The 143,276-nt window shown below is 40.7% G+C and overlaps 2 protein-coding genes across 2 annotated transcripts; one reads left to right on the top strand and one right to left on the bottom strand.

Annotated features, from left to right (window-relative positions):
* The first annotated feature begins 51,892 nt into the window (after positions 1-51,892).
* On the top strand, positions 51,893-54,788 carry GGT6 (gamma-glutamyltransferase 6). The gene is made up of 4 exons (XM_044657293.1): positions 51,893-52,044; positions 52,726-52,958; positions 53,062-53,175; positions 53,674-54,788. Exons 1-4 carry the CDS (start codon positions 51,893-51,895, stop codon positions 54,786-54,788), a joined length of 1,614 nt encoding a protein of 537 aa, XP_044513228.1.
* Positions 54,789-60,301: 5,513 nt separating this feature from the next.
* TMEM8B (transmembrane protein 8B) lies at positions 60,302-132,872 on the bottom strand. The gene is made up of 15 exons (XM_044678217.1): positions 132,809-132,872; positions 131,874-132,057; positions 130,966-131,753; positions 107,815-108,004; positions 99,696-99,903; positions 89,990-90,123; positions 86,477-86,742; positions 85,535-85,860; positions 78,031-78,124; positions 77,754-77,877; positions 71,598-71,740; positions 70,828-71,006; positions 66,679-66,825; positions 65,599-65,715; positions 60,302-60,637 (listed from the first exon to the last, which is right to left on the bottom strand). Exons 1-15 carry the CDS (start codon positions 132,870-132,872, stop codon positions 60,302-60,304), a joined length of 3,300 nt encoding a protein of 1,099 aa, XP_044534152.1.
* Positions 132,873-143,276: the final 10,404 nt, after the last annotated feature.

Here is a 143,276-nt window from a genome sequence, read left to right as displayed (position 1 = left end):
TATATATATATATATATATATATATATATATATATATATATGTACATATATATGTATATTAACACAATAGTATTCCATCACAGATTGTGCCTCTCTTGAAACAACCAAATATTGCTTTGGCTTTTGGGGGCTGCTATAATCTTTCAGCAAAACAACCAAATTATCATATACCAAGAACTCTTCTCCATCAGCTATGTATTACAGGATCTTGGGATCAAACATCTGGAGCAAGAAAGGACCCCCACCACCATTTATAACCTAAGTGCTGCATTTTATAGATTTTATAGATAAGGTAAATTAGTTTCCAGGAGGTTGTGACTTCCTCAAGGTTATACAAGTAGTACGCATCAGAGACAGCTAGATGGGTACAGTGGATAGAGCTCTAGCTCAGAGTCAAGAAGACTAGAGCTCAAATCTGACCTCAGACACTTAACTAGCTGTGTAACCCTGGGTTAGTCACAACTCTGATTGCCTCAGTTTCCTTGTCTAAAAAATGAGCTGGAGAAAGAAATGGCAAATCATTCTAATATCTTTGCCAAGAAAACCTGAAATGAGGTCACCAGGAGTCAGACACAACTGAAAATGCCTGAACAGCAGAAGCATCAGAGATAAGATTCAAATTCATGTCCTGAGATAATAGAGTCAGTATGATTTTTTTGTAGTCAACTGCTTCCAATCTAACCCCTCATTTCACAGCTGAGGAAACTAAGGAAAGGCCAGCTGGTTGCTTAAAGTTCCCCAGCTAATCAATAGCCAAGCCAGGATTCTTTTCCTTTCAGAAGGTTTGAGTTTTATCTATTATTTTTATGTCCCACCTAACTTTCTTTTCCTGTATTTGCCAGTGAGGTATCATCCCATCAGCAGAAACCAAGTCAACAGCTGAAAGTGATATCTCCCCAACCTTCTACCCCCTCAGCCACCCGTTGAACAGGAGAGAGAGCTAGCTCACCCCCAAATGGGAAGGACAGCATAATATGAGAGCAGCTTAAGTTCCAATAACATCATTTTTTACACAGAAAGAAAAAAATCTTTGTACAACTGACACTTAACTTATACAGCTCCTCTCAGAGCTTAATTATAATGGGAGTTATATAGGCGTATCTTGATAATAAAGAGTTTGCATTCGCTCATTAAAAATTGGCTACAACAGTGCTGGATGTCTCTACAGAATCTCAAATTTGGCATGTGATAAGGCAGCCTGTGCCACCAAAAAAAATTTAAGCAAAATGCCCTTGAGCCTCCCCCCATCCCCAACATTGGGCTACAAATAATTTTCTTTCTTTCCTTGGAAAGGGGAGGGTATCACAAGTTATACCTAGCATCATAGAATCATAGCATGTTAGGGATTTAAAGGTCATTTATTCTAACCTTCTCATTTTATGGATGAAGAAACCCAAACTCAGTGACAAGAATTGACTTATTCAAAGTCCTTCACCTATGACTCACTCAAAAATGGGTCTTCTAGGTGGCTCAATGGACTCAGCACCAGACCCAGAGATGGGAGGTCCTGGGTTCAAATCAAATATTTCCTAGCTGTGTGTCCCTGGGAAAGTCACTTAACCCCCATTGCCAGCCCTTACCATTCTTCTGCCTTAGAACCAATACACAGTATTGATTCTAAAAAAATAAAGGGGGTAGGAAAAGTTAATTTTTTTTTAATTTTAAAAATGGGTTTTCTGACCCTAGGTCCAGTGCTCTCATAAAGTAACCTAAAACATACTATAACCCTATATTTTAGAAGGTCATAAGAATGTTCGAGGGAAGCAGTCAACTGCAATGACAGGGAAGATAATTCAATACAATAACAAACATTTATTAAAGTGCCTACTGTGAGTAGGGCAAAGGGGCTGAGCACTACATTATACTATGGACAGGCCTAGGAACTGAAAGGATCTATGTTCAAGTCCCACCTCTGATGTATATTAGTTATGTGATCATGGCCAAGTTATTTAACCAATCAGGACCCCAGGAAATTCTCTAAGATTAAAAGTTACAGGGAGCAGCTTGTAGATTGAAAGGCAGGCCTAGAGATGGGAGGTCCTGGTACAAATCTGACTTCAGACATTTCCTAGCTGTGTGACCCTGGGCAAGTCACTATTACCCCATTGCCTAGCCCTCACCACTCTTCTGCCTTGGAGCCAATACACAATATTGATTCTAAGATGGAAAGTAAGGATTTAAAAAAGCAAAATTACAAACAAATTGTCAATATGCATCAATACGGTGACTCTTCACTGAGAGTTCCCCACACTGATGAAATATCAGGCTTCTCCAAATCCCTCCCACTCACTCAAAAAGGTGCAAAACACCGCACTAAGCAGATGCTTGGTATACAAAGATAAAGACAATGTAGTCTCTACCTTTAAGGATCTTATGTTCCCTTTGCAGTGAATTCTCTACCAAAAAATCTATACCACAAATAGCAAGACCTTTAGGGCAGTCTTGTTATGTGGATAGAATAAAGATGAACATGTCTTTTTACTAGCATAGGGAACTCCCAGCTTGAGAAACTCCATTTACCAATGCAGGGCATCAATTTCTCTGAAACTTAGTCTTAGAAAATTCCCTAGACTGCTGAGAAATTAAATGACTTGATCACACAACATATATGTGTGTGTATACACATACACACATATACATACATATGACAGGAACTGCCAAGAAAATTACAAAGCAGTTGGATGAAAAACAGGTTTCGATCAGCCACTTACTTCTTATGCCATAATACTGGAAATGATAAAAGATCTCAATATAAAAAGTAATACCATAAAAAAATTAGAAGAGGATAGAAGGTTATAGCTCTCACAATTATGAATAGAAGAAAAGCTCATAACCAGACAAAAGAATGAAGAAATCATAAAAGGCAATATGGACAATCTTGACTATATAAAATTTAAAAGCTTTTGCACAAATAAAAGCTACACAGCTAGAATCAGGAGAAGAGATACAGAACAGGGGAGAAAAGTTCTGCATCAAAAATCTTTAATAAAAGTCCAGCATACAAAATCTATATTGGCTAAAAGTGGACAAAAATAAGTACAGTTTTCAAAAGAAGAAAAAAACTATCAATTACCATCTAAAAATATTTCAAATGAGGGTATGCCCTTCAATTGGGGAATGGCTGGACAAATTGCGGTATCTGTTGGTGATGGAATACTACTGTGCTCAAAGGAATAATGGACTGGAGAAATTCCATGTGAGACCTGGAATGACCTCCAGGAATTGATGCAGAGTGAAAGGAGCAGAACCAAGAGAACATTATACACAGGGACTGATACACTGTGGTACAATTGAATGTAATGGACTTCTCTACTAGCAGCAATGCAATGACCCAGGACAATTCTGAGGGACTTATGAGAAAGAGCACTATCCCCATTCAGAGAAAGAACTGTGGGAGCAGAAAGGCAGAAGAAAAAACAAGTGCTTGATCACATGGGTTGATGGCAATATGACTGGGGACATAGATTAAATGATAACCCTAGTGCAAATATCAATAATATGGAAATAGGTCTTGATCAATGACACGTGTAAAATTACATGTTGGCTATGGAAGGGGGGAGGGAAAGAACATGAATCCTGTAACCATGGGAAAATATTCTAAATCAATTAATTAAATAAAAATTTAAGAAATTTTAAAAATAAATAAAAAATAAAAATATTTCAAATCATTGGCAATCAGAGAAATGCAAATTAAAGTTAGGTATCTGAGGTACCACCTCACACCCATCAGACTAGCAAAGATTCCAAAAGGTGGGAAAGCATAGTTGGAGGGCTTGTGTATTTAGGTGAATGTAATTCACTAGTCAGGGGAGGAGCTGTAAATTCGTTTCAACTTTTCTGAAAGCAATTTGGAAGTGTAAAACAAAAGTTGCTCAATTATTCACTCTTTGACCCACAGATCCAACTGGATCTTTATCCCAGTGAAGGCCCCACAGGGACAAAAATGCTCACAGCAACAATATTTTATATTCACGCACACACACATATATATATGTACATACACACACATATATATACAGGTGTTTGGAGGTAATAGATTATTACTGTGCTATAAGAGATGCCAAAAAACTGAAAAATCAGAAAACCATAGGAAGGTTTTGTATGAAAGGACTGCAAAGTGAATAAAATAACCAGAAAATTATAGAAATAAAGTAAATGAGGAGAGACTGTTCTGATCAATGTTAGTGCCCTGTTGTTAAAGTAAAAAAGATATTCCTCCTTTTTGTTAGCAACCTATACTCTGTTCTGAGAACATCTTTTATAAAGGGGTTTCTTTGGGTATCCATTGGGAAGTACCTGTTGGCTCAAAACAAAATATATCAATGAAATTTTTAGTTTTAAACAAATCTAAAAAATGAATTTATAAAAAGACAGTAGATTCCAGTAGACTCAAGGAGATTCATAGCTCCATGAATGTCTTAAGTAATTTTTAGATAGCTGCTTGGCAAAGCCTTTCGATATTACTTCCATTATTTGTTCCAGCCGTTTTCCACTTCTCCTCAAGCCTTGGTGGGAGGGGACTAAGAAAGACTAGGAGGATGACTAGAATATGGACAGTATGGTATGGAATGCTGGCAGAAAAGTTTGGTGGGGGCCTGATTCCAGACAGAATAATGTGAAAGCTCACCTATAAGAGTCCAAGGTGGTTCCTAGGACAAAGTCTGAGGTTGGGGTGTGGGGTGCAAGGTAGAAGAGGAAGGAGATGATGAGGACAATGAAAATGAAAGTGGCAGCCAAGAAGTTACCTCCTCTCTTTCTGATCCCTTCTCTTCCTCCCTCCTCTCAGTCCTTGCTCCATCAACCAAACTCTCTGTTTCTTGCTTCTTCAATTTCTCTTCCTTTCCTGGCTCTTTCTCCTTTTCCTGTCAACATTCTCACCTTTCAACATTATGCTATCTTGTCTTTCTCTCTCTTTCTTATTCTACCTCTTACTCTACATATATATATATATATATATATATATATATATATATGTTGTAGTTCCTTCTCTCCCCTACATTAGAGTATATACTTCTTGAGGGCATATACTGAATTATTTTCCATTCTTGTACCCCCAACAATGAGCCTTATGCATAGTAGTCACTGACTAAACATTTGTTGAAATAAATGAAATCCCTAATTTATAATTGAGGAAACTTAAGTTGGTAGTCTCCAAATTCCTTCACTTCTAGCTGGTCAATTTCCTTCCTAAAAATGTGATCCCCAGAACTCCAGTGCCAGATCTATGAACCTCCTATGATCTGTGTACCGACACAGATTCCAATATGTCTATCACTCAGTTGCCTGGGATTCAGCTGCATATATGTAATATGACATGTGTGTAATTTGCCTCAGATCACCCAGCTAGTAATCAGAGATAGAATTTGAACCCACATCTTCCCCACTCCAGGTCCAGCTCTCTACTCACCCTCCTTCCCAGGCTGCCTCTCACCATGTCTTGACCGAGTGCTTGGTCACTCAGTTAGTGTGTGGCAGAGCTGGGTTTCCAACCCAGGTTGTCCAGTTCAAATGCAGCACTTTCTGCCATGCTGACTAGTAATACTCATAGCTAATGTGGGCTTTAAGGGTTTACAAAGGACTCTACATGCTGTCTCATTTGAGCACTGTGTTCCATGCTCTCCCCATCCCCTAATGTCGCAGTCCGTCATTCAGGTCAGTGAGTATACCCATCAAACCTGTCAGATTGTCTGGGACAGGATGTCCTGCTAAGCAGTCTGGGAGCTCTTCACTCAAGCCCTTCTTAAAGATTTCCTCTCAATCACAAATGACCCTTGACTGATAATAAACTTTCAGATATTCAAGTAGAGGCTTTTCCGCCCTGCCTGGTACTTAGCATGGAAGCTAGAACATCATGTGTCTTCTGAGAGCAGCCAAGCTACCCAACCCCAAGATGTTGGTAGTTCCCCTCCAACAACAAGCTCTCCTTCTCTATCAAGGGCACCATCCAGTCAAGAGTAACTCCTCCCAATATGGCATAATGGAAGAGCACTAAATTTGGAGGACCCAGGTTCCAATCCTACCTCTGCTTCCCAATAAGTATGTAGCTTTTAGGAAAGAAAGGAGGGGATTAGACTTGTTGTTATTCAGTTGTTTCAGATTCTCTGTGACTCTATTTGACGTTTTCTCAGCAAAGGTAGTGGAGTAGTTTGCTATTTCCTTCTCTGGCCCATTTTACAGATGAGGAAACTGAGGAAAAGAAGGATAAGTAACTTGCCCAGGGTCAATCAGCTAGTATCTAAGGCCACATTTGAATTCAGATCTTCCTGACTCCAGGCCTGCTGCTCTACATAGAAATAACAATATAGGGACATATATAACTATATGTATATGTATGAACATGTGTATACATAACCACATATACATATAAGTATATGTATGCATATGTGTGTATATAAAATGCTGCATATATGTAATATGACATGTGTGTATATATATTTGATCCTGAAGGAAGTCACTGGGGTTTATTAAGTTGGAGTTTGGGGTAAGGTGGTATGTGTGCTTTTAGGAAGATGAATTTGACACTTGAGACTAAAACAACTAGTGATGCAGGTGATGGAGACTTTCTGAAATACTAACTTAGTTCTTTAAAAGCACAGACTTGGGTGACATCCATGGCTGGTGACAGTTTAAAAGCACAAAAGGACAACCTGGTGGGGTGGAGAGAGGGAAATGGGGATGGCCCCACCCTTGCCTGTATGGCCAGCACATGAAATGTTTACTGGTGATGATGTAGTGCATGCTAAAAATGCTTACTCTCTTTTTTTATGGTCTATGGAAGATAGAGAGAAAATAGTAAAACTCCTATTAAAAAAAAAAAAAAAGATGGAGTAGAGACGGACCAGAGTGGAGAGAGTCTTGTGGCAGGTAGACCAACAAGCAGGGGGGACAAATATTGTTATCACTATTTTGCAGATAAGGAAAATGAATCTCAGAAAGATGAAATTATTTAAAAAGATTCAAGACCTGACTACTAGGCCTTCTTAGTCCAGGATTCTTTGCAAACTATGTAATAGTAACTGCCATTGAAACCCCAAACACCCTTACCCACCCTCTTGTGGTCTGTCCCTGCCAGGTTTGACATTATATGATCATTAATATTTCTAACATTCCTTTTTATGTCCATATATCATAAAGGGAGAAGGGACCTTCAAAGGAATCTAGCTCAACTCTCCCTTTACAAATGGGGAAACTGGAGACCAGGGTGGGCACAAAATGACTTGCCCCAGGTCACAAAGAAGTACTGGTCTCAGATACTTCCTGGCTGTGTGACCCTGGGCAAGTCACTTAACCCCCATTGCCTAGCCCTTGGAGTCAAAAAACTAGCATTGATTCTAAGATAGAAGGTAAGAGTTTAAAAAAAAAAAAAAAAAACACTTACCAGCCCACCTTTGTTCTTCTCTCTCCCACTGGAATTTAATCTCTTTGAGGGTGTTTCATTTTCACCTTTGCGTTCCTGTCCTCTGCCAGCCCACACCCACACCCCATACACATACATCTAACACAGTTCTGGGTGCATAGAATGAATGAAAGGAAAGGAATGAATACAAGAATCCTCTCCCTTTCTATTCTCATGCCTCCCCCCCACCCCCACCTCTCAAACAGATTCTTACTCAGCTACTCCCTTTTCTTCCATAATGTCACACTCACATTGCTCAGGCTTAACCCAAAGTCCCCAAAATGGCCTATTCTAGCTCTCTGGCTGGTTTCTGATATCCCCAAATCCTCTCCTGTAAAAAACTACAGAACAAGCTAATTCACGATAGTCTAGAGCAGAGCCCATTATGCCCAGTACCCACCTCTGCAATGGGAGACAACAATCGCCATGATGCTGAATTAGTACAGCACTGGTGAATCTTTTAGAGATCACATGCCCAAATTGCACCTTTGAGCTGCCTGTAATCCCCCCCACATTACCCCAAATAGTGGAGGGAGGAAGTGCTCACATTGGGTTGCTGAGTAGAGGGATGGGGCATGTGAAAAGTGTCCTCAGGGGTTGTGGAGAGGGGGAACAGAGCAGTGCCACCACCACCACCACCACTACCACCCCGGCACGCCAGGGCAAGTGTGCCACTTCTCCAACACTGGTCTAGGAATCTGAAGCCAAGTAGAATACTAATACGGCTCAATGATTAGGCCAGCATATGACTGCTGCCATGGACTGGGGATAGCATAGGGCATCTTGAATCCAAGTCATACCCCAACCTGGAAGCTCTTCCACAAGGGTGATGGTCAAAACAGTGCAAGTGAGGGATAACAGGGAGAGAGTGGGTATGTAGCCCAGAAAGGAGAACCCAAGGGCATCAATGTTTTCTCAAGATTGAGGTGAGAAACAACAGGCAACTCTCACAAGAAAGGCAGAGGGGAGGTGGCAGCTCTGTAGAAGATGCTTGTTTGCCCAAGGATTGCTAGAAGCAATCTGCTTTTCAAGTCTCCCTCTCTCAGTCTTGGCTGATAAGATTCACCTGGCACTGATACCCAGGATTTTGTAGAAGAAAGGAAAGAAGCTTTAGGAAAACTGGCTTTTAAAGACAAAATGAACCATCCAAAGAAAACTCAGGTGTAATACTTTAAATAATTAAGAAATACCAAAAAAAGAATAGAGTTAAAACTGTATCCTGAATACTTCACATAGTACTTTGACATAGGGAGGGAACATAATAAACATTTATTGAATTTAATTTAATTAAAAGAGATCATTAGCATAGAATCAAGATTCATAATGGCCTCAATGGGTTGAAACAGGGACTGACATGACCAAGATGAAGCTTAACATATAGTCTAATATGTAGGCTCCCAAAAATCAGTTTCACAAACAAGAAAAACAATATGTACAATGATAGCTGCATTTATGTAATGCTTTATGGTTTACTAACTTCACATGCTTTCTCATTTGATCCTTTCAATCACACTGGGAGGAAGATACAATATTATTCCTATTTTATAGACAATGAAACTGAGATCTACAAAGATCAAGTGATTTGCCCAATGTCACAGAGATAATAAAAGTCTGAGGCAAAATTTGAACTCAGGTCTTCCTAACTCCAAGTCTAACATTCTATCCACTGTGCAACTAAGCTGCCAATATAAATGGAAAAAAGAAAAACATAAAACTGAATATCCTGTTCATTATCAGGACAAGAAGCTGGGCCCTGAAGAAGAGTTGAGAAAATGCACCTCCAGGGGAAGCTAAGTAGGTCAGTAGATAGAGAACCAGTCTGGAGTCTGGAGGTCCTTTGTTCAAATATGGCCTCAGACACTTCTAAATATGTGACCCTGGGCAAGTCACTTAACACCAATTGCCTAGCTCTCCCCTTCCCCCCCCCCCGCCCCCCCCTCTTCTGCCTTAGAATTGTTTGCATGGGTTCCAAGACATAAGGTAAGAGTTTTCTAAAAAGAGAGAAGAAAATGTATCTCCTCTCTCTTCACTCCAGAGGTGAGAGGATATGGGTGGAGAATATTGCAGATTTAGTTGATATGTGGTTTTGCGGAATTGCTTTTTCTTTTCTTATTCTTTATTATAATTGTTGAAAAGTGAAGGAGGAATGGATATGTTCAGAAATTAAGGAGTTATAAAACAAAAGATATCCATAAAAGTGAAATAGTAAACAAGCATTTATTAAGTGCTTACTGTATACCAGGAACTGCACTGAGCACCAAGGATACAAAGGAGGATAGTCTTTGCCCTCAAAAAGAAAAAATTAAATAAGTCACTGCATAAATATAGTCAGAATTATCCAGACTTGTAGTCTGTATCCCTTGTAGTATCAACTCGGATATCCTTGTGGTTACATATTCTTCCTATAAAAATTAAAACAAGGCAACTTTAATTTAAAATTTTGTAATTTTAATTGGTTAAACTTCTCTATCTTCATTTTTAAATCATGTCTTCAGTTATGCAAACCATTCAAAGTGAAAAAACTGGAGAAAAGCAGATTTCCTTGACATTTGATGCCCTTCATTTATTTTTGCAGTGTTCTATAGTGCTTAAGAAATTTTCTTTGTATCTTATCATGTTATGTTGTAGTCTTTTATTACTTCGACAGATATCGATCACTCCTTTTTCTTAGCCCTCTTGCATTTATGGTGTGACCACATAACTAGCATTTTCGTATATGCTATTCTCAAGCTATCTGTACTATATAATTGAATTACGTTATATCAGAAAATAAACTGAAATAATATTATCTCAATCTGTACTATATAATTAAATACATTGTCATATCAGAATATAAGCTGCTACAATATTGTCTCAAGATATCTGTACTATATAATTGAATACGTTGTGTCAACCTGAAAAAATACAGCTACTAATGCAGTTATAATAACCAGTCTTTAATTGAGGCAAACAGATTATCATTTGGGAAGTCATATAGAGCTGTAGCACTGGAGTTCCACTGAACTACAGAAAAGGAGGTGATTAAATAGATTTTAGGAAAATGGGGAGCAACAACCAGGTTACATTGAGTTCACAGAAGTTTGGGAAAGACACAAAAAGTACTTCAATGCAAATGATTTACTAAGTGTGTACTATAGGCAAGGAACTGGACTAAGATCTAGAAATATGAAGAAAATTAAACTATAGCTGTCCTTAAGGAGTTTACATTCTATGTGGGAATAAACACATACCCAGATAAGTAAATAGAAAAATCCTGAGGAAAGAGAGAACATGAACAAGAAGTGGAGAGAGGGTTTAAGGAAGGCTTCACATAGGAGATAGAACTTGAGATGGGCCTTGAAAGAATCTAACAATTATAAGGCATAAAAAGGATATTGGGATATCAAACCTCTACCCGTCCTCCTATTTCTTGAGTAGGGCAGCATGTACAAAGGCATAGAGAGGGGGAGGGAAATAGAGGAATAGAATAGTAAGCCAATTTGGCTGGAATATAATTTGTGAAGAGGAGAAAAGGAAGTAGAAGAGGGACAGGAAATGAACCTATGATTTTATTGGGATAAGGGACTCCCAGGTGAGGAAACAACCCCCTCTACCCATGCAGATTGGTACTTTTTCTGCAACTTATAGGGGTTTTTTTAAAGAACCAAGATGGCCAATTGATAAAAGTAAGACAATCTGAGCTCTCCCCAACAACTCTTCCACAAAGATAAAAAAAAAAAATGCCCTAGTTGAAGTCATGACTGCAAAATCCCATAAAATGTCACTGTTAGATTGATAATAACAGATAATTTGGAGAAGGAGATAAATAGAGCCAAATAGAGCTTCAAATCAAGAGCCAGAGATTGACAGGCTTCAGTGAGGAAAGGAGGGGGCTAAACACTCCTGGCTCTCAAACCCCTCCCCCTCTAAACAGTTGCTGGTTTCAGTTGGTAATGAAACCAGGAATGAGATTCTTCTGGTAAGTTTCTGTTATGGCTGAAACCCCAAAGATGTTCCTTTTCTTTAATTTATATTCCTCACAGGTCAGTTAGATGAGTATATAGAAGCTAGCTATCTAACTGTTGAGGACAAAGAAGATCTTCTTAAACTGGCAGCAGACAGGATTCAAACTAGATGTCCAGACTGAGTTGTGAGTATTCCCCCCAAATAATTACCAGGCACAGATTTGAAGGTAAAGGTTATATTAAGTAATAACAAGGAAAACTAGAGAGGTTAATGAAGGTATTTGAATGAGGAAAGGTGATCCTGAACTATTAAAATTGAAGCTGCCCTTCCCCCTCACTGGAGGGGTGAAGGCACCTAACTGAACTTGTTAGATAATTTATATATCTAATCACTAAATCACTAGGTAATTATATATTGATATTAATGAAGAATAATATTAACAAACAGGCTACCCCTATGAGTAGAAACCACTAGCTTATGCTACAATGGCCACCTCAGGTGAACCCCCAAGTCTGGAGTAGTAAGCAAAGTGTCTGCTCACTTCAACCTCCACAAAGTAACTGTCTCAAACCCTTCTCAACTGTCCCCTCACCCAAAGTTCTCCAGGGGGGTCCCCTGGAATTCTGGGTGAGGCAGTCCCTGTATCTTTGCAGGGATTCCATGCTTTGCATCTCCACATAACAGTCACAGGTCTTTTTTTTTCCATCCTAAGTTGGCATAGGGAGAGACACAGAGGTCTATATACCCCTGAACATGGGTTCTAGCCAGGAAGTTTAGACTTTGGAGCATTCTAGAGCAGAGTACCAGGACAAAAAAAGATCCCATAAGAATATAACCTTTTGCAGGTGCCAATTGGTAGTTGTCACTACCCAATTCAAGGTCACAGAGTGAGGGCAGACTGAGGAAGCAACCTATGCCTAGAGGTGGTAGTCCAGGGTATAGAAGTGGCATAGGCTCTAGGCCAGTGATGGGGAACCTTTTAGAGACTGAGTGCCCAAACTGCAACCCTTACACCACATGTGAGCCCCCAACCCCCTATGGAAGCACTCCCATTGGGCTGCTGGTCAGAGGGGCAGGTGAAGTTAGAAATGTCCTCAGGCATGTGTGAAGATGGGGAGGGGAACAGCCCAGCCCTGCTGGCTTTCTAGTAACCAACTCTGGTGAACATTGTGCTGGGGCGAGGGCCATGGCATGCATGCCCACAGAGAGGGCTCTGATTGCCCCCTCAGGCAAGCATGCAATAGGTTGGCACCACAGCTCTAGGCTATGTACTGAGCTGGGAGAAAATTGAGTGTGGCTCTGCTAAGAGGAGTACAATAGAGGTCTCAGTTCAGGCTTCCAACTCTGTCTGAAAGCAATAGCAGAATAACATAAAATCAGAAATCAAGAAGTTAGCTGGAAGAATGGGCAAACAAAAAAAGAATCTGAACATAAAGAGTGATTGTGGTAAGAGAGAAGCCCAAAGCCATAATTACTTCAAAACATCTAGAAGTAAAGCTCCAAGAAAACAAAAGTTTGTGCATATATATCCAATTAAAACTAGTGGGAAAGGTAAAAGAACAGACTTTCTAAAAAGTTTAAAATGTGTTTATTAATTAAATGAGAGCTAAAGAAAAAAACTAAAAAGAAATGAGAACTATGGAAGAAATAATTGGAAATGGAAATAAAAATTTGGCATTTTAGCCAAACAACACTCTTAAAAGTAGGATGGATCACGTAGCACTTGATGACTCCATGAGAGTGCAAGAAACATTAAAACAAAGTCAAAATACTGGGAAATTTTTAAAAGAAAATATAAGGTACCATATAGCAAAAGATTTTTTAAGAGTTCAAAATGTATTTATAAATTAAATGAAACCTAGAGAAGAAAAAATGAAAGAGAAATGAGAACTATGGAAGAATGAATTGAAAATAGAATTTAAAACTTGATACTTTACCCAAGCAATAAACTCCCAAAAATAGAATGGACCAAATAGAAGTTAATGACTCCATGAAGAAATATTAAAGAAAAGTCAAAAGACTGAAAAAAATAAAGAAAATGTAAAGTATCACATAACAAAACAACTGACCTGGAAAATATATTAAGCAGACACAATTTAAGAATCATTGAAATACCTGAAAGCCATGACTAAAAGAAATCCTAGACATCATATTTCAAGAAATCATAAAAGGAAAACTTCCCAGATATCACCAAACCTGAAGTAAAAATGAAAAACAAAAAGGATCTACCAGTCACCTCATTAAACAAAAAATTCAAAAGGAAATTTTTCAGAAATACTATAATCAGGGGGCAGGTTGGTAGCTCAGTGGATTGAGAGTCAGGCCTAGAGACGGGAAGTCCTAAGTTCAAAACCGGCCTCAGACACTTCCCAGCTGTGTGACCCTGGGCAAGTCACTTGACCCATTGCCCACCCTTACCACTCTTCCACCTATGAGCCAATACACAGAAGTTAAGGTTTTAAAAAAAATTAAAAGAAAAAAGAAATACTATAACCAAAATCCAGAGCTTCAATGTCAAAAAATTATGTTGCAAGAAGACAAAAAGAATTCAAGTAAGAAGAGCCACGGTCAGGAACTCAATAAGATTTAGCAGTCACTAGTATAAAGTGGAGGACTTGAAAGATAATATTTTAGAAGACAAAAGATATAGGCATATATAAAGCCAAGAATAATTTACCCAGGAAAATAAAAGATTTCCAAGGATTCCTAATAAGAAGACCAGATCTGCATAGAAACTTTGAAATAGAAACACAAGAGTCAAGAGAAACATAAGAAGATAAACAAGAGCAAGCAACCATAAGGAACCAAACAAGGATACATTATATTCTAATGTGAAGAGATTTTTATTTTCTCTTTTTCACTTCTTCAGAACCATATTATCATCAGGGAGTCACAGAAGGAGTCTAATGAGACAGGGAGCCTGGGTGTGATTTTGTAATGTTTTGATTATCCGAAAAGAATGGAAAGGGCAGAAATAAAGAAATGCACTAGCAAAGAGGAAGGAAAAAATCTCACATAAACAGAGGGTACACGTAGAAGACTATACAAAGAAGAAAAGATAGAAGGAATGAGCAACAATTGAACCTTACTGCAATTGGAATTAGTCATAGGATGGAAGAATATACACGCAGTTGGATACAGAAATACATTTCAATAAGCAGGGAAACAGAAAGGAAAGATGTGAAGGAAAAAAAGAGGAAATAAGAGAAAGGGTAGACTAAGGGAGAAAAAAAATTTTTAAGCAAACACTAAGGATAGGGTTTAAAAGAAAAGAAAGAAAGGGAAATAACATGTGATTGGACTCAGGTGGAGGGAAAAGAGAAGAGGAACAGAAGCATATCAAAGCAAGTCTAGCACATGGTGCAGAATATACTCCTCTCTTATGACCCCTCTTCTTTATTAAAATGGGGCAGGGGGATAAGAGAAGGAAAATATTAGAGAACGGGATCGAACAAAATATACAATTATTGATCACATGTGAACATAAAAGATGAACTCACACATAAAATGTAAGAGAATATGGGGCAGCTGGGTAGCTCAGTGGAGTGAGAGTCAGGCCTAGAGACAGGAGGTCCTAGGTTCAAACCCGGCCTCAGCCACTTCCCAGCTATGTGACCCTGGGCAAGTCACTTGACCCCCATTGCCCACCCTTACCAATCTTCCACCTATGAGACAATACACTGAAGTACAAGGGTAAAAAAAAATGTAAGAGAATAGCAAAATAGATTAGAAAGCAGAATTCAATAACATGTTTACAAGAAACATGTTTGAAATATATTTATAGAGAACTGAAATAAGGGGCTGGAACAAAATTTTTTATGCTTTAGCTGAAGTTAAGACTTAAGAATTCCAGTGAATTCAGTGACCAACTCTGATTGCACAGTTATGATAATGAAGCATATTATACACTGACATAGAGATGATGGACTCAGAACACAGAATGAGACATCTTTTTTGGACATGCCCAATATGAGAATTTGTTTTGATCATCTATGCATGTATGTTACCAGAATTTTGTTTTGCTTTTCTTTTTTCTGATGGAGAAGGAACTGGGAACAAGAAAAAGATTACTATTTGTTAACTGATGAAAAGTAAAATAAAAGCTAAATTTTTAAAAACTTATAGAGTCACCTGGAATGCTGAGAGGTTAATTGGAAAGGGAGTAGTATGAAATATGTCTGAAAAAAATCAGTTGTATTAAGTATAAATATAAAAAAGTTAAATTGTGGAGGGCTTAAATGACAAACTTAGAAATTTCTATTTTATCCTAGAAGCAAAAGAGAATCACTGAAGATTAGGAAATTATTCCCATAATTAGCCACAAAAAGGGATATGGGCCCTAACTAAGGTAGTGGCCATTTGAGTGGACAGAATAAGATGGACATGAGAAAATGCTATAGAGGCAAAATCAACAAGAGTTAGCAACTGACTGGATTGTGGGGGAAGGGTAAGGAGTCAGAGCACTGAGGAAAAGAAAAGAATCAAGAATGACTCCAAGGTTGCCAACCTGAATGATTTAGGATTTTTTTCTATGTGTTGTTCAGCTGTGTCTGACAATTTGTGAGTCCATTTGAGGTTTTCTTGGAACAATCTTTTTTTTTTAACCCTTACTTTCTGTCTTGGAATGGTAACGGCTAGGCCAGTGATGGCAAACCTATGTATGACATGCATGTCAGCACTGACACATGTAGCCATTTTCACTGCATGCGGCTGCATACAGAGAAGTATGGGTCCACATGCTGAAGATGAAGCATTTGCTGTAGTGTAGTATAGACACTTTGTGCACTATAGATGACAATTCTACCTATATTAATTTACCTATTTTGGTTTAGTAAATGCAGTTAGATATTGCAATTATACATTTTTGTTATTTAAACTATAAATATGGCAAAATTATGGTTTTTTCTCGAAGTGACACACCACCTGAGTTATGCTTGGTTTTTTGGCGAATTTTGACACACAAAGCTCAAAAGGTTGCCCATCACTGAGCTAGGCAATTGGGGTTAAGTGATTTGCCTAGGGTCACACTGTTAGGAAGTAGCTAAGGTCTGGGGTTTTCTTGGCAAAAACACTGGAGTGGTTTGCCATTCTTTTTCCAGATCATTTTACAGATGAAGAAACTGAAGCAAACAGGATAAAGTGATTTGCTTAGGGTCACTCAGCTAATAAGTGTAGGAGGCAAGATTTGAACTCAAGAAGATGAGTCTTCATGACTCCAGGCCTGGCAATCTATCCACTGAGGAACCTAGCTGCCCCATTTGGAAGGATAGTGTTGCTCTAAACAGAAATAGGAAAGTTTGGTAGAGGAATACATATAATGGGTTGTGTTTGGTTGTGTTGAATTTGAGATGCCTGTGAGGTAGTCTAGAGAAAGAAACCCAGCAGATCACTGGAAATATGACTGGAATTTAAAAAAGAGATTGGTATATAAAATATGTTTGGGATCCATCTGCATAGAGATAAGAGTTGAATCTATAGAAACTGATGAGAAATGCTCGAGAGATAGCATAGAAAGGCAAAATAAAAGTGCCCAGGTCAGAACCTTGGGCAAAGTCCACATTTAGGGTAGAGGGAATAGGAAAATAATAAGCATTTACATAGTATCTACTATGTGCCAGACACTATGCTGTTTTATAGATATTATATCATTTGATCTTCACAACAACCCTTCAATGTAGGTATCATTATTATCCCCATTTCATAGCTGGATGCAACTATCCAATGCACTACCCAAGGACCTCTAGTAAACAAGTGAGATAGACCAACAAGAAGCCATCTGTAATTTGACCACATCATTCCACTGTGTGTCATTGTTGCATATGTCTCATTCATCCTCCATCATCCCAAGCAGCACAAGATTCAGAACAGGAGCAGAGAGAAAGAAACAGGGATGATTCAGGCTTTTCCAGCTAAGTTCCTTAAAAGGTCAAGTAGCTGACCTCTAGTTCCTAATTCCTAGTTGGAACTAGTTCTAGTTCCTAGAATGGATAAGCTACGAGGAGAATCAGGGGAAGAATTGAGTATCTGGAGTAAAACCCCAGATAGAATAAAAAGAAAATGCCATGGATAAGAGGGAGTAAGAGATAATAGATAAAAAGATTGGGGTCAGAAGTGGGGTAGTACCTCAGAGAGGGAGCTATGCTTTTTGATGGTTCAATTCAAGGTTAAAAAAAATACTGCTATGTAGCTGATTAAAGTAGCCTTATGGGAAAACTCTTGGCTCAGCGTCTTGTGCATAGTAGGCATTCCATGAGTGCTGATGGACGAATTCCAAATATCTCAGGACTTGCCAAGCATTTCCCCAATCTCTGAATTTGTAGAAGCAAGATCCACAACTTAAAAGCCATTCCTCCTTCTTTCCCCTCACATTCTGACACATTGAACAGTCCATCCTCTTTCACAGGCCAGGAGAATTTGCCTATTGTTATCATTAAAATTCTCTAGTGTGATAATGAAATTAAATCTACTCTGCCCATCCTTAATCTAATCACCAAAGGTGAGAACATCCCCACTTAATTCACAAGTTGGGAGGTCTGTGGCCTACGTGTGCTAGAGTGAGTGATGAGTCAAAATTTACTGACTGCCTCTGGGGCAGTCCTAAGAAAAGCATCTATTGTGATTGGACACGTAAACTAAGAGGAAGGCACAGGAAGTGACGCAAAAGAAGCCCCTTTAAAAGAGAGTTCAATAATTTCAGATGGGTTTGTTCATTGCTTGGATGTGGAGGAGCTCTGGCTGGCACCCTGAGACCTTGGTCTTAAAACTTTCCCTTAGAACTACACATGGTAAGTGAAAAAGGCTGACTGACTACCTTAACTTCCCTGGAGGTACTAGCCTCTGGGAGGCTCCCTTGATTGGGAGAAGCCCTAGTGGCTAAACCCCTTGTTAATTGACTTTTAGGCTCTCTGTCTGGGCCTCTGGAGCCCTGCCAGAGTAAAGCCCAGACTTGAATACAAATCTAGTTCGTTAAGTTAGATCTCTAACTCTACCCTATTCTTATCTCTCTACTTCCACTCTCTCCTATATTTTGTAAATAGATTACTAAAATCATTTTCACTCTTACACTAGAGACCATGTCTTCATTTATAATTATTAATTAAATAATAAGAAGCAGCCCAGAGAAAGAAAAAACATCAGCCACAGGTGGCTGGCAGGATATCCCTAAGTGACCTTCCCCTAAGAACCAGCCCCAGCCCCAAGCCCAACAGTCCACCTATTCAATCTGAGATTCCAAGGAAAGAGACCTACTTCTTCCTGGTACTCCAACTTATGCTCTTTGTGACATCCCTTTCCCAACCCTCTTTGATTGAAGCACTCCAGAATGGCCACATAGTTTATGCGTCTGTTTTTCTCTGCCTGACTTTGCTAAGATCCTTTAGTCCCTTCACTCTCTTAAGAGACTTGTTTACAGATAAACAGAGAACTTGTCTCCACTCTCATTCAGCAAGGGGGGAGAAGCATACTGTAGCTTTGATTTTAAGATTAGACTTCCCCCCCTTTTAAAATTCAACGGTTGTCTTAGAGTGTCAAAAAAAAGGGATACATTAGTATTTAATTTCCACAATATAGGAAAAAATAGCTATACAGCCTTAGAGATCATCTATTGTAACTGTGTCATTTTATAAATGAGAAAACTGAGACCTAGAGAGGTTAAATGATTTGTCCAAGGTCACACATACAGTCCCTCTGGCTCTGAATGCAGTACTTTTACCATTGGACTATTTCACAAGAAAGCGCAGGGTTTCCTGAAAAGCCTCATAAAAAAGGATTCCAAGAAGATGTTCTGAGTTTATTCAATGCCTTTGAATCCAGGTGTCTGAATTGGGGGAAGCTGGAGAAGAAGGAAGCCTGACCATGAGAACTTGCTTGTGAGCAGCCCACACACCTGGACAAGAGCTCCACTTAGCGCTGACCACCAGCATCTACATGGATGCTTTCTAGGCTAATTAACTGCTGAAGTTTTTATCTTGAAATTGCATTCCACAGAAGTGAATTTCAAGCTACTCCCCCATTCGCCTGCCTAGCCATTTGTACAGTTCTGTGTGAGCTCTACAGATTCCTGAACCATTAAATGTAGCTTTCATGTGTCACTATTCTGCAGCTAAATTGCTCCTAATGAGGCACTTTCACACTTCATTTGACTGAACCAGCTCGTTCTACTTTTTTCCTCTCCTTTTACTAAGTGAACATACTAAGAATTGTGGGTCCCACCTGGGTTTTCAGGGAAAGGCATCCTTTCTCCTCCCTAAACCTAACCTCTGTCTATGCTCTTAACACCTACCTACTGCAGACTCCTGAGGGACCCTATCCCATACACTTCAGACTCCTAAGGGATTTTGTATTCCTGAGGCGTTGGGTTCTTCATTTCTAAAATGGGGTTGGATTACATGGCCTCTGGGGTCCTTTTCAGCCCTAGATCTAAAATTTTTCCCTCTCCATTAACTCTGGACTCTGGTCTTTAAATATACTTAAGATTCTATCATTTAAAAAAAAAAAAAGCCTTTCTTGATCAACATAACATTCTTGGTCTTCACCATCAAGACCTCCATTGCCTCTCCATCCTTTCCTAATTGTCCTGTAGTCTGGTTTCTGTTCTGTTGCATTCCTCTCTCACTTCCTACCAGCAGCTTTTTCTGAGGTCTAGAAGCCCTCCTTCTCCCCCTATTTGACAAAAACTGCTGGGAAAATTGGAAAACGGTATGGGAGAGATTAGGTTTGGATCAACATCTCACACGCTATACCAAGATAAATTCAGAATGGATAAGTGACTTAAATATAAAGAGGGAAATTATAAGAAGCTCTCCTGGCCAATTCCTGAGCTCTCCCTCAGTTTTCATCTTTCTTGATGAGTCTACACCTCTGGGCTTTGTACCATCCTGGACTTCCCTCTACCTTCTTGACCAATCTTCCTCAGCCTCCCTTGTTCCTACTTCTCCTTCTGCCCCACCCCACTGTGGATATTAATTTCCTCAAGGTTAAGTTGCCAGCTCCTACCGCCATATCTCCCCATTCTTTTCAATAGTCTTTTCCTCATTGAACTCATCCGCTTTCATGGTTTCAACTCTCATCATTCAGATTCCCAAATATTTATCACTGTGTTTCCAACTGCCTTCAGGATTCTTCCACTCTGAACTCCCATCTGTCATCGCCTCAGCTTTTCTAAAACTGAATCCATGATCCCCCTAATCTGCAGCCCCTGTAACCAAACTATCACACACACCAGGTTCTTTGTCTTTGATGTCACAACTTACAAACTTGGAATCAAAATATTTGGGAGCTTCAGAGGATGTTAGAGGTCATATAGTCCTGGACTCCTTCTATTGGCCATGGCCTTTAAGAGGCCTCTTTGCCCATCAACACACGATTCTCCCTCCCCTACCCCCATCCACACCCCTAGTATTAATTTGTCCACTGTGATGTACTCTCAAACTCTATCCAAACTGACTGCTTTAGAAGCAGCAAAGAGACAAAACTACCCTCCTTTAGTAGAGATGCAAGGGAAGGTACAAAACATAGAGACACAGGCCCATAGAAAGAGGAGTAAAAAGCCCAGCTTCAACTAAATTAAATAATGGCTTTGGGGTTCCTCTCTTTATGCTTTGCCAAGGCAGGGAATAAGGATGCAAAGTCATTAGGAGAAGCTCAGCAGGAACCCTCTAGCTGTTCAAGGAAAGCCAAATAAGACCATCCTCTCATTAGCTAATTGTTGAAAGTGAGTGAACAGACTGTTTCAGGCAGTGTTTGAGAGAAATCCCTGACAGCTGGAAAAATCGCCTAGAAGGTGATTTGAGAATGAATTGACTAGAGATTCCAGAGCTGGACCGAACTAACTCCAAGAGAAGTTCAGAGTAAGTTAATTAGAGACATTGTGAAATAGTGAAATGAGCCCGGGGCCTGAAAGAAGGATCTGAATTCAAATCCCATCCCCAAAATATACCAGTTATGTGACTATAAAAAAGTCACTTCACTTTTCTGAACCTCAATTTACTCATCTGCAAAATGGAAATAACAGTATCTGAAGTACCTGTTTCACCAGGTTGTTGTGAGAATTAAATGAGCTTATGAATGTGTTTCGAAGACTTTAAAGTGATCCATGATCTATAATGCACACACGCATATAAATAAATAAGTAAATATTATTAATATAATTTAATTAATATGCATATTAATTATAATTACATAGATTATAAAGTAATATAAAATGTGTACATGTACATAAATGTACAACTGAATATGTTTATTAATCTGTATATAATCATAATTATACAGATTATAAAGTATATACATATTACTATATAATTAGATGTTAGTTGATTTATATAGATTACAAAGTAATCTATGATGTATACATATGTCTATGTAAATATATATGTGTTTGTATGTATTCAGTACTCCTGAGTGAGGCCCAAATAATTAAAATGTAATTGGGAAATACTTAAAATTAATTTTGAAAAATAATAAAATATAGATAATATTAATATGAGAGCAGCTAAGTGGTATAGTGGATAGAGTACTTGGCATGGAATCAGAAAGACTGATCTTCCTGAGTTCAAATCCATCCTTAGCTATTTCCTGGCTGTGTGACCCTGGATAAGCCATTTAACCCAGTTTGCCTCAGTTTCCTCATTTATAAAATGAGCTGGTGAAGGAAATGGCAAACCACTCCAATGTCGCTGTCAAGAAAACCTCAAATGGAGTCACAAAGAGTCAGAAACAAAGGAACAACAACAACAATATTCATATGTGGTTTTCTAACTCAACATGTGGCCTGCAGGGATCTTTATGTACCATTTTGTAGTCCCCCTTTCTCTTTGAGAGTCAGTTTACCACTGATCTACATTGTGTCTACCTCCTTACTAGTCAATCAAGTGTTTTTTTTTTAAACCTTTACCTTCTGTCTTAGAATCTATATTAAGTATAGGTTCCATGGCAATAAAACAATAAGGGCTAGACAAACAGGGTTAAATGGCTTGCCCAGAGTCACACAACTAGGAAGTGTCTGAAGACAAATTTGAACTCAGGACCTCTGTTCTCCAGGCCTGTCTCTCTATCCACTGAGTCATCTACTTGCAACCACTTTGTGCCAGGCACTGTGCCCTAAGCGCTCAACCCTTAAGAGCTGGCTTCCAATCCCAGCCCCCACACTCCACTTCAACTTCTCTCAGAGGTTACTAGTGACCTCTTAACTTAAATCCAATGGCCTTTTTTCAGTTCTCATCCTCTTTAACCTTTCTGTAGTATACGTCACTGTTGGTCACTCACCCTTCCTGAATATTCTTTCCTCCCCCTTGGCTTCTCCTACTCTCTCTAGTTCTCCTTCTTCCTGTCTCAGTACTCCTTAGTCTCTTTTACTGGCTCTTATCTACCTCTGAACCCCTAAGTGTGGCGATCCCAAAAGTTCTCTTTCTACCTACATTCACTTGGTGATCTCATCTGTTCACCTGTGTTTGATTATCACCTTGAAGTAAATAACTCCCAAATCTTCATCTCCCTTCTTTATCTCTTCCTTAACTCCAGCCTTACAATCTCATTTGCCTACTAAGCACCGCCATCTGGATTTTCACCAAAACACCAAATTTAGCATATCCAAAATTCCCTTCATTATCCTCCTCCCTAATCCTGACCTTCTTCCAAACTTGCCTCTTTCTACAGGTAGAGACACAATTAAGTTGTTAGACTTTCCTGCCTAGATTTCCTCATCTATAAAATGTTGTATTTGGACTTGAAAACCACAGAGGTCTCTTCAAGTTCTAAAAATATCATCTTCCTAAGCATCCAAGCTCATATTCTCAAGGCCATCTTTGGCTCTTCCTTCTCCTTTACAAACCCCTCCGTCTCAAATCAGTTTCCAAGTCAATGAACAAGCATTTATTAAGTGACTACTATATACCAGTTTCTTTGTAACCATGCTGGAACACAGTAGAGAAAGTCTACCAACAATCAGGAGTGGAATCCAGAGAGGAAGGAAAACATGGCTGATGTGGGTGCTTTCCTTAATTGGAAATTGGGAGAAACCATACAATCAGAAGGAGAGGAAGGAACATAAGGATGTGAGAAAACTTAAGTGAGCAGAAGTCAGTAATACTTGGGTCTTCAAGGTCTTGTGGAGGTCTGTTCAGAGTCAACCCACTGAGCAGCAAAACCTTCACAAGCTCTCAGCCAAGAGACATTGAGGGGGTTATAGAACTGTTTAGAAAGAGATTACAGGGGAACTTGTGCTGGCACTGAATGACAACTCTATTTACCATACATAGTTCTGCATGGCAGCTCCAAGATGGAGAGGAGTGCTGGTAGTCAGTCATTCGGGAGCAGAGGCCCTGATCATGGTACCACAGTGGAGAGGAGTGCTAGCTCATACAGCTACAGGAGACCAGAGGCCCTGTCTTAGAAAAGATCAGAGAACAGACCAGGAGAGCAGTGAGCATACTTCTCCCAGCACCACACAACCCTGGAAACACCAAAAACCTGCAGGCATCAAGAACTTGCTCTGAAAACAGCAACATGAAAAAGTCTGAAGCTTGGCACAATGCTTCCCCACTATCAGGTGAGCAGAGGCCAACTTTAACAAAAAGTTCAAAGTCAAGAAATAGACTAGAAAAAAATCATCAAACAACATAAAAAAAGAACTTGACCATAAAAAGTTGCTACAGGGGCAGGGAAGAGCAAAATGTAAACTTGGAAGACAGCAATGTGAAAAGAGCTATAAAAAAAATGCTCTAAAGAAAAAGACCCAATCTCAATAAGAATCCCTAGAAGAATTAAAGAGATAAGAGTAATAGAGGGAAAATGGGGAAAGAAATGAGAATGATGCAAGAAAATTATGAAAAAAGAACTAACAGCTTGGTAAAAGAGGCACAAAAATGGTAAAGAAAATAGCACATTTAAAAAGACATAATGATAAAAAAAAAAAAAGGCACAAAAAATCACTCAAGGAAAAAACTCTTTAAAAAGCACAATTGGCCAAATAAAAAAAAGAGGTACAAAGCTCATTGAAGAAAAGAATTTCTTAAAAATTAGAATTAGGCAAATAGAACCTAATGACTCTATGAGACATCAAGAAACAACAAAATAAAACCAAAAGAATTTTTTAAAAAGAAGAAAATGTGAAATATCTTATTAGAAAAGCAACTGACCTGGAAAATAGATAAAGGAGAGATCATTTAAGAATTATTGGACTGCCTAAAAGCCATAATCATAAAAGAGCCTACGTATCATATCTCAAGAAATTATCAAGAAAAACTGCCCCAATATCTTAGACCCAGAAAGTAAAATAGAAATTAAAAGAATCTACCTCCTAAAAGAGATCTGAAAATGAAAACTCCCAAGAATATTATAGCCAAATTCCAGAGCTCCCACATCAAAGAGAAAATACTTCATGCTGCAATTCAAAGAGAGTGTAGCTACAGTCAGAATCACACAAGATTTAGAAGTTCCCATATTAAAGGAGTGAGTGGCTTAGAATATTATATTCCAAAAGGAAAAGGATGTAGGATTACAACCAAGAATTACTTATACAACAAAACTGAGTATAATCAAAAACTTTTAAGCATTTCCTGATGAAAAGACCAATGCTAAATAGAAATTTTGACATTGAAACATAAGGCTCAAGAGAAGCAATAAAAGGTAAACATGAAAGATAATCATAAGGAACTCAATAAAGTTAAAATGTTTAGATTCCTAAATGGGAAGATGATATATGTAATTCCTGAGAACTTTATTATTAGGGAAATTAAAAGGAATTTACACAGATAGAGGGAATAGGTATAAGTCAATTATGTTGGAATGATGTCCAAAAAAATTGAGTGGGAGGGGAAAGATGCACTGGGAGAAGGGGAAAAGGAGAGGTAGAATAGGAGAAATTTTCTCACATAAACAAGGCATATAAGGAAGAGATTTAGAATGAAGTGGGAAAGAAGGGGAAGGCAGCAGACAATGCTTGAACCTCACTCTCAACAATATTGGTTAAAAGAAGAAATACTATAGACATACACTCAGTTGCATATAGAAATATATCTTACCCAATAGGGAAATAGAAATGGAAGGAGATAAGAGAAAATTGGGGGACATGGGAATGAAAAAGGGGAGAATTGATTAAGAGAGGCAATGGTTAGAAGTAAAACAGACTTTTGAAGAGGGACAGGATAGAAAGAGAAAGAAAATAATAAGACAGGGAAATTCACAATTAGTAATCATAACTGTGAATGTGAACAGGATAAGTCATCCATAAAACAGAAGCAAATAGCAGAAAAATTAGAAGTGAGAATTCAACAATATGTTGTTAACAAGAAACACATTTGAAACAGAAAGACACACACAAACACAGAATTAAAATAAAGGGTAGCAATAGAATCTAATACACTTCAGCTGAAACAAAAAGGCAGGGGTAGCAATCATAATCTCAGACAAAGCAAAAGCAAAAATAAGCCTAATTAAAAAGAGATAAGAAGAGAAACTTCATTTTGCTAAAAGGTACAATAGACAATGAAAGTAATACCAAAAAAATTTACAGCAAGTTTCTGTTAGAAATCTCATTGCTCAAATATATACTGAATATAGAATCAAGTCAACTTTATAAAAAGAAGCACCATTCTCCATTTGATAGTCAAAGGATACAAGCAGTCAGTTTTCAGAAGAAGAAATCAAAACTTTCTAGTCATGAAAAAATGCTCTAAATCATTATGGATAAGAAAAATGCAAACGAAAACAATTCTGGAGGTACACCTGTCAGAAATAACAAATGCTGGAGAGGATGAGGAAAAAACAAGTTGTTGGTGAAGTTGTGCAGAGGTCTAACCATTCTGGGAAACAATTTGGAACTATGTCCAAAAGGCTATAAAGCTGTGTACCCAATAATACGATATCTATATACCAAGGAGATGAAAGAAAAAGGAAAAGGATCTACCTGTACAAAAATATTTATGGCAGCTCTTTTTGTGGTAGTATATTGAGGGAATGCTCATCAATTTGGGAATGTCAACAAGTTGTAGCATATGACTATGATGGAGCACTATTATGCTATAAGAAATGACAAGGGAGGTAGTTTCAGAAAACATGGCAAGACATGAATTGATGCAAAGTGAAGTGAGAAGAACTATTATACACAGTAACAGCAATATTGTAATGATGATCAGACGTGGAAAACTTGGCTACTCTGATCAATACAATGATCCAAAATATTGCCAAAGGATTCCTGATGAAAAAATGCTATTCATCTCCAGAGAGAGAACTGAACTCAATGCAAATTGAAGTATAATTTTCTTACTTTATTTTTCTTGCTTTTCTGTGAAATATGGAAATGTGTTTTGCATGATTTCACATGTATAATTGATATCATATTGCTTGCTTTCTCAATGAGTGGAGAAGAGAGTAGGAAGGAAGGAAAGAATTGGAAACTCTCTGCTATATTTATCATATATTCCTGAGCAGCAGTTGTCTTTGCCTTTTATCTCCAGGAAACCATAAACTCTGTGAGGGCAAGATCTCTGTCTAAAGTAAACGTTCTCTCCCTCAGCAGCTAGCAAGGGGCTTTGCACTCAGAAAAGTCTTCATATTTCTATATAAATTGGAAAGACCTCCATGAACTGAAGCAGAATGAAATGAGCAGAACCAAGAAAGCATACACAGAAACTGAAATGTTGTGGAACAATCAAATGTAATTGACTTTGCTACCAGTAGCAATGCAATGATCCAGGACAGTTCTGAGGGATTTATGAGAAAGAACTGTGGGAGTAGAAACACAGAAGAAAAACATATGATTGATCACTTGTTTATATGGGTATATGATTTGGAGTTTGGGTTTTAAAGGACTACTCTATTACAAAAATGAATAATATGGAAATAAGTATCAAGTGATGATACATGCATATCCCAGTAGAATCGCTTGTCAGCTCCCTGAGTCAGGAGGGAAGAGGGGAGGAAGACAACATGAATCATGTAACCATGGGAAAATATTTTAATTAATTAATTAATTAAGAAAGGATTTCATAAATAATTACTAATTGACATTGAAAAATAGAAAAAGAACTGATGGAATCTGTATATGAATTAAAGCATTTTTTAACTTTAATTTTCTTTCTTTTTGGTGTGTATTTCTTTGTAACATGGCTAATGTGGAAGTGTTTTGCATGACTGCACATGTATAATCTATATCAAATTGTTTGTCTTCTCAAGGACAGGGAGGCCAGGGGAGGAGAAAGAGAATTTGGAACTCAAAAAAAAATTTTTTTAACGAATTTTTTTTTTTATTGCATGTAATTGGGAGGGGAGGAAAAAAGAAAAGAAAAGAAAGAAAAAGAAACCCGCTGCTGCCCCTGGACTGTGATTCTGGAGTCCCTATTTCCCTGCCAACCTACTTGTAAGGCTTTTGAAGCTCAAATAATGTTTTATTACTAATTCTAAAACAATGGTGAAATTTACACATTAAACACTTCCCGTCAGCTCCCTTCACAATAGCTTCCCTCAGGCTTCCAGGCCTTCCCGCGAGCCTGCTTCTGATGCAACCTTGCAGTTCCGATTCGAGCTTATCAGAACATAACTTTTAGAATATAGTACATTTAAACAGAGCAGAAAATGACTGTAAGCTCTCGAAAGCAAGAACCAAATCCTGGACTTCTTTTGTATCCCCCTCAGCGAGCAGCAGGCTGCTGAGTTAATTCTGATTGAATTGAATGGAATCATCAAAGACAAGTTAAACAAAACTTCTCTCTACAGCGCTATGGAAGGACTCTACCCCGAGATTATCCCCCGGTATCTCGTGGGAGCTGCTACAGTCATCTCATTCCGCTCCGGGTCTGTCAAGTGTGAGCACTTGGCCAGATCTAATGCTGCCTCTGCTTCCTAGAATCTGAGAGCGCGGAAGACCCTTGGCTAACGGAAGTCGCAGAGGGCATGTGTAGACGGTCCTTCCCAATTCCTGCCAAGCCTATGTAAGGTCTCAGCATCCGAGAACATTAGCGATGCCTCAGTGCTGAAAGGCACTTTGAAATGGAAAAAGCAATCCCTGCATTGTCAGCTGAACTCCAGGAACAGAGGACTGGGGTGAGGCATCTTCTGGATCACTCTCTTCCTTTGACCATTGAGGAAATGGCATTGGGAGCCATACATTCTCAGCTTCCCTTTTGGGCCTCTTGCTGGAACGATACCGTTAGGGTTAACTTTCCTGCTTCCTTATTTTTTCCTTCCTACGTCCCTGTCCGTATTTCAACCTCCTTATTATTAATTAGGTTGGTTTGAGAATCTTCTTTCATTTTCCAGGTCCTATAGGTAACATGCTCCTGTTGGCATCATACTGCTTCTTTATCTAAAATTATATATAAGTTTAAATCCAACCTCTGACTGGAGCATGGCTGCCCCCCTCCACGTGCTGCCTGCCCACTGCCACTGTGGGCATGGAGGCCAAACACTGAGACTGGCTCTGCTGGCAGTTGTTTCCCTCCTTCCCTTGTGGATAGCAATTAAGTTTGTTAATGCCATCACTGTAGGAAAATGCTTTTCATCTGAACTCCCCTGTGCTACAATCATGTAACTCCATACTTCCAAGAGTGGGGAAGGGAAAGGAAGAGAAGGAAGGGGAAGGGGTTGGTACCCTTCTCCCATCCCAACCACTATTTGGACATTAAATACAAGGCAATTAATGCCCAAGTGCTGCTTAGATGAGATTGCTTCTGGGTTTGAGGCTGCCTCTTCTGGGTTTGCTCTTTTCTGATCTTACTTGAACCAGTATCAATCTCAAAATGAACCAGTCCAAGCATGGATGGAACTAGTTAGATATAATTCTAACTTGTAAGTTAAAAAAGACTTGAGGTCCTGGGTCCTTGGGTCAGAGCTGTTTGAAAATAAATGAAGAGGGAAGAGTCCCTGGTAACTATCCCAATACTCTTGGAGCAGATGACCCCTAAGAGGATGAACCCAACCCTTTGCCCTACTTTCCAGAAAACATTGATCATGAAGGGTCAATGCACAGCCCAGGTGAAATGTAAAATGCCTAATCGACAGTCCTATAAACTTCTTTATATTCTAATGAGTTATCAGCCTCCTAAAAGGTTGTCTCTATAGTTGTAGGTTGTTATTAAAATCTATTTTAAGTCATTCTGTTAATGTGTACTTGAGTCTTTGTATCTTTTAGCATTTTTTTTTCGTGTGTAGGAAGTAAATACCTGCCCCATGTCTGATTTTGATTGTGTTTTCAACTACTCCCTTTAAGATCTTATATATCAACTACAAACTTAAACATATGTACATCTTTGCCAGGGCACAACACCGACACCTTGTCTATACCGTATGCATGGGACCAGGAGCCCATTAATGGTGAAGGGAATGGGTACAGTGGCCTATGCCCCTGAGCTCAGTGGGTGTTCTTAAAGTTAGACTGGGCTTAGATCTAATCCAGTCCCCTCATTTTATAGATGAGGAAACAGATCCAGTGGAATGAAATCATTTGTCCAAGGTCACACAATATTAGTGGCCCAGTGTATATATATATATATATTATATTAGAACCCAGATCTCTTGGCTCCTAGATCTGCGATATTTCCATTATATTATCCTGCTTCCAAGTGTCCAGATTTTGTCTTTTGTGTTCTAATATTTGGAAGACTGTCAGGATTAAGAGAGATTAGTTTTATTCTTGTAACTCCAGATGGCAGGACTAGGTAGGACCAGTGGGTGAAAATTGCATAGAAGCTAATTTTAGCTCAGTAGAAGTTCCTCCTGATGATCAGATCTGTCTTAAGAGGCTGTGAATTCCCTTTCACTAGAGGTGTTCAAGCAAAAGCTGGACATCCATTTGTCAGGGATGTTACAGAGGAAATTTTGTTTGAGGTCAAGGTTCAAAGTCAAGCTGGCCTCTGTAGTACTTCCCAATGCTAATATTCTTTGATTCTATTCAATCAATCAGTGATACCAGGTCAAATCCTGACTCTGCCACTTACTAACTGATGTGACCTGAAACAAATCACTTAACCCCTCTGGGTATCAGTTTCCTCCTAGATAAAATGAAAAAGTTGAACTAGGCAGCCTCTAAAGTTTCTTCCAGCTCAAAATCTATGATTTCCATGAATCAGGTTCAAGGCTCTTAAAGACATCAAGGAAGACACCACTCGGAAGATGGGGCAGAGGCTGAGATGTTTGACTTTTTAGAGATGCAGTCTAACATGCCTCAGAAGGGTCTTAGCAAGCTCAGTCCTTTCCAGGCTCTACTTCTGACTCTACAAACCTCCTCCTCACCCTGGAAGTCCTTTGCATCCCTAGTCTTCTTACAATGGAAGTGCTCTCCACCCTGTAGTCCCCTTCTCTGATTGTTGAGTTATTCCCAGAACCTCCATTTTAAAGAAAGTGCCCAAAACAGTCATATCTTCATTCTTCCCCAGGCTTACTCCTAAATCTCCAGACATTCTCTTCTATGGGGTGGGGGAACCTTCTTTTTCATGTGTTGTCTTCCCCCATTAGTATATAAATTCCTCGAGGACTGGGACTGTTTTTCTGCTAGCATTTCTATTCCTAACACTTAACTGGCATTCAACATTTGAATCCAAGAAACTACAGTATGCACAGTAGCCACATTCCAGAAAACCATCTAGACAGGTAAGCTAAACAAGGTTGAGGGTAACTGATGGGCTACAACCTTTTGGTGAGTTAGAGGGATATCTGTCCCATGCGTGTGAAGACTTGTCCCAATGGAATGGGTAGATGAGAACGATTTCTTCCAGTGGCCACAAGAACAGCTGAAGCAGGTTTGGTGGAGCACTAAGAGCTTGGTCAGACATCAAAGACACCAACATCATTCACTGCATCCCTGGCCATTGCTGTTCTCCTGACTTTTTGTCTTGCCGCTGGACTTTGATGACTCTGGGAGAGTGATGCTGCCAGTTTTGTGCAACTCTGCCTCTTTTAAATCCAGTTTACACAGAAGTCAAAAAACCACTTGTCCTCTTAGAAAATGAAGGACAAACAACAATAATATTTCCAGGGCTTAGCACAATGTCTGACACAAAATAAGCACTTAATGTTTATTGACTGGGCTTGACTCTGTCCTCATGGAAAACTGGACTCCACCATCACCTTCTCCAAATCCCATCATGGGGAGGTACCAAACATTGCCACAGGACAAAAAAAACATTCTCTCCAAGATCTCTTTTGGCTCCAAATCCTATGATCCTTTTAAGACTACTTGAGAAAGGAAAAACACACAAACATCCTACTTCTCTGCCTCACTCCTAGACAGGATGATACTAAAGTAACATAAAGAGATGGTCACATCAAAAATATTTCAAAGGTCCCTTGAAAGATCTCACACCTTGCGAACATATGAGTCTGACCTGACTCTGAAAACAACTCCAGATACCTAAAAGCACCAGAATATGGACAGCCTAATTATCCACCAGAAGCTGGTAACCATCCTTCCCTCCTTCTTATACATTCCCACCAACTTTGCCTCAACATACTGCTTGAATTGTTCACAATGTATTTCACCCAATCCCGTCTCTCTTTGGAGCATCTCTAATGAGACTAACCAACAGCCTAATGCATTTGGGAGAAGCCTGGGTTTTAGCATGATCATCTCTTTACAAATTTTTTGTCTAAAGAAAAAGTAGTAGTCTCCCACTTCCTTTGTGGGAAGTGTTTGAGGAAGGTAAAAGTATAAGAGAAAGGGAGAGCACAGTTTTTGGAGCCTCCCCACCCCCCCACCCCTGGACCTGTGGAAGTTCCTTTTTTAGAGAAATGCCTACCAGAGGAGACCCTTTTTTCCTTACCAGAGGAGAGTCTTTTTTCCCTACCTAACTTTTCCTAAACTAAATAAACCCAGTTTATTAACATCCCTATCATCTGGCTTGGTTTTTGTTGAGCTCCTAAGGGCTTGGGTCAATTTCCCCACCAGGGCTCCCTTCCATCCCTTCCTCCGGCTTCCCTACCTTCTTTTTCCCTTCCTTTCTCCCATCCTTCTTCCTCCCTTTTCCACTCACACTACCTAGGTGACCCTGAGAAAGTCACTTAACCTCTTGTTGCCTCAGTTTCTTCATCTTTAAAACAGGAATAATAATAACACCTACCTCACAGAGTTGCTATGCCCATCAAATGTGCTAAGCATATGAATGAGAAAAGCATTTATTAAGGTTCAAAATCCAAGAGATTAAAATAAAAATGCAAGGCAAACCCTGCTTTCAAGGAAGTCACATTCTAATAAGGGGGACAACACATATTGAAAGTTTAAGCTGCAAGTCAATGGAAAAGGCCAGTGAAACTTTGGGTGCATCAATATACATCTTCTTTAGTGTCGTTTCCATTTATAAAGTCATATCCATTTTCTGATACTGGACCATTTGACAATAGCAAGGACTTCGGTGATGAGAATTTTCTTTTCTGGCTCTTCAGTAGCTGTGGATGCTAAGGAAACAACTGCAGAATTGGTGGCCAAATCATATCTTCACAAAGGTTGCTCCCTAGATGATAGCTGTGAGGACTGGGTTAGAATCAGGGCTGGTGGTATGAGGGAATTGCTGCTGATCCAAATGCTCTTGGGTTGTAAGTTTGGAAACCTATAATAGTGTCGGCTTATTGCTTGAGTCAAGTGCCAATCCATGGAAAACTCAGATATTACACTCCCTCTTTGGATAATTAATAAAATGACATCATGATTTCTAGCAGGCTTAAGGAAGGCAGCACATGAATCATTTAAACTAATGCAGTGCCTCAAGTATTTTAAGGGTTGCATATCAGGTGTTACAAGCTGTCTATATGTATATCATACTATCAAAGGTCTTCCTTTCCCCAAACTTATGCACTTCAAAAACTGATTTTTTTCTTTTCCTTTTTCTCGCTAGATCAGTGATTCCCAAAGTGGGCGCTACCACTCCCTGGTGGGTGCTGCAGTGATCCAGGGAGGCGGTGATGGCCACAGGTGCATTTATCTTTCCTATTAATTGCAATTAAAATTTTAAAAATTTAATTTCCAGGGGCTAAGTAATATTTTTTCTGGAAAGGGGACGGTAGGCCAAAAAAAGTTTGGGAACCACTGATCTACATCCATCTCCAGCCCACCTCCTGAGCCACCAAGATTCACCACACTATAGAGTTCATGGTAGATTTTTTAGATATTTTACTGGTCTAATAGGAAAAGCTATAGATATATCTAGTATAGATAAAGAGAGATTATTAAATAATTTACTAGTCTATTATGAATGGACACACATGTATATTGTATATGTGCATGTATAGTCAATATATAGTCTCAATATATGTGTATATATAGACATATATAAACATACATGCAGAGACTACTATATATAGATAATGTACACACACACACACACACATACACAGACTACCATCTATATAGTTTAGACTGGGAAACACTAACTTTATAAGAAAAAAGTATGAAAAGTACAGTCTGGAAGCAAGGTCTGAAATCAGTCTAGTTGTTGAATGAGTTCACATTAGAATTCATTTAGTAGAGTGGAAAGAGCACAGAATTTGGAACCAATCTGCTAATTACAAATCAGGATTTTATCTAATGTTTCCTAGACTTAAGAAATAATTTAGATTGGGGGCAGCTGGGCAGCTCAGTGGATTGAGAGCCAGGCCTAGAGATGGGAGGTCCTAGGTTCAAATGTGACCTCAGACACTGCCCAGCTGTGTGACCCTGGGCAAGTCACTTGACCCCCATTGCCCACCCTTACCATTCTTCTGCCTTGGAGCCAATACACAGTATTAACTCCAAGATGGAAGATAAGGGTTTTTTTTTAAAATAATAATAATAATAGTTTAGATTAAATTTTAAAGTATATATTGCATGTTGTGCCATAAAAAATGACAAACAGAATGATTTCAGAGCAACTTAAAAAGACTTACATGAACTGATACAAAGTGAAGTGAGCAGAATCAGGAGAATGCTCTACACAGAAACAGAAATATTGTACGAGGATCAGCTATGAAGGACTAAACTATTATCAGCAATACAAGGACCCAAGATAAATCCAAGAGACTCATGATGAAAAATGCCATCCACAGCCATAGAAGGAATTGTTGGAATATGACTGCAGATCAAACCATATCTGGTTTTTTTTTTTGCCTTATTTTCCTTTGTGAGTTTTTTCTCACATATGTGATATGTCTTCTTTCACAACATAAGGAATAAAGAAATGTGTATTGCATGACAACACTGGGGAAAAAATGCATATGTGCATGTATTTCTTCCCTCTCCTCCCCTTCCCACCCAAGCTGTCTTGTCGAACAAATACTCCTGTATTTCTCTACAAAACACTGCCGGATCTGAGCAAGCCTGATACAGGAGCCTCATGGAATGAAGTCATCAAAGACTGGAGGTCTATTGATTGAAGGCTAATAACAATAACAATAACAACAACAACAATAACAATAACTGGCAATTCTATTGTGCTTTAAGGTTTGCAAAATACTTTGCATCCACTGTCTTCTTGGAGCCTCATAACACCCTTGTGTATATCCCACATTGGGAAGCAGTGGACTAGCTGATCTCTAAGGACCCTTTACCTCTAAATCCTATCATCCTAAGAGAAACTCAAATAGAAAAATATTCATATACAGTCTGTACTGTATAATCCTCTGGGCTATGGCAATGCAGAAAGGACTTTTGAAGTCTCTGGCAAGTCCTGGAATATATATGGAAGATTATAGATGGTGTGGTTAAGTGGTGCAGTAGATTGCCAGGCCTGGAGTCAGGAGTACCTGGGTTCAAATCTGGCTTCAGATACTTAGCTGTGTGACCCTGGGCAAGTCCCTTAATCCCGTTTGCCTAGCCCTTACTTCTGTCTTAGAGTTGTTATTAAGACAGAAAGTCTTATTATGTTATTAAGACAGAAAATAAAGGTTAAAAATAAAATAGAGTTGCCTGAGGAGCATAGGGGGTAAGTGACTTTTCCAGGATCAAATAACTATTAAGTCTCAAAGACAAATTCGGAAACCCAGATTTTGTTGACTTCAAACTTAGCACTGACTAAACCACTACATCATATTACCTACTTAGAAAAGTAAGGATAGTTAAAACTGATCTTGCTGGGAAATGTTTTAAAAAATGGCATTCCTTTTGTTCTAATATGGGCCCTAGTGAACCCCATCCCAATCCTAATTCATCAATCTGAAACTAGAAGTGAGCTTAGCAAACATCTTATCTAGCCCCTTCATTTTACAGATGGGAGAACCCAGTGCCTTAAGTGACCAGCCCAAGGTCACATAGGTAGCAAATAGCAGAGCCAGGAATCATTTGAGCCCTCTTTTTACTACATAACATGATCCTTTGGCATGACAGACTCATGGGACCATAGATATAGAGGTCAGGTCTTCAAAGTCATAAAGTTCAAACCCAATTTACAGAGCAGAGGCCCAGAAGAATTAAGTGACTTTACCACAGTAACAGTTGTAGTAAGTGTCAGAGGCAAGATCTAAATTCCGGTCTTCCTGATTCCAGGCCCAGAGCTCTGTCCAATAAGCCACATAGCTCTAGAATTTACATATTGAATATGGAAAGATTTGCTGAAAGCCAAGGGGTTTGGAGACCAAAAGAGGTTCTGAGCCCCTGATCTTGTCCAACTCCCTCATTTTACAGATGGGGAAACTGAGGCCCAAAGAGGCAAAGGAATTTCCCCAAATTCATGCATGTAGCAAATTACAAGCCCAAGTTCAGACCCAGTCTTCCTTCCCATCACCATTTCTTTCCTGCATCACTCTGCTTCACTAGTGTTAAATTTTTTTTTAAAGCCCCAACTGTTTAAAGATGGATAGGTGGACAAGTCCTGTTGCAGGAGAGGCTGAGACAATTAATTAGAATCATCTGCTCTGATTTATTTTTCCATTTTGGAGTTTTAGAAATGGCAGTTAACTCTGTGGAGATAAGAACATCAAAGAATCCAAGGACTCTGAGTGAATACAAAGATTCCCACCGGACCTGAGCCCAAGCCCTTTCTAGATCTTTATTCCCTCTCCCCTGAAGCCAACCTCCCACCCAGAGCATCCCATTCTGGAGCACTAGCCCCTCCCCTCCCTCAAAAGAAGGAAAAACAAAATAAACCTCTCACTTAAGGGTTCTCACCACTGAGATAATATTGCAGATGACTGCATCAGCGGTTTCCCATCCTACAAGTGAGCCTTTTAGAGCACCATACCCTATCCCATTCCCTTCCTAAGAGCTCAGGGGAGTGTGGGGGGTGTGGCTAGATGATGCAGTGGGCAGAATTCCAGGCCAGGAGTCTGGAAGACTTATCTTCCTCAGTTCAAACCTGGCCTCAGATACTTACTAGCTATTTGACTCTAAGCGAGTCACTTTACTCCATTTGCCTCAGTTTCTTCATCTGTCAAATGAACTGGAAAAAGAAATGGCAAACCACTCCAGCATCTCTGCCAAGAAAACCCCAAATAGGATCACAAAGAATCAGATATACCTATACACACACACACACACACACACACACACACACACACACACACACACACACAGCAATCTAAGAAATAGGATTCAGCTTGCTAGAGAACTTGAGTTCCATATTGTATTACTTCAGTAAGATGTAGTAGCAACCAAGATGGCACATCAAGGACAGAAGGCCTCCAGTGTGTGTGTGTGTGTGTGTGTGTGTGTGTGTGAGAGAGAGAGAGAGAGAGAGAGAGAGAGAGAGAGAGAGNGCAGTAACAACTACAATGAAAACTAGACTACTAATACCCCCAACCACAGAATGTAAAACCTGCAAAATCAAGAAGAATCAAGGGTGTGTTTTTGTTCATCTCTTAATGCTTCTGTGTTGTTGTTTTCTGAACATAATATTGCCATGAAACTAGAAGAGAATGAATTATGATCTTCATTTTACATATGGGGAAAATGACACTAGAAATGAAATAAGTGCTTCACAAACCTTAAAGCGCTATATAAATTATTTTTGTTTTATAAATACCATTTATATAATAATTATTAAATAAATATATACTATAGTATAATTATAAACAAATTATATATTAATATAGATTATACATACATATAATATATAAATATAATTATATATAAATAAATATATAATGAAACTACTTTAAAATATGCTGTCTTAGCTAGTAGTAAACATATCCTCTCTTCTACAAACTGAGGCTCTTTCACCAGTTATCCATTCAACCTTAGACACTCAAATATGTCACAGCAATAAAAGATCAAAGATTTATAGCTAGAAAGAACCTGAGAGGCAATTGAATCAAACTCATTTGTTTGTTTTTTTAATTTTTTTTCCCAGTGAAAATCTGCTTTCACTCCCCTTCTCCCTTGAGAAAGCAAGAGTTGGGGTGGGGGGTGAGGGGGCTCCTATTACAAACATATATATATTTATATATATATATATATACATATATATATATATGTATGTCAAGCAAAACAAAGTTCTGCCTTCAAAAATATCTCACACACTTCACTCTGGATTCATCAGCCTTCTATTGGCTAGCATGTTTTTGTATCATGAGTCATCTGGAGCTGTTGGTTAGTTATATTGATCAGACTAAATTTTAGGCTGGAGTTGAAGAAACTGGGTCATTTAGCCATTAGAGAAAACTTGCAGGGGACATGACACCTGTGTTGAAATACTTGAAGGGCTGACACACGGAAAAATAACCAGCGCTTGGTCCCAGAGGACAAGATGAGCAATAATGGCAGCAAGTTGCAAAGTGACAAATTCAAGTTCCTTTCCAAAAATGGAAAGGGCAGCTTGTGGAGGGAGCAATCGCCAGGGATCTTCAGACCAAAGCTAGTTGGCTATTTGTTGGCTGTGATTGTACTGGCGATGCTTGTTGAGGTGTGTTTGGGATGAGATGGCCACTGGGGTCATTTCTAATTCTTCCATTCCACAATTCTGTGGCCAGATAATCTCTAAGATTACTACTAGTATTGTCATCAACCTCATGACACTGGAAATGATCTTACACTTAGTTGAATCAACATTGCCACCTAGTGTCTAAAAATTGCCCCAAAATTGAAAAAAAAATGTCCTTGACTATGGGAAACTGAGACTGTATCTATATACACAATCCCGTTTAATCATCTTGACATCAAGTTTAAAAAAAAAAACAGAGCTGGCGTCTGTGAGTCAATAAAAAATAGTCCCTCTAAAGTGTGTTCTCCACCTCCAGAGAAAGAACTGCTGGAGTCAGAATGCAGAAGAAAGCATATGATTTTTCACTTGTTTATTTAGGTTTTGGTTTTATATGATTATTCACTTACAAAAATGAATAATATGGAAATGTTTTGCATGATAATCCATATATAATGCAGAAAAAATAGTTCCTCTACTTTGGGTATTTAAATGAAATCAGAAATAATAAATGAGTTTTAGGTTAAACACAGAGGGTTCTGTTCTCCTATGATATGGAAAATGGTCTCTACATCTCCATCTGCTAAAAAACTATTCATTAGCAAGACCCAGAATGGATGCTTATCAACCTCCAGGAAGTCTTTTCTACTTATCCTCCTTTCCTTCATCCCTGACAGTTAAAAGTTCATCTTTCCATTAGATTTTTCAAAACCCTTTATCCAAGCTCAGTTAGGTGTATGCATAGTTTGGGGCAGTGAGGTGGCTAGAGAACGAGGTCTTGAATTCAAGCCTGTCCTCAGATACTTCCTGGCTGGGTGACCCTGGGCAAGTCACTTAACTTCATTTGCCTAGCCCTTGCCCTTCTGTCTTAGAGTTGTTACTCTAAAAACTCTAAAAAATAGGTTTTTTAAAAAATAAAATAAAATAAACCTCTCCTTTGTCCCAGTCTTATTCCACTGCATATCATATTTCTTTGCATATGTCTTATCTCCCTAACTATATTGCAAACACCTGGAAGAAATAGATTGTGTCTTTTTGCATTTTTGTATTCCCAGTTTGGGATCTCATCAAAAAGGCACTGGGTTGTTCCAGAGTTTTATACAACCAGCACAATGTCACCTGCTAATAGAAATATCTGGAGAACTTCATCAGAAATACAGAACCCCTCTTCAACTTTGACATAACTTTCACTCAATATGACAAAAACAGAACTCACAAATCTCTTTATTTCGTGTTCCCACCCCAAAATAGTAATGACTGCTAAATGATGATATTTCTACTGTTTTCTCTTTCAAGGAATCTTATATAATCCTGATGGGGGAATGGGAGAAATATTATTGGAGAAGAACCTTAAAGACTACATTTTTATCTGAATTGGAATATCTAAGGGCCCTTTTTCAGTCTCTCCATGGCTTTTGACACGGCCGATCACCATGTTCTCCTGGATATTTTCCCCGTTCAAGGTTTCTGTGACACTGCTCTCTCCTGATTCTCCTAACTACCTACCTGACCACTCCTTAGTCCCCTTTGCTAGACTGTAATCCATGTTGTACCCATTAACTGCTTGTGTCCTCCAGGGCTCTATCCGGGGTCTTCTCTTCTCCCCCTAAATTATTTCACTATTTGGTGATTTCAGCAGCTCCTGTGGATTCAGATGATCCCCAGATCCTTATGTCTCTCTCCTTTGCCCCATTCTAGAGATGATGATGGTGTTGAGGTGTTCTCAGTGGTGTCCAACTATTTGTGACCCTCTTTGGGGTTTTCTTGGAAAAGATACTGAAATGGTTTGCCATTTCCTTCTCCAGCTCATTTTATAGATGAGGAAACTGAGGCAAACAGGGTGAAGTGGCTTACTCAGAATCACATAGCTAGTAAATATCTGAGGCTGGTTTTGAATTCAGGAAGAGGAGTCTTCCTATCTCCAGGCCTGATGCCCTATCCCCTGTGTCACCTGGTCCCTTCTTACATTTTACTGCCCGCTATGCATGCTATGATCCAGCGACAATTCCCTTCTTTACTGTACTTTGTGCAAAACAATTCATTTCTCCCTCATCTCTGCCTCCTTATTTCTTAGGTTTCTTTTAAGACACAAAGCTCAAATACAATCTGCCTGCCCATTCCCATTGCTAGTAATTTCCTCTGATATTACCTTCCATTTCTACTGTTAATTATCTTGTATACATAATTATTTTCATGTTGTCTCCTCTGTTAGAATGTAAGTTTCTTGAGGGCAGAAAATGTGTTTTAGCCTCTTTTTACCCTCCTTGTTTAGAGGAGAGCCTGACACATAATAAGCACTAAATGCTTCTTGACTAACAATCTAATGTCTTTTTGCAGTCAATGAGCAATAAACACAGTGAATCTTATTTTCTCAACATCATTCAATCAATTATGTGAAATTAAATGCGTTCTATGAAATATGTCTTGCAAAAACATTTCCCTTATAATATATTCATCAAAGATGCCCTCAACATATTGGAGTATTCTCAGAAAAAAATGTTAGACATGAAAAATTAGGCCTATAGAACTGTAGATATTGATATTCTCTCCTTTTTTTTTTTTGGATGAATAAGCATGAGATTTTTTTCCCCACACACAATTATTACCCTGCCCTCCTTCATATACTTCCTCAAAACCATCATTATTGTGTCATCTCTTGAACACACCTCCCATATTTTCATTTTGTCTAGTCCAACTGCATTTCCCACCTGTTTTTCTCTTCTGTCTGATTTCTCCCTCCCCTATAAGCATATCTGGGACTAGGAAGTAAGAGTTCAACTGTAGTAGCTCCATTGTGCTTCACTGTGAAAATGGTTTAAAAATTATATTGAATATTTGCAAATATTTTCTATTTTTCACCTATTTGCCGGCCTCTTTTTAATTTTACCCTTATATCCCCTCAGGAAGACTTATTTAGTCGGTTCTTCCACCGAGCTTTCTTTAAACTGATTTTATTCTCCACTGATTCTCTTTTTCAAAATCTAATGGATGAACTCTGTAACCACTCAAGAGAGTTTGGTCTCAGCATTCACCCAAAAAAACATTAAATTGAAAAAGAACGCCTATTATCTAGACTACAACATACAGTTAGGGGGAAAAAACCTAAAGAGTTCATCCATCAATAGTTAGACTATGGCTAGAGAGAGACTGCAAACAGACAATAAGTTGGACTTAGAATTAAGCAAGAGGAGAAAATGGGGTGGACTGCTTGGGGGAAATCGTAACTTTTAATGACCCCCAAATTCTCCCTGGTACAAAAGTCCATCTTTTCATTATCAGCACTCTACTGTTGTTGTTTTGCGGCTATGCATCAGAGAATACGAGTCTCCAAAGAACCGAAAATGAATATCTCGGATACACTGAATGTTTTAGTTTTCTCAGTCCCTAAGAGAGTACCTTGAACTTGATGGGTGCTTAATAAAGGTTTGCTGTATTGCACAGTTTACAATAATGATAACTCACTTTTATAGAGAGACATTGTGATCTGCCTACAGTCCTAGAGCTAGTTTAATATTAGAGAGGAGTGTTGTATACAGCTATCAGACTCCATCTCTAGTGCTCTTTCCACTCTATCACAATGACAGAAATCAAGAGCTTTCAAAGGAAAGCATCATCAAGGACTGACTTCTAACACCTCTTCCCCAGGGCAATTCCTACAGACATACCTTTTGAACAAAGAAAGAAAGTCATTTCAAGAGGTACATCCCCAATGGAGAAAATTAAAATACCATCCAGAGGCAGCCAAGTGGCCCCAGTAGGCTCTTGTGATAATGGATCAGGAAGCATTAGATCAGTGGTTCCCAACTTATGGGCTGAGTACCGTTGGGATGAGGGAAAGGGGACATAGTTATATGCATATCAAGCATCACCATTTAGATCTTTATTTAGCTCCAACAAAATATTCAGCGTGACTCAGTATAACAAACAAACAAACCTTCTGCAAATTGAAGAAATATGCCTCACAGGTATTATCATTTTAAATGTATATAAATGCATTTGTTGTTAATAAAATATAAATTCATCTAAAATCACTACTGGATCCATAGAATTTTTTTCTCCATCTTTACTTTCCTAATCAGTGAATACTAATGAAGTGACTATTATCATGGGGGGAGGAGGAGGAAGAGGAGGAGGAATACCACCAAAAAGAATTTTTTTTACATTAAAAAAGGGTTCTCCACTGATACACTGTGGTACAATTGAACATAACGGACTTCCCTACTAGCAGCAATGAAAGAATCCAGAGAAAGGCTGAGGGACTTATGAGAAAGAAAACTAGCCACATTCAGAGGAAGAACTGTGGGAGCAGAAACACAGAAGAAGAACGACTGCTTCATCACATGGGTTGATGAGGACATGATTTGGGATGTAGACTCTAAACAACCACCCCAATGCAACTATCAATAATATGGAAATAGGTCTTGATCGATGACACATGTAAAACCCAGTGGAATTCTACTTCGGCTAAGGGGGGTTAGGGGAGTTTGGGGAGAGGGAAAGAACATGAAACATATAACTACGGGGAAATATCCAAAATAAAAAAAAATTTTTTTTTTAAAAAGGCTCTCCAGATCAGATTGCTTACCATCTCTGGGAAGGAGGAGAAAAGGAAGGGAGGGAGACTGTTTAGATTTTATAATTTTGGAAAACATATGTTGAAAACTGTTATTAGATATAATTGGGAAAATGAAATGTTAAAAAAATAAAAACTCATACCCCAAAAGATTGAGAAGTACTTTGCTACATTATCATAGTGAAGTGTGGGCATGCTCTGGCTCCCTCTCCCACCAAAGCCAGGCAACTCACTTCTGTCCCTCAAAGTTCTTTTTTTTCACCTTTTTGTCCCTCAAAGTTCTAAAGGGCCATCTTGAGGGATCTGTATGTCAATTCTCTACTACCAACCATCAGCTTGAGTCCCCACCAATTCAGCTGTGCTATTGTTAGTCACCAGTGACTAAGTGTGCCTGGATTTCATTTAACTACTAAATACCAATTAGTTTTTCTAAAGAGATAATTTACTTTAAAGTAAGGGGGACACTGGGTGGCTCAGTGGATTGAGAACTAGGCCTAAAGATGGGAGGTCCTGGGTTCAAATATGGCCTCGGGCACTTCCTAGCTGTGTGACCCTGGACAAGTCACTTAACTCCCAGTGCCTAGTCCTTACCTCCCTTCAGCCTTGGCACCAATACACAGTATTGATTCTCAAATGGAAAATAAGGGTTTAAAGGGGGGGGAAAGAGAGAGAATAGTATGTATGGTGAGCAGAGAAGAAGCAAGAGATGAATACATGCCAACTTGCCTGTACCACAAATGTAAAAGCAAATAGGACAATTTCTAGAGATTGTAGCAGATCAAAATCAATTCGTAAACAGAACCATACTATAATGACAGCAACAACAATAGCACAGAATAGCACAGTTATATAGCTTTTAAGGTGAAGTAGGCAATGCAAGAATTATAATCACCATTTTACAGATAAGGAAACTGAGGCCTATTCCCCTTTAGGCCTATCTCACCCCATCCCTACTCCAAACCAAATCTGAAATACTTCAAGAAGGTCCAATAGTTTCTCCAATTCTTCATGACCCCATTTGGAGTTTTCTTGGCAAAAATCCTAGAGTGGTTTGTCATTTCCTTCTCCAGTTTCTTTTGCAAATAAGGAAACTGAAGTAAATAGGGTTCAGTGACTTGCTCAGGGTCACACAGGTAGTAAGTTGATGAGTCTTCCTGACTCCAGGCAGGGCATTCTGTCCACAAGCTGCCCTACTTTAGGGAGGTAGCATGGTACAGTGGAAGCAGCAGGTTACTTTGAAAGCAAAGGATCTAGGTTCAAAGCCCACCTCTGACACTACTCTTAAAAGTCATTTAGGGGCAGCTGGGTAGCTCAGTGGATTGAGAGCCAGGCCTAGAAAAGGGAGGTCCTAGGTTCAAACCCGGCCTCAGCCACTTCCCAGCTGTGTGACCCTGGGCAAGTCACTTGACCCCCATTGCCTACCCTTACCAATCTTCCACCTATAAGTCAATACACAGAAGTTAAGGGTTTAAAATTTAAAAAAAAAAAGTCATTTAACTTCCCTGATCTTCATCTATAAAATGAAGAGATTAGACTAGATAGCCTCTGAGGTTCCATCCAGCTCTAAAGCTCTGATCTAAGGATGCCAGTCCAGTTCTAAATTCGACCTTTTAGGGAGAAAAGTCTAGAGGAAGTTGGCCAGGTTAATAAGGGAAAACCCCAATATCTGGGGCTCCGTTAAAGGAGCTGGGGATATTTAGTATGAAAAAGGCTTAATGGAGGAATTTGAAGGGCTGTCTTGTGAAAGAGGAACTAAAATGGCTTTCCTTAAGCCCAGAGTGCAAAATGAGGAGCTTTAAGGCAGATTACAATACAGAATAAGGAAAAACTTCCTGACAACTGAAACTGCCCAAAATTTAAATGGGTTCTTTCATCTCCCTTCCCCAAAGCAAGTGTTCTGAGAGGGTTCAAGAAAGGGCTGGATTTTTCAGGGATTATGTAGAGAGGATTGTAGGTATTAAATTAGATGACCCATGTGGTCCTCTCCACCTTTGGGCTACTATAATTCTGGATGTGAAGATTTTTAGGAGTAAAAAGTGTTTCAGCCTTATATTGTATCTCTAGCGCTCAGTAAAATACCTTATATACAGCAGGTGCTCAATGTATAATTGTTGTTATTTCATTTGTCAAAGGGGAAACTTATGAAAAGAAAACCATTGCTAAAACACATTACAAGTTGTAAAATTAATATCTTGATTTTATTAAATCTAAAAGGTTTTGTAAAAACAAAACCAATGTAACCAAGATCAGAAGGGAAACAACAAACTAGAGCGGGGCGAGGGGTGGGGGGCGGCGGGGGGAGTGGGGAGTGGGGAGGGTTACAGCAAATTTTGCTGATAAAGGCCTCATTTCTCATTATGTAGAGAACTGAGTCAAATTTATAAGAACACAAGTCATTCCCCAATTGGCAAATGGTCAAAGAATAGGAACAAGCAGTTTTCAGATGAAGAAATCAAAGCTATCAATAATCATATGAAAAAAAGTTCTAAATCACTCTTGATTAGAGAAATGCAAACAAAAACAACTGTGAAGTACCACCTCACACCTATCAAATTGGCCAATAGTATAGTAAAAGAAAATGATAACTGTTGGAAGGGATGTGACAAAATTGGGACACTGATGTATTATTGGTAGAGTTGTGAACTGATCGAACTATTCTGAAGAGCAATTTAGAAATGTGCCTAAGGTGCTATAAAACTTACCCTTTGGTCCAATAATGCAACTTCTAGGTCTATATCCCAAAGAGATACAAAAAAGGGGAAAGGAACTACTTGTACAAAAAAAATATTTATAGCAGTTCTTCTCATGGTAGCAAAGAATTGGAAATTGGGAGGATGTCCATCAATTGAGGAATGGCTGAACAAATTGTGGTATATGATGGTGATAGAATACTAGTGTGCTATAAGAAATGATGGACAAAATGATTTCAGAAAGAGCTGGAAAGATCTACATGAACTGATGCAGAGTGAAATAAGCAGAACCAGGAGAATGCTGTGCACAGTAACAGCAATATTGTATGATGATCAACTGTGAATTACTTTGCTCCTTTCAGCAATGCAGTGGTCCAAGACAGTACTGAAGGACTTAGGACAAAGAATGCTATCAACCTCCAGAAAAAGAACTACTAGAGTTGGAATACAGATCAACATTTTTCGCTTTAGTTTATTTGCATTTTTATTTTGGAGTTTTGGTTTCATATGAGTGTTCTCTTAGTATTGATTCTAAGACAGAAGGTAAGGGTTTTAAAATAAATGAATAAAGCAAGAAAGCCTGGGCTAGCTGATTTCTCAGGCCCTTTCTCTGCAGCTTTTAATGGTAATGCCTAAAATGTGATTCTGGTCTCAGAACCATACCTAAGATCTGCCACAAGGTGGAAGCATGTTGAAGCAATATGAGAAAAAGGATGAACCATCATTTTCAGGGATTGACGTTAGCTCAGAAACATAAAATCAGAAACTCAGAAACATAAAATCAGCGATTTGAAGTTGAATGGGAACTTAGAAGTCATGGAGTCCAAACCCTTGTTTTATAGATGAGGTAACTCAGGTACGAAGATTTGCCCAGATTCATCCAGCTAGTATCTGAGGTAGAATTTGAACCCAAGTCTTCTTGACTCCAAGGGCACTGCCTGTCATCCACTATCATTCTGATGCAAAATTATTGCCCAGAAAATAACATTATCTTCCATATAAACCCTTAAAGAAAGTCAGTGTAATGTGATATGTAGAGAACTGGCCTCAGAACCAGGATGACCTTGGTCCTGCCCCTTACCAATACTTGGTCAGGCAAGTCGCTAAATGTTTCAGTGCTCTGGACAGTTCTCTGAGGCTCTAAGTTTTAGAGAAGGTGCCAACTTTCATTAGCAGAAGACATCTCCATACCTGGGAGTTCGCTATACCAATGAAATCAGTTATGGGTCCAATCCCTATTCTAGCCATCTAACCATCATTCTAGCTGATTCCCAGCCATCATCTCCATCTCCCTTAATGAGAAGGAAGGGAGGAAGGAAGGAAGGAAGGAAGGAAGGAAGGAAGGAAGGAAGGAAGGAAGGAAGGAAGGAAGGAAAGAACGAACAAAGGAACAAAGGAACAAACGAAGGAACAAACAAAGGAACAAAGGAACGAAGGAATGAAGGAACGAAGATATAAGCATTTATTAAGCATCTACAACATGCCAGCACTCTACTAAGCACTTTACAAATACTTCATTTGGTCCTTACAACAATCCTGGGAGGTAGGTGCTCTTATCTCCATTTTACAAATGAGGAAACTGAGACAGACAGAAGTTAAGTGACTTGCCCAGAGTCAAAACAGCTAGTAAATATTGAGACTAGATTTTTGGAATCTGTCCCTGGGACACTGAGCTTTGAACCTTTCCGTAATGTTGCCAAGCACCATGCCTTCCTACCACTTTCCAGTCATCTAGAGACCAGCAAATATCCCCCAATTTCCTTTTCAGCTCCTTTTTATATCCCCCCCCCATTAGAGTATAAACCATCTCATTTTCTTTCATTCTTACCTTCTATCATAGTATCAACTCAGGGTTAATTGATTTGCCCAAGGTCACACAGCTAGTATGTATCTGGGCTCAAATCTGAACTTAGGACATCCCAACTCCAGACCTAGTGCTATATCCACTGTGCTACCTATGCCCCACTTGTATTTATATTTCCAGCACTAAGTGTAGTCCCTGGAACATAGTAAGATGGTTAAAAAAGCTTTATTTATCCCTACACATTTTAAAAACTTGACTATTAAATATCATAATCAGCATTAATAAAAGGCATGCAATATAATAAAAGGCAACAATATAACATTCAGAGGAAAACCAGGAAAAAACTCAATATTATCAAAGATGTTCTGCTTTTAGTAACTGTCTTTTTTTTTACTTTAATCTCTTTTAACCCCTCAATCTGCCTCCCAGAATAATCAAAAAAGATTTTTCAGTTATCTCTCACCCTTTCTCTGAAATTAACATCTAAGGGCAGAGACTGCATCATTTTTGTCTTCTTTTTCTTTCTTTTTTATTCCTTCCTTTTTCTCCCCTCTTTTCTCTTCCTTCCTTCCTTCCTTTATTTCCTTCCTTTCTCTCTATCTCTGTCTCTCTGTCTGCCTCCTATTTCTCTCTGTGTCTCTCCCTGATTATGGGTCTGTCTCTGTCTACCTCTGTTTCTCTGTCTCTCTCTGCCTATGTGCCTATGTCTCTTTTTCTCTGTCTCTGTCTCCGTCTGGCTGTCTCTCTCTTTTTATCCATCCTTTTTAAACTCCTAGTACATAGCCCAGTAACTTAGACACTTTTTTTAAACCCTTATCTTCTATCTTCGTATCAATTCTAAGACAGAAGAGTGGTAAGGGCTAGGCAATAGGGGTTAAACGACTTGCCCAGGGCCACACAGCTAGGTAGTGTCTGAGGTCACATTTGAACCCAAGGTCCTCCAAGCCTGATGCTCTATACCACCTAGCTGCCCTAACTTAGATCCTTTATAAAGGCTTATTGCAATAACTTGAAATAAATTGGTTTAGACTGGATTGGGCCACACAGGAGTGGATCCTCAAGGAGGGTGTTCTTGACTTCAGGCTACAGATAAAGAGATAATTTTCAAAGATTCCTGAATCATTACTGAAGAACTCCATTTTATTTAGGAAGAAAAGATTCATAGTCTGGTAGGTCTAAAAATACCGCTAGGTGGCACAGTGGATTAAAGCACCTGGAATGGAGCTGGGAAACTTTCTGAGTTTTCAATTTGGCTTCTGACAAGTATTAGCTGTGCTGACCCTGGGCAAGTCACTTAACCCTGTTTACCTCCATTTCCTCACCTGTAAAATGAGTTAGAGAAGAAAATGGCAAACCACTCTGGCATCTTTGCCAAGAAAACCCTGAAGGAGATCACAAAGTGTCAGACACAACTAAACAAAAACAGGTCTAAAAAGGCAGCTTCAAATCCCTCTTTTTGTTGTTGTTCAAAGGCATATGAGAAGAAAGCTTGGACTCTGCCTCTGGTCTTCTGACACAGGCCTGTGGTCATGAGAAAAGCTAACTTTCTATGTTACTGTCTTCTGCAAAGTCTCAACACCCAAAGGCTGTTAAATACTTGTAGAAAAGCCTGGGGCTGAGATGCAGAATTAGAAAGAAGAAATTATGACAAAACAAAAAAAAGAATTTTAACTTGATTTCATGGGATTGTAGATTTAGAGCTAGAAAGGGGTCACACACCCTTTTGCTGGTGGAGCTGTGAATTGATCCAACCATTCTGGAAGGCAATTTGGAACTATGCCCAAAGGGCTTTAAAAGAATGAGTGTCCTTTCATCCAGCCATACCACTGCTGGGTTTATTCCCCAAAGACCTGTTTGTGCAAAAATATTTATAGCTGTGCCCTTTGTGGTAACAAAAAAACTGGAAAATGAAGGAGTGTTCCTCAATTGGGGAATGGCTGAACAAATTGTGGGATATGATGGTGATGGAATACTATTGTGCTATAAGGAATGGTTAATTGATGGATTTCTATAAGAACTGGAAGGAACTTCACAAACTGATGCAGAGTGAAACAGGCAGAACTAGGAGAACATCATACACAGTAACTGAAACATTGTGGGACCATCAAATGTAACTGACTTTGCCACTTAAAGCAATGAAATGATCCAGGACAATGCTGAGGGGCTTATGAAAAGAATGCCATCCACATCTGGAGAAAGAACTGTGGGAGTAGAAATTCAGAAGAAAACATGTGATTTATCACTTGCTTATATGGGTATGTGATTTTAGTTTTGTTTTTATAAGATTATTCTCTCACAAAAATGAATAATATGGAAATAGGATTTGAGTAATAACATATGTATAATCCATTGAAATTGTTTTGTCAGCTCTGGGAGGGAGGAGAGAAGAGGGGAGGGAGACAACCAGAATCATGTAACCATGGGAAATTTTTAAAATAAATAATAAAATAAAAATAAAATAAATAAAAAGGGGTCACATGCCATCTAGTACAACCCCCTTATTTTACAAATGAGGAAAATGAGGCATCAGAGAATTAAGCAATTCATCTAAGGTCGAATATAAAAATAATAAGTGACAGAGATAACTCTGTCATCTTAGATGGACTCTCAGCTGCATGACCCTGGGTAAGACATTTAATCATTTTCTGCCTCAGTTTCCTCATCTGTAAAAGATGCATAATAATAGCACGTAGGGCAACTAGATAGAACTCAGAGCTGGAGTCAGGAAGATTCATCTCCCTGAGTCCAAATCTGGCACCAGACACTAATTGTGTGATCCTGGGCAAGTCACTTAATCCTTTTGTCCTCAGTTTCCTCATCTGTGAAATGAGCTGGAGAAGGAAATAGCAATCCACTCCAGTATTTTTGCTAAGCAAACTCCAAACAAGAAGAGTTGGACTCTTCCTCAGTTGGACTCAGTCTTTAGGAAGAGTTGGATTCAATGAACAACAACAGCACCAACCTGTTGTTGTAAGAACTTAACGAAATATTATTTGTAAACTATTTTGCAAACATCAAGGTGCTAGGCCAGTGTTTATTATCATTACCACCATAGTCTGATTCCATATCTAGTGGTGGCTCCGTGGTACCACACTGCCTGTCTGAGGGAATTTATTGCCTCCTTGGCTCCCCCAGACCAGATTTTCTTTCAGGAACCTAGAAAGACTTCTTTCCAACAGACAGACTGCTAGTTATAGGCTCTGAACCTCAAGACTTGAAACTGAGCAGGGGGAAATGATCTGCATAGGGCCCAAATCTAGGGTTCTGAGGGAAAAAGAGACAAAGACAATTCTGCCCAATTTGGAGAAGGCAAGAGCCATCATAGACTTTGGAGGTTATTTCTTACACTTATGTTACATAAATGATAAAAAAAAAAAAAGTCCAGGTAGAAGATCTGCTCCACAAAAATGCAAAGTTTGTGTGTAGTATATACCCCCAAATCACAAAATGACACTGTGAACTCCCCAAAATCCTTCAGAGTATATCCCTAAATTTGCCAGATGCATAAGGCATTTGCTGCTGTTCAGTCACTCTTCATGACCCCATTTGGAATTTTCTTGGCAAAGATACTAGTGTAGATCCTTCTCTAGCTTATTCTACACATGAGAAAACTGAGGCGGGTAAGGTCACAGAGCTAATGTCTGAGACTGAGTTTGAACTCAGGTCTTCCTGGCTCTGGGCCAATCCTTTTATCCATCACACCACCTGGCTACTCCTATAAGGCATGTCTTCATAGACTACAGCCTATCCTAAGAATTAGAGGCCTTGAAGTATATCATAAATTCTCATGATATTTCATACTAACACAGATCCTATTATTATTGAAATGGCCTAAAGCTACAGAGAGCATATTTTCAGAAACAATCATCAGGATGCCAATTCTGACAAAATTCTTTTTCTTCAGACACCAATCATAGTTTGCCCTTTGCTTTTATCTAGCACTTTAAGGTTTGAAAAGCACTTTACCCATGTTTTCTCATTTTATCCTTCTGATCACCCTTTGAGGGAAACACTATTATTATTCTTCCAGAAGGTAAATCATCTATCCACTCTCCATCCTCTATCCACCCTACCTCCTCCCTGCCAAAAAAAAAGAAACATTCTCTGCCTTCAGGAAACTTCTATTCTATCAGGGAGACATGCACATCTGTCCCCTCAAATCCTCCTCCTTTTCCCTCTTTGGCAAAGAAGGGGACGGGCTATGGACTCCCCACAAGAATTCCTTGAACTCCCAGATCCTTAGGACAAAGGAAGGAGTGTGACAGGTACCAACCAATGCCACAAAAGAGCATAATGGACTCATGGACTCATGGAGGACCTGCAAAGACAAACAGAGCCAATTCCTTGAGTTCCCAAGCCTCTGAGCTTCTCCAAATGGTGAGGGAACAAGGGAAGCAGTTCCCTGGAAAGGAAAGATCTCATCTCTTCCCCCTCATACTGTGCTGATCCACCTGCTCCAGTCTGGCACCAGAAATCCTGATTCCATCTGACAGAGCTGCTCCTCCTCACAGGTCAAGTTCCAACCTGTCTGGGCACCCTAACTCCACCCCTTCTCTCCCTCCCTTCCTCTGTTCTGACTTTCCCAGCATTGACTCAGGATCGGTCCCCTTCCCAGAGTTCCGGGGGATCCCCCCAGGGGGAGGCTGCTGGTTCCCATGCAGGTGAGCTTCCCAAGTCATGGAGCAGCTAAGGATGGACTCCCAGGCAGGACATCCCGGATCGGTGAAGTATCAGAAGCTGCTTCTTCTGGAGTATGGATCGGAGGAAGAAGAGGAGGAGACGAAGGCAGTGCTATTTCCAGACTTGGGCCACCCGAGGGCTCCACAAGAGTGAGTTGAAGGGAGCTGAGGCCCAGGGGCAGAGGTCAGTGAGTCCTGTGGGGGCTATTGATCTCACCTTGTAACCTACCCCATTTTCCAAGAGGTGAAAAGAAAGCCAGTGGGAGTCACTGGGAAGGAGGTCCCTGGAGAGTCCATAAAGGTCATAGAAATGGCATTAGTCCAAGGATGGGGCCTTGGTTGGTTTGGAGTTCCCTTTTCTCTGAGCCTGGACTTGTGACTGAGCTGAGTGGACCTCCTGAGCCCAGAGCCTACCCAGGAAGCACTTAAATAATAATAATCACATTTCTCATTCCTATATGGCTTTAAAGTTTACAGTACTTTCTTGACAGTGACTCTGCAAGCAGGTGGTGCAAAGATTATTATTAGCCCCATTTTACAAATGGGGAAATTGAGGCAACACCTAAAATTTCAAGTTTCATTCCATGGAGGTTTAGCCCAAAAGTCTGAGATTCTAAGCAGATTAGCACCCCTGGACTGCCACCCTTAGGAGTCCAACACTGGCCACAGAGACGGCAGCGTTGGTCCCAGGGGGCGTAGATCTCCTGCCCTACTTAGGGCTCTTCTCCGTCTAAGGCCACCCATTTGGCAAGATTCTCCCCCTGCAGGACCTGCCTAACAAGCTTAGCTTCCTTGACAGGTTCTCAACCCGCCCATTCTCTGTATCCACAGAAATTCATCCCAAAGCAGGCAAAGCAGGCACGAGGCCTGGGCCCGGATACTCTCGGGCCTCCTGCTGCTTGGACTAAGCTCCTACTTGGCTGCCAGACAGCTGCAGGCCAGGGGGGTCTCGGACCGAGGCCAGGAAACAGCAACCCCTAAGATCCAGAGCCCGGATCATCACACATCTGGACACCACCATGGTCCTGGCATATATCCTCACGGAGCAGTTATCAGTGGGTCAGGTCAGTGGGATGGGAGAGGAAGGAGCAAGAGGGGAGATGGGAAGAGGAGCAGGGGCATGGGAGGAAAAACTCCCCCATTAACCCGTCTTCTTGCCCTTCACAGAAACATGCTCCATCCTAGGGAGAAACCTGCTGCTGGATGGAGGGAATGTGGTGGATGCAGGGGTGGCAACTGCCCTCTGCCTGGCATTAGTGCATCCCCATGAAACGGGATTAGGTTCGTATGACTCCCAAATCTCCCAGAATGGTTTCAATAACACCCCGAGCCCCCCTTCATCCCCTACTTCTTCTAGATTAAAAAAGACACCCTAATTCTTCAGGATGATGGCAGCGTGACCCATCCCTTTTCTCTGGAAGTGCAAAGATTACTATTAGCCCCATTTTACAAGTGGGGAAGGAGTGAGTGCCATGGCCAGGACCCAAGCCTAGGGTTCCCGTCTAGACTTTTGGGGCTATAGGGCCCCTTCGATGCCCTGGACCAAGCCTGGCCCATCAGGGTGAAGTCCGTTTGGCTCTCTGACCTCCCCCTCAACACTAGGTTCCTGCCTTTGCCCGAGTCTTGTCCGTTTGACCCACCAGTTAGGCAGTACTGGTCAGCGTGACCCTCCTCTCCTTGGCCTAGGACACACGTGCTCTCTTCCACTCCAAGCCTGAGCTCTCCCAGCCCACCTTCCAGCCCCCAAGACAGTCACGAACCTTCTCCCTTTCTCCCCAGGTGGCGTGTTCTGGGCCCTGTTTCATAATAGTTCATCTAATCAAACCACAGCCCTGACCCCAGCCCCAGCCCAGGCTCTGGCCCCTGGCCTGGGAATGCCCGGGGCTCTGCCTGCCCTCCACCATCTACACCGAAGCCTAGGCCATCTGCCCTGGCCCCGACTGTTGGCTGCCACCATTGCCCTGGCCCGAGATGGCTTCTCCATAGACAAAGCCCTGGCAGAGGCCCTGGCAGAACAGGATGCGGCAGGCCGGGCCACAGGTCTCTGCCCACTACTGTGCCACCCCAATGGGACTGTGCTGGGCCAGGGCGCCCATGTTACCAACCTGGGCCTGGCTGCTGTACTCCAGAGAGCTGCCCAGGCTCCTGAGACTGAGGATCAGCTTCTGGGTGCTCTCCTCCGCCCTCTGGCACAAGACCTAAACCTAGAAGAGCCCCCGGGGGGCACCATGCCCACACTGGAGCCAGCCCTACAGCTTGCATTGCCCCAAGGCCTGCTGTTTACCACCCCAGGCCTTACGGCTGGTGAGCTGCTGTTAAACATCGTGAAAAAACCCCTGCAGGCAGAGGGGCTGATCTCTGACCCCTGCCCTGAGTTCCTGGCAGCTGCCCAAGATGCATATGCCAGGGTCACTCCCGCAGCCCCTATAGGTAGCATCTTGGCAGCCATGGACAATGAGGGCTCTGTGCTCCTCCTGGCCTCCTCTCTCAATAGCACCTTCGGCTCTGGACGGCTGTCACCATCCACGGGTGTCTTCCTGAGTGACTTTGTGGGAGGTGCCCATGCTGCCACCTGGGCCTGCCCTGCCCTGCTCTGCTGTGGTCCCGAAGGCGACGTGCTAGCGCTGGCAGCTCCCGGAGGGTCCTTGGCACCCCTGGCTCTGGCTGAGATCCTGCTCAGCCACTTGGCTCTTCAGCAGCCCCTGCCCGAGGCCGTCACTCAGCCCCAGCTCCAGCTGCAGCTTGGGTCCAATGGGGCTCCTCAAAGCTGCAGGAGGACCCCTCCTAAACCGGGATCTCCCAACCCCAAGCCCCTGCTCCTAGTGGCCACCCATGCTGAACACGTCAGGGCCACAGGGGTCCCAGCCGGGTACTACCCTTCACACGGGCACTAGCCTGGAGCCAGGTACGCCCTCCTCCATGGGCCCTCTGAGAAGCGGAGGTAACTCCAGATCTCAGGATGGCCTGGCAGAGGTAAAAGCCAGATGCCCCATTCTAAGAGCTCGATAGAGCTAGGTAGGGCCAGGGCCAAGTTCCAACTTCCAGGGCATGCTGGGGAACCTATTGCTTCTCTTCCACGTCACAGTGGCTATGTGGAATCCCTAGAGATGGATCTGGGAAGCACCAGGGGCATGGGATGGTTGGCCTGGGATTCATGAAGGAACAGATGCCTGGAAGAAGTCACAGGGACTACAGGTGCCTGGTTATGGGAGGCAGCTAGATGGCACAGAAGAAAGAGAGCCTTGCCTGGAGTCAGGAAGGTCTGAGTTCAAATCTAACCTTAGACAAATAAGGATAACAGCACCTACCTCACAGGGTTGTTGGGAGAATTAAATGAGTTATTTGTAAAGTGCTTAACACAGTGTCTGGTACCTGTTGTTGTTCCTTCTTTTCAGTCATGTTCGACTCTTTGCGGCCCCATTTGAGGTTATCTTGGCAAAGATACTGGAGTGATTTGTCATTTCCTACCCCCAGCTCATTTAGCAGATAAGAAACTGAGGTGGAAAGAAGGAAGGAAGGAAGAAAGGAAAGAAGGAAGGAAGAAAGGAAGGAAGGAAGGAAGGAAGGAAGGAAGGAAGGAAGGAAGGAAAGAAGGAAAGAAGGAAAGAAGGAAAGAAGGAAGGAAGAAGGGAAAAGGGGAAGGGGGAAAGGAGGGAAGGAGGGAATGGAGGAAAGGAAGGAGGGGGAAAAGGAGGGGAGGAAGGAGGGAGGGAGGAGAGAGGAAGTGGTTCTGCTTCTATTTTGCTGGCAAGTCACCTTCCACACCTGGGAATCAGCAACCTTGCCTGTCAAATGAGAGGTTTAAACTAGATGATTTCTAAGGTAACTTTCAACTCTGATATTTACTAATTCTAAGAGAAGTCCCTTTGCTAGGACAAGAGTTGAGAAGGAAGATCACTGTTGAGTGGAATCTCAGATACCTGCTACCATATTGGTCTAAATACAGGATGTACTTTTATACCTCAGATCTGGCTTATATAAATCCTTGCTTTGGCTTATGATATTATTCCTTGCGACATACCTATATTTATTTTTCTTTAAAACCCTTACCTTCTCAGGGGCAGCTGGGTAGCTCAGTGGATTGAGAGCCAGGCCTAGAGATGGGAGGTCCTAGGTTCAAATCCGGCCTCAGACACTTCCCAGCTGTGTGACCCTGGGCAAGTCACTTGACCCCCATTGCCTACCCTTACCAATCTTCCACCTATAAGTCAATACACAGAAGTTAAGGGTTTAAAATAAAAAATAAAAATTTTAAAAAAAAACCCTTACCTTCTATCTTAGAATCATTACTGTGTATTGGTTCCAAGGCAGAAGAGTGGTAAGGGCTAGGCAATAGGGGTTAAGAGATTTGCCCAGGGTCCCACAGCTAGGAAGTGTCTGAGGTCACATTTGAACCCAGGATACCCTGTCACTAAGTCTGGCTCACTATCCCCTGAGCTACCTAGATGGCCCCTTTTTTCCTTTCAAAGAATTTCATTTTGAGAAGCTATGGCCTATATTTAGGACTGCCTATATTTGGATAATTTCAGTATCTCAACATACTTCCACAGCCTTAGAATTATCAGTATGAACTATCCATCAGGGTCTGTTACCCTCCTAATCAGGTGTGTATGACTGAAATGCTCACTCCAAGTCCTTACCTTGCTGGGAAGAAGACAAAGACAGGTAGTGGGAAGTTGTAATCAAAAAAAAAAAAAAAACAGTCTTTGAGGGAGATTTCTCTGGCCTGATTGGAATGAAGAAAAGGAAATGGAACTATGATTTCAAAGCTGAGGTAGATAATTCCATCTGGAATTTGGCATTAGAGAAGAAATCCACGATTTCTAAACCCTTTCAACATCTATTTCTAGGCTTTGGTTCTCTTTGCTTTATGTTTTGGATTTTTTGGTTTAGTTTGATTTGTTTTAGTAAAAGTTCCTTTTGAAAATAATCCCAATGTCACTTCAATGGAACTAAGACAGAAAAAGAAGTTTGTCCCTAATGAGATCTGAAAAAGAGAACCAGGGAACAGCTAGGTGGTTCAGTAGATTGAGGACCAGGCCTAGAGACAGAAAGTCCTGGGTTCAAATCTGGCCTCAGACACTTCCTAGCTATGTGGCCCTGGACAAGTCATTTAACCCCAATTGCCTAGTCTTACTCCACTTCTCACTTGGAACAAATTCACAGTATTGATTCTAAGATAAAAGGTAAGAGTTTCTTTTTTTAAGCCCTCATCTTCCAATACTTAGTATTGATTCCAAAGCAGAAGATCAGTAAGGACTAGTGATGGGGCTTAAGTGACTTGCCCAGGGTCACACAGCTAGGAAGTATCTGAGGCCAGTGTTGAACCCAGAACCTCCTAACTCTAGGCCAGGCTCTCAATCCACTGACCACCTAACTGCCTGGGAAAATAAGGGTTGTTTTAGTTTTAGTTTTTTTAAAAGGGAACCAGATTGCCCTAAGAGGTATGTGAGTGGTAGCTATCTTGACCTCGGTTCCTAATAAGTCACTGGAGTTGGGGTTAAAGTTTAAAATAGTTTTCCCCTTCCCCTGGATTCCAACTCACTCAGACCTAAATATGAGGGCTCTGTGCTCTTCTTGTGTGCTTCTGGGCTCCCAGAGAAGGGGGTCTCATCCCAGCTCTGATTCTGCCCCTTCATTTGACTATCTGTCCTAGAGTCAGCTTAGACTGTTTATAATGTGGCCAAGTCATTTACCTCCCCAAGTCTCAGTTTCAGCATCTCATCAGTGAGTGAATTAGATTACGTCTCCTTTGACTTCCAGATCCATGAGCATATATATGACCCAAAGAACCTGTCTGAATGTGCCCAGGGAATGTGTGCACATGTGTGTATATGAGCACCATTATACACCTACAGCTAGAGCTAGGAGTGTTCACACACTCCTAAGGGTGTTTAGACCTGTGTCCCAAAATGTCTTTGAACATACAGTTGAAGTTCCGGAATGTGTCTGTGGGCACATGCCAGTATATTTCAGAATATCCCTTGGGGGAAGGGGACTCTTTAAGAAGCTTCGAGTTGGACCACAAGAAGACATAGAAAATGGGACTAGACTTGATCTGCCTGGCCACAGAGGCCAGAACTACAAGCCATGGATGAAAGTTTCAAAAAATCCAGTTTGGGTTGGATGGACCAATAGTGCCATCCAGAGAGGACATAAGGTCTCCCTCACTGGAGATCTTCAGACCAAGGCTGGACTTATTGGGCATGTTGGAGAGGAGATTTTTGGACCATTAGGCTGCTGGGGTCGCTTTCCATTCTGAAATTCTGAGATTCAAGGACATTCATTAGGTTCTCTCCCTTCTTATACAAACCAGGCACGATTGACACCCTTAGCAACGATTCCACCTATCAGTGGGTTGGGGCCTGGGAATTCTGGGGAAATTCCTTCTTCTGGAAGAGAAGGGGTGGCAAGGACAACCCCTCCAACCCAAATAAGGAGTATCAGAGGTCCCATTTGGAATCCCATGAGAACTGGATTTAGACCGAGGACAAGTGAGAGCAATCCAAACACGTAACCAGAGACATTTTTTTCATTTGTTACCTTTGAAGTTCTGCATCTATATCTCCCCCATTTTCACTTTTTTCTTATGATCTCTAATTTTTTCTAGAAGTAAAGACTTTCAAAAATTCAGACTGTGTGTGTATCTTGAGGAGGCAGTTGGGTTCAATGGAGAGGATACTGGATATGAAGGCAGAAGGTTCAAAACTTGGCTTCTTCACTTATTCCCTTGGTTAAGTCACTTCACTAGGCCTCAGTTTTCTCATCTATAAAATAAGGTCACTTTCAACTCAGAATCTCTGATCCTAGGGAAAAGGGCCAAGTTTTAGAAACCAAGAACCTCTTGGTGGTAGCTCCCAGTGAGGGCACCTGAAAATTAGGGTAAGTGAGAATTTCCTGGATTCTACAAGTAAAGGATGCTCTGGCAGTTAAGCCGAAGCTGAAAATATCAAGGCTTGTGCCAGTGAGTAAATGTGTAATCTAGTACCCTGGAAAGAATGTGGTCCTGTGTGATACAGTGTCACTGCTGAGCAGAATCAGAGACCAAAGTCTTCAAAAAAATAACAAAGCCACAATTCAGTGCTCTGGGTCTGCTCTGTAGTCCCCACTCAGGATTTTGTCTCTGATGGAGAAATGTTGGGGAATCTTGGGGAAGGCCAGGCATTCTCTTTGATGTCATTTCCCAGATGAGTGGCATCTCCAAACTCCTCTGATTGCCCCATTAAGGATGTAACATTGAAGAGTTTATCCAAACAGTCCTTAAACCAATTCAGGTTTTCAGCCTTGACTATGTATTTCTTTCTTGTTTTTTTTTTCACCCTAATCTTCTGTTTTAGTATCAATTCTAAGACAGAAGAGTGTCAAGAGCTAGGCAATTGGGGTTAAGTGACTTGCCCAGGGTCACGCAGCTAGGAAGTATCTGAGGCTGGATTTGAACTCAGGTCTTCCTGAGTCCAGGCCCAGAGCTCTACCCACTGAGCTACCTATCCGCCCATGCTGCATCAGCTTCCTTGTCCTAAACCTGCCTCTCTTTCAAATTCTAAAGAGGTGCTCTGCCTTATTCCAAGGTCTGGAGTTTGAATTATAAGTTCCATTTCTCTCCATCTCCACACCTTTGGGGATTTTATAAACTCTTCCCAACCAAGAGCAATCATGTGGCCACTCACTCATCCCTATCCCACCATTTTTGTACCCATCCATTAGTGGACACCATCTCCAATATGCCGGAGAGCCAGTAACCAGGAGTGCACATGGTTATTGGTCTACTGAGTGTAGGGGGGGGGGGGTGAGGAGGAGCTTCCTTTGCTTTGTCTTCCTGCTGGGATGCCTAGTATTTGTGGTGGGCCTTTTTAGCCACTGGAGCCTGTCTTCAAAGAACATTTGGCAGGTCCAAGGAAGCAAAGGTGCCCCTTGAACTCTGACTCTTAATCCACATTCTATTTTCTGATCCCCATCCTTGGTCTATCACTGCCTCTCCAAAAACACTATGGCTAAAGGAAGAGCTGGCACACATTTCATTGGCAACACACCACAGCCCACTCCAGGTCTAGCCCGCTCCACCTCAAATCTTCCCCCACGCCATATATATTTCATATCCACTCAAAGGGTGAGACACTATGCAACTGAGTCAGGAATCCTGGAGGAAGCCTTAGACAGCCAGCCGCAGTTGTTCTGGGGTCTCTGGGCACCACATCCATAGGGAAGAATGGGTACCCCCAAGGTGAGTCCAGTGCCCCAAGGATAAACTCCATGTCCCCAGGAGAGTTCTGTGCCCCAAAGCCATGTGTCCCCAAGTTAGGATGGGCTCCATAGTCTCAAGAAAGGCTCCAGGTCCCCAAAGAAAAGTTGAGTGTTCCACAGTGAACCGAACGTCCCCAGGAAGGATTTTACGCCTGGGGATGGGTCATCAACTGGCACAAATGCTGTTGATGGAGGTGCCCCCGGAGCCCACCAAGCCCAACTCCTCCTGCTCATTGATGCACAGCTGGTAGCCACATCCCCGGGGCCTGGTCAGGGGCGGCACTTTGCCATCAGATTTGGCCCTCGGGGGCAGGAGGAAGCCCACACTGCCCGCAATGAGCATGTGCCAGATGCTATGGATGTAGAAGTAATTGTCCCTCGTCTCCACAAAGGCATAGAGTAGAACCGCGCTGCCGGCAATGAGGCTGCCCGGGCACAGGTAGAACAGCCAGCGACGCCACGTGGGTGGGTAACAGTGTCTGCGGCGGACGCTCCGCACCGTCTAGGGGAAGAGAGTCGGGAGTCAGGAAGCGTGAGGAGGGGGAGGGGCGCGGGGAGACGGCACGAGGTGGGGCTGCCCATGGCTGCTGGTGGCCCAGGAGAGAGAGGGCGGGACGACGGGGATGGACATCGTGCCGAGTCGGAGGACGTCGGCAAGGAGCAGGAGGTCCGGAAGAGAGAGCAGAATGGGAAGGGCAAGATCTAGAAGGCACAGATTGGGGGACACCTAAGCCGTAATCGGCGGGGAAAGGGGTCGGGGACTGGGGCTAGGGTAGGGCACGGCTCCTGTGGATACTCCAGACAGCCTTAGGGGAGGGCATGGACGGAGAAGAGACAAAGGCACAGAGGAAATGAAGCAATACACTGCAGAAAGGAATAAACCAGGAGTCAGGAAGACCTCGGTTCAAATCCTGCCTCCGACACGCGTTTTGTGACCCCGAAGAGATCGCTTAACATCTCTGTATCCTGATTTCCTCATCTTTAAATTAAAGGGGGTTGGACTTGATCACGTGTAAGATCCGTCCGGCTCTAAATCTTTATTCCTAGGAGGAGGCGATGGTGAACTGGGAAATGGGCAGCGGGGTCTGCAGAGAGCACTGTGGCTGGCCTCACACAAATGGTGGGAAGCCAGTCAAGGCTAAAGGAACGGTTTCTACATGGACATGCATATCTTCTAGAGAAGAGGTTCTTGAACTTTTGGGTGTCATGGATTTGGGGGCAGAATCTAGTGAAGTCTGTGGACTCCTGAAAATAATGTCTTTACGTGCATAAAATAAAATACAGTCATAGAGGAAACTAATTATACTGAGAGGCAGCTAGATGGCTCAGTGGATGAAATACTGGGCTGGGAATCAGGAAGATTCATCTTTCTGAGTTCAAATCTGGCCTCAGACACTTACTGGCTGTATGACCCTGGTCAAGTCACCTAACCCTACTTGCCTCAGTTTCCTCATCTGAAAAGGAGCTGGAGAAACTCCAAAATGGGGTCACTGAAAAATGACTAAACAACAAAAATTATACTGAAATACAATAATCCAAATATTTTTTAAAAACAAGTTCATGGCCCTTAGGCCATGATCTAGAGAAAGGTAGAAGGTGGGGATATGAGAGACTGGGAGGGGTGAAACACAGAAGTGTAGAGGCTAAAAGGATGATGTGTAATGTGGGGGGGGGGGGGGAAGATAGTGAAGAAAAGATATTTTTGAACCTGTAGAAATCTAACATAAGATTGGATATATATAGCTAAGGATCATAATGTTTAGAGCTAGAAGTGACAACCTCTAGGGCTATCTAATCCATTCTGCTCAATTTTCAAATGAGGTACAGAGAAAGTAATTGAAAGTCACTCAGGTTGTAAGTGGCAGAACCAGGTACCCAGGATTCAGATACTAGAGCAGAGATTGCATGAGCATTTGAATGGCCTCCTGGTGGAAACTTTTTTATTTTTGCTTAAATCCTTACCTTCTGTCTTAGAATTGATACTAAGGATCAGTTCCAAGGCAAAAGGGTGTTAAGGGCTAGGTAATTGGGGTTAAGTGACTTGCCCAAGGTCACACTGCTAGAAAGTGTCTGAGGACAGATTTGAAGCCAGGAACTCCTGTCGCCAGGCCTGGCTCTCTATCCACTGGGCCTCCTAACTGCCCCCTCCTGGTAGAATCTTAATGGTAGAAGAGCAAGAATACCAAAGAGGAAAGGTCCTGATCCCAAGGGTGTGAAATTTGGAAGAGAAATCTGTCTCCTGCTGGATTCTTATTGTGGAGGGAGCAAAAGTCACCTGAGATAAATGGCTTTTGGGCCCTGGCTAGAGGAGCCACCTATCTTTAGGCTGCCCAAGAGGTCCCCTATTTCATCACTTGGGGTGGCAGGGGTGCCTATCCCAAAAGATAGTAAAGAACTCAATCTGAGTACTAAAACCAGAAAAGTTGTCCTGAACAATGAGGTACAGCAGAACAATTTGTAGGAAGGATTGGATTGGTGTATATCTCACAGGGGGGCGGGGGGGGGGGGGGAGATATTCTGATTTCACATTTGAAAAAGGAAAACTTTCTGTGCTGGAGCTGCCTTTTGAGCTGACAAATATTGCTGGAAGTCAGTTGCAATCATCTTAACAGGACGCAAATACAGGGCCAGCTAGGTGGCTAAGTGGGTTGACACCATGCCTAGAGATGGAAGAGTTCAAATCTGGTTTCAGACACTTTCTAGCTGTGTGACCTTTCTAGCAAGTCACTTAACCTCCATTGCCTAGTCCTTACTGCTCTTCTACCTTTGGAACTAATACCTGGTATTGATTCTAAAACAGAAAGTAAGGGTTATAAAAAAATAGGACTTGAACTACAAAGAATTCTGAATCAATCAACAAAAGCAAAAAATGGTGATTCTACTCTCTCCTGGGGACCTTCATCTGAAGAAGGAACTGAGTGTAAGTGAGCTGTGTCACAATTTTGCTTTAAGTGAATGTGGAGCCTCGAGGAAAACATAACAATCCTGGAGAGCAAGCAATGGGAGACAATAAATGGGATGAGTTAAAAAATGCAGGGTTCCAAAAAGAATTTGAGGAATCACTATATGAGACCCAGAGGAGACATGAATAGGAAGTAAAATAAATGTTCAAGAGAATTACCCCTGAAAGCAATCCCCAAAGACTTTCCTGCTTATACAACTGGAAGAAACCACACCCTTTCCTTCTTTCCTTACTTCTTCTGATGAAGTAATAAAGAACTGGGGCTTCATGGAGGATGAGTCTCTGAAGGTTCTCCCTACTCTGCAATTTGTTGGCCAGGACATCTATTTTGGGTATAAAAATGTTTACTTGCCGTAGTGCTTCAGGAAATCACAAACACTGAGCATGAGTTTCCTCATGTGTGAAATATCAAGTAAAGTTATTGGGGAAAACCAGAAATAGAGACATAGGTTATCATTTTGATTCTTAAGAATAATTAAGGTTAAATTATGGAAGATCCACTGGAGCTTCAACCATATCAAGGTTGTAGTGACTTTACAGGGAACATTAGTTAAGATCCAATGACTTAGTCAGGTACAAGCCAAAGGCCCAAGAAGTCAGGACAAAGGCAAGGAGGTAGCAGGAATCGGTGAGGGAAACAAGAGTAAGCCAAGGGTCTGAGAACCAAGGAGTCAGATGAGACAGGAAATAGAAAATAGATCTTTTAGGTCAAGATGAACCAGGTGAAGGTTTCATCCATCTGATCAGTTCAAGATAATGAATGTAGCAAGCAGAAATCACTCAATGTGCTCTGATTAAACACTTGAATTAATCATCATATTCATAACTCATATTTATCTAGGACTTCAGTGTTTACAAAGTGCATTCCTCTGAGGGAAGGAGGGAGAGAAGGCAAATTTTTGCTAACTGAATTAACAAAATCTCATTTAAAATCAAACCAAAAAGAGTGTTCTTCACCCAGCCTTCTGAAGTAGGCTTCTTTTTCTATGGATCCTGTAAATAGACTATAGATTCTATTTGTCTCTTTTGGTATCTATTATGACTTCTTCCTTATCCAAAATCACAATTACAATTTCAACTTTTGGGTATGCAGATAAAACAAAAGAAATTCAATTCAAGTGTAAATATAGAACTGTCTGTTCATTGATATAAAAAAGAGGTGTATAAAATTGCTTGTGAATTAGGATGAGGAAAAAGGATGAGGAAAAAACAGGAAAAGAAGAAATAGGAGGACAGAGGAAAAGGAAGGAGAAAGAAGAAAAGGAAGAAGAAGAAGAGGAAGAGGAAGGAGAAAGAAGAAGAGGAAGAAGAAGAAGGAGGAGGAGGAGAAGAATTATTGAGTGGTAAAGGTGTCTAGCAATTATGCAATTCCATTCCCAATATCTCTATAAAATAAAGTATTGGTACCTGGTTTGCCCTGTGATCTACTAGAACTACTACTAGTAAAATATTCTAGAAGTCACCAAAAATAAGAGAAGCAGACAAGCTCTTCTTGCAGAACAAAAAGAAAATTAGGGTTTAGGCCCCTCAAAGTCAGGATTTCCAGTGCTAATGAGGAGCCTTAGGAGAACTAATTCCTGCTCAAGAGAATCCAGCCCCAGAGATTAAGAGATTGACCAAAATAAGAATAGAATAGGAGCCAGGATAGAATAAAACAAAGACAAATGATCTTTGTGATCCATCCAAGAGCAAGGATCACTTACCTTAAAAGACTGTACTGTACTGTGACTTTGGATCCTTTAAAATACTTTACCCCCTCTGCTTGTCTTGTTTCAATTCCTTTGCAGTTACCATCAATACAAATGCTGAGAAAATTTAAGAGGATCGTGTTTGCTTTAGGGGCAGTGGGGAAAGGAGAGACCAGATCTGGGAGCTCCTCTTGGAGAGAGGAAGGCTCATGGCAAGGCAAAGTTATCCAGGGATTACAAGAAGAAAGTAAGGAGATTAAGCTGTTCCTGACCCTGAAAATAAGTTTCTCAGAGCCACTGTAACAAGTCTGTTGGGCTACAGAGCCTGAAGACACACAGGCAGTGGAACCTGGTAATATTGACATGGATAACAAGGCCAAGTTATGGACAGAGGTTGGAGCCATGAATAAAATATGGAGAAGATTTGGGGAATGGACATGAATAGAGACATGAAATGGAAAAGTAGAGATGGGATAAAGATAAGAACACAGATAAGGATGAACATAAAAACATGGAGTTAGGGTAGGTACAGATATAGGGTAAGGACATGGACATAAGATCCCATATAGAAAGGATCCCAAAAAAGTAAAATCTATAACCCCACATCTGTGGTAACATAGCATCACTTAAAAGGGGAAGAATTGTTATAGAATGGTCCTTTTATTCAGAAGATACTGTGGACCACCTTCCCCTCCCCTTACCCTACCCTCGCCCATGACATAACCACAGCTTCTCCACTCCCTGACTTGCCTTACTCATGATGTGGCTGACCTTCACCAGCCCAGGATGACCCTTCCCCTTTGGCCTCCTTACCCATGCTGTAGCCAGGATCCCAAGGGCAAAGAGGCTGGGTCCAAGAAGATTCCAGAGGCCATGTCGGTCAAGCTGCAGAGCCATAGACAGTAGCATGGCCCCGAGCAGGTACAGAACCTGAGAGGAAGAAGGAATAAAGGTAAAGTTGGAGTCAGAGGGTTAGGAAGGTTTAGATCCCTGAGAGAAAGAGAGACCCTGGAAGTAAGGTTGGATGTGTGCTGAGGGTGAGGGCTAAAAGCCCGAGGAACAGAGGGGAACTGGGAATAGGAACAGATAGAAATAAAGACCAAGAAAGGAAAAGACTACTGAGGTCAGGGTCGGAGGCTTGGGATGAAGAGAGAGGAATGGGAAACTAGACAAAGGAATAAGAGCAATATTTAAGGAGCAATGTAGAGGTGATAACAATAATGATAGCTGCATTATATATCACTCTAATATTTACAAAGCACCTTACAAATATTATCTCATCTTATTCTCACAACAATCCTGGGAAATAGGTACTATTGTTAATCCCATTTCATAAATGAGAAAACAGAGGCAAAAAGAAGTTCGTTGACTAATTTACCAGAGCCACATAGCTAGTAAGTGTCTGAAGCTGGACTTGTACTCAGGTGGATCTTACTGACTCCAAGTCCACCATTCCAGCTAGCCGCCTAGATGGGGATGGCACTTTTAAGTGGAGAGGAAGGAGAGGAAGGAGAGCAGAGGAATGAGGGACAAGGAAAGGCATGAAGACAGTTGACTTAGCCATGAGGGCCACCATCTTTAAAGAGTCAGAGCCCTGAGAGACCTCCAGCTCTACCATGTCCTCTCCATTTGTCGAAGGTGGCTCAGTGAATAGAGAGCCAGGTGTGAAGGTCCTGGGCTTGAGAGCATCCTGACTCTGCAGGAAACAGGTCTTAACCTGTTCAAATTCTGTGGTCACACTAGTGACCTGGTCATCAGTATAATGTCTGCGTCCTGGGCATCCTCATTTAGAAATCAACCATTACAAATGGTAAACAGATTTCAGAGACAGGTTGGAATTAGTTCTCTGCTTAGAGTTGACTCTCTCCTCCCTAGAATCTATATGAGACTTACCTGCTTGACCACCGGCTGCAGACGGGCCATGGCGATGACCGTGACCCACACAGACATGAGGGAACCCAGGAAGTCACAGAACTGCAGAACATCATAGTCCATGATGCAGAAAACCACAATGCCTGGCTGGTCACATGCATGGTAGAACTGCAGGCAGAGGTCACAAGTCACTGATATGAACAAATTTTAGGCCTAGATCCCAGATAAATGATGCCAAATTCCAATAGAAATGGAGACCACTAAATAGTTCTTGAGGATCCCTATGGGTGATCTTCATACTGACTTAGAAAAAAAGCATCATAATATTATCTATATTTAATTGTATTTCTACCTTAGAATCTATTCTAAGAATCATTCCATGGCAACAAAGCAATAAGGGCTAGGCAACTGGGGTCAAGTGACTTGCCCAAGGTCACACAATTGGAAGTGTATGAGGTCACATTTGAATCCAGCACTTCTAGACCTGGTTCTCTATCCACTGAGCCACATAGTGACTCCCCACTTTGTTTAAACACTTATCATCTGTCTTAGAACTGATACCGAATATCAGTTACAAGGTAGAAGAGCAAACATATGCTGTTGTTTTTTTAATCCTTACTTTCTATCTTAGTAACTAAGGCAGAAGAACGGGAAGGGCTTAGCAATTAGGATTAAGTGACTTGCCCAGGGTCACATAGCTAGGAAGTACCTGAGGCCAGATTTGAACCCAGGTCCTCCCAACTCCAAGCCTGGCACTCTAGCCACTGTGCCGCCTCGATGCCCCTATTTATTTTGTTAAATATTTCCCATTAATTCCCATTAAATATTTGATATGGTTTGAGCTGCATTCAGTAGTGTTACAAGAGGCATATGCCAGTGCATTTGATGCTTATGCCCTAAATCACAGACATGATAGACTGGGGGAGATATAAGAGGTGTTATGCTCTCCAAATTATCAATTTCCTTCTGCAAATGTGACACTCAGAACTGAATACAACACAACAGATATAATCTGTCCTGGGCAGAATACGCTGAGAAACTAATTTCTGGACATTATGCCTCTTAATACAGCTAAAGATCCCCATAGCTCCTTTATCTGCCATATCAGGCCATGCTGAAATTATTTGTACTGAAATTGTACTGAAAGTACAATCTACTTATACCTCCCTGATCTTCTTCAGATGTGCCACTATCTAGCTGTGCTTCCTCTCCTTCTTATATTTGGGAAGATTCATTTTGAATTCCAAGTGAAAGATTTTATATTTATATTTACCCCTTTTAAATTTTATCTTACTAGATTTATCCCAATGTTCCAGTCTGTAGAGATCTGTTTTAATTCTGACTCTGTTATCCAGTTCTTTAGTTAGCCTTTCTTGCTTTTCATCATCTGCAAATTTGATAAGGAAAATAACTACTGTATGTCCTTATCCAAGTCATTGATAATAATAATGATTAATAATCATAATCATAACGTCAAACAAAATGGGGCTAAGAAAAAAATCCCTCACGCCCTCCACTGAAGTCGACATTGAACCATCAATGACTACTCTTTGAGCCAAGTGGTTCAATAAGTCTCTAATCCATCAAAAGAGTCCTAGACTAGTATAGAGGATAGGAATAGGTGTTAGTTGGCAGACCTGTAGCTCACTACTCAGTTCTGAGTCACAGATCCAGGATAGACTGAGGAGGAGACTTGAGCCTAGGGTGACATTCCAGTGTGAGAAGTGATTGAGAACCCTGGGCTGCATAGGAGTAAATTCAGAAACAAGCCACAGCTTTGTGCTGACCACAAAAGAAGAATGGAGTCTCAGTTACAACCTCTAGTCCAATTTGAAGTCAACGATGGAATAACCAGGGCAAGAATGCCACTCAACTTGCAGAGTTTTCTAGTTACCTGATAGTAGCTAGTATGAAAGATAGTAGGTAGTAGATAGAACTCCAAAGGGAGCAAGTCCACAGATGTGTTCCTCACACCCAAACACGGAGCACAAACCAGAAGGACAATGATCAGACTCTCTTCTGGATCTAACCACTTTGGGAGCACTGAAAGCTTTCAAGTCCCCAGCCCAACCTGTCCCAGAAATCCTATATAAGACTCACTACCCCAGGAAAGTAGCAAGAAAACTAGTCTGGATATTTCCTCCAAAAGTGTGCAAAGTCCTGCCCTTATATAAAGTCCAAAGTCAGGAAATATGCTAGAAAATGAGAAAATTTTTAAAAGTAATCCTACCAGGGGCAGCTGGGTAGCTCAGTGGAGTGAGAGTCAGTCCTAGAGACAGGAGGTCCTAGGTTCAAACCCGGCCTCAGCCACTTCCCAGCTGTGTGACCCTGGGCAAGTCACTTGACCCCCATTGCCCACCCTTACCAATCTTCCACCTATGAGACAATACACCGAAGTACAAGGGTTTAAAAAAAAATAATCCTACCATTCAAAGTTATTGTGGTGACAGGGACACTCAAGACTTAAACCCAGAAGAAGAAAGTGATTCCAAAAACACCTACAAGTAAAACTTCAAAGAAAAGCATAGCTTGGGTAGACAAGTTCAATTGGAATTACTAGAAGAGATGAGGGAAAAGTTTAAAAGAGTTTGATTTTTTTAATTTCATAAGAAAACTAGAAGGAAAATGGTAAAGAAATGAGAGCTATGGAAGAAAGATTTAAAAAGGTAATTAACAACTTGGCACAAGAGGCACAAAACTTTAACCAAGAGCAAGCACCCTGAAAATTAGAATGAACCAAACAGAAGCCAATGAACTACATGAGACAATGAAAACTATGAGAGCAAATTCAAAAGACTAAATAAAAAATCAAGGTATTTCATGGCAAAAACAATTGACTGGGGAAGCAGATCAATGAGAGATAACTTTAAAATCATAACTGTAATCTCCTCAAAAAAGAGACTAAACATCATATTTCAAGAAATCATAAAAGAGAACTGCCCAGATCTCCTAGAACTAAATAGTAGAGTGGAACTAAAAAGAATCCAAGAATTACTTCCTAAAAGAAATTCCAAAATGAAAATTTCTAGGAATGTTGTAGCCAACATCCAGAGCCTCCATAGAAAATTTTTAAAATAATCCAAGCAGCCAGAAAGAAAGAATTCTAGTATGGAGCAGTGTAGACAGAATCACACAGATTTAGCAGCCTACACACACACACAAAAGAAGAGTAAGGAGCTTGGAATATGATATTCCAAAAGACAAATGATATAGGCTTACAACCAAAAACAGGAAAACTGAGGAAAATCTGGGAAAATTGAACATAATCCTATACAGGAAAAAATAGAAACTTTTAATGAAAGAGGGGAATTCCAAGCATTCCTGATGAAAAGACCAGAAGCTACATAGAAACTCTGAAACATAAACACAGGTATTAAAAGAAACAAAAAAGAAAACATGAGTGAACAATCATAAGAGATTGTGAAGGAAAAACAACATATATTCTAATATGGGGAGATGATACTTGTGTCATCTCAGAAGCCCATTATCATCAGACAGTCATAGAGGAAGTCTAATTAGACCAAGGGCTTGGGGTTCTAATCAGAAGAAATGAGTGGAAGAAAGGGACTAATGGAGGTAGGGCTCCTAGGTTTATACTTGCCCCAGGTTCTAGATCCTCTTACTCTGAGAAATCCCACAACTCTTATCTATACTTAAGTAGCCCTCTAGTCCACTCTCTAACTAGGATGTTACTAGTCATTCTGTCTGCCAGTATTTCTTGTTTCTAATCCTTCCTTCAGCCCCTGCCTCAGTCTCTCTTTTTCAATACTACTTATATCTTGATAATGATAAGGTGCAGCTCAAATCCTCTGTGCTAAAGCTAAAAATATAGTAATTTTATATATATTTATATACATATATATGTATGTATGTATAAATACACAGAGATACAAAAACATAGTAGAGGGAGTACAAGAATATATGTGTATCTGTATATATACATATATACATAAATATCCTTGCCTGAATATAATCTCTATATATACATATATATGCACATATATACCTATATGCAAATACATATATGTACACATATTTGTGTGTGCATGGACATGCACTTGTGTGTGGACACATATTGTTAAGCGCACATACACTCACACGTAAGCACCAAGCCCCATACTGAAGACCACAGTGAAAGTGTAGAACAAGGCATTTCCCAATACCACTTACCGTGGAGAAGAACATGGTAAAGGTGTAGACTGCAGCCTCTAGCACATATCGACTTCGGACAGCCACAACCACAGGTGGCAAAAACATGAGGTTGCTCAGACAGAGTAGCAGTGTGGACAAAAGTTGGAATCCGTAAGTGAGAGCATCTGCACTATCTGTGCAGCCCCAGCCACGCCAACCTAGGAGGGATCCGGGGCATGTTCAGTGCTCAGTACAGGGAGAGTCACTAAGAAATAGGGGTTCAGAATTCATGCTCTTTGTGAATTCCTTCTCCCATATGAATTTCTTCACCCTCATTCTCTCCTTTTAGAGTTTGAGAAAGAAGATCATATTCCTATAACCTTGCCTCTTCTCAGGCACTGCCTTTTTTTTGCCCCTTGAATTTTCTGTACCTCAATCGCCTTCTCTGAAAATTGGAATTGGATTAAATGATCTGTGAAATGCTTTTGATTCTAAATCCTATTCTTCCTCTCATACTCTGCCTTCTCTTTTGATGCCCCCTTCATTGACCTTTCATTTTTCCCTCCTGTTCAGAATTAAAAGCATTTACTTACACCTAAATGATTTTAGTTAATATGACCATCTGGTCTTCCCTCCCTCCTCCTTCCCAATGGCCTTGCCCATGTATTCTCTTCTTACTAAATCTCATGCTTCTTGCCTGTCCTCAGTTCCTGCCTTTTGAACCCAAAGCTCTCTAGTTCCTACCCATGGCTCCCCAAATCTTCCTGGGCCCTCCATCCCATGCCCTTTTCCCCAATTTCCTCACTTACCAGCCTTGCACTCACAAGCTGCATACAGGTAGTTATGTGTCCTCAGCAGTTTGCACTGACCATATGGACCACAGTCATCAATGCATGGGGACAGAAAGGTCCGGAGACGGACCTCAGCAGTGATGTTCTTACAGCGTTCGAACCTGCAGACACACTATTATTCATTCTGGGCAATTCTGATCCTTGCCCCATCCTGTCACACCGGCTAGATATCGAGCCATTACTCTGGGCAAACTGACCCTCACTCTGGATATGTCAGCCTGACACCCTGCATACACTATCCATCATACTTGGTCACCTCTGGCCTCCCCTAAAGCACTTGACTATTTGAAAGGATAGCAAAGAACAAAGGAACTAAATGGTTTTGCTTGACCCCCAATATCAGAATTAGGAGCAGTGGGCAGGAGCAGCAAAGAAGCAAATTTGGATTTGACTTAAGGAAAAGATTCTTAATAATTACATCTATCCAAGAGGAGAAATGGACTGCTTGGGTGGGGGGCGGGGGGAGAGGGTTTGCCCTCACTGGAGGTCTCTAAAGAAATACCAAATGGCTACTTTGGGGATGTGTTGTAGGGAAGATTCTTATTCAGACACAACTTTGACTAGATGACCTCTGAATTCCCTTGCAGTTCTTCGATGTTGTGATGCTGTTGTTGTGTAACTAGCCCACTGGACACACAATATGTGACTATTACCCTGAGCACCAGTGACCCTTGTCCTAGGCATACTCACCCTCAGGCCAGATATTCCCAACCATTAATATGACTATTACCCAGAGTCCATGGTGTAATGGTTTATTTTTCTGGTCCTCTGAATCCTTTACTAGATCCACCATCATCCTAAATATCCTGGTTGTCAATATGAGCATATCTGCTTCCTTCAAACTGAATAGCACAACGGACCCACTGATCATGACCATCCTGAGCACTCCTGGGCGTCCAATTAACCCTCCCTTCCAAAGGACACCTCTGACCCTTTCTCTACTCTGCAAATTAAATAAGAATTAAGAATGTTCTTTAAACAGGAAACAGGAACTTGGTGGGAGGCACAGCAAGAGGCATGGGCTTTGAAAAAAGGAAGAGAGATGGCAATCCGCTTCTGGATGCTAGAGCCAGCTAAAGTCATCCAATGAACTCTAGAGATGACAGGGCCAGACTCCCAGTGGAAAAGACAAGATTGACGGAGAAGCCAGCCCAGATGTGAGGCTAGCATCATAGATAAAGAAGCCAAAGGTAGAACCTTAACAACCAGTTGGAGAATATGCTTCAAGAAAACTGAACAGGACAAAGAATATAGTTGAATATAAACCTCCTTGATAGTAGAGATGATCTCAGTTTTTTTCCTTTGTATCCCCATCACCTATCACAGTGCCCATATGATGGCCCTTGGTGGCATCTTGATAAATGTTTGTTGAATTGACAACAAAGTAAGAGAAGTGTTTTAGAGTAAAGGTCGGAATTCCAAAGGCCTGGAGCCAATGAGTCTTCCAGGAAGGGGGAAGGAGGTGACTAATTGGACTAGATGGCATGAAGCCCAGGAGAGGAAGATTTAGGGCCAAATAGAAAAGAGCCTTCCTCCTCTAGGGGCCAAGCCAAAGAGACCTCCAGGAAGAGGTGAGAATCCTACCGGAGAGCTAGCATCCGCTCCAATCCTTAGGCAAAGAGCTTGATTAACTTGGGCCAGCACCAACTCAAACAGGATTTAGGTGAGGCTGACTCCAGAGGCAAAACACAAGAGCTGAATCAGAGAAGAGGGCTTCAAACTTCAAACCATCACTTCTATTTCACTGAATAACAGGACCACCCAGTCCTATAAACCTTAGGAAATGAATTAACGTTATACCTCTTCCTTTTGTTTGCCATTTAAAATTCTTATCTGTCTTCTTGTCCTTGTTGAGGAGGATGAGAGGAAAAGGAGAAACAGTAAGAAGGCTTAAGAGCGTTAGATTGATTTCAGAGACAGTTTTTAAAAAAAAAATGGAAAGATGTGGAAAACTGGGTCCCTCTCCACATGGGAGATAAATAGGAAACTGAGTGGAAGGGTGTTGAGAGTGAATCAGAAGAGGAAGTGGGCCAAGTTCAGGAGCATAGGAACTGGTCTTGGGCCAAGAATTGTCTATTGCTGTTTAACACTCTCATGAGGCCCTCAAAAAGCAAAGGTGTTAAGGTAAGCAATAAACCAACAACAGCTCACCAGTACAACTATGCTCCCTAGTATCCATCACCTATGGCACTATGGTACCTGCTCAGGCACTGGAAACCACTGTTACATGGAAAGAATGATGTTCTAGCCAAGGGTCCAGGTGCAATAAACTCTTACCGCTAAAGAATGACTTATAGTAAAGCAAGAAATAGAAGAAGAATAGCAAGTCAATTTTTGTATAGCCCTTGAAAGTTTGCAAAGCACTTTTCACAAAAAAAAACCCTTGAGGTAAGTAGTCCAAGTATTATGGTCTCCATTTCACAGAAGAGGAAACTAAAATTAAAAGGTTCAATGACTTTCCCACAGTCACACAGCTAATACTTTTCAGAACTGGTCATTGAACCCTTAGCTCTAATTCCTATATTCTTTTTGTACTACCACATTGTCTTGGGAGAAATCTCATACCGGGAAAGAGGGAGCATCTCATCCAAAGAACCACACTAAGAAAGCCTGTGGACCTTTGATCCCTCTCAAACCATCTGATAAAGGAATTTAGAAGGGTGTTCATGTTGATATTATGAAGCCCTACTTTCAAAGGGAAGGTCTAGTTCTAACTGACACTCAGGAATACCCTAAAAACTGTGTAGACAATAGCCCCACAGTTGAAGAAAAGTTGGAAAGTTTATTGATGATCTACTGTTACCTTCGGGTCAAGAAGAAGAAATTTCTGTCTTGATAGCATCCTTGACAAGAAGGGGATGGGATTCAACATGATTTCAGAGTATAAGGAAGAAAATTCCCTGCACCAAATTCAGCAGGCTGGGTGGGTGGGAGCCTGCAGATAAAGAAAAGTGGTTAGTTGATCAAACCCACTTCTTCTTGTTGTTTTTAAGGAAAGCCAAGGAAAACAGATTTAATCTTCTACAGGGAAAAGGGAAGCCACCCTATCCCAACATCTGTGACTCTCCATCACAGGTGCATTGTAATGCATAGTAAACAAAAGAGGAAAGGGGTTGAGAAGCTATAATTAGGAGTCATTTCCCCAGCCAGATGCCCTTCAACTGGCTTTACCAGTTGTAGTCAGCAAGGAAGGATGGGACATGGAGATTCCCTAAGTTGATTAGAGAAAAATGAACACTTTTGTCAAACCTAGCACCTAATCACATGCTTACAAAACTGATCATCGACAGAAATATTGGGAGAGTGCAAGGAAATTTCTCTGACAGACTTTGGAAAGGGATATTGGCAAGTAGAGGTAAGCCCAGAAGCCAGAGTGAAAGCAGTCTTGCCGATCCTTATAGATATATGAAATTAATTTGTTGTCTTTGGGTTGAGAAGAACCGTTCCAGTGGCTGGTCAATGAGATGGAACCTCTTGCCATACAGAGATGACACAGCTGTCATTTATGGATATAGTCCAGGTGTAGAATTCCACCTTCAGTACCTAGAAAGGGCCCTCCAAGTGGATCAGAAAGCTGGTCTGTGAAATTCAACAAATGTTCTTTTGGATTTAGCACAAGGTAGAATATTTGGCCTCTAGTGTAAGGAGTTAAAAAAATAAAACAGTGCCCCTTTGTGATTTAGCTAAAGACGTTCAAAAGTAGAGGAGCAGGAAATCTCAAAGAAGAGGCAGGTGTAGAACCAACCTTCAAAAGATGGAAGTGACCTTAAAGGTCATCTAGTCTAACCCCTTCATTTTACAGAGCCTTCTGCCAAAAGTAAATAACAGCTAAGTAAATAACAGAGGCAGGATTTGAACCCATATCTTCTGATTCCAAAACCAGTGCTCTTTCTTTCCTTTTTTAAAATCCTTGCCTTACTGAGTGTTGGTTCTAAGGCAGAAGAAGGGTGAGGGCTATGCAATAAAGGTTAAGTGACTTGGCTAGGGTCACACAGGTAGGAAGTGTCTGAGGTCAGATTTGAACCTAGGACCCCCATCTCTGGGTCTGCTCTCAATTCACTGAGCCACCTACCTGCCCCCAAAGCCAGTGCTCTTTCCTTTGTACCACATGTCTGTTCCCAGGCTCACTATTCATTAGCATTGACCTTTATCCCAGTTCATGAGAGATTAAGTGGAGTCAGAAAGAAATGGCTGCCAGTGTCACTTCAGATCCATCCTGGCTGTAGGATTCTAGTCAAGTCACATCTCTGAGTGCCTCAGACAATTCTCTAAATCTATAGGTTGAAGAGCACGTGCCAGTCTGCACTGGTAGAGGGAGTTTGGGAGCAGCTAGGTAACACAGTGTGCCACGACTAGAATCAGGAAGACCTGAGTTCAAATTTGACCTCTCCAACACTTACTAGCTGGGTGACCCTGGGCACACTTAACCCTGCTTACCTCATTTTCTTCAGCTGTAAAATGAACTGGAAAAGGAAATGGCAAACCATTCCAGTGGTTGACAAGAAAACTCCAAATGGAGTCAGGAAGAGTCACACATGACTGAAAAATGCCTCAACGATAATAAAAGAAGGAGCTTTCTCGCTAGAATTTTTCCATACCAATAAAATCTCGAAGAAGGTCCTAGTTTCATCCCTAGGTCTTTCCCTTTACTGATTCTTTAGCTAAGAAAAAGTCACCAAAAAAATCCTGAAACCCTGAGTACTAGGACACCCTTTAGGGCGCAGGATATAAAATTCACCCCTCTACTCCACTAGAGAATGCCACCCCCAAATAATGGTGACCCCATGTCAGCCAGCTTGTCAGAAAACCACATTCTTGTTGTTCCTGATATGTAAGAAACAGTCTTTAGGGCTACTCAGCATCTCAGTACAGGGATGGAGGGCAGGAGGAAAACATCAAAGCAGAATATGAGAAGATGGAGAAAAAGAACTATTAACTTTTCTTCGTAGGAAATTGCCTCTCAGATTAGCCAGGGCTGGCCAGGGTTCAAAAGGAAAGCCCTGCCATTATCATAAAATTAGAGCTTGTCTGGGCAATCACAGTAAAAAGTCTCCTTTATGTTGGGGGCTATTAGCTCTGTAGAGATGGAGAATGGAGGCTTAAAGAGATCCAATGGCCCAAGCTTTATTGTCCTTGAACAACCAGCCCTTTTGAACCCCATAGAGAGTTCTGCCTCCAAGCCACAGCCTTGGGTGTGGTGGTTCCAGGAGCTCAGCATGGGGGAGACCCATATTGAGCATGCTCAGGACTCTCCTACGCAGTCACAGATGCCCTCTCTTGAAGGTGTTAAAAACTTTCCCCTGCTGCTGCGTTGCAAAAGCAAGTTTAAAAATAAACATTGGCATGACTTCCTTTTTAAAGCAGGAGGGAGTTATCTTCAGGGAATGACCCAAGATAGCTTTCCTAGGTAAAGCATGGAAACGCTGAGAGGGAGACGCAGCATCTGCTGTTTACCGTGAGATAGAAACATCTCACTTCAGTGCCTCGTCCCACGATGCCCGTTTTTCCACCATTGTTTCTCCCAACAGTGAGAAAGAAGGTGGAGATGGGGCCTCATGACTGGCTGAATCCTGGAACGCTGGTCCCAGAAATAAAAAAGGGATAGAGGCAGGCAAGGCAGCTCTCAAAGCAAGAATGAGGAAGGGGGATGAGGGAAAGCATGGAGAGGAAGGAAGGGAGATGAGAACTAGCTCCCTTTATGGATGACGGCCCATTCCCACCCCTCACCACCATGTTTCTCCTTAGTTCCTTCCTAATGGTGAAACCTTTAGACAGTCTCACAAGGGCCTTGTGCTTGCTTTGGGAAAGGTAGTAAAAGCTTCCCTCTTCTGCAATAGCCCTAGAAGGGGAAGAAGTCCAGTTGGAAAATTATTTGGCACCAGACTGAAAGAAGCAGACAGACTAAGTATTTGGGCCCTCAGGACAGAATGGGGCTCAAACCCAGCAAAGGCATGTGTCCTCAAGGGCTTTGGTTACACAGAGAAGGGGGCCCCTCTCGCTATAGCTCCTTCCAGCCCATCCTTCTCCTTCATCATGACCACCCTCTTCACTGTGACTTTTCCAACCCTGAAGGTCCCCTCAGACCTCCCAAATTTCCCACTCCCTTGCTCTTACCATGGGCCTGTTCCACACAATGATCGGAGAGTCAGGTACCAGGTTCCTGTTTGGGGGAAAGGGATCCGAAGTCTGGAGACTTTAGAGGCAGCATTGACAGAGAGAATGAAGCCAGCCAGGGACTCTGAGCAGGAAACAGTGGTCATTGGGGATGGGGGAGCGGGACCCATAGCATCATCACCCTCTCCCCATCCTCCTCTTCCTTTATCCCACTATCCCATCATCTCCTTCCCTCAGTTACTTTGCTCTTTCCTTATCCCAACTCTATCATTCTCACCTGTGGAGCAGGTCACAGAAGAGTCACCTGAGCTCAGAGGCACCTCATGAGTCAGGCATCCAAACACAGTGGCATTTTCCTGGCGCAGTGAGCTCTGAATGAGAAGGGGAGGTAAAAGCATAAAGGATTTTCACTCACAGCCTCATTTCCCAGATTGCTAGGAAAAAATCTCTAAGAACCATTCCCCTTCAACAAATACACATACCAAGCCTATAAAAGACCCTCCATCCTCTACTTGAGGACTTTCCCCCTAATTGGCATGTCCCCCTATTCCTTCAGAATGCTTCCCAAGTTCCCATAAACCTCTATCTAGGAATACTTATGCAGTACCTGGTACACCCTCTTTCTCACAAATGGTAACTTGCTCAATCCTTTGTTCCAAAACTCCAGCCTTAATTATTCACATATGACTATTCAGTTAGCCTCCCTACACCTAAGATGGCTTCCTTTTGTGAAGGAAGCCCCCTGAGGTAAAGACACTGAATAAGCTGAAATATAGATGATTTTTCTTTCTGTCTTCTTTGTACCTATTGACCCACTATTTGCCATCATGGACCACTATCTCTATTTGTGAACTCTAGTGCCAGCAAAATGGATATGTGGTACATCACATGTAGGAGGGAGAAAGGAGAGGTTTATTTGGATGGAAGGGAATAGATAGAAGCCTTCCTCATCAAGGGGTAGAAAGATAATAGGATCACCAGTCCTAAAAATCAAAGACGTTGAGCTGGGCTCACAAAGAAGATGAAAAGAAATTACAGAGCCAAAGAGAAAGAGAGGGAGGGAGAAAGAGAGAAAGAGAGAGGGGTTGGGGGGGGGGGAGGCGGAGATCTGGGCCAATATCCATTTGAATTTAAATGAAAGGATTAAGAGGCCAAGCAAAAGGCAGGAAGGAAGGAAACCAAGCTAGGAATGGAATCTGGCAATCCACCTAAGATTTAAGAATATTTGCCTTATAAGACTTAGACCTACTTGGTTTCATTGGACTTTTTCCAATTGCTTATCCCTGTCTCATTTTGGGAAGGCTATTGGGGATGTGGGTTCCCAGTAGAAGATGGTACTGGGGCCAAGTATGGATAGTCAGTCCAGATCATTACTTGGGAAAAGGATGAAGCAGGCAGAAGAACCAGAGGGGCAACAAGGACTAGACAAGAACAAACAAGAGTCATCACTAGGTGAGCAGAATAAATCAGGTATCATTATGAAGGACATGAGAGTCTGGTCAGGAATAGGTCGAGCTGGTCTGAGTTCTGAGGCCAGAATAAGTCAGAAGAGCATGAAGGATAAAAATGAGGCTGTCAATTCAAAAGGTAGATGATGTAAATGCCTTTTTGTCAAAAAATGAAGCTTTTTTTCAGGGGTCAAAGCTGGTTCTCTCTGGTGACTTGGAAGGTGGGCAGGAACTCCTAGTCTTAAGGGACTGAAGCTGCCAGGACTGCTTCAACTTTGTAGCAGTGCTTAGACACTCTTATCATTGGTGCTTTAGATAGAAGCAACTTTTCTAACTACTGGGGAAGCTTAGCTAATGGGGGCTAGCACTCTCTGTGATAGAGAATCTAGTTTTATCACAGCCATCCACCCTCAGCTATTCATTACTCAGACCCTTGGATATCAACCTCAGCAATAGAGTTGTAAGCAGGAAAATTCAGAACCAAATCATTCCCTATCTATTCCTCTGGGGCTACTAATATAAAATATACTTGGGTAAATCAAAGGAACTTTGAGCTCTCTTTCAAGGCAATAAGAAAAAGGGAGTTACCCAAGCTACTTTCTAGATCTGCATTTGGGCTAGGAAAGTTTATTATATGTGAGGCTGTAAAAAAGGAAGAAAATGACCCCTCTCCTATGTTGATATTACATGCTCTTGATTCAGAAGTAAGAGTTCAGGTAACCATAGATTGTAAATGATTAACCTTGTGTAACATCTTCATGGAGGGTAACCAAGGATTAACAAGGATGTGGCTATTCCTTTGGCCACAAGGAAATGGGAAAGCTGAAATCTAAAGAGAGAAGAGAAATGAACAAGTGTGCTAAGGGGAGAACATGAAGCAGAATCTTCCATGCTGTAGGTTTCTTTTGATCACCATGAAGAGAGAAAAGTAGCTGCAGTGGTATGGAGGGAGACTGACACCTACCCCTGCCAAGGCCCCAGGCCCTAATAACATCAACCATGATGTCTTGGGAATAAGGAAAGGGAGATATTCTTACTCCCATATCATAACTGGAGATCTGAGCCTAATGAAAGTCAGACACAATGAAATAGAATGCTGTACCCACTGAACTCCAGAGACAGACCCTAGTGAATCCTACACCCCCATATTCTGTCTCTTCCTCCTACCCTCATTTTCTCTCTCTATGGAAAACTGAGTCTGTTTCTCCAATGCTTTTTTTCTTTAAGAGTTTATTTTGCTCTGGGATTTACCATTTTTAAAAAGTTTCTCACTCATTGTTTGTGTGTTTGCTAGAGGATTGAATGCAACTGAGAAAGGATGGGAATAATAAATGGTAAAGCATATCCGAGGAGATTTTATACTGAGATAAATATTTACCAGAAAAATTGAATCTCTGTGTAATCTTTGAGACTACCAGCTGGAAGCTTAAAGCTAGAGAGAAAAGAGATGATATTGAGATATAGAGATAGATAGATAGATAGATAGATAGATAGATAGATAGATAGATAGATAGATAGATATTATCTTGTTGTTGTTCAGCCATGTCCCACTCTTACTGACCCATTTAAGGCAATGATATTGAAGTGGTTTGCTATTTCCTTCTCCCACTCATTTTACAAATGAGGAACTAAAACAAACGGGATTACGTGACCTGCCCAGGATCACACAGCTAGTAACTATCTGAGAGTAGATTTGAACTCAGGAAGAGGAATCTTCCTGACTCCAGGCCTGGCACTCAATAAAAGCAGAATATAGAATGAGTGAATTCTCATTCTATATTCTGCTTTTTGATATGTCCTAGACTTAATTTGAAAGAGAGCTTACAGTTTTCTAGTGGAAGGGGGTTTGGTAAGTGAGCAGCAGTCAGGCTTAGACTTCATATTGTCTTCAAAAGCAGGTTTAAAAGAACCCTTCCCATGAAGGACGAAATAGTCATTGACTAAGAGGAAAATCACATCCATGAAGATGCCTGTGAGGAAAAGATGGCACCACTCACTGTAGGGTTAGGAGCTGGGAGAAAAGGGGAGAGAAGAAAAGGGGGAAAGTAGGGAGAGGGGGAGAAAGAGGAAGAGGGGAAAGAGAGAGGAGGGAGAGGTGAGTTGTCCTCTTCAGCCAAATACCTTCTATCCCCAAATTCTATCCCCAATCAATGTCATTCTTGAAGGGAGCACATTTCTTCTTGAGAACTCTGTCTCCCTTAAGCCTGCGCCAAGCACAGCACCAACTGGAGCTGGATGAGAATGTCACTGCCTAATGGGAGGCTGAGCACAAACTCACAAGAGGGTCAGGAGATGGGATGATTCAAGTGGAACTCTAGAAGAGAGGAAAGATCAAGGAAGCACAAAGGCTTAAAAGGCTGCCCCACAACTGTGTCTAACTCCTACCACCACTAACAAGACAGTTTTCCTCTTTTGCTTAGGAAGCAATGGCTATTGACTTCCTCCTACCTACAGCTTCTGTCATCAGAAGCCACAGTGGCCAGAGTTCAATGCTTTGCAGACCCAGCGCTGACATGCAATGTCTTTTAGACCTGCCGAGCCTGAATTTTGATCTCTGGGAAAATCACACCTTTCCCTAGGTAGCTGTTGTGGGCTGCTTTGTGTGCAGTGTGAGTAGTATTGAAAGAATGGGCTCTTTTTTCCCCCTTCATTGTACTCGCTTATCATACTGAACTGAAAGTGTGGAACTAAATTCCTTAAAATTTGGGGAGTTTAGAAAATGGATGCTTAAAAAGTAGCCACATCTCCCTCTAACTTGACCTAATAGCTTCTTCTATTCCCCCTTCCTTAGCTCTATCAACCACTCTTCAACTGAAAAGGGGAATATTTCTCCTTGGAAACTATATCTTTGCAGAATCTGAATAATGATTCTAAGGGGCATGAGGGGCAGGAAATCCCACTGCCACCTAGACTACCTTTTCCCTTTGACTTCCTAATAGTAATAATATTAAGTTCTCAGATTCTAGATTGAGAACCCCTGATTCAAAGGTGTCAGAGCTTTGGGACTAATAGGCAAAGGAGGGACAGTTACATGCTTAAGGTTATGGGGGGCAGAGAACTGCCAGCTCTAATAAATTTAAATAGACAAATTAAATAGGTCTATTTAAGAGGATCAGGAAAAGTAGCCTCCGTGCTCATTCTTGTTTAAGAGGTTGGAAACCATCCTTAAGTCCCATCTAAAAATCTCTTCTTTTTTTAAATTAATTTATTTATTAAGAATGTTTTCCCATAGTTATATGATTCATTTTCTCTCTCCCCCCTCTTCCCTCCCCCTTCCCAGAGCTGACAAGCAATTCCACTGGATTATACATGCATTATTGCTCAATACCTATAAAATCTCATCTTCTTATACAAGACCTTTCCCAGCCTCTCAGTTCTAGTGCCTTTGCACCCCAAGAACAGGGTGCTTGAAGGAGATGTTTTCTTTTGTTTTTTTTTAAACCATTACCTTCTGTCTTAGAACTGATATCAGTTTCTAAAGCAAAAGAGCTGTGAGGACTAGGCAACTGGAGTTAAGTGACTTTGCCCAGAGTCACACAGATCTGAGATCAAACCTGAATTAAGGATGTCCCATCTCCGGGCCAGGTTCTTAAAATACTCAGCTACCTAGCTGCCCATGGAGGAGATGTTTTAATACTTTAAAAAATGTAAAGCAAAGTGAAAATGCAAGCAACAAATAATAAAGAGTCCTAAAATTGTTGGAGCAAGAGGGCCTGGATTTGGAACAGCCCTGCTTCTTGGTTGCCATGTAATTTTGGAAAAGTCACTTAAACTCTAGGTCTCCTCTGTTGGGCATTTAGGGGGTGTAGCAGATACAGCGTCTGGCCTGGAGTCAGAAAGACTCCTCTTTCTGGATTTCAAACCTGGCCTCAGACACTTGATCCTCTCAGCCTCAGTTTCCTCATCTGTAAAATGAGCTGGAGAAGGAAATAGAAAACCACTCCAATATGTCTGACAAGAAAACCCCAGAAGAGTCAGGCATGACTGAAAAAATGACAACAGCAACAGGTCTCATTTGTAAAGTGAGCAGTTTTGACCAGATTATCTCTTAAAGTCTCCATCCATTTCCAAATGTTATAATATAAACTAACATGAAACAGTAACACATCCAGAGTCTGATTATGAAAGAGGAATGCCTCCCCCTTGTGGAATCTCTGAAGAGTGGCACAAAAGTAACCTAAACCCAGTTCTTTAGGGGAAATGAGACCAGGAAGGAAAAGTTGAGTACTATAGACTATAAAGGAATAGAAAGTATTTCTGGGTCCCGTTTATAAAATAGCAATAATATTAAAGAAGATAATCAACTTTCAAAGTCTTAGGAACTCTGACCAACAATTCCAAAGGACTCAAGATGAACCAGCCGCCTACCCTGTGAGAGAGAAGTGATTAATTCAGAATTAAGTCCTTTTTTTAAATATGGCCAATTCAGATTTTTGTCCTACTTACTATACATGTTGTAATGGAAGATTTGGGGAGGGGGGTTGCTTTCTCAATGGGGCGGGGGGGGGCAGACAAGGCTAGGAGGTAAGAGGGAAAGAAATCAAACCTTTGCAATGAAAATTTTTTTTCACTTTTTTTAAAGGGTAACTACTAGCTGAAAAATCAGAGGAAGGAAAGGCAAGACACATAATTAATGAACCTGCAGCAATGACAAAAAGAATGTTCTGAAGAACTCTCAAGTGTAATGAAGAGGATTGCAAGAAAGAAAGGAGAAGAAGTGGGATGTCCCACAGATTTGAAATGGAAGAGAAGTTGGAGACCAGGTTCTATGATGGCAGCATGAAGATGGCATACACAAACATCTGGGAAAGAAGGAAGCCTAAAAACAGGCCAGCATCAAAAGTCAAATAAATCATCAGAGACCTGTGGACCCTGGAAGATGGCAAACAGTTCTCTTAAAAACCTGATGCTTGTGGGAATTTATATTGGATAGAAATGGGTCTGGTGAGATTACCTTCAAGATGAAACTTAATTGATGTTCCCTTAATCTATAAATACTACTACCCTTGACTCACTCTCCCAGTAGTAAAGTGAGTTGGACTGAGGGAAAGATAGGACTCTAGATGGAGGAAAAGACTTGAAGTAAAGGCTGGCATTTAATCCTTGGACTTCAAAGGAAAAAATTCCTCCTTTTCTAGCTAAGTGGTGGCAACACTGAATTATGTGCTTCTACATTACAGACAAAGAGGACGACAAAGGGGGCAGCAGAATCCTAGGCTACTATTTCTTTGCTGTCCACAGGAAAGAATTTATCTTGTCCTTTTGACAATTGCACAAAACAAGCGGATTGTAGGTTGGAGTTGACCCTTTTTTCAAAGAAGAGGCTTCTAGGAGTGATGTTTACAACTAAAGTCATTTTATTTCCCTGAACTTCCGTTTCCTCATCTACAAAATGAGATGGGCTAGATGAAGCTTCCTTATAGTGGCATAGGTCCCTTTGGCAGTCTGGTGAAGCCTATGGACCCTTTCTCAGAACAATGTTTTTAAATTTGTATTATAAAGGATTATATTAGAGATTTGTATTGTATTTAAATTTGTATTATAAAGGATTATAAAGGAAGCCAATTATATTGAAATATAGTTATCAAAAAATATTTTTAAATCCTCACACCCTAAGTTAAAGAACCTTTGGAACTGATGATTTCAAAGGTTTCTTCGAGTTCTGTATCCTAAGACAAAGTCATCACCCTGGAAGCCCCAATGGTCAGTTGCCAACCTGAAACAAACATAATCTGTAGATATAGATCCAATCTAAAGGTAGATGCAAGGTCTCTGTCTTGAGGGAATCCTTGGTCTGATGGGGAAAATCAGGTCCCTGCTCTCAGGGAGCTCCTAATCTGTGGATAAGAAGACAGAAGCTCTCCTCTGGGAGACCCCAGTTACATATGAGTGAAAATATCTTTGGCCACAGAGATAAATAAGAGAACAGCAGAAAGGCTGGTCCCAATACAAAATATTCAGGAAGACTTTATTGACTCCATATCAAAGATGTGGTTAAGGGAATTATATATAAAAAAAAAAACCCTAGCCTTCCATCTTAGAATCAGTACTGTGTATTGGTTCCAAAGCAGAAGAGCAGTAAGAGGTTAAGTAACTTGCTTACTTAAGTCACATAGCTGGGAAGTGTCTGAGATCGAATTTGAACCCAGGACTTCCTGCCTCCAGGCCTAACTCTCAATACACTGAGCCACCTAGCTGCCCTCAAGAAAGTTTTTTGAAGGCTATAAGCATTCAGTACCACTACCAGAAGTTTCAAGCTGAGGATACTGTCAGTTTCTCCTTCTCCGTCCCCCTTGTCCCTTCCCTGAGATTCGTTCCCTTTCCCAGCCATACCACATTGAGCTGCAGTTCCAGGGTCAAGACCCCTCCACTGTCCAGCACAGGCAGGAGCTTCAAGGCAAACACAGCTGGACGACCTGGCGGAAGAGCCACATTGGGGCCGAAGAAGATGTAGAAGTGGACGGAGAAGGTATCCAGCTCGTTCCTCAGTGTTGGACGCACTGGCCAGCAATGGTCAGGGGGAGATATGCTCCCAGACCCCTCCTCAGGGGCTCCCAAAGGTGGTATCTCCTGGGGGGGCAGCTGAGTACCCAGAGACTGGGGCATGTTCATGGCGGCTCCAGGTACCAGGGCTCGAGACAGGCCATGTTGGGGGCACTCTGGGAAGAAGCTTATAGCTCATTGACAGTCCTTTCAGTATCACAATCCAAACCCCAAATTTCCCACCCCAGCCAAATCCCCAAAGGCAGTTAAACAAAACCTCCCTCCAACCACACCCAGGACAGCCTCTTTGGGGATCAGAGTTCCAGGTGCACTGAGCTGGGAGTACCCTAAGGGGAAACTCATGGCTCATCCACAGCTTCCTTGACCTCCAAATCATGTCCTTTGGGTCCTGTCCCAGACTGAGATGAAGTGGATGTATCACTATGATACCACAGGCCAAAGAAAATGAGGGTGAGGATGAGGTGAGATCACAGCAGGAATCAGATTGTCCTTTAGTACAGAGGGGAAAGGGGTAGGGTATGCTGGGGTAGGGTCCCAGAAAGAGACCCTAGGGGACTGTGGCTGGCTTTATAGCTACATTCATAGCTGTAATGCTATGGTTGTAGAAAGAATGATGAGGCACTACATCCTGGAGGTTTAAACAAGGGTTCTCAGATACAGGTTTCTCTATAGCTACATGGAAAGCTAAAAATGGGTGGTCCTAGGTCCAGAATGTCCCTATGAGGGGGTCCTCAAAGGAAGTATAGAAACCCAGGGGCCCATTATGCTGACCTTGTAGCTGCACACACAGCTGGAATCGAAGGGTTCCAGGGAGACCCCTTGGTGTCTCCACACGTACATAGACCCAGTCCCCCCAAGGAGGCAGGGCCAGGTCTAGCCCACATGGTGCCAATTCCCCACAGGCCACAGAGGTTGAGTTGTGCAGAGGAGGTGCCTTGGGGCGCAGATGCATCATCAGGGGGCATCCAGAGCCCCCACGACTTCCAATACACTTCAGCTGGACAGAGACCTTGGAGGTGAAACTGGGGACAAAGACCCTAGGAAAAAAACAAGGACAAGGGATGACAAATTGGATGGTGGAGGCGGGCAACTCAAGGAAAGAAAGAAAGGAGGGATACTAAAAGTTATAGTAGTGAGAAGAGATATCAGTGAAGTGAGATATGAGGGATGATGGAATATATAGGAAGGCTTGGATGGAGAAAGATGTCAAAAGATGTCCAAAGAAGGGAAAGTGACCCATGACCAGTGGACAATATAAACGAAAGTTCACCCTTCTATTAGTGAGCAGTTTTTCTGTTGTTAAAGACACTTAAATTTTTTTGCCATAAAATCCTGAAGAGCTGATTTTAAAAAGTAATATTACCAAAAGTGATCAAAATGGCCAGAGGGAGCAGGAACCTGAGCCAGTAAAAGGACCCAAGAAGGGGAGGACAGGTCAGCCATTGTGTTCAGCACCAGCCAGCTATGCATTGCCAATGAAGCAAAGGGATGGAGTGGGTACTCTGTAACAGGAATTCAGCAAGTGAGTCTCATGGGTGCCCAAGGCTTTCTTGAAAAGGAAAAAAAGGAGAGAAACTTCTTACTGGCAAGAAACAGGGTGGTATTTCTCTTCTCATTGGCAACAGACTAGTGAAAAGGTAACATCAACGTGGAAGCTACAAAACCCAAGCTTCAGACCTATGAGAATCCATCTAGGGAGACATATCTGCTAATTCAAGATTAGTGCAGCTCACCATAACAGTGCATAAGCCTATCCTTAACCCATACCTCTGTGGTTTCACCTGGTTTGCCCTACTGTAACAGTAGGCAGTGGAGCTAGTCATATACTATCTGGCAACAGATATAGTCATGTTCTCAGACTTGACACTGAAGGGTCTGAACATTGGGGTGATGTAGCGGTCTCCTTGTTGTGGTTCACTCATTTTCAGTCATTCCCAACTCTTTATGACCCTACTTAAGGTTTTCTTGGTAAAGATACTGGAGAGGTTTGCCATTTCTTTCTCCAAATCATTTTACACAGGATTGAGTGATTTTCTCAGAGTCATATAACTAGTAAGTGTCTAAGGCCAGATTTGAACTAAGGAAGGTGAGCCTTCCTGACCCCAGGCCTGGCATTCTATCCACTGCATCACCTAGCTTGTCCCTATAACCAGGAGCATGTGCCAAAGAGAACTAGTGACTGAGGCAAGAATTTATAAGGACTACTCCTTTGGTGGGAGATCTTTTTGTTGAAACACAGCTCTTGGAGACTGTCAGTCAGACTTCATAATGTTCCTTGGCTTGGCATTAGAGAGTAAAGAGTCAAGGAGAGAGGGCCAAGGAAAGAGAGATCTCCCTGATCTCCTCCTAAAAGGTGAACATAGCATGAGCAGCCCAAAAGAGCTAAAGGAGTTAACTGTAGAGGAGAACAGCGCCCTAGGAAAAAGAGTATGTCAAAAGCACGACGAACCGACTTCAAGTGATAGTAACTCCTCTTCCTAAATGGATTTTTTTTTTGCTACATGGAATCAGGAGGTTTAGATCGCAAGAGTTAGAGAGAAGAACAAAAAGGCCAGTTCTTGATGAGGACTTAGGTTAGGACGAAGCAAGGGTGACAATCTGCTTGCTAGGTATCTATTACAACCATGAGGCAAACTAGTTAATAATCTTGTTGCATTCTACGTGCTCAGTGGGAATGCTGATTTAAGTGTAAATAAAGTCTCATGATGGTATTTAAGAACAGGGAGAATCAGTTAGAGAAATGAGCCCATAAAGGCAAGGAAGGCTTTCTCTGTGTCTTTACTGATCTCCTCCCTGAAAAGGCAAGCAGTACCCCCATCTGGTTGACAACAGGCATAGATGAAGGAAATATGAATATGTTGGAGAAATACAACCCACCTTTAACTCACCTATTCCCCACCCCTCCAACTCCCTTAGTCCTCCAAGAAGGAGTTAGGGAGCAATCCAAAAGACAACAGAGGGATAAGATAACCAAGAAAGAAAAGCAAACATATAATTGTAGATACAACTGAAGGAGAGAAAAGGAGGAGGCATTTTAGCTACTCCAGCCCCTAAATGAAAGAATGATCCAGAAGTCCTTTTTGGTCCTTCTTCTCTTTCTCCCCCCCTTACCCTATGCAATGACATCACAAAATGGCAGAGACACCAGGTAATGAAGAGGAGAATGATGACTTTTGGTAGATGTGAAATACCACAGAACAGAAGCTGGTGGGAAGAATAAAGGGTTGTGTTTTTTTAACTTGAGGAGAGGGATTTCCCTTTTGCAGATCTTGAGGTCAGGGACTTCTCATCTTTATACAAAAAAAGTTATATGACTGATTAGCATACCTGTTTTTCCAAAGTAATGTACAAATTAATCTAGCATACTAGACGTGTGGTGTGTGTGTGTGTGTGTGTGTACACACCTCTGTTTTTTTTTTTTAAGAAAGTTATATGGCTTAGTAAATGATGTGCTAGAGCCAGCTCTTAGAGATTCTCAAGTACTAATAATTAAATTTTCAATGTGAGCATTTTCTACCAGGTAACATAACAAATATTATCTTAATTTATTGTTTTGTTTATTGTCTAGACTCACAAAGGTGATGGGAAAATGTAACAAAGATAAATAAATTTAAAAATTAAAAAAGGAAAATGTTAATAATGCAGATAAATCTAAAAGTGAGTCATGCATACATTTTGTTTTCTTTTGGGAATGTCAATTGTTAAATATTTCCCAGCATTCCATCAGATATAGAGGAAAGAGTGCTAAACTGAGAGACAACAGAAGCTGGGTTTCAATCTTGCCTGGAACATATAGCAACTATGTGACTATGGATGAGCCATTCAGCCTAAGTCAGTTTCCTGATCTGTAAAACAGGGATAAAAAATACTTGTAGTTCCTACCTCAAAGCATATATGATCAATATAAAAATGCCATCTTTATTAAGGAGAAAACTGTGTGTGTTTGTTGAGAAAGGGTAGAAAGACAAAGAAATATTTGAAAAGGGATGGGACAGAAAGGAGATGGAGAGAGGGAGAAAAAGAGAGAGGAAGGATGAAAAGAAGGGAAAGAAGAATAAGGGAATAGAGACTGAAAGAAAGTTTGAGAGGGGGAAGAGGAGAGAGAGGGAGACAAGGGACAGAGGAAAGGAGAGTGGGGAAAAGAGAGAGGAAAGAGATGGTGGAGGGCGAGGGTATAACTTGCCAAGAGTTTTTGGTAATAGTTGGGAAGGAGGTTTGAGAGTGTCAGGAGAACTTGGTTGACAACTGGGAAGGTAATGGGAGGCCAGGAAACATCAGACTCACTTGTACAGGGCTGAACGGTTATGAGAAGAAAGAGTTTGCTCTGAGGGACGACCAGGAACGAGGACAGCAACATCAAGCAATCGACGGACAATCAACTGTGGCTGAAGGAGATACTGGCACTCATCGTGAAGACCCTGGGATAGACAAAGGAAGAACTGATACTGACATATCATGGAGACCCTACGCAGATTAGAGTAGGGACAGGGAGGTAGCATAATACAGTGAAAAGGTCATTAAAATAGGAATCAGAAGACCTAGGTTCTAGTCCTGATTCAGTCACCAACCCAGTTGGTTGACCTGAGCAAAATCATTTCCCTACTGGTTTCCCCAACTGCAAAATAAAGGGGTTGGACTAGATGTTTCTATGGTTATTTGTGGCACTAACAATCTACAATGTTTAATATATATAACATATATATGTATATATTAAAATATATATCATCATGGAGACCCCCAAGGGAAAGAAACAGAAGAAGTTCTGACATTAGCTATGGAGACAGTCTTGTAGAAGAAGAGGGAAAGGGGAAATATACTGAAATATATCATTAAAACCATGGGAGATAAAGGGGGGAACAGGTGGTGATAATGCATCTGAGGACCTCCCAGTGTTCCCAGAACCTATCCAGCCCCATTCTAGTCAGAGGCAGAGTTCACATATAGTCCTCTCATCTTTTGATTATGATCGACACACATTGAGCCAAGACCCCCTCAACTCCATCAGAGAGTATAAAACAGAGAAAGGGACAGATTCACTTCAGGATCTCTCTCTCTCTGACTGCCTAATTTTCCAGTCTCTGAAACCAGCCTACTCAGATTTAGAGCTCTTTGCTTATCCTTGCTGCCCAAACTGGGTTCTATGAATTCTGACAGTATGTCTTCACCTTTTTATTCTAATTCTTGGTTCTGAGCTCTGTGGGTTGTGTTCTGATCCTGTTGCCTTCCACATTCCATCATTTGATATCCAAGGATCAGCTCTAGACCTTGGACAGAAGTATCATGAATTTACCTAGCCAACCATTCACTGTGGCAAACTGAACTGCTTGACCTTCTATGACATTCCAACCCCCTACCCTTCATGTTTTTGTACAGGTAATGCTCTCTTTCCTCCAGGCTCTTGTAATCTCTAGATCTCTTTAGGACACAGTTTGAATGTACCTCCTACAAAGGGCCTTTCCTGATTTCTTCTCAGTTGATGCCTTCCCAGATTATTTTTAATTTTATTAAATATGTTCTACATTTGTATGTATTATATTTGTATTGTACATGTATATATGATATTTATTTATAAATGTTTTACATGTCTGTGATATTTATTTATCTGTTTTTATGGCAGTGAGGTGGCACAGTGGATAGAGTGCTGGGCCTCAAGTCAGAAAGATTCGTCCTTCTAAGTTCAAATCTGGCCTCAGACAGTTACTGTGTGACCCTGGGCAAGTTATTTAACCCTGTTCCCCTCAGTTTCTTCATCTGTAAAATGAGCTGGAGAAGGAAATGGCAAACTACTCCAGTATCTCTACCAAGAAAATCCTAAATAGGGTCAAAAGAGTCATACACAACTAAAACAACAGAGTGACAATACATACGGTTTTATGTTGACTTATCTATGTATATGTTGTTTCTTATAAGTATAATGTAAGCCCCTTGAGGGGAGAAATGTTTTGTTTCTGTGTATGCATTTCTAGATACTAGCAAATATCTGACATATAGTAGATATGAAATAAATATTTGTTGGAAAAACATTTTAATAAATAAATGAAATTAATGTTTGCTGAATTAAATTAAGTAGACACTTTTCCACCCATATACCATGCATGCAGGGCAGGTTCTCTATTGAATCAGTCGATCATCTATCTACTCTACATTTATTGAAACTTATGAGCATTAAGGACCTGGGTCAATGACCATCAGTCATACTACTAAACTGATACGGCCCTACAACCTGTGTGTCAATTAGGGGGTATGTTCTGTGATTCCATCTGTTGCCAAGTCCTACTGTCACATTTTCGGCAACAGTTGAGATTCTACTGTGGGCAAGAACTCAATCCAAAGAACAGCACTCCCCTATTAAAAAAAAAACTGGCTCCAGGCTTATCAATATGCCTGATAAAGAGAAGGGAAAATTCCAACAAGGATGTCTTTGGGCAAGATTGGCAGCACAGGATATAGCAGATGGAAGGTAAAGTAGAAGGAATATGAAAATGTCCTCAGATTCAGGGAAACAACAGTTATACCAAAGACCTCCAATCATGGAATCTTAAAGTAGAAATGGCCTTTAAATACCATCTAGTCCAACCACCCACTCCATGCAGGAATTCCTTCTATGTTATTCAAAGTCACTGAACACTTTGTATTGGATTGAACACTTTGAAGGATAGAAAACTTACTAACAGGTAAGCCTGTTCCATCATAGGGCACATTCTTTCATGAAACAAACTAAAAAACTACCTATCTCTAATGTCCAACCAGTAACCTTGGTTCTTTCCTCTCAGGCTACTTAGAAAAAAAAGTCCTCTTACACATGATAGCCCTTTCCAATATTTGAATGGAGATAAAGTGTCATTTCACAGACACAGATACAGACAAACAGACAGACAGACATACACACACACACACACACACAGTGTTCTCTTTAACAGGTTAATCATCCCTAATGCCCTCAAACATTCCTCTTAACACATGGTTTCTGCACACTTCATCATCCTCTTCTAGATATGCTCCAACTAGTCACTATTTCATTGGAAGTATGGCACTCAAGAATGAACACAATACTCTAGAGGTGTTCTAACCAGAAGAGAGTACTATAGGACTATTAATCACCTTTTTCTGTAAAAGTTGGTTCTTTACTTTTCTAGACATTATGCAATCAATCAGCCTAAATGGCATTCTCTTTTTTAAAAGCTACATCATAAGTAGAAACACTGAAGAAAAACAACTGCTTGATCATATGGTTCGTTGGGGACATGATTGGGGATGTAGACTCTAAGGGATCACCCTAGTGCAAATATCAATAATATGGAAATAGGTCTTGATCAATGACACACATAAAACCCAGTGGAATTGTGTGTCAGCTATGGGAGGGAGGTGGAGGAGGGGAGGGAAGGAACATGAATCATAGAACCATGGAAAATTTTTAATTAATCAATAAAAATAATTTTTAAAAAAGATAAAAAATAAAATTTTTAAAAGCCACATTATGGGGCAGCTGGGTAGCTCAGTGGACTGAGAGTCAGGTCTAGAGACAGGAGGTCCTAGGTTCAAATGTAGCCTCAGACACTTCCCAGCTGTGTGACCCTGGGCAAGTCACTTGACCCCCATTGCCCACCCTTGCCACTCTTCCACCTAGGAGCCAATACACAGAAGTTGGGGGGGGTTAAAAAAAAGCCACATCATGCTATTGGCTCATATTGAGCTTATAATCAGCTAAAACCTTTGGGTTTCCCTTAGCTTATATAATATAATTTTAAACCAAAAATATGTTTAAATTGCATTTATCATATTGATTTGGACTCATTGTTGTAGTAAATAAAGACCTTCACTTACTAAATGACCATCAAAAATGAGAAGTTAGACACATTGGGACAGGAAGCCTCTGACCAGGATGTCTATCTTTAAGGAATGGAGACAACTCCTGAAAGATACCAAATACTCACTCTAGACACCTCAGCAATAATTACCTTAGGCGTCTTAATACTAGGAAATACCTAAAACCCCACTAGACAAATGGGCCCTGGTTTTCATGTAGTTAAATTCAATTTAATAAACATTTATTAAGGAACTACTGTATATTATGTACTGTGTTAAATGCTAAGTGCACAAAAGCAAAAATAAAATGGTCCTGCCCTCAATGAGCTTGCATGTCAAATGGAGGAATACAATATGTATACAGATAAGTAAATATTAAGTAATGGGAGAAGAGAAAGAATACCAACAGTATGAGGAAATGATACCCAAAGGCTCCATTTTATGACAGGAGGGCCTTCATAGAGGAAATGCTGCCCAAGTAAAGCCTCAAAGGAAGATAAGGAAAAAATATTCTAAAGAAATAAATAAATTATAAAATAAAAATAAAATAAAATAAATTTTAAAGGAAGATAAGGATATTGAGAAGCCAAGATGAGGTGAGAAGTCATTCTAGGCAAGGCAAATAACTTGTATGAGTGTGCAAAAGTAGAATAAAAAATATCAGGTTCAGAAACATCCATTTTGGCTAGGATGTGTTTAAAGTGAAAACACTGCTAGAAAAGTAGGTTGGAGTCAAATTATGAAAAGTCTTAAATATACCACTAAAGAGTTTTTATTTTATCCTAGAGTTAATAGGATGTCATCAAAAGTTTTTAGTGGAGGGCCAGTCACATCTATGCATCAGGAAGATTATTTTGGCAATTCCATGGGAGATGGTATAATTATTTAGTGATCTACCACCTGGGAATTTAGAATGATACAGTCAATGTCCTATGTGTGGAAAGGTCCTCCCAAACCAGGTCTCCCTCTTCTAAAGGCACCACAGTTCTCCCTAGACTGAAACAGTAGAACTATCTTTGATTATTCCTATGACTTCACTCTACAAAGTCTTCCTTTGCATTCTCTCCTACAACCTTCTCTTTCTTTCTATTCCCACTGCCACTGTTCTAATTCAGTTCCTTATTACTTCAAATATGAACTATTGAAACAGTCTAATGGCTTACATTCCTGCCTTCATCCTCTCCCCTTTCCAATTTATCCTGCACAGCATAACCAGATTAATGATTCCAAGCCCCATTTTGCTTGCAGCATTCCATTACTCAAAAACCTTCAAAGATTCCCCATTGCCTGCTAAATTAAAGTCTGATCTAACATTTGAACTTTCCAGTTGGTCCCAAATGACTTGAACTCTACACTTAGCAAAACAGTATTCTTCATTGTTTTCCAAACTCAATTCAAGATTTCCTTCTTCCACACCTTTGCTCATGATGTTCCTCTTGCCTAAAGTGTCCTGCCAAACCATTTCTACCAGTTTAAATCCCTATCAATCCCCTCTTCAATGCCCAGCTTAATTAACACCTCCTCAATGAAGTCTTTCGTGATCAATCCATCCTGAATTAACCTCTCCCTCCTTTGAATACTTATACCACTTGGTCTGTAGGATTCATAGGATGCTTATTACATCCCACTTAATGTTGTGATTGTTCACATATAGGTTATCGATTATCTTGCAAGTTCCTTGAGTCAAGGAGTATCTTTATATCAATATATCTTAATATCACCCCACATAGTATCTTATACTTAGTTACATCAATATTTGCTGAATAAGTAAATAAAGAGTCTCCCCGAGGATACCCAGGTATCCTCTCCTCTTTACTCTTTTCAGTTTTATTAATGGCCCTATTTGAACAAAGTCTACAGGCTTTGATATAAGACCTAATCACTTTGAGTTGATTCAAAAATATATAGTGACAAGCCTGATTTATCACTCTGCAAAGGGTTAATGTTATATCAATTTAAAAAACAGTTTCTCCCCAATTCTCTCTCTCTTCTCCCCCTCCTCTTTCCTTCATCTCTCCTCTCTCTCTCTCTCTCTCTCTCTCTCTCTCTCTCTCTCTCTCTCTCTCTCTCTCTCTCTCACACACACACACACACACACACACACACACACACACAGATGTACCTCCAAATACTGTATCTGTATATCTCCCTATCCTGGCACTGGGTTCAACCAGAGATGCTATACGGTTAACTGGTCAGACTGTCTGGTGGTCCTGCATTTGCCAGAATATGAAGAAGCATATAACATCTAATGATGTTTGAACTTAAATTCAATGACAAAGACTACCTGATATGCCATACCTGCTGCTATCTTCTAAGCAACTAAGATATATCAAGGAAGACTTTGGTGAGGATGCAGCACCACAGCTGAGCCTCAAAGCAAAAGTCAGAGATGAGAAGGGAGGACATTCCAGACATGGAGGATGTAGAGAGGCAGGAGATAAAATGCTTAGTTTGAGATAGTCCACTTTAATTGGAACATAAAGTGCAAGAAAAGTAATAATGTTAAATAATGCTGGAAATATAAGTTGTAGTCACTTTTTGGAGGGCCTTAAAGGCCTGAATAAGGGGGTTGTATTTTATTTAGAGGCAAAAAGGAACCACTAAATATTTTTATCAGGAGAGTAGGATGATCTCTCTTAGAAAGACTATTTTGGCAGGAAGGATTGGAGAGAAGAAAAAGGTGAATAAAGAAAGGTTGTTACTATAATCCAGATGAGAAGCCATAAGGACCTGAAATGGTATGATAGTCATGTAAATAGAGAAAATGGGAGGGAGGCAAGAAATATAGAACCAATACTTGACAATCGATTGAATATGGGGATAAAGAAAAAGTGGAGGGTCAAAAATTAACTACCAAGTTAAAAATCCAAATACTTGGAAGGATAGTTGTGTCCTCGGCAAAGCAAAGATAAGTTTGGAGGAAGAAATGGGTTTAGATGGAAAGACAGCAAGTTGTATTTTGGACATGTTGAGTTTGATACACTAATGCAGTGATGGGCAAACTCTAGCCCACAGGCCAGATGCCGCCCCTAAAATGTTCTATCTGGCCCCATGACATTATTCCTAATCTGACTAATACAATGAGTAGGATACAATACAATGAAGCTTCGAAAGAGTTGTCTTAGAAACAGACTGACAGATGAGCATTTCTCTTCCTTTGGCCCCCTCTTTAAAAAGTTTGCCCATCACTGCACCAATGGAATAATAAGGCTAAGAGATCCAGCAAGCATCTAACAATATGGGACTAGAATTTGGAGAGAGATTAAGTCTGGCTAAATATTTGGGACTCAACTTCATAGAAACAACAATTGGACCTAGGGGAAAAAAATTTCTACCAGGAAAGGTGGTTGGATTTGCAAATTTAACTTACTTGTACTTTATGTTTCTTTTTTTTCTTAGTTATGAAAAGGGTTCAGGAGGCAAATTATATGGGAGAATTGATTACAGTGTAAAAAGGACATTAATAAAACTAAAAAGAAAAAAGAATTGGCCAATCTATTCTATTCTTTTTAAATAAGGTATCTACATTCAGAGCCAAATTTGAGTGATAAATTCCATCTCATCAAGTCAACTAAAAGGTCGACTTTGCCTCATATGTATCTTTTTTTTAATTTGATTTTTATTATCACACAAAACATACTTCCATACTGGTCATTGTTGTAAGAGCACACTCATTCATAACCAACCCCCCACCCAAAATAAAACCATAATGCACTGATGGGAAAGACAACTCCAACAGTTCTCTCTCTGGAGGTGGAGAGCAGGGACATAAATCCTTCAGGATTGTCCCAGATCAGTGCATTGCTGAGAGGAGCCAAGTTTTCACAGACAATCATCATACACTATTGCTCAAAAGTATCTTAACATTCACACTTCTGGTTACAGGTATTTTGAATATTCGTATAAATACATCTGATGATTTTGCTGTTGCTTCCTTCTATTTTTCTGTAGTACCCCCTATGAATTACTGGTCCTCTTTTGTTCTTCTTTTGTTTTTCTTCTTGTTGTACAATGGAGATTCAGGCTACAAAGGTGTCCTGGAAGATTGTCTGGAGATCTTAAGTCATCTGAAAGATGACTTAAAAAGCCAAAAGGAGTCCCATCCCACCACTAGGTGGCACGATGGACTGGTGCTCAGGGATTGATGGTGGCTGTTCTCAGTGCAAGAGAATTAAAGAACACAAGTGACAGAGATGAAATGGAAGGCCCAGTTTGGGGTCCAAACCAGAAGTATCCTGGAGGAGAATGCTAAAACACAGGGACCATCAGTGGCGAGACATCAACTAAGTGGCAATGAGTGAGTCAAGAAACAGACCAAGAGGACTCTTCCTTCTCTTCAAGCCAGGTACCACAGTGAATAGAGGGTTATGCCTGACCTCAGGAACATCTGAGTTTAAATCTAGGCTCAGACACTTAATAGCTATGTGACCCTGTCTACCTTAGGTCCCTCAAACTGTAAAATGGGTATAATAATAGCACCTACCTTCAAAGGTTGATAACTATTTTAATCCCTACAGAAATGCAATAACATCATTCCCTCCTTGAAAAACTTCCATGGGTTTTTGTTAAGCCTCATGGCTTACCAAATAAAAATGTATATTCTTTCCATTGTCACTCAAGGCCTTCCACCATCTAGCTGCAAGTTACCTGTCCCACCTTATTTTACAGCTCTCCTGCATGCACTCTACAATCCAAACAAATTACACTACTCCCTCTTTTACTTCATCCTCCTCTCATTGTCGAGCAATTGCATATGGCATCACTCGGGCCAAGAACAGTTCTCCCTGTATCTACTAAGTTACCTTTTGAAGTCCTTTTTCTTCAAGGCCCACCTTCTTCTGTAAAGCCAAATTCCCCAGAACCTCCCAGTTAGAAACAATACTTTCTTCCTCCTGGGATTTCTCAGTCAGAGTCAGAGATCTCTCCTATGCCATCATTCATATGGGGGGTTTTATAGTTATTTGTGTATGTTACCCTGCTGGATCATAAATCCCTTGAAGAAAGAGGCTGGGACATTCTCTATCATTGTTATTGGGTATATTGTACATAATAAACAAAGGAATAAGCAAAAGATCTGTGGTTTCATCAACTATACAGCTCCCTTCGACAACATAAGACACCCCAACACCTGTACATGTCTTGGAGCTGTCTTAGAGAATTTCCTAAATTTTCCTCACAAAGAAAAAAAGTGACCTGCCCAAGGTGACACAGCTATTAGCAGCCAAAATCTGTGTATGAGCCCAATTCTTCTTGACTCAAAGTCTCCATCTCCATCCACTATGCTACACTGCTTCTAAGTTGTACATAGTAGATATTTCATAAATGTTTATTGGGTTGGATTGGACTAAATTGAATCAAATTGAAAAAATGATGAATCCAAAAAAAAATCATAATGTTAGAAAGCTAGTTTAGGCACTAGAACATGGGATGGTGATGGGAAAGAGTTTATCATATAAGTTATATAATATAATAGATCATTAAAATGTCATATTGTAATGCTATAATATAAATTTAGCATAATCTTTTAAGGGTCATGACTCCTCTTTCTCCTTAAACATGATCAGCTTATCAGGATTCAGTCTTTATCTTCCCTCTTGTTCCTAGAAAGCCTTGGTTTTGTCATGGGTACCAGTGATGAATTCTCTTCTACCTACTAGTTGTGTTACCTTAGGCAAGGATCTCTACCTTTTTTTAGCCTCACTTGCTTCACTTATATAATGGGGATCAAATGTGATCATATAGGTGAAGTGCTTTATAAACCATAAAATATTATACATTGCTACTTTCATTGCTTAGCTTGCAACTTTTAATTAATAATAATAAATATAATTAATAATAAATTTAATAAAAATAATTTACCTTACCAGTGCAAGGATATGCAACTATAGGTCACCAAGTTTAGTTTTATCAATCACAGATCTGATAGGTGAGGAAGCACTGGGAACCCTCAATTGCATTGACTTAGACTTAAGTTATCTACCAACTTCCAACCTCAGATGATTTCTCTGGGTTGGATTTCTGATCTGCTTCTTCCAGAATCCAACCGATAGAATGGGGGAAAGGGGGGTTGGGGACTGAAGTTGGAGCTTGAGAAGGGATGGCCCTAGGATCGTAGGACTAGGATTGGTTCTCCACTAAAGCACTCAACCAAGAAGTAGCATGGAGAAAGGGCTTGACCCACCTTGACAGAGATACGTCCATGGGCTTGGGGAAGGTGAGCAGCCAGGAACCAATCCCCAGGCAAGGGACTGCTGACATTGAAGATTCCTGAGGTTCGGTTGGGCAACGTCCAGCTGAGGGTCAATGAGAAGACCCCTGGTACCACTGTGTCTGGCGGAAAGTGTGTGTTCAGAGGGTTTATTACAGGGGGTGCTCCTGAGCGGAAATACCTGGGAGAGACATGAAATGGTAAACCAGAGACCAAAAATAAGATAGGAGAAGGCAGAAAATGGAAAAACAAACAGAAGTTAGGGACAGAAAAAAAAAAACAGAAAAAGACAATATCCAAATCATGAAGAAAACAAGTTGGAACTGTCCACTGAATACCCAACTATCACCACTGGCAGACTTCTCAAGGACCACACACACCCCCAAGCAGTCAAGGATTGGGAAGATGGTCAGAAGTCAGGATGTCTGGAGTTGGGATAAGGCTTTCTGTCCACTGTTGGGGCATAAGGTCAAAGGATCAGGCTATATCAGGACTCCAGAGTTAAGACATGCTGTGAAAAGTCAAGGATGAGGGAATCCGACATACAGCCTACCCTTGCTGGGTTATTATATGCTTTTAAACTTTTAAAATGCCTTGTATTCTTTGAGTATAATTAAGGAACCTCAGGAAGGCCCTCCCCTGGGGATCTCTGAGCAATGAGTCATCAAAGTGATGCTAGGAAAAGCAAGTGGGGCTAGAAACCTGAGTCAGGAGGGATCATTCATTCAGTTCAGTTCAGTCATCTCAGCTCTGCAAATGAGCTGGGAGCTGGCAGCACTCTGTAGACAGGAAGCAGGAGCCCTGTGGGTGGTCTAGCGGGGGTGTGCAAGCTTTCAAACAAGAAGAGACAGTCTGCTTCTGACTACTGAGGAACTGTAGTGACGAAGAAAGATACCGTAGCCGAGGCGGCATGACCACCAGACAAACCAAGCCGAAGTCTAAATCATTGATTTAGGGCTGGAAGGAACCTCGGAAGCCATCCAATTCAAACTCTTTATTTTACAAGTGGAGAAACTGAGGCCCGAGGCAGCCAAGTGATTCACTCAACATCACAAAGATAGTGTCAGAGGAGGGATGTTGGTTTAGAAGACAAACTGAAGTCAAGCTTCACCAAAGGGTAGGACCAGCTCTGACAACCAGCTGGTGAACAGGCTTTGGTCAAATCAAAGAGGACAGGGAGAAAGGGGTCCAAACAAGAGTGAGACTCCCTGGAACCCAAAGCCATAATGATCTTCCCTCAATAGAATGAGCCAGGAACTACATTTTTGTCTTCATATACCTAGACTCTAGTACATTGCTTGTCACATTTTATGTATTTGATAGATGTGTGTTAAATCAATGAGTGAATAAAAAAAGCATTCATTCATTAAGCACTTATTTGCCAAGCACTATACTAAGTCCTGAAGATGCAAAGATAAAAATAAAGACAGTCTCCATCCTCAAGGAGCTTAACTTCTGATAAAAGGAGAAATTATATGGAAAGGAGTGATGGTCAGGAAGGAATATTTTGGTTTGGAAAGTTAGTGGGCAAAAAATGGTTAGAAAGTTAGCCTCAGAGCCAGGGAGGCCTGGGTTCAAGTCCCATCTTTAACATGGACTGGCTCTGTGACCTCAGGCAAGTGACAACCTCTCCATGTTCTAGGCAGCTCTCTAGAGAGTTGAAGAGATGGTGATGCTACCTGCATTGATAGGAATTTCTTCAATAAAATCCGACATCCACTCTCAATTCCTAAAAGGCTCCTAAAGAGCCAGAGAGGATTGACATTCTCTAAGAACATTAAAAGAGTTGATTTGTTTGTGGCTCAAGAACTGAAAAGCATTGGGGGACAGGGGAGAGTAGGGAGAAGGTCATTTGATGAGGAGAAGTGGATGGAGCTTGAGCCCAGATACAGCAGGTGACTAGAGCACCCACCAATAAGGACTGGAGAAGCAAAAAAGCATTTTGCAGAAGTTCCAGACAGGAAAGAGTTAAGTTCTCCAATGAACAGATGAATGGATGGACCAGGACAAAAGAGATATCTGCAAGGTCAGTGTAGGACAGGTTAAAGCCCAGGACAAGACTCTCTGGAGCCGAGTAAAGAGACGAGGGCAAAACCCACAGAAACCAAGGGCAGCTGCTAATCAGAAGGACAGTAACCCAGGCAGGGAGGGAATGGTTTTTAAGACTAGGAAGTATGTTCTTGGAGGGACTGAGGGCCCCACTTGATCTGGATGTGCTGCCAACCCAAATCTATCGCAGGCTAGAAGGAGAGTCTCTTTATTTAGCTTCCAGACCAATTCAGAAACAAATACTCAGTAAAGCTTTTCCTTGGCGAGATCTCCACCTTTGAGGCTAAAGAGTGGTACAAGGTCATCCAAGGGATCCTTATCCCCCCATGTAGGGAAATACAAGTGACTCACAGGTAACTCTTTGTACTTTAGATTGCCTTATTTTTCTTGACAAAAATCACCTTTTAAAATATGTGAGATGGAGGCAATTAGGTGGCTTGGTGGACTGAGAGCCAGGTCTAGAGATAGGAAGAACTGGGTTCAAATTTGATTTCAGACAATTCCTAGCCACATGACTCTAGGCAAGTCACTTATCCCCATTTACATAGCCTTTGCCGTTCTTCTGGCTTAAAATTTTCTTTTTAAAAACCCTTACCTTAACCATGGAAAAAAATATTCTTAATTAATTAATTAATTAATTAATTAATTAATTAAATGGTGTTGGATTTTTTTTAAACCCAACTCTTTCTGTCTTAGAATCAATACTATATATTGGTTCCAAGACAGAAGAGTGATAAGGGTTAGGCAACAGAGGTTAAATGACTTGCCCAGGGTCACATAGCTAGGAAATATGAGTCCATATTTTATCTGACTCTCAATCCATTGAGCCATCTAGCTGCCCCTCTATCTTAAAATTGATACTGAGACAGAAAGTAAAGGTTAAAAAAGGATTGAACTAGAAAACCTCTAAAGTCATTTCCAGGCCTAAATCTACCTGTAGCTATCACTATCTTAGCCCTGGAGAGTGAGGTGCTGAAGGGCTGAGAAAATTAAGGACAAAGGATAGTATCGGGGGTAGCTATAGAGGCCAGAACAATTTAATTTAAGGAAAGATTTCCTAGCCTTAAAAGTTGTCCAAAAGTAAAATGGGTTGCCTTGAAAGAAGTGGATACCTCATTCCACAATGACTCCAAGTGAATGGATGAACACTGGTGGGGGCATCTTTGAGGAGATTATCAGATACAAGGGGAGCTAATGACCTCTCGGGTACCTTTCAACTCTTGAGAGTTCCTAACAGCTTGCATTAAAGTCTTTATAGATACCAATTTCTCCAAGTATATGCACTAGATGGTAGAGAGATCTGGTTACAGTCAAAGCAGACTTGCAAGTTCATCAAGACTTCAGAAGGAATCCCATCCACTCCATTTCATTCCTAGGGCTAGTACAATAAGAATACATTCATTGGACCGAGGATGACAGGGTATTCCAAACAAGTAAAACTGGTCAAGGAAGGGACTCATAGGAGTTATTTGATGGGGGAAGTTGGACAAGAAATGCTGGTATGTGTTAGTGATTACAATTCAATAATATGGCCTGAGGAGAAAGGGATAGAATATAGATCTGATGAAAGATTGCAAAACAAGGCTTCTGGGGTCAATTAATGCAAGATTGACACAGCCTAGAAAGGGGGAATGGGACAATCTTAGTTAAGAAGGTAGGAGCTAGCTGGGTGGTTCAGTGGACTGAGAGCCAGAACCAGAGATGGGAGGTCCTGGCTTCAAGTGTGGCCTCACACTTTCTAGCTGTGTGACTCTAAGCAAGTCACTTAACCCCCATTGTCTAGCCTTTACCACTCTTCTGCCTTGGAACCAATATATAGTACTGATTCTAAAATGAAAGGTAAGGATTTTTTTAAGAGGGTAATCTAAATGAGAAAATTATTTAAGCAGATGATCATGCACTGGTCCAACAGGTCTTGGAAGATGTCCTTTATAAACCTCTCCAAGACCACTGGCACATTGCATAATCTGAATGACATCACAATGTGCTCATATAGCTCAGACAGATTATGGAATCTAGTCTTCAGGTTTTCCCTGTTAGACCAAATTGCATGCTTCTACTTCCCCCACCACAATCCAGTTTGGTTAGTATAAATCATCCTTTTCCAGAGTGAATGCATAGAAATGATAGAAAAGGTGCCAGGCACAGCTGCTGATCTGGTTGAGAGCCCTGACATCATTAGACTCCCAATTCCCCACTCTTTTTTCAAGAAGACTATGAGTTCTGGGAGAGGAAGTAGATGGAGAGATGAATCCATGCTCAGTGAGATTAACCTGCATTAATTCTGAAACTGGTCTGTTTCAGAAAGAGAATAATTTTTTTTTTCCCATCAGGACTTGAGTGCCAGGCATTGGCTCAGTGGCATAGAAGAAAGAAGACTCCATTTCAATGAGGTTCAACACGTTCTCAAATTCACAGTAAGCTACAAATAATAGCACTTAAAAATTTATTAAGCATTATATATATATACATTCTTTCATTTAACCATCATAACAACCTTGTAATGTAGATAAGCAGGTATTATCCGTTCCATTTTATATATGAGGAAGCTCAGGCACAGAGAGATAAAAATGACTAGTGTCAGGAGCAGAATTTGAACACAAGTTTCTCCTGGCTCCAGGACCACCATTTTTTCTATTATACCAAACTGAATGCCTAAACTACATGGGCTGATTCTCTCATATAGAATAAAGCTGTTTCTAGCCCTGCAGTGTATCAAACAATACCCAGAAGTGAACATTAGCTCGCTTATATTAGGTGATGGCCAGATATATTGTCTTTTGCCAACAAAATTACCAGGAAGGTTAGATTAGGTTATATCAGGGTAATCTGCCTTTTTAGTGTTTTTCAGTGTACATTTGCAGAACCTGATTCTCAAGAATCACTAGATCAGAAGCCAAGGAGATGATCTTAAAGGGACCATAGAATTTGGTCTTAGATAAGATGGAATGCTCACATATTTCTTGAGATCTTGGTCAACAGAGTTCTCCAAAACCCCAAAGGACAAAATGGGGTGGAGAGAGAAAGAATCAGAGACCCAGTTTAGGTTTTGTCCAAGGTCATTTTTTAGGAGAAGTTTGTAATTTATTGATTGATGTCTAAGCGTAAGACCCTGGTCCTGGGGTTAGGGCATAAAGGAAAGGGCCCCAGAGGAAAAAGTGTGATGGTCTCTGTCCCACTACCAATGAGGCCTTAGGGAAGGATGGCTGATACTCCCCAACACAAAGTGGAATCATATCACCCCTTGAGGGTGACTGAATACTTAGTTCATTCATTCATGATGGAGACACACCAATCTGACATCAAAGAAATGCTTGTCTTTTTCATCTAGAGAAAACTAAGCCTGGATTCTTCATTCTTCTGCATGTTTGGAAATCTTAAGAAAGAGCAACTGGGGGGCTGGTAAGGGTATTGTTCTTCAGTGGAGGGCTCCAAGTTGAAAGTCTAGCCAGACAGAGAGGCAGAATTTTGGCCAGTTTCCCCCAAACATATTCATCCCAAACTATTGCCTTCCTGGAACTCTGGTGGTCCTCATTGTTCTAGTCCAGTAATGGGCAAACTTGGCCCTCAGGCCAAATTGGGGGGGGGGGCACAGAAATGTTCTAATTATTCCTAATCTGACTGATGAATACGATGAGTAGGATACAATACAATGAAATTTGGAAAGAGTTGCCTTAGAAACAGATTGACAGATGAGCATTTCCTTTCCTTTGGGAAAGTTTGCCCATCACTGTTCTAGTCCAAGTGCTAAGCCACAGGTCTGGAGATACTTATATAGCCTCTGATTATACTCTAATGAGGCAGCGTAGACAGAGGGTCCAACTTGAGTCATCAAATCCTATCTCTGACAAAACTGAAATAAAGCAAATTATGCAACCTCTTAAAACTCATTTTTCTCATCCACAAAATAAAGGGATGAGACAAGATGACCAGTAATGTCTCTTCCAGTTCTAAAATTATGATCTTGTGAACTCTCAGTTTCCTTCCATTGCCAAGTCTGCAAATACCAGATGCAACTCAGTGATTAAGTTCTCTCAAATGAATTGTGTAAGAGGCTCATAGGTTTAGAGCTAGAAGAACCTTAAAGGTCATCTTGTCTAACCTCCTCATTTTATGGATGGGGCTGACCCTTGCACATTAAGCAAATGTCTTCACATGGGTAGCAAATAGCTGTACCAAAATTCAAGCCCACATCCTCTCACTTCAAACCACTGATTCTTTCTATTGAACTATGCTGGCTGTTCTCACCACATGGGAATAGCCCAAGGGCTGGACTATCTAGTCAGAAAACCACATCTTCATGTGATCTTTAGAGAACTGAGGGGTCCAAAGTAATACTTCATCATTCCATTTTGGCTGATAAGGTAGCACTAAATCTGTGGTGTAAAAGGAGTTAAATGTATTGTAGCAGGAAAGGGGCCTGAAGCTGGTTCTTCTCCTCATCGAGCTAGTTACTGTCCATGGAGTGTTGCATTTCCTTCTCTTTTAGCATCTGAATGATAGCCTTGGACTTATTCATCCCACAGCTCTAAATGATTGGCACAAGCTTCCCAAAATGAGCTCATTTGGCTGAGTCCAGTTCCTGGGAACAATCACCTGCAGAGGAGCAGCACAGAAGGTCAGCAAGTAAATGCTGGTGATTGATACTCAGCAATATAGCTAAAAGGTTATGGCCAGAGTGCAGGTGTGAGCAACAGCCGGTATTTGCAGGACAAAGGCAGATAATTTTTCAGGCTGAGATGTAGTTAGAGGTGGAAGCCAAGAGGTATTCAGCCAAGATGGAGGGGGCAGGGCAAGTCTGAGTTAAAACAGGGCTAAATTTCTAGCCAAAGTAGGTAAAATGAGCAGACGACAGGAAGAAAACAGAGTATGGTCCACATGCCAGCTCAGGATCAAACAAGACTCATTTTTCTCAACCATAAAATGAGGGGATTAGACCAGATGACCTATAAGGTTTCTCCCTCTTCTAAAACTATGATCCTAAGAACTCTCAGCCTCCTTCCACTACCACTACTAGTACTAGGTACTAGTAACAAAGCAAGTGGCATACTTGCTCATACTTCTTTACTCCAGGAATCCTCTAAGTCAGATGGTAAAAAGAGAAGTTTGGAGTAGGCAAAGTGTTCTAAAGAGGATGAAAAAAAAAAAGATATCACCTTTCTCTCAAGTTCCAGCTTTATATGGAACAGACAGCAGGAAACTTCAAGGACAGCAAGTTGTACTAACAGAGTCCCCCTAAAACACAGCTTTTTTTTTTAACAATGTAGCTCCCCCATCTTCTGTATATACTCAACCCTAGTAAGGGCAGTCTACTCCGGTCATAAAAGACACATTGCCTCCAGAGGAGAATAAGTGTATTGGAAAAAGCCAAGAGTTAAGAAGACCGATATTCAAGTATTGGTTGTATGACCTTAAGGAAGGTCTTACATCCCTGAGCTTCAAATTCTTAACGTATATAAAGAAGATAATAATAATCTTACCATATGCATTATAGGGTGTCATGATGATCAAATGAGATAAAGTGAGTCCTGATGTATAACAGCACTGAGTCTCACTTTATGAAAAAAGATTAGATTGGGAGCATCTAGATATCTCAGTGGATAGATAGGCATGCCTGGGAAGTCTTGGGTTCAAATCTGGCCTCAGATACTTCCTGGCTATGTGACCCTGGCCAAATCACTTAACCCCCATTGCCAAGCCTTTACCATTCTTCTCCCTTGGAACCAATACAAATTATTGATTCTAAAACAGAAAGTAAGGGTTAAAAAAAAGAGGATTAAGTTCCCAGGGTGGGAGGTCTCGGTTATGACATCAGAATATGGGGGCTGGCAGTAATGTCACTGTGTCAAGGAAAAAAGATTTGGAATGGAAGATCAGGCTGGAAGAGTTTGAGGTAAGAGACCAGACTGTTAATGTTTATGGGTTGGCAACAGACAATAAGAGTTCAGGTAATAGTTTGGGTTGTAAGTTTGGGAGTACCAGGAGGCAGAAGATGAAAATGGGAGATCGTACTATCAGAGAATAGTTGATCAAGTTTACTCACACAGTCACACTTTGGTCTGGGCAATGATCCCCAAAGGTGCCTCCCTGCTCTTTGAAGATGATGAGGTTCCAGACAGCCAGGACTGTGTCCTCAGGAACGTGGAAGTGGAAGAGCTCAGTGCTGGCAAAGGAGCGGAATGGGCTCAGCTTTCGGGGTGAGCAAGTGGAGTAATCGGTCAGGAAGAGACCCCCTGGGGGGATATTAAGGGGTAGGGAGACAGACAGACAAAGACAGAGATAGAGCCAGAGAATGTATAACATTTCAAATGATGATATCCAAACCTACCATGATAACTTCTAATATACTCTCCCACCGCCCCCAGAGAAAAGGAGAAATTAGCATTGGAGGAAATTGGCTCCCAAGCTCCCATACAAGGATCCCCTAGGTCATCCAGATGACCTAAATCAGCTCTCTGGAAATAGGTGACCCCAATCCCTCAAAAGTAAACCTAAAGAGCCTCTTAGGAAGAGGAAAAAGGACAAGAATGGGAAGGGAAGGCAAAACAAGGGAAGGCAAGGGAAGGCAAGGCAAGGGAAAGGCAAGGGAAGGGAAGGCAAGGGAAGGCAAGGGAAGGCAAGGCAAGGCAAGGGAAGGCAAGGGAAGGCAAGGCAAGGCAAGGGAAGGCAAGGCAAGGCAAGGGAAGGGAAGGCAAGGGAAGGGAAGGCAAGGGAAGGCAAGGGAAGGCAAGGGAAGGCAAGGGAAGCCTGGGAAATGCTACATAGAGTTTTTTAGGTGCTAGCTAAATGAGCTAAGCACTTTATAATTACTTTCCCATTTGGGATAAGGGATTTACAACCTTGGGAGAATGGTGAAGTGTCAGCCCAGGGTTACAATGCTAGTAAGCATCTGAGGTCTTCCTGACTCCAAACCCAGTGATTTGTTTACTTCTTCACCTAGCTGGCCCATCATGATTACCATGGCTAATAACTGTCTAATATCTTTTGCCTTTCTTAGCTCTTAGAGTCCTATAAGTAACTCAGAAATTGTGATCTTACAAACGCTCTACAATGGCTCCACTATAGTAGGGTCCCAAGGTCAAGAGATAATCATAAAATTTCAAAGATGGCAGGGACTTGGGTAGCCACTGTAGTTCAATCCATACTCAAAAAGAATTCCTTCTAAAACACACCCCAAAAAGTAATCAACCAGCATCTGCCTGAAGACCTCCAAAGAGGAGAGAACCTACTCCCTCCTAAAGCAGTCCATTCCATTTATGGATTGGCCTGACTATAAAGAAGCTTCCACTTGAATCACACCTAAATTTGATTCCTTGTAACTTACACTCATTCCTCCCAGTTTGGGGTTCTGAAGTCCAACCAAACAAGTCTATTCCATCTTCCACATTACATCCTTTCAGATGATTAAAGATAGCTATCACATCTCCTCTGAGCCTGACACTGAGAAAGTGTCAGTTGCCCAAGAAAATCTTTCTGTATGAAGTTAAGAAATGCTGAGGCAGACACAAAAGTATGGTGCTTCCTTTGTGACTTAAATGAATCTCATTTGAGTCTTCCATGCACTCAAAGAATCACTACAAGTGCTTATGAGTTCTCTAACACCACAAAACCTAATGCGAAAAGAAGAGAAGGTTGGGTAAGACTAGCTCTCAAAAACAAGAAATGAGATGAGTTAGTAAAAAGAGTTTAAGGAGGATCCAGATTAATAACTAGCTATTTGGGAACCTAGAACAATTCATCTGAAGAATGAAGGAGGCAGAGATCCCAAAATACCATAAGGGTACTACTACAGCAGAGGTAGAGTGTTCAGTGACCCAAGAAGCTTACAGTCTGATAGCTTCCTATTTTAACTAATTACTCTTACTCACTAGCCACTAACCTCAGTTGTTATATTACAGAAGCAGGGCCCCCTAGATTGTGACCCTCTGGGACCAAAATCTTATCACCTTATCTTAGTTATGGCTCTGGGAGGTGGCAAAGAAAATAATTCCTAGTTCCACTAACATTCTAGCAAAAACCTTTATATTCTAAATGTCAAAATGGTATAAAGGCAAGAATTGTCTTATCAGTCCTTTTTCAGTCGTGTCTGAGTCTTAACCCAATTTGGAGTTTTATTGACAAAGGTATTGTAGTAGTTTACCATTTACTTCTCCAGATCATTTTACCAATGAGGAAACTGAGGCAAACAGGGTTAAGTGCCTTGCCCAGAATTATACCACTAGAAAGTGTCTGAGTCTGGATTTGATCTCAGGAAGATGAGTCTTCTTGCCTCCAGGTCCAGTGCTTTTTACTAGACTTGAAATCAGGAGAGATCCAAATTCTATCTCTGACACTTGCAAGCTATATGACCTTGCATAGGTCCATGAGACTCAGCTTCCTCATGAACTATGAAGACACTAGATATAGTACTTAACTTCACAGGGTCATTGTGACAATCAAATGAGAAAATGTATTTAAAGTACTTTGCAAGGACTCTATAAACAACAGCTTTTAAGATCCTGTAACTTTGTAACTTTCCTCATGTCTGTTATTTTTACCTCCTGTCTGACTCCCTGTGGTTATGAGTAATAAAAACCCCGAGAAAACCTCAAAATATCTGTGACATTATTCAGGAGAAGGGATGGGAGAAGTTGGCAGCCTGTAGCCTTAGTCTGCCAGGAATCAGAGGAGAGAACTCTGGCCAGATGTAATAGGTTGGTGATAAAAGGATAGGAGGAGGTAGGTCAATCCTGGTGGCCCCGAAACAGAAATTGGAAAATGAATGGACTTCAAGAAATGACCAGAACTCCAGGAGATCATGAGAACTTTGGGCGGCCCTTCACTTTCACTCACCATCCCCATCATCCATATCCAACCATATGCCAATATCTCTCAAATCCACCCTTGTTTCTCCACTCAAATGTCCACTACCCACAAAGAATTAGAAACTGAGTGGCTATCTATCTGTCAATTGAGGAATAGCTAAGCAAGTCATGGTATATGATTATAGTGGAATAATATTGGACCATAAGAAATGACAAGCAGGATAATTTCAGAAAAACCTGGAAAGTCCTACATGAACTGATGCAAAGTGAAATGAGTAGAACCAGGAGAATGTTGAACACAGTAACAGCAATATTGTAGAATGATCAACTATGAAGACTTAGCTAGTCTCAGCAATACATTGATCTAAGACAGTTCCAAAGGATTCATGAAAAATGCTATCCAATTCCAGAGGAAAAAAACTACTGGAGTCTGAATGCAGATCAAAACATACTATTTTTCACTTTATTTTTTCATGATTTTTTTTTTGTTTTTGCTTTTTGTAAGTCTTCTTCCACAGCATGACCAATGTGGAAGTGTGTTTTACATGATCACACATCTATAACCTAGATCAAGTTACATGGCATCTCAGGGAGGGAGTAAGGAAGGAAAAGAGGGAGAGAAATTGGAACTCAAAACATTGAAAAACAAATGTAAAAAAGTGTTATTACATGTAATTGGGGGGAAATATATTTTTAAATGGTCACCACTATAGTATTCATTATCTAGCTCTCTGGCTTGAATTATTCACAATAGCCTTCTAATTAATTGGTCTCTGTTACTGAAGCCTCTCTTTTCATTACAACCTATGCTTGTCAAAGCTATGGTCCTAAAACACAGATCTGACATTGTCATTCCACTACTGAAAAAGCTCAAGTGGCTCCGATAGACTCTAGAGGAAAACAGAAAAATACCAACTCTCCTGTTTAGCATTTAAAGTCATTTACAATCTAGCTTCAGCCTCCCCTCCCTTCCAGGTTTATTACACATTATTCTCCTTTTGACACTCCACAGCCTAGCCAAACTGGCCCACTGCTGCATTCATCCAGGATAGTCCATGTCCCAAATCCAGGAGTTGGCACAGATTGTCCCCAAGCCTGGAATGTGCTCCCTTCTTATCTTTGCCTTTTAGAATCCCTTGCTTCTTTCAAATTAAATGCAAGAGCCACCTCCGAATAGAATGTCTTTCCTGATATCCCCAAGTGCTAATTATTGAACTGTTTATGCTATGTATTTGTGGGCAGCTAGGAGGTGCAATGGATAGAGCTCTGGGCTTGGAATCTGGAAGACTCTTCTTGATTTCAAATTTGGCCTTAGACACTCACTAGCTGTGTGACCCTGGGTGAGTCTCTTACTTAACCTTGTTTGCCTCAGTTTTCTCATCTGTAAAATGTGATGGAAAAGGAACTAGCAAACAAACCCTGGCCAAGAACGCCAAATGGAGTCAAGAAGCGTCAGACATGACTGAACAAGAACAATGCTTTGTATTTGTATGTGCAAATGTTGCTCCCCCCAGGTAAATCAACAGAGACTGTCTTGATTTTACATTCCTATTCCCAGCCTCCAGGAAAATGCCTGGCATCTAGTAAGAGCTTAATGTGCTTATTGTTTGATTGATTGATAGCAACAGATGATTGCACTACCCACGGAGATCCAGAGAACATGTTGAAACTATAACTAATGCAGAGAGAACAAGCAACTGGGACTCTGGGTATTTAAAGACACAACTAAGGAAATTATGTGGGAGTGGCTCCAATATGGAAGAGACCCTCTAAATACCAGAAAACTCTAGAGGGATTACTCAGAAGCAAACTGACAAAGAAAGTCACAGAGATTAGAAATCCAGTTATCCAACTGAGGCTGAGGATATTAAAGATGACTAGGACTAGTCAGTGACAACAGCTAGAACCAGCCCTAGATAAGCCCCAAGGATAACTTGTGAAATACAAAACCTGAGGCAGCAGCAGGCCTTGCATTGGTGAAAGCAGATAAGCAGGAGGAGGAAGTTGCAAGCTCAAGTGAGAAAGTCCCAGGAGGGTAGCTTTGGATTGAGTACTGAGGAACCGATAGATATGCACAGAATATGTATCAGAACCTCAATTTACAAAACAAGCAACAAGAATAATAAGTACTTGCTTGTGCCAGACACTATGGTAGGTTCTCAGGATACAAAGATAAAAATGACGTGTCCCTATCCTCAAGACATATCCGTATATAAATATAAACAAAATAAATACAGGATGGGAGAGGAACGCACTAGGAGCTAAGGGATCAGGAAAAGTATCTTGTAAACAGTGGCATTTGAGCTGAGCTTTGAAGGATTCTAATAAATAAAGGATTCTAAAACAAGATAAGGAGGGAGTGTGTGTATGGGGTACAATCTGTACAAATGGACAGAGATGGGAGATAGAGAGTAAAGGGTTAATCATGCTCTGAGGTAGAGAATCTTGCAAAGGGAAGAAGAGGATGAGGTAATGTGGCAAGCAGAGCTAGAGGGAGCATGAGCTAAGCCTGACCTTAACTGGAAGAAAAATGGGGAAAATCAAGACAAAGGATGCCCCTGAATAAGGACAGAATGCCTGACCTGCAGTGAGGAAGACTCATCTTCCAGAATTCAAATCTGGCCTCAGACATTTACAATCTGTATGACCCTGAGCAAGTCATTTAACCCTGTTTGCCTCACTTTCCTCAACTATAAAATGAGCTGGAGAAGGAAATGGCAAACCACTTCAGTATCTTTGCCAAGAAAACCCTAAATGGGATCACAAAGACTCGGATATAACTGAAAAATGACTGAACTGTAACAAACATGCCCTATATTTTATTATGTTCCTTTGACAGATGATAGAGTAGCAGAAAAATCTCTCAGAAATTATTTACTATGTGCCTTCTAATAAGTCCCAAATATTAGTGCATCCTAGAGATCCTCCATTCTCTGATGTTCTTTCTGTGCCAACATGTCAGGACATTGCAATAGACAAAATGTCAGACCTCTTTTTCCAGAAAGTAGTGCCTCCCGGGAGAACTTTAAAATAGCAGCCTATATGAGGTCTTCACAAGGATCAAATTTAACCAGAAATATTTCTGGACCAAACCGTGCACTATAACCTGAGACGAGTCAGTCTTTCATCACTATGGTATTAAGAGATTTGGCAGTCAAACAGTGCCAAGCAATTAAGGCGAATGCTATGGGAAAATGACCTCGACATGATATCTCTTGATATACTATATCTTCTTCTTTCCCAGGAGATCTGACAATTAGTAATTGAGCAGAACCACCAGACTGTCTTTCATGTGGAGAGCAAGTGAGCCTGACCTTCCAAAAGAGATAAGAGGAAATGGGCCTGACCAACAGGAGAGAAAGGAAGATGTACTTGGCAAGGAGCCAGTAGTCCCTATTGTGAAAGCTGGAAGGAAGGAAAAAATGGAAATTGAAAGGGGCATGTGTGTTATAGATGTGGGAAAGTAAGACATTTTTAATGAAGTACCCTAGAAAGACCAGAATACTTTTTCCCTGGTGCTTGAATGTATGGGTATTGTAAAAGTAGTAAAGGAGAATGAGAGTGAGAACCAGAGTCCAAATTAATGGCAGAATGGAAGGAGAACTCAAGTCAGCACCAGGGCGTGGAGAGAAACAGAGCCAGCCACAGCAGGGTTGCATTGCCTAACCATGATTAACTTAAGATAGATTAAAGGAAGAATAGCAATGACTGTGGCCGGTTGGTATAAATTAGGCCAAATGCTATTTTGACAGGTACAGTTGTTTGTGACTCAAGACTCAGACCCAAGTAAAGCTATCTTCTTACAGGAAGGGCATGACTACATTGCTTGGGATCCCTGGGACAGTACCCTGATGGGGACATATTTCTGTCTGTCTTTCCCAATATACTGTCTCCTGAGAAGACAGCCAAAGGTAGCTGTGTGCTGTGATATTTTCTCTTTCCTGAGGTGTAATGATGATGATGATGGTGGTGGTGGCAATGAGGATGACTCTGATGATGATAATGATGTTGATAGTAACATTACAGTGATGATGGTGATGATAGTGATGTTACAATGATGTTGCTGGTGATGGTGATGGTAATAATGATGATAGTGATATAGTGATGATTAGGTGGAAATGGTAATGACAGTGATAATTCGGTTGATGATAATGTTGTCAAAATGGTGATGATGGTGATGATGTTACAGTGATGGTGGTGATAATGATAATGATAGAGATAGTTATGTTACAGTGATATTGGTGATGATGGTGACATTGATGATGGTGATGCTGATGGTGGTGATAATGGTAATGATGATGGTGATGCTGATGGTGGTGATAATGGTAATGATGATGGTGATGCTGATGGTGGTAATAATGGTAATGATGATGGTGATGTTACAATGATGATAATGGTGATGATAATAGTGATGACAGCAATAATTGTGGTGATGATGAGCATTTATATACTTATAAATGTTAAGATTTTCAAAGGACTTTACTTATATGAGTCATATGAGCTTCATAATAGCTTGGTGAGGAAAATGCTATAGGCATTTTGACTATTTTTTCAAATAAAGAAAATGAGACTCAGAGAGGTTCAATAAAATGCCCAAAGGCTTACAGATAGTTAAGTGTCAGAGGTAGGACTTGAACCCAAGCTTCCTGACTCAACATGCCATCTATCATACCATGATGCCTCTCAGGGATCTCAGAGACCATCTAGCCCATACTATCCTTACCTGAAAATTCCCTGACAAGCCTCTCGTTTTATACTGATTCACTCCCTATAGCTTCCATCCTCTATACCTAGTTTTGCTCACTGGATCCAACAAGCAACACGAACCCTTTTTCTATAGGACAGCCCCTCAGACATTTGAAGATTGCTATCATGCTCTCCTCAATGCCATCTACTCTTTAAGTTAAACAACCCCATTTAGGGACAGCTAGGTGGTACAGTGGATAGACACCAGACCTGGATTCAAAATAGACCTGAGTTCAAATCAGGGCTCAGACACTAGCTTTGTAATCCTGGGCAAGTCACTTCATCCTGTTTGACTCAGTTTCTTCATCTGTAAAATGATTGCCCTGGACTAGATGATCTCAAAGTTCCTTTCATATGCTAAATCTGTGTTCTGATAATCATTTTAAGAAGATTGGAACAATTTCTTCAACATTACACTTTACAGCTTAGCCAATCTGAGGTTTATTTCACCTAAGGATAGTCAGGTTCACTTTCCCAAACCATTAACTTTTGCTCTTGTTCAATTGTTTCAGCCATGTCTAACTCATCTGGGGTTTTTTGGCAAAGACACTGGAATAGTTTGCCATTTCCTGCTCCACCTCATTTTACAGTTGAGGAAACTGAGCCAACAGGGTGAAATGACTTGCCCAGGATCAAGCATTTATTAAGTATCTGGATTTGAATTCATGTCTTCCTGACTCCTAGACCTAGCACTCTATCCACTATGCCACCTAGTTGCCCTAAACCAAGCCCATTAACAAAAAAACTTTTAAACTAGACATGCAAAGAGCCAAGATCAGGAGAGAAGAGTCATGAAGAGGTGATTATTGCCTGATTTCTGGTCCTAGCCTGTGACATGTGCCTCCTTTGCCACTGAAGTCTTACAGCAAAATAAAGGGAGACTTTCTTAAGAAAATCCTCCTGCTTTAAAGACCAATGATTGGGGGCAGGGGCAAGGGGTCAAGCTGGTCTGTTTTTTCATTTAAGCTAGGGTCCATAAGTTCATTGAGGTAGGGAACTTCTTTAGAGGAAACTCTATCAGTGTAAGTCAGTACTTTCTCAACAATTTATAGTATCAGAGAGATCCCAGAGTTGATATCTCCACAGTTGGAGGCACCCCAAACATGTTCCTGATAATTGACTGTCAGGAGGATGAGATTGGTGCCTTGGTAGTAGTATTCTAGCCAGAAGAGGTGGGGATGAGGTTAGATAGAGATTCAAAAATCTAAGGAAGAAAATTCCTTGCACCAAGTCAAGTGGGATGAGCAAATGGCAAACCAAAAGGCAATATCTATTGTAATCCACTTCTAAGTGGTTTTTCAGGAAAAATAAGAATTGAGAGGCAACTAGGTGATACAGTGGATAGAGCAACAGCCTTGGAATCATGAAGATTCATCTTCCTGAATTCAAATCCAGCCTTATGTGACTTGTGTGTGTGTGTGTATGTGTGTGTTGTGTGTGTGTTGTGTAACCTTGGGCAAGTTCGCTTAACCCTGTTTGTCTCAGTTACATCATCTGTAAAATGAAATGGAAATGGAAATGATGAATTATTCCAATGTCTTTGCCAAGAAAATCCCAAATGGGGTCATGAAGAGTTGAGCATGACTGAAATGAGTAAATACAGCATAAAAATATAAACAAAGAAAAGAAAAAAAGAATTGACTCTCCTTAGGAGACACATAGAATCCAATATAATCAATTCAGTCCAACACTGATTAAGTCTTCTAGGCATTAGGGACACATGTTCCCTGCCCTCCTAGATCTTGCAATCCACAAAGGGGCACACAAAATGTTCACTAATAAGTAAACAACCAAATAGAATGCCATATGGATACCAGAAATCCAACATACTCTAAGAAGACTTGGGAAAGGAAAAATTCACTTTGATTTGAGGGAAGGAGGGTCAGGAAAGTCTTTACAGAAGAGTTGGCCCTTGAGCTGGGTCTCAAAGGAACTGAAAAGTCTCTATAGGTAGAGAGAAGGAAGGAAGGAAGGAATTTCAGATATGGTGGCAACTGAGGCAAAAGATAGCTGAATAAGATGAATCGGTAGTAGCCCAGTTTGGCTGGAAGGAAAGAAGATAAATGCCAGATCATCTTAATCCCCTCAGATTTATGCATTTTAAGGTTTAGAAATATGAGCTAAGCCTGGAAATCTATGTATGTTGGTCTCTGAAAAGTAGAGGCTAAAATACATACTAAGGAGTCTGTAATTTGTCTTATAAGCCATAGAGAGCAACTAAAGAGATCTGTGCTTGGTCCAGCAATGGTAAGATTGCTGGATGGTTTGGAGAGGGGGAGAAAGCCTGAAGGCAATAGGGCTGTTGTGATAGCCCAGGCTGGATGTGGTTATAGCTTCAAATAGGGTGAAGAGATTAATGAAGAGGAGGGGAATGGATGCAAGAGATGCTATGAAAGTAGAGCCAAGATGGCATGACAATAAATTATGTGTAGAGGAAAAAAGGAAGGAAAATAAACATTTATGAAGTGCCAACTATGTTAAAGGCATTGTGCTAAGTGCTTTACAATATTTCATTCGTTCCTCACAACCATCCTGGGAGGTAGATGCTATATTATCCCCATTACAATTGGGGAAACTGAGGCAAGCAGAGGTGAAGTGACTTGCCAAGGATCTCACAGCTAATAAGTATCTGACATTGGATTTGAATTCAAGACTTTCTGACTCCAGGCCTGGAATTCTATTTACTATTCCACCTAGAATCAGAGATCATCTTGATGTTTTTAGTCTGGAAGGGCTAATGGACAAAAGGATATGTGAGCTCTTTGAAGGCAGAGCCTAGTGTTTTTAGCTTTCTTTGTGTCCCTAGAACTTTAGAGACCAGTTGATAGGAATACATAAACAGTATTAAGGGAATGATTACAAGCTGCACCCAGGTTTTACACAAGAAAGAAGGGACTAATAAAGTGAGGCCGGTATTAAAATCTATATGATATCAAGGGTGTGCTGATAAATGTATACTGACATCAGTTATGCTCATGTTTAATCTGCATTATTAATATTTTTGCCATCACTTAAGTCTAGAGTCCTAGTGGTTCCCAAACTTTTTTGGCCTACTGTCCCCTTTCCAGAAAAAAATATTACTTAGCTCCCACTGGAAATTATGAAACTATTGAACTCAGAATAGAATGTAATACAAAAAAAGTGTGGCCATCACCACCTCCCTGGATCGCTGCAGCACCCACCAGGGGGCAGTAGCGCCCACTTTGGGAATTACTGGTCTAGACAATCAACAAAACTATAAATCAAGCCTTGATTTGTAGAATTTGGTGATTTCTGAGATATAAAAGCTCAATCTGAAAATTTAATCTCAACAAGATCCAGCTGGCTCAGTACAAGCCTATGTCTCACCCGTGTGTCATATGATCTGGACCTGGAATGAAAACAAGAAGGAATCTTCACTGCCCTCTCCTCCTCACTGCCACCCATCTTGCACTTCCACTCTGCATCTACTATATTCTCAGCAGCCCTAACTTTCATAGCTTGCCAAGGTCCCCTAACCCCAGCACTCCTGCAGGGTAAAGGGTTTCCTTTATTTCTCATCATTTTCCCCTGCAGCAAGCTCAACACAAGGCAAAAAAACAACTAGGCAGCCAAAAAATGTTCTGCATTAAGCCTAGAATCAGGGCAGGTGGGTGGCTCAGTGGATGAAGAGCCATGCCAGAGATGGGAGGTCCTGGGTTCAAATTTGACCTCAGACACTTCCTAGATGTGTGTCTCTGAGCAAGTCACTTAACCCCAGGTGTCTAGTCCTTTCCATTCCTCTGCCTTGGAGTCAACACTTAATATGGATTCTAAGATAGAAGGTAAGGCTTAAAAAAAAAAAAAGAATGGAATAATGTTGAGAACAAGAAAGTTGAGAGTACCATTGTACTCTACCCTAGTCACACTCTACCTACCAAAAAATCAAGCAGTCTTGATATGGCCTATGTGGTAAATACCATCACAATAACCAAGTAAATTACAATAATGGAAATCACAGATTTATTTAGCCTCTATGGTTTATTTACAAAGCACTTTTGTGCGTCTTATCTCCCTGAGCCCCACATCAACCAACCCTGGGGTAGTACAATTATCAGCATTCTGGATTTACAGATGGGCTCAGAGAAATCGAGGGGCTTGCCAAGGGTCAAACAGCTAATAAAGAAGCAGATCTATCTTCTGACTCTTCGGGTGAATTCTCTTCTCAATATACTCCGCTTTCTTTCCATGGATATCTTCTATACACAGCCTCCCTTATCAGAAGTAAATTCCATCCTACCAAGGTCACTGAAAGAAGAACCCTCACACGCCCCAGTCTGCATTATATCCAGATGTTCTTATTATAATACCAAGATAATGAATGCATTCATTTAAAGATTGCCTGATCCTGAATAAGCCCCTTGTAATTGCAAGACAAGGATAATAGCTCAGTTCTTTGTGCAGAACCAACAATGTCCTGGATAAGTCACACTGATGTTCAGTTGTTTCAGTTGATTCGGGGTTTTCTAGGCAGAGATATCAGAGAGGTTTTCCATTTCCTTCTCCACTTCATTTTACAGATGAGGAAACTGAGACAAACAGGGGTGACTTGCCCAGAGCCATGCAGCTAGCAAGTATTTGAGGCCAGATTTGAACTCAGGAAGATGAGTTCTCCTGACTCCAGACTTAGCATGCCATCCACTGTGCCACCAAGCCACCAAAATAAATAGCAATAAATTTCTTTGTAAATCCCATCATGATACCAATGCCATGAAATGGTATGGTACAATAAAATAGAATGCTAAAATTTGGAGTCAAGAAGACATGTACACAAATTTCCCCTTATGTGTTGTGTCACCATTGATAAGTTGCTTAAACTCTCTGAGCCTCAGTTTCTTTATCTGTAAAATGAGAATAACAACTTTATAGGGTTCTCATGAGGCTCAAATGGGATCATTAAAGTGCTTTGCAAACATTAAGGCTGTATAATAGTCAATTATCTTCATCAATTTATTAAATGTAGTTCAGTTATTTTGTAAGTTTGACCTTGTAAATGCCTCACACAGAAAGACAAGGATGTGGCATGTGATCTCCAGGTTGGATGTTCTCATAAACCACACTATTGGGCATGACCTCCAGGATGATCAAAAGCAGAAAGGCTGACCCCATACATACCAAAATACCCATAGAGGCACTTATGTGGTAGCAAAAAACTGAGTACCCATCATTTGGGGGATGGTTTGTGGTATGTGAATATGATGGAATATTATTGTAGAGTGTGGAGAGAAATAGCAAATACAATGTATTTAAAGGAACGTAGAGAGATTTGTATAAAAGCAGCATGAGATATAGAGATGTGGGAGAACGATATAGACAACGTTATAGCAATGAAAATGAAAAGAGCACTATAAAGAGTAGATAACAGAATGTCCTCTCCTTGCTCTCCAGTAAGAGAAACAAAGGCTTATAAGGGCAGAATGGTGCATATATTTTCAGACAGAATCACTATATCACTTGGACTTTTTGCTTAATTTTATTTTATTTGGCGCCAGGGAGAGTTCAATGTTGGGAGACAAAGGAAAGGGATATATCTGGAAATGACTATGAAATAAAAATAGAAGGTATCAAAAACATTTATTTTATAAGTATCATTATAACATCCATATCACAAGAATGAAAATATTCCCAAATTCCCAATTAAAAAATGTGCTTATCATATGCAGCCTGCAGCATTTCTTACTACCCCAAACCATGGTGATGAATGCACTCACATAATAGCCTGCATGAGCCAGGGTGAGTCCCTCTCATTATAAACCAAAGGACAGGATCATAAATGTGGGAAGGGTGACCTGAGAATAAAAGTGTCTAATTTCCTTATTTGGCTTAGGAGATTTGTCTTATTATAGTCATATCAATTATATGCACACAAAAGCCCAGAAAAACATGTGCAAATAAATGATCTTCAGGGACCCAGTTAAATCCTATGATCATACAATAATGAAAAGATTTTGAATGTCATGAAAACATGGAAACTCATATAGATGGACCTCATTACCCAAGGTAAGTCCTCCTAAAACACGCAGGTCACATAAAGAAATATATCCACATGGCCTGTGTTGGGTCATAATGTCAAGGGCATCTGATTTCATCCACATAGGAATTCCTTGGCCAAGTTGCAACCTTTCTACAGTTAACGGCCTTGGAGAATGGCCTAGGCACAGGAGGCAAAGTGACTTGTCTATGGTCTCATAGCTAGTGTCAGCCATGGCATTTGAACACAAATCTCCTTACTGTCAAGTCTGGTGTTCCATCCATTATACCTGCTACTTCTTATGGCCTAAGTCATTCAAAAATAAAATTTAATTATGACCCTAAGGTCATTATAAAGCACATTTTCATACATGACTTTTGTTTTGCACAATATATTCCATTATTCCACTTATATTACTAACATAAGTATACTTAGCCTCATGTATTATAAAGAAAATTTCTCAACATAACATCAATGCTACTAAAAGTGAAAGTCCTTTCCTTAATTTATAATTACATATCACCACATGCCTTCACATGCATATAAATGAATGTGTATGATCTATTATATCCACATTAAGATCACTCTGTCTTAAATTCTCCAAGGTAACCATTCCTAATTCCTGCAACCATTCCTAGTCAGACTTGGTCTTGACCCTCCTCATTTTCCTGGTGGTCCTCTACTAAGGATAATCCACTTTGTCACAATTCTTATAACACATCCTTCTGGTTTCATGCCTTCCAACACAGGAGAAAAATGGATCTGACCCATAGAGTATGTTACATTCTTAATATGTGGTTACCAACACCATATATGCCATTCCATGTTTGATCTTGCCAAGACTCAGAATAGCAGAACTATCATCTCCCTTGTTCTGAACATCAGACTTCTATTAATAAAGTCTAAAAGTTTATTGGTCATTTTTATTTCCATATCATACTGTAATTAGAATAAATCAAGACCAAAGATATCACAAAAAATCATAAAATCTCAGAATTGGACGAGACCTCAGAGATCATTTAATCTAATCTATATCTAAAAAATAACCCTTTCTATAAACTGTTAACAAGAAGTCATCCAGTCTGTATTTGGAGATCTCCAATAATGGGGAAGATTTACTACCTGCCAAGGTAGCTCATTCTGATTTGGGATAAATATAATCATTAGAAAGTTTTCCCTTGTATTGAGCCAAATTCTGTGTCTCTGCAACTTCCATACATTGCTCCTGGCTATCCCCTAGAGCCAAGTAGAACAAAAATCTCTTCCATACAACAGCCTGTCAAATACTTAAAGGTAACTGTCACAGTCTCCCTCTTTTCTTCTCTATTCTAAACATTTCCAGTTCTTTCAGCCAATCAAGTAGCATAGTTTTCTTTTTCCTTGCTAACCTGGTTATCATCACCCAATTGCCTATCCCTTACTGCTCTTCTGCCTTAGAACCAATACTGCCTTAGAACCAATACCAAGCATCGAGGCTAAGATAGAAGGTAAAGGTTTTTGTTGTGTTTTTATAACTACTTCCTTTGCAATCAAAGAATATGGGGTCAGTTAGTTAATAAAAATTTTAAAAATTAAGCTAAGAGATAGCTAGATGGCTCAGTAGATTAAGAGGCAGGCCTAGAAACAGGAGATTCTGGGTTCAAATCTGGTCTCAGATACTTCCTGTGTAACCTTAACCCCCATTGCCTAACCCCTACTATTCTTCTGCCTTGGAGCCAATACTTAGTATTGACTCTAAGACAGAAAGTAAGAATTTTGAAAATAAATAAACAAATATTAAGCTAAGTACTGGGAATACAAATACAGAAAAGAAAAAAGAAAAACCGTCCTTGTCCTCAAGAAGCTTACACTCTAATGTGGGGAAAACAATACACAAAAGGAAATCAAAAAATGTAAGGGATAAAGAAAGGTCCCTGGAGTGGAGGCATAATGGAGAAATCCAAAGGAGTGCCACTGTAGGGGGGGGGGGGTGAAGATGAATTAGCTGACCAAGGTGCCCACCTTTTAAAAAGATCCTCCATTTTTAGAAGGAGCTTTCTTTTCTGCCCTCCAATCAAAGGGCAAAATTATTAATATGGTGAGTACTAACACTGATATGAGTTTGCAGGATGACACAGTTCCCAGGGGCATGATAGAGTGAATCAAAAGAGTATATACACCCAGGTCAGAAGGTTCTGTCACTTACTAACCATGCATTGGACCAGTCACTTAACTACTCTAGATTCCAGTTTCCTCATCTATAAAGTGAGGGGATTGGACTAAATGATCTCAAAAGTCCTTCCAGCTTTCAATCTATGGTCTAGGAATTAAATAGTCCTGTAGTGTCAGGTACTCAGGCTTTTATCAAGGAGAAAGATTAAATACTGGGAGATGATTGTGACTGCAAATAGGATTGTTTCCTGGTGATCATCCTAATATATCCCTGAAGTTGCTTCTTAAATTTGGAAATAACCCTGAGTGCCATTTACATGCCTTACTGTGAAAGTCTCCATGTTCTATGCCAATTTCATATAGAGGTTGTCTTATTCACTTTCTATAGAGCTAAATCTCGCTCTAAAGCTCATAGAGGTTTCGAGGACATCCAGTTTAATCCCTTCATTTTGTAGAGGAGGAAACTGAGGTTCAGAAAGATTAAGTGACTTATTCAAGATCACATAAGTGAATAGAAATCACAGAATTAGAATTCACACAGAACTAGAATGAGGAGATCCATTATCTCTAAAGTCATTACTCTTTTCACAGCATAACATTAAATCCTATTGAACTTTAATCAATTAAAATCCTCTTTTTTTTTTTTTAACAAAATGGCTACTAAGTCAAGTCTGCCATATCCTCTACCTAGGCAGTTGATTTTTTTAAACCTATGTACCTAACTTATTAAATCTAAGTGCCTTGGGGCAGCTGGGTAGCTCAGTGGATTGAGAGCCAGGCCTAGAGACAGGAGGTCCTAGGTTCAAATCCGGCCTCAGACACTTCCCAGCTGTGTGACCCTGGGCAAGTCACTTGACCCCCATTGCCTACCCTTACCAAACTTCCACCTATAAGTCAATACACAGAAGTTAAGGGTTTAAAATTTAAAAAAAAAAAAATCTAAGTGCCTTTTCCTTTGTAACTCCTGGCTCAACACTCCAAAATCTGAACTTCACAAGATTGGGTTCAATCTCAAAGACAATCTTCAATATCAAAAACATTGGCTTGAGTATTTACCCTCCCCTCACTTAGAGTTATTTCTAACAAATTTCAGAATGTAACCCAAATGTACTTTGAATCTAGCTTTCCACAAATGTGGATAAGAGTGTCTCCAGATTCTATATAAGCATTCTGGATAAAAATACAAGACAGTCATTATTCTACACCAATAAAATACAAAACCACATAAAAGACTGACATAACCCATAACCAATCAATGCAATTTTCCCTTCCAGTGACCTCCTTCATGGTACTAAAACTTCCTCCCAGCCTTCAGAAAGGAAGTATATTTGGGACTACTAAGGAGACAAATTTCCAACATTCCAGTTGGAATTCCATTAACACTTTGTTAAGTCCTGTTTCAGTCCTAGGGACAATAAAGAAACTCAGATTAATGATGTTACTCAAAGAAATTTACTCCCCCACAAGGAAACAAATTTATGGCTTACTAGAGAGATAGTCCCCTTTACCCATCAGACTTCCACTGTTCAAGTAACTCCATATCAGGTCTTGGCAAAGATTCCTCTCCTGCTCCTCCAAGACCAGGGACCATGTTTGGATTCTTCTTTCTCCAAGAGGCTACCACTACCCAAGAATTCAAACTCTGTCAACATTAATATTAGGTCCCCAAATACCTAAATTTTGGATAGCTAACAAGCAACTTCTCAATTCCCAAGAAATCCTTCATCTCTTACTAAAAGGGCAAATTCCATCATCCACTGCATAGGAACTCTCTCCCCTAAACTAATCCTTCTTTACAAATGCTCTCCCAAGCCGAGAGGTTTCGCAACTGACTCTTGAAGACTGGGGCCAAGAACATGAGATCCAACTCTTGGACTATATGCACATGAGAGTACATTCAGCTCCCATGTACCTCTGCCCAACTTGGCAGACTACTAAGGGTAAATTCCCCAATCCCAGCTCATAGGTCTACTCTTAGCCTTGCTGCACTCTGGTCTGTCTTCCAAAAAGAAAAAAGAGAAAAAGACCAAAGGGAGAAAATAGGCTAGAGCCTTCAAAGTTTCCCTTTTAGACTTCAAAGCACTCATCATTACAGTGGCCAAACACGATGATGAAGTATGTGTCCCACGTCATCAAAAAAATGGTATACTATTGGTATGGAATGAGGCACATATAGTCAAGCAGGGCCAATGACTGACTTACATTGTTCAATTGTACTTTTTTGTCATCAGCAAGATTTACATGGGAAAGAGGTAGAAAAAACAGAAGTGAGAATAGTATTTTAAGAGAGCAAAAGTATTTTAAAACCCTCATAGTCCACCTTGGAACCAATACTTGGTATTGGTTCCAAGGCAAAAAAGGCAGAAAGGGATGGGCAATCAGGGTTAAGTGATTTGCCCAGGGTCACACAGCTAGGAAGTGTCTGAGGTCAGATTTGAACCCAGGATCTCCCATCTCTAGGCCTACCTCTTAATCCACTGAGCTACCTAGCTGACCAAGCATAAGTAATTTTTTTTTATTTTAAACCCTTAACTTCTGTATATTAACTTATAGGTGGAAGGCAATCAGGGTTAAGTGATTTGCCCAGGGTCACACAGCTAGGAAGTGTCTGAGGCCGGATTTGAACCTAGGACCTCCCGTCTCTAGGCCTGGCTCTCAATCCACTGAGCTACCCAGCTGCCCCCATAAGTAATTTTTAGAAGAAAAAAAATTTAAGATTCTTTTTATAGGTCAGTACAAAGTGGCTACTCCCATTATGACCTGTCTCACAAAAGTCCAAGCCAATCAATCTGTAATCACTGAGACCAACCCTCCCTGGAGGGAAGATATAGTCAAAAGTCTAAAAGGTTTACCACACTATAAATTCATCAAGTCAAGCAAAGAACTCTTTTGATCAACCTCCTACACCTATTAAATAGTATCTTGCTAGATTTTGTCAGTTATTCCAATCTATCAAGGTATTTTTGGATTCCGATTCTGTCATCCACAATATAATAGCTATCCCTCCAAGCTTCATGCCATCCACAAATTGGGTAAGTATGTCTTTATCCCAAATCATTGAGAAAAATGTAGAAAAGAACAGAGCTAATAATACAGCTCTGAGTAATACAAAAGAGACCACCTTCAAGATTGATATCTATTAACACTCATTGGGTAAGGCTGGTTATTCAATCATTGAGGAATCCATCTAATTGTATTATTATCCAACCCACATTTCTCCGATTTGTTTTCAAGAATATCATGTGAAACTTTGTCAAAAGTTTTACTGAGGGGGCAGCTGGGTGGCTCAGTGGATTAAGAGCCAGGCCTAAAGACGGTTCAGATCTGACCTCAGACACTTCCTAGCTATGTGACCCTGGGCAAGTCACTTAACCCCACTGCCCAACCCTTACCACTCTTCTGCCTTGGAACCAATATACACAGTATTGATTCTAAAAAAAAAAAAAAAAGTTTTACTGAAACACAGATGTGCTGTTTCTATAGCATTACCTTCAAATATCACCCAATAGCACTATCAAAAAAGGAAAATGAATTAATGTAGTATGACTTTTTCATGAACTCATAGTAGAACCTAATTCTGCTTCCCTTGAAAAACAAGTTTTTTTATAAGGACTCTGAAGGGGTCTCCTCACTAGAAGAACAAATTCAAGGGTTAAATGTCAATTAAAGCAGCCAGGGCCCTGGAGCAAGATAGGCTTTGTCCATGTATTAAGTCCATTGTCAGGTAATCCAGAGATGGAAAGAAGAAAAATGAAGAAAAAAAAGACATGGTCAGTCATTTTTGTTACTCAGTAGTTTCAGTTGCCCAGGGTCACATAGCTAGTAAGTGTCAGAGGTCAGATTTGAACTCGGGAAGATGAGTCCTCCTGACTCCACTGCACCACCTAGCTGTCTCAACGTGATCATAACAGATAATGAAAAAAGCTGAATATCCTAATTAGGAACAGATACTTCAGAAAGTATGGTACATTGGAAAGAGCTTTAGTTTGGGAGTCAGAGGATTTGTGTTCAAATTCTGGCTTTATAATTTATCATTTCACTTCTCTGGCTTCAGTTTTTTCAACTGCAAAATAAAATCAGATTGGATAACTTCTAGGATCCACAATAACTCTTAAGTCAATCCTCTGGATCCTATGATCCAAAAGAGTTAACTAGAAATTCAATTCTATCCAACAAAAGTTTCATTAAACATATACTATATGACAAGCACTGTTCTAGGCATTAGGGATACAAAGACAAAGGTAAAATAGCCCTTGTCACTAACGGGCATTGTACTGTTACAGATACAGAGGCTGATGGAAGAGGAGGGGAGGAGGAAGAGAAGGGAAGGGAAAAGAGGAGAGAGAGAGGAAGAGGAGGAGATGGGGGAGGGAGGAGAAAGAGCATTTTAGAATCCTAGGATATAGTACTGGAAGGACCTTGGATCAACCAATCTAATCTCATTTTACAGAGGAGGAAACTAAGGTTCAAAAATGTTGTGTCACACAGATAATAAATAGCAGGTTTCTGATCCAAATTGTCAAATCCAAATTACCAAATTCCATTGCATCAGTGCAAGGTCCAAAGAAGCAGTACCCACTTCTTACTTCTATTTCCTGATAAATCATTTTTTGGCAAGTCATTTAAGAATTCATCATATGTTCATTCCTCTTCCAGTGGAATGAAACTCCTAAAAGATATCAGGAAGCTTGAAAATCCCAATCATTTTCATTCCTTGCTTCTATGCCAGTTTTGTGATTTATTTTGTGAAGATCTATCCATGTCCTTCATTTGGTCCAGAAGTCTGTAGTATATTTCAATAACAGCATGACTCCTTGTCTTCTTGTATCCTCAAATGATCTTACCACTGTGCTTTCCCTTGGTTCCTAACCCATATTATTTTCTATATAGACACCTGAATCCATGAGTTTTGTTACCCAACCTATTTCTGGTTACCTTATAAACTACTGAGTGGCTCCTCCACAATTACTGTTCTTTTTAATCTTCCAAAGTTTCTGATTTAACAGCCTTGTCAATATTTTTCTCTCTCTTCTACCATTCCAGTTTAATATCCTCTTAATGAAGTGACCTAAACACATTTTCCCCTGTCCTTGACCAATACCCTATGTCTAGTCATACTTCAATCAGTGGCTTATTAATTTGCCTTAAGAATTTTTGAGTTTCCTTTAAAAAGGAAAATAGAAAAATGACGCATTGTCATAGAGCACTTGTTGCCAATTAAAGTCCTTCAACATCAAAACAGAATATTTGAAGGGATGTATAGAATCTAGGTTTGAATTCTAGCTCCACTGTTTACTCTCTGCTCGATCTTATGTCGCCTAACCTCTCTAAGCCCCAGTGACCATATTTGTAAAATGAAGGAATTGGATTCTAAGGTTGTTATTTAGTAGTTTCTGTCTAAGAAGTTCTAAGTTCTTCCAGAAAAAAAATATTACTTAGCCCCCTGGAAATTATTTTTTTAAATTTTAATAGCAATTAAAAGGAGAGATAAATGTACCTGTGGCCATCACCACCCTCCTGGATTGCTGCAGCACCCACCAGCAGGTGATGGCACCCACTCTGAGTCTATAAATCCTCTGATCCCATGGACCAGCCACTGTGTATAATTCTTCCCTCTCCCCTGACTATGTCCATCTCCCTGTACTTAATGTACATGAAGAGTATCAGATAAATTCAAGTGGAATTAAATGTAGCAGCAGCTGAAGAAACTCTGGGCACCCCCAGGAAGGTCTCTCCTGTTTTTATCCAATGATATACTCTTTTTTACTATTTATCTTAATAGTCAAACACATTAATGAGAATGAAGGAAAGTGCACTTTTGTAATTTTAGAGACAAAACTAGCTCTCATCTATATACACTTCAAGGTTTGCAACTTATTTTTTCCTCAGAGTAGTGTATTATTATTCCTTAAGTAACTTTTCCATACCCATACAGCTAGCTAATATGTCCTAGAGGTTACGACTCTGGGTCCATTGTTCTTTACCCTATTCCACTCTGTCTTTAAGATGACCCACATGAGTGAAACTGTATATTTTCCATATTTCCTCTGGCTTCCCTAACTGACTTCTTACCTCAGCTCCTTGAATGATTCTCATCTTCTAAGTGCATCCCACCAAGAGAGAAGGGTTATGATAGCTATCACTTCAGTACAAGGAGCTCTCTTGTACTTACAAGTACAGCACAAGATCTTTTATCTCTTACCTGAGTCTTGTAGCTCCAAACCCTATCCTGCCTTACCATGGCTGCTCATATTCCATTTAATTTTTTTTAAACCCTTACCTTCTATATTGGAAGCAACACTGTATATTGGTTGCAAGGCAGAAGAGGGGTAGGCAATGGGGGTTGAGTGACCAAAGTCACACAGCTAGGAAGTGTCTTAGGTCATATTTGAACCCAACACCTCTCATATCTAGACCTGACTCTCAATCTACTGAGCCACCTAATCTGCCCCCTCACCTTCCAGTTAAGTCTTATACTGCAACTTTATAGGATCCAGAGCACAAGCAGAAGCTACAAGTGGGATTTTTCCAGGGGAATATCTCACCCACAGGCATATTGTGCACATGATCCCTGGGGGTCTACTGGTTAGAAGCTGGCCTTTTCTCTGCCTTTGCCTTGGTCTGTGTCCTAGACAAATAACCATTGTTGGGGAACAACATGGTGTACTTGGAAGACTACTGGACTAGGAATTGGGAAATCTGTATTCTTGTTCCAGCCTTTTCACTATGTGTTCAGTCCATTCACTTAACCTAGGACCTCATCTGCCTCATCTGTAAACTAAGGGTTTAGACTAGATTATCTGTAACACTTAAAATCTTCTGATTCTGAAGGAAAGTAGAAATGCAGGGATCTGGTGGAAATATTAACTAATTTCTTGCAGTTATTTGAAACAACTTATTTTGAGCAATAGCATTTTATAAAGAAAAAGTACAGTACAGGTAAAAATTTTGAACATTCCCTTGAAGTCAGAAGTTACAGGATTTGACCTGTACTTCTTTACATTTAAAACATGTTTCTTTGAAACTATTCTCTCTTAAATCTATGTTAGGTGTTCCTGTTTCAAGCATCAGACTTGAAGGCTTCCCAAGGACAAAAGCTATGGCTTACCCCATCATACTTTAATGGTAAAATCAGGTAACTACTTAATCTTATTCTTCCTCCCACCCCTATCCCCAGTAATGATACACCTATTTGAAAAAACAAGCAACAGGAACGAAGGAGGGAAGAAATAACAGTATACAGAGAGAGCCTTTGCCCCTCAGACTGTCTCCCACCGCTCTGACCCTGTAAGCCCCAACCTTTTCAATCCTTCCGTCCCCGGAGCTTCCTGTCTCTTCAATACCTCTTCCCCAGTCTGATTTCCCCATTTCATACCCGGCTCATTCCCTCCTTCTTCCCTCCCCTTCCTCTCTCCTTCTTCCTTCCCTCCCCTTTCTCCTTGCTTTCCTTCTTCCAGGATAAACCCCCTCCTAGCCTCCGATGTCTCTCTGCCTCTGCACTCACCAGCCCCTGGGCACAGCACAAAGAGCAGCAGCAGCAGCAAGAACAGTGAAGGTGGCAGTTGGAGCCCAGACCAGAGCCAAGGCTGGGAAAGGGACAGGGGCTGGGAGAGAGGCAGAGCCTGGGAGAGGGTAAGGGACAGAAATTGAGAGAGGGATAAAGGTTTGGAGAGGGATAAGGGCTTGGAAACAGACAAAGACTGAGAGAGGGGCAAAGACGGGGAGAGAGGCTGCGAGAGGAACAGGGGCTGGTTCAAAGGTAGCGAAAGAGGCTGGGGAATAGGCAGGGATAGGGGCTGAGGCTGGGAAAGGGGACGGGGCTGAGAGAGAGGCTGGGAAAGGGGAAGGGAGTCCTGCTGAGAGAGGGACAAGTAGAGGGGTTGAGACTGGGAAAGCGGATGAGAAAAAGGCAGGAAGAGGGGCTGTTCTTGGTGCTGAAGTGGGAAAAGGCCGCTGTTCTGCTCCATAATGAGAAAGACGAGACGGAGCAAGGATTTAGGCGTGTTTCCAGGATGTGAGGGGAGATGAGGCGATGGAGAAGGGGCGGGGGAAAAGGGGGCTCCAGGGATGGGAGGAGAAGGAGGTAATCCCGGAATGGGGGTTTGAGGGTCCTGAAATGGATGGTTGAGAGCAGGAATCTGGAGCCTGGTACGGGGGTCCCAGGATGATGGTGGGGAAGCGGGGATAGAAAGGAGGAGGCGGGCCCCTAGCTTTTGGCTGCAGCTACCGGGGCCTGGGGTCCCTGGGCCGGGCCGGGCCAGGGGCGGGGGCGGGGGCGGGGGCGGCTCTGAGCTGCAAGACCAGGCCAGGCAGCGGCCCTCCACTTAACGTCATTCTGACGCTCCGCCCTCTGCCGGCTCTATAGGCCTTGTAAAATAAAGCCCACCCCTTGTCCGATCCCATTGGTCATACCCAGGGTCAGTTTGACCGGCCTCATTGGCCTCAGACAGGGACTGCCCTCCCGGCTCCTGAGACAGAACCTCATCTCTTTGCCCGCCCCTTCTTGCCCACCACTGAAAGGACGGTCCACGGACGTTCCACCGAATCCGACCCCCGCCTTTACCAGAGACTGTCCCACACTCCTGGTAGCGACAACCTCTGGGGAGAAATATTCTTCGCCTCAAGAAAAAACTAACCTCAGGCCTTGGCCTTCCGCAGACTCCGTTGGTAGATCCCCTCCCACCCTCTCTAATAACCTGCGTCTCTCCAGGCCCTACCTCCACCTCCTGCTAGCGTCCCCATCCCCACTGCCGGCTCCAGCCCCTTTAGTAACCCTTCTCAGTGCCCTTAATCTAACCCTTCATCTTCTAATCACCACCACCCTCCCTGCCTCGGGGCTCCACTGCCAGATACACCATTGCCTTTACTCCCCTCTCTTGGTGGCTTCCCAGCAACCCCGTTCTATCTGGTCCTGCCACTTCCCTCCCCAGAAACTAGCCCCCCAACAATTGGACTTCTTGTTGCTATGTACTGGGGGTTCGAGTTGCCAAGGTAATGAATCCCTCCACTACTGGTCTGGAAGCTTCCATGTAAACGCCTCCCCCTCAAATCTTGTACGAAATCTTTAATCCTTTCCCTTCCCCAACCCCATTTATTTCCAAAGACCAGTTTCTCCTTTGCCAATTCTCTGATTCCATTCTGTGCCTACCCCTCCTCCAGAGTATCTCCATCTTTAATCCTGGCCTTACCCTTTGTGCCCCTCTCTAAGACCTACTCCTCTCCCACAAAAAAACTTGCCCAAATCCCAAGATCTGCCCCCAAAATAATCTTCCCTTGATCCCAGAGCTTTCCCTAATTCCTTCACCCTACTACCCCAAATGCTGGACTTATTCTTAAGAGCTTCTCACCTTTCATGACCCAGCCTCCTGCTTGACTCATCGAAAACATTAATGACTTTTCCTTTCTGGCCATCTTTCAAGTTTTCTGTTCCCAAAGTTCCAGGAATGAATCTAAGGACCAGCTGTTACAAGTAAACTAGAGGTACAAAGCTTCCTTCATATCCCCTCATCTTTGTATTCTCCCAATCACTTCCCCCTCCTCTCTGTATTTTACACTACATTCTTCCATCATATTCTAAATTACATGCCCAATTCTCTCCAAAATACCTTCCATTCTCACCCATCCTTCCCAAATTATGTCCTTCCTCCTCTTTCCATCATCCTCTTTGCCCCACACTATATTTACTCTGTCCTCCCCCATCAGAGGACCCTATCTCCTCCCTTCCCTCATCACATAACCCCTTAACATATATCCCATCACATCCATTCTTCATATTCCCTAATGTCCTCTTATGTGTTACCTCCTCTTTCTCCTAACATTATATCTCCATTATCATATCCCCATTTTCAACACTTTCATCTCCATTTCTGCCTCTCCTAACATCCTTCCACCCTTACCTATCATGTTCCTCATTCATTTCTTCATTTGTCTCCCAGATGAACAAAGAAAAAACATTCAAATGAATTTTGCTCTCCCAAAATATTCTTAACTGTGGAAACCTGAAGATCTTTTGACCCTTGACAAGAGCATATTTGTTTATTAGACCCAATAAAACCCATACAGAGTACATGCACAGATTTTTCCTTGAAAACAGAAGTTTATTTCCTAGTTGTGTGACCTGCAAGTCACTTAACCCCAGTTGCCTAGCCCTTATCTATCTTCTGCCTTGGAACCAATACTTAGTATTGATTCTAAGATGGAAGAAAAGAGAGAAGGGGGAAGAGAGATTAAGAGAGGGAGGGAGGAAAGGAAGAAGAAGGAAGGAAGGAAGGAAGGAAGGAAGGAAGGAAGGAAGGAAGGAAATAGAGGTATATATCAAATACAAAAGGTTAAAATATAACCTGATTATTTTGGAAAATTCCTAGCCCCCAAATAAATAATCTACCAGAAAATTCCTTTTTATAAGAAATTTTATTTGTAACAAAACTACTTATAAGCATATTCACACAAAACTTCATAGAAAAGGAGATAGAGGAGAATTATATCTTTCTAAGTAGCATGCTAAACTATTCTCCCTTAGACTTCCTGTACTTTCTTCACTCTTTGTTTTTGCTCACATTATTCCCTATGCCTGGAATGCCCTCTTCCTTCTCTTCCTTAATGCTCCTCCCACTTAATGCATTCTTACCCAGCCTTTAAAACCACTCAAATGATATCTCCTCCAAAAAGTCTTTTCTCCACTTCTCTTCCCACTTCCTTAGTGATAACCTTCCCACTTGGAACTCATTTTGTATCTTCCTAATGTATTTATTCATTTGATTATACTATAGTTATTTGCATTAGTGTCTTATCCATTTAATAACTAGATTATAAATTCCAGGAGGACGGGGACTATGTTTTATTTGAACTTTGTATTTTACCTAGGGTTTAACACACTTAGTAAGTGAAGTGTGTTTTATTGAATTAAATTACTATATCTGGAGAGATATCATCTCTCAGCAGTGTCCAAAATGAACTGTGTAAAGTGAATATAATCCTAAACTGGCATATCCTATAAGTCTTCAAGGTTATTTGGTATTTCCTGAGATTTGCATGGTGCTTTTTATCTTTTCATACTACAAATAGATCTGTCTTAACCATTCCCCCTCACTGACCTGCTGAAAAAGAATATTTTCTAATGATCCCTCTGAAGTCAATCAAATCTTTGCTATCTTAAAATAAAAATCTAATACAACATCAACCTTGGGTCACAATGGCCCTTTACTAACTAATGCCTCAAACATGATGCAATCTCATCCCAAGTCTAATAAGGAAAAATACACTTATGGCCTTGCACTTACTTCTCCACCACACAAATATGAAATATATCATCTCTGAGAAATTGTTGCTGACAATCAAGTCTATATTTGGAACCTGGAGAAAGCTAGACCATTGATGTATGGTTTGATCACCAAATCTCAACTCTATGGGTTCCCCAACTAGATCATTTCTGATGATAGACCTCAATTCATTTCATACTCTGGGAAGAACCTCTTCTCCACCTTCAGGGTCAAAGTATATTTGTCCTCTACAAATGAAAAATCAAACCATGCATAATAATAACACCTCCAGTGCTATAGCTACCAACAAGATAATTGGGCCTTATTACCTCTCACTGCTCTATTCCTCCATGTTTATTCCTCCATTAAAATTATCCTTTCATTCAAGATATTATTTCTTCTCACATTTCCTGTCACTTATTCTCTTCACTATTGTTCTGGTTAAAAAGATATAAATGCCATTATAACATAGTTCTAAGCCATCTAGGTGACTACTCAAGTCTTCCTACAACCAACCACAAACTTATATAAACAACAAAGCCAAGGTAAACTCTTGCTTTTGGGAGCAAAGTATGACTATCTTGTACTTTAAAAGCACCCAGCATATTATTATGCTCTAAGAAATGGCAAAGGGTATGGTTTCATAGAAACCTAGGAAGACTTGTATGAACTGATACAGAGAAAAGTCAGTAGAACCTAGAGAAAAAAATGTATACTATGATTACAACATTGAAAAAAAAAAACTTTTAAAGACTTAAGAACTATGATCAATGCAGTAGTCAACTATGACTCCAGTGGACTGATGCTTCCTTCTGACAGAGAGATGATAATCGGTTCAGGATGCAGAATGAGACACATTTTTGGCATTGCTAATTGGAGAATTTGTTTTGCTTGACTGATGAATATATGTTACAAAGGTTTTGTTGTTGTTTATTTCCAGTGGGGAAAAGGGAGGAAGTGAGTGAGAGTGAAAATAAATGATTGTTAATTTAAAAAACTATATATGTATATATATATATATATATATATATCTTTAAAAAATTGTATCCAGAATTCCAAAAGACTAGATGACCATTTCCTTGGATCATTCCCTTTTTCCAAATCATCAACCCTTTGACCTATAAAATTCAGCCCTATCACATCCTCAGGGTAAACCCCATGCTTCCTCTGCCACTCTGTTAAGCTGAATGCACAAGTTCATACCCAGTACAGACCCCTCTCTAATACATATGTACAACAGAGAAGAAGTGTAAGTCTGAGACCTTCTATATACCTAGGGGGGTCTGGCCTGTAATTAGTCAACAAAAAAGGCTTTTAGTTAAGAGCTTCAGTCTTTGAAGTTTGTTCATATCTATATACTTATTCCCTTTCTGCCATTCTACTACTGACCCCCTTCTTAACCTAGTTCATGGTGCCCCCCCCAGAGGGTGCATAACATAGAGGGTGGAATTAGTAATACAATGAGAACTTCAGGAGTCAGGATCCAGAATCCAACCTTAAATGGGCAGCCTCATTGCACAGTGGATAGAATATCAGGCCTGGAGTCAAGAAGACCTGAGTTCAAATCCAGCCTCAGACATTTATCAGTTATGGGACCCTGGGCAAGGCACTTAACCCTATTTGCCTCAGTTTCTTCATCTTTAAAATGAGCTAGAGAAGGAAAAGGCAAACTACTCCAGTATCTTTGCCAAAAAAATTCCATATAGAATCATGAAGAGTCAGACTGAACATCTGAATAACAATAAAATCCAACCTTGAAGGGAAGCAAAGAAAGAATCCAATAATTAGGTGGTCAAAGGATATGAACAGTTCTCAAAAGAAGAATTGTAAACTATTAACAATCATGTGGAAAATTGTTCAAATCACTAATTGTAAGATATAAAATTAAATAAACCCTAAAATTTTACCTCATACCCTGCAAATTGTAAAAGACATTAAAATAAGAATAGAGTTTGTGAGGGGTGAGAGTGGGCATGTTGAGGGAAGACAGGAACACTGGTAGGCTGTTGGTAGGGGAACTCTGAATCAATACAACCATTTGGGAAATCAATTTGTAACTATGCAAATAAAGTGACTGAAATGTCCATATTCTTTGTTCCATAAATTCCATTACACTTATGTGTAATATATATAATCCTTACATATGTATATGTAACATAATAAGTATCTATCATATATACAATTCCATTATAATCATGATAAGAAGAAAGTCCTCATAGTCCCTATATTTACTCTATATTTATTATATGTAGGATTTTTGGAGGGTACAAAATGAGCCTCACATTCTCTAGTTTGCACCAAATTTTCCTTGATTGCCAGTTTTATAACATAACCTCAGGAGCTGGGAAGTTGGTGTGAAGGAAAGAGATAGAAGAACAAAATGCAAGCTAGGTGGCTCAGTGGATAGAAAGCCAGGCCTAGAGATGGGAGATCCTGGGTTCAAATCTAGCCTCAGACACTTCCTAGCTATGTGACCCTAGACAAGTCACTTAATCCCAATTGCCTAGCCCCTACCATTCTTATGCCTTGGAACCCATACTCAGCATCGATTCTAAGACAAAAGGTAACAAAAAAAATAACAATCTCAGGTTCCCCAGACCTATATTTATGGGTTCTGTCAATATATTTCGCACCTATAAGTATTCCCTATTATCAATATGACTCCCTAAAACACTTCTCTAACTTTTGTTTTACTTATGTCTTGGTTTAAAGTGTGTAACTGTCAGGAGATAGGTTGTTTGGTTTGGTTTTGTTTTTAATCTAGTCACTGACCCTTCTAATAGAATTTGTTATCTCATTCACATTTAATGCTATGATATTTTTTACCTCTGCTGTAATTTTTCTTTTGCTTCTTTCCATTTATATGATTCTTTTGTGTGTGTGTCCAGATCTGTGATCTCATTGTTGTAAGACCTTTCTTTGCTGATGTAGATGAGCAATTCATCTTCAGGTCATTGGCTTTTATATCATGGGCAAGCCCCAATTTTTCACTGGGGCACTGAGAGTTTAAGTAAGGTGTCAAAGGCAGAATATGAACCCAAGGGGTTTTCCTGATTTCAAGGACAGCCCTCAAACCACCATGCCACCCTGACTCACTTGATTTCTAGGCTAGATCAGGCTCTCAAGACTTCATTTATATCCAGTTAGTCTTAACTAGATTCTTACAGCACATGCTACAGCAAAGCTATATAAATATAACTACCCCAGAGAATTTACTTCCTTTCCACTTCCACAGCTCATCTTCTCATTACTCTGATCCCTCCTCTACAACACAAATGCCCAAACATCTAAATAGACCATTTCTTTCCCCTAATAAGCGTTCACCTTTCATGACTGTTAAACCTTCTCTTCTGGAACAGTGTGCCTTTAACTTTGGCTCCTCAGCCAAGGATATTTGCATTTTTGCCAATATGGCTGTAGTTACTATATTTTTATATTTACCATATTTCAGTCTCAGGTGTGGCCTTTAGCTAGATGTGGCATAAGATGCTGGAAATTAGCTCTAGTCCAAATGTTATTGAGACATGACGCTGCTTTAATGGCCATATCTTTGATAACAGTAATTTTCCCTGCATTTGCATTTTGTTCTTCTATCTCTTTCCTTCACCAACTTCCCAGCCTTGGATTTTTGGTCACTATTTATGCCTGATCTGGCTTTAAGTTTATTGAGTGACCTTCATAGACTCATATCTGTGCTTATCTTATCAAATTGGTCACTCATCTTCACCACTTCCTCTCCCCACAATCAACTTCAATCCTCTCCTCCCAATTCTACTGATATGAGACCTTTATCTGGTATTCACAACCTGATGCTACCCATATCCCACCACTGACAAAAGGACTAATCTTGCCTTACTTTACCTCTTTACATACCCAGAGTACTTGGTTGCATTACTTTTCCTATCCATAGAGCACTTGGACTTCCCAGTGACCTCAGCCAAGAACTAGAACTCCCTTCCTTCCTAAACCATCCCTATTCTTCATCTCTTACATTCCTCCTGATTTTCATTCTCTGTTCTTAACCCTCATCTCCTAATATCCCAGGTATCAGGTATCACTCATGACTGATCCTTCAAATTCTACCCTAATATATCATGTTCCCTTTTCTACCAGCAGATGGATGCTGATAAGAAACCAGAGGAACCTACAAGTATCAATAATGAGGCTGCTGCTTCTGAGTTCGCAGTGGAAGTTCCCACCTCTTCAGAGTCTTTCACTCAAGAGGAAGCCCTCCATGCTGGGGAATCCCTCATTTATGATGAATCTATGACTAGTTCTTTTTCTTCAGTGGCTCTAGTCAAACCACCTGAGGTCCATTCTGATAAAAAGAAAGAAGAAACCCTCAATGCTGAAGAGTTTAAGAGCCCAGTGGAGAGTACACTGCCTTCAACCCACTTCCTTCCAACCAAACCCCACCAATCTATAGAAGAATCCAAAACTAAAGAGAGACAGCATAAAGAATCCATGGGTAATGAACAACCCCAAACGACCCATCGACCTGGCCAAGGAAAGAAGACAACGAAGAAACCAAGCCCACGTAATAACTGCTTCCCCAAAACCTCCCTCAACACTCCCAACCCAAAACCCATTTCTCATCCCCACGGCCCTTACCCACATCCTCAAACCCTTGCCCCAGAACCATGATCATCACAGTTCTGAGACATATGCCTTCCCCTATCCCAAGGTCCTTTATTATTAATTCCCAAGCTACTCTTACTTCCATCCCAGAAACCCAGCTCAGAGCCTCAACCCTTCTTTTCCATCTTCAGGGGCCTCACCGTCACTCTCATTCCTTCAGGTTATAAGGAATTGCACCTTCCAAATTACAAATATTTCCTTCCTTCCCCCAAGTTATACAGCACCTTTCCTCCCAAATTATATAGCCCCTTTTTTTTTCAGATTACATGAGCTTTCCTGCTTTCATCACCTGTCCCTGAGGGACTCCACTCCTTACCGGATTATACGGTGCCCTCAACACTCTGTTCAAGTTTACATGCCCCCTACAAGGTTATGCAGCACCCCCTGCCATCTCCACCTCTAATTTCAGCATCCTCATTCCTTCAGGTTCCACAAGTCCTTTCTGTTGGATACAAGTGTTTTCTTTCATTTTGTTTTTTTTTTTTTGCATATGTGACAATTCTTTTTCTTTTTTTATTCTTTATTTTTAGCATTCTTCTTTTCTTAAATTATGGATTCCAGATTTTATCCCTCCCATCCCTCTCCCACCCATTGAGAAAGCAAACAATATATTAATAATCATACATGTAAAATTATACAAAACATATTTCCATATTAGCCATATGACCAAAAAGAAAAGAAATTGAGAAAAGTTATACGGAGAATTCATCAGTTCTTTCTTTGGAGGTAGCATTTTTTTCATCATGAGTCCTTTGTAATTGTCTTGGATCACTATTGATCAGAGAGTAGCCATGTCTTCTAATATGCTCATAATAGTCATATTACGAAATAAACTACAGCCAAAGCCAAGAAAAATTTAAAAAGAAAAAAAGTGTGCTTTTAATCTGTATTCAGTCCACATCAGTTCTGTCTCTGAAGGTGGGTAGCATTTTTCATCGTGAGTCTTTCAGAAATGAGCTCATTGTACTGCTGAGAATGGCTAAATCATTCATAGCTGAACATTGTACAATACTGCTGTTAACCATATACAATGTTCTGGGTCTGCTCACTTCACTTTACACATCTGTTCATGTAGATTTTTCTGAAAGCATCATTCCCATCATTTCTTATAGTACAATAGTATTCCATCACAATCATATACTACATGTTCAACCATTTCCCAATTGATGGGCATCCTCTCATTTTCCAATTCTTTGTTTCTACAAAAAGAGATGCTCTAAATAGTTTTATATATGTATAGGTCCTTTTCTTTTTGTGTTTGTTTGTTTTTAATATCTTTGGGGTACATGCCTAGTAGTGCTATTGAGGAGTCAAAGGGGGGATGCACAATTTTATGGACTTTTGACCATAATTAATTTGCTCTCCAGAATGTTAGATCAGTTTATAACTCCATCAACATGTGCATTAGTGTCCCAGTTTTCTCACATCCCATCTAACATTTGTCATCCATTTCTGCCATATTTACCCAATCTGACAAGTGTGAGGTGATACCTGAGTTGTTTTAATTTGTATTTTTCTAATCAATCATGATTTAAAGTATTTTTCATGTAACTATAAAAAGTTTTGATTCTTTTTATGAAAACTACATAGTCATATCCTTATACCATTTATCAATTGAAGACTAACTTATATTCTTATAGATATGACTCAGTTCTCCATATATTTTAGAAATGGGGCTTTTATCAAAGAAACTTGCTGTAAAAAATTTTTCTCCAGTTTTCTTCCTTTGATTATTGACTGCCTTGGTTTTGCTTGTACAAAAATCTTTTTAATTTAATGTAATCAAAATTATCCATTTTATATCTCATAATGCTCTCTTTCTCTTGTTTGGTCATAAATTTTTCCCTTATCTACAGGTCTAACATAAACAATTCCAAGCTCCCCAAATTTGCCTAACCTAATTTGCCATGGCTAATTTTTATGTAGGTGCCACATACCATGGAGAACAAGTTATATTCCTTTCTATTCCCAGTTTTCTCCAGGTCTATCATATCTAACTTCTCTAAAATTCTATTCATCTCTTCAATGTCTTTTGTGTTTGTTTTTTGGTTCAATCTATATAATTCTAAGAGGGAAAAGTCAAGGTCCCTCACTAATATAGTTTTTTTACTATTTCCTCCTTTAACTCCTTTAAATTTTCCTTTAAGAATTTGGATGCTATACAATTTAGTTCGTATATGGTTAGTATTAAAACTGCTTCATTGTCTATGATAACTTTAAACAAAATGATGTATTTGAATTGTTTCTTCCTGGCTGTTTACAATATTTCCTCCTTAACTTGGAAGCTCTGGAATTTGTCTATAACATTCCCTAGAATTTTCATTTAGCAATCTCTTTTAAGTGATAATTGGTAGATTCTTTCAGTTTGCATATTACTTTCTGGATCTGATGGGGGCAACCTTTCTTGATAATTTCTTAAAATATGATGTCTAGGCTCTTTCTTTGATCATGGCTTTCAGTTAGTCCAATAATTCTTAAATTATCTGTCCTCCATCTATTTTCTAGGTCAGTTGTTTTTCCGATGCGACATTTCATGTTTTCTTCTATTTTTTATTCATTTGACTTTATTTTATTGTTTCTTGAAGTTCCATGAGGTCATTAGCTTCCACTATTCTAATTTTTAAGAAATTATTTTCTTTAGTGACCTTTTGTGCCTCCTTTTCCATTTGGCCTATCCTACTTTTAAAAGGAATTCTATTCTTCAGTGAATGTTTTTGCCTTTTACCATTAGTCAATGCTTTTTTAAAGTTATTTTCTTCTATTTTTTGCCTTTTTTACCATGCTATTAATTCTCTTTTTATAATATTCCTGAATCACTCTCATTTACTTTCCCAATTTTTCCTTTACCACTCCTATCTATTTCTTTCATTTTTTCTTGGAATTCCTGTTGGCCTTCAGTTCATTTAGCATTTTTATTTGAGGCTTTACCTTGTATATTCATATTGTTGTCTTCTAAGTTTATGTCTTTGTCTTCCCTGCTACCACAGCAATTTTTTGTGATCATTCTATTTTTTGATGTTTACCCAGATAATTTCTTCACTTTGAATTTTGTGTTAAAGTTGGTCTCTGCTCACCTGGAGGTAAGAAGGCACTGTTTCAAGTTTCAGGATTTTATGTGCCATTTTCAGAGTTAGTTCTAGGAGTCTACAAGTCTTCACTGCTTCCCAGTTGGTGTGATCGAAGGAGAAGATGTTCTCCTCATCTATTCTATGCTCATTACTCAGGAAGGGCCACTGCTCCCCTGCCAGCTACAAGAGAAGCCTTGTGCTCCTCTTGGCACTGGAATTGAAACAGGGACTCTTTCTCCTGTGTCCAGATGAAAAAAGCACTCCTGTCTATCCTGGAATTGCAACCCTGAACTGTTTATGAACAATAGAGTTGCCATTCAATATCAGTTGCACCCAGTGGCAACAGTTATGTTACACTTTTACCAGCACTGGACTGAGAGCTCCCAAACTTGCTGCTGCTGCTTTCCCTGCTGCCACTATCATGGCTGCATCCAAGGACCACTTGAATGGTGCTCCTGCTATGTGCTGGGCTTGCACCCATCCTATTGTTACTGACTTCTCCTATGAACCTCCTAAGTTGTTTTAAGCAGAGATAATGTATCCTTCTGACCTCTTGTTGGCTCTGAACTCCAAAATTTGATTTGAAACTTTATTTTAAAGTTGTTTAGAGGGGAATATTGGGAGAGTTCAGCTGGATGCCAACCTATACTCTGCCATCTTGTCTTTTTTTAAGCAATGAACAACAAGCTTATTTTTAAGGTTTTATTGATTTGTTTCTAGTGTCACAAGAATTTCTCAATATATCACCTCCCATAGTATAACAGAAAAGCAATTCAGCAAAAATGACCGACAAACATCTATCTCTGAAAACATATGCAAGATTACAAACTTGTAGTCACCTATCTCTCCAT

Source organism: Gracilinanus agilis, chromosome 1, assembly GCF_016433145.1.
Source record: "Gracilinanus agilis isolate LMUSP501 chromosome 1, AgileGrace, whole genome shotgun sequence".
Classification (NCBI taxonomy): domain Eukaryota; kingdom Metazoa; phylum Chordata; class Mammalia; order Didelphimorphia; family Didelphidae; genus Gracilinanus; species Gracilinanus agilis.
Note: the sequence above shows the minus strand (reverse complement) of the source record. Positions and strands in the feature narration are given on the sequence as shown.

What these genes read in the sequence shown, in the direction of transcription:
- GGT6 (XM_044657293.1), top strand. Translation starts at nt 51,893, where the DNA reads ATGGAGCAGCTAAGGATGGACTCCCAGGCAGGACATCCCGGATCGGTG. An exon ending in CACCCGAGGGCTCCACAAGA is followed by an intron (nt 52,045 to 52,725) that starts GTGAGTTGAAGG and finishes CTGTATCCACAG; the next exon opens with AAATTCATCCCAAAGCAGGC. An exon ending in TCCCCATGAAACGGGATTAG is followed by an intron (nt 53,176 to 53,673) that starts GTTCGTATGACT and finishes CTTTCTCCCCAG; the next exon opens with GTGGCGTGTTCTGGGCCCTG.
- TMEM8B (XM_044678217.1), bottom strand. Translation starts at nt 132,872, where the DNA reads ATGGCCAGAAAGGAAAAGTCATTAATGTTTTCGATGAGTCAAGCAGGA. An exon ending in TGTGCTGTGCCCAGGGGCTG is followed by an intron (nt 108,005 to 130,965) that starts GTGAGTGCAGAG and finishes ATATCCCCCCAG; the next exon opens with GGGGTCTCTTCCTGACCGAT. An exon ending in AGCTTGTGAGTGCAAGGCTG is followed by an intron (nt 71,007 to 71,597) that starts GTAAGTGAGGAA and finishes GATCCCTCCTAG; the next exon opens with GTTGGCGTGGCTGGGGCTGC.